This window comes from Typha latifolia, chromosome 11 (genome assembly GCF_019914945.1).
Source record: "Typha latifolia isolate L0001 chromosome 11, TyphaL0001v2, whole genome shotgun sequence".
Classification (NCBI taxonomy): domain Eukaryota; kingdom Viridiplantae; phylum Streptophyta; class Magnoliopsida; order Poales; family Typhaceae; genus Typha; species Typha latifolia.
The window spans coordinates 765,304-907,388 of NC_133096.1; the positions used below are offsets into that span (position 1 = coordinate 765,304).

At 34.7% G+C, this 142,085-nt stretch overlaps 15 protein-coding genes across 25 annotated transcripts; 3 read left to right on the forward strand and 12 right to left on the reverse strand.

Moving 5' to 3' along the window:
• Window positions 1-1,169: 1,169 nt before the first annotated feature.
• LOC140798197 (serine/threonine-protein kinase PBS1-like) lies at window positions 1,170-5,929 on the reverse strand. Its single transcript, XM_073151963.1, has 5 exons — window positions 5,480-5,929; window positions 4,792-4,997; window positions 4,423-4,612; window positions 2,966-3,357; window positions 1,170-2,016 (listed from the first exon to the last, which is right to left on the reverse strand). The coding sequence occupies exons 1-5, from the start codon at window positions 5,595-5,597 to the stop codon at window positions 1,522-1,524; spliced, it is 1,401 nt and encodes a 466-aa protein (XP_073008064.1). The 5' UTR covers window positions 5,598-5,929; the 3' UTR covers window positions 1,170-1,521.
• An 8,473-nt stretch (window positions 5,930-14,402) lies between these two features.
• LOC140797990 (glutaredoxin-C5-like) lies at window positions 14,403-15,329 on the reverse strand. Its single transcript, XM_073151707.1, has one exon. The coding sequence runs from the start codon at window positions 15,255-15,257 to the stop codon at window positions 14,862-14,864; it is 396 nt and encodes a 131-aa protein (XP_073007808.1). The 5' UTR covers window positions 15,258-15,329; the 3' UTR covers window positions 14,403-14,861.
• An 8,611-nt stretch (window positions 15,330-23,940) lies between these two features.
• LOC140797399 (membrane-anchored ubiquitin-fold protein 4-like) lies at window positions 23,941-50,846 on the forward strand. 2 transcript variants are annotated; one of them, XM_073150800.1, is made up of 4 exons: window positions 23,941-24,341; window positions 24,423-24,609; window positions 26,091-26,261; window positions 27,211-27,754. In XM_073150800.1, the coding sequence occupies exons 2-4, from the start codon at window positions 24,480-24,482 to the stop codon at window positions 27,261-27,263; spliced, it is 354 nt and encodes a 117-aa protein (XP_073006901.1). In that variant the 5' UTR covers window positions 23,941-24,341; window positions 24,423-24,479; the 3' UTR covers window positions 27,264-27,754. The 2 variants fall into 2 exon arrangements, with proteins under 2 accessions (XP_073006901.1, XP_073006900.1); XM_073150799.1 differs by lacking the exon at window positions 27,211-27,754 and adding an exon at window positions 50,620-50,846 and having other exon boundaries at window positions 24,161-24,341.
• LOC140797398 (protein MICRORCHIDIA 7-like) lies at window positions 29,000-59,632 on the reverse strand. 3 transcript variants are annotated; one of them, XR_012110639.1, is made up of 20 exons: window positions 59,171-59,632; window positions 56,430-56,507; window positions 56,240-56,274; window positions 56,078-56,156; window positions 55,613-55,705; window positions 55,409-55,493; window positions 51,778-51,853; window positions 50,197-50,319; window positions 46,928-47,026; window positions 46,667-46,768; window positions 39,809-40,153; window positions 39,024-39,075; window positions 38,840-38,951; window positions 38,673-38,755; window positions 37,964-38,481; window positions 36,228-36,440; window positions 35,396-35,493; window positions 35,178-35,253; window positions 29,620-29,742; window positions 29,000-29,428 (listed from the first exon to the last, which is right to left on the reverse strand). XR_012110639.1 is itself a non-coding variant. In XM_073150798.1 (20 exons), exons 1-20 carry the CDS (start codon window positions 59,514-59,516, stop codon window positions 29,348-29,350), a joined length of 2,514 nt encoding a protein of 837 aa, XP_073006899.1. In that variant the 5' UTR covers window positions 59,517-59,632; the 3' UTR covers window positions 29,000-29,347. The 3 variants fall into 3 exon arrangements, 2 of the variants coding, with proteins under 2 accessions (XP_073006899.1, XP_073006898.1); XM_073150798.1 differs by lacking the exon at window positions 36,228-36,440 and having other exon boundaries at window positions 39,809-39,904; window positions 39,995-40,153; XM_073150797.1 differs by lacking the exon at window positions 36,228-36,440.
• A 1,964-nt stretch (window positions 59,633-61,596) lies between these two features.
• LOC140797870 (actin-related protein 2) lies at window positions 61,597-72,608 on the reverse strand. 4 transcript variants are annotated; one of them, XR_012110737.1, is made up of 16 exons: window positions 72,443-72,608; window positions 71,892-72,002; window positions 71,389-71,523; window positions 71,118-71,189; window positions 70,908-70,986; window positions 70,652-70,701; window positions 69,857-69,960; window positions 69,706-69,774; window positions 69,545-69,608; window positions 67,095-67,163; window positions 66,530-66,613; window positions 65,842-65,900; window positions 63,148-63,214; window positions 62,630-62,713; window positions 61,989-62,263; window positions 61,597-61,846 (listed from the first exon to the last, which is right to left on the reverse strand). XR_012110737.1 is itself a non-coding variant. In XM_073151556.1 (15 exons), exons 1-15 carry the CDS (start codon window positions 72,482-72,484, stop codon window positions 62,183-62,185), a joined length of 1,170 nt encoding a protein of 389 aa, XP_073007657.1. In that variant the 5' UTR covers window positions 72,485-72,608; the 3' UTR covers window positions 61,860-62,182. The 4 variants fall into 4 exon arrangements, 2 of the variants coding, with proteins under 2 accessions (XP_073007657.1, XP_073007656.1); XR_012110736.1 differs by lacking the exon at window positions 72,443-72,608 and adding an exon at window positions 72,235-72,344; XM_073151556.1 differs by lacking the exon at window positions 61,597-61,846 and having other exon boundaries at window positions 61,860-62,263.
• A 2,357-nt stretch (window positions 72,609-74,965) lies between these two features.
• On the forward strand, window positions 74,966-78,734 carry LOC140797683 (uncharacterized). The gene is made up of 8 exons (XM_073151307.1): window positions 74,966-75,396; window positions 75,856-75,889; window positions 76,604-76,780; window positions 77,265-77,354; window positions 78,001-78,066; window positions 78,152-78,243; window positions 78,356-78,403; window positions 78,620-78,734. The coding sequence occupies exons 1-8, from the start codon at window positions 74,966-74,968 to the stop codon at window positions 78,732-78,734; spliced, it is 1,053 nt and encodes a 350-aa protein (XP_073007408.1).
• Window positions 78,735-79,669: 935 nt separating this feature from the next.
• Window positions 79,670-83,015, forward strand: LOC140797281 (uncharacterized). Of its 2 annotated transcripts, XM_073150608.1 has the most exons (9): window positions 79,670-79,685; window positions 79,828-80,173; window positions 80,394-80,427; window positions 80,544-80,714; window positions 81,012-81,101; window positions 81,545-81,610; window positions 81,907-81,998; window positions 82,107-82,154; window positions 82,761-83,015. In XM_073150608.1, exons 1-9 carry the CDS (start codon window positions 79,682-79,684, stop codon window positions 82,876-82,878), a joined length of 969 nt encoding a protein of 322 aa, XP_073006709.1. In that variant the 5' UTR covers window positions 79,670-79,681; the 3' UTR covers window positions 82,879-83,015. The 2 variants fall into 2 exon arrangements, with proteins under 2 accessions (XP_073006709.1, XP_073006710.1); XM_073150609.1 differs by lacking the exon at window positions 81,545-81,610.
• Window positions 83,016-83,885: 870 nt separating this feature from the next.
• Window positions 83,886-84,588, reverse strand: LOC140797282 (uncharacterized). The gene is made up of 2 exons (XM_073150610.1): window positions 84,482-84,588; window positions 83,886-84,386 (listed from the first exon to the last, which is right to left on the reverse strand). Exons 1-2 carry the CDS (start codon window positions 84,537-84,539, stop codon window positions 84,076-84,078), a joined length of 369 nt encoding a protein of 122 aa, XP_073006711.1. The 5' UTR covers window positions 84,540-84,588; the 3' UTR covers window positions 83,886-84,075.
• A 4,234-nt stretch (window positions 84,589-88,822) lies between these two features.
• On the reverse strand, window positions 88,823-89,732 carry LOC140797960 (protein TAPETUM DETERMINANT 1-like). The gene is made up of 2 exons (XM_073151673.1): window positions 89,325-89,732; window positions 88,823-89,239 (listed from the first exon to the last, which is right to left on the reverse strand). The coding sequence occupies exons 1-2, from the start codon at window positions 89,386-89,388 to the stop codon at window positions 88,926-88,928; spliced, it is 378 nt and encodes a 125-aa protein (XP_073007774.1). The 5' UTR covers window positions 89,389-89,732; the 3' UTR covers window positions 88,823-88,925.
• Window positions 89,733-98,487: 8,755 nt separating this feature from the next.
• On the reverse strand, window positions 98,488-101,253 carry LOC140798173 (ACT domain-containing protein ACR6-like). 2 transcript variants are annotated; one of them, XM_073151937.1, is made up of 6 exons: window positions 101,049-101,253; window positions 100,367-100,412; window positions 100,148-100,262; window positions 99,996-100,063; window positions 99,152-99,844; window positions 98,488-99,075 (listed from the first exon to the last, which is right to left on the reverse strand). In XM_073151937.1, exons 1-6 carry the CDS (start codon window positions 101,144-101,146, stop codon window positions 98,731-98,733), a joined length of 1,365 nt encoding a protein of 454 aa, XP_073008038.1. In that variant the 5' UTR covers window positions 101,147-101,253; the 3' UTR covers window positions 98,488-98,730. The 2 variants fall into 2 exon arrangements, with proteins under 2 accessions (XP_073008038.1, XP_073008039.1); XM_073151938.1 differs by having other exon boundaries at window positions 100,996-101,205.
• A 6,191-nt stretch (window positions 101,254-107,444) lies between these two features.
• LOC140797263 (11-beta-hydroxysteroid dehydrogenase A-like) lies at window positions 107,445-111,833 on the reverse strand. The gene is made up of 6 exons (XM_073150566.1): window positions 111,570-111,833; window positions 109,024-109,216; window positions 108,840-108,925; window positions 108,604-108,735; window positions 108,306-108,470; window positions 107,445-107,931 (listed from the first exon to the last, which is right to left on the reverse strand). Exons 1-6 carry the CDS (start codon window positions 111,753-111,755, stop codon window positions 107,626-107,628), a joined length of 1,068 nt encoding a protein of 355 aa, XP_073006667.1. The 5' UTR covers window positions 111,756-111,833; the 3' UTR covers window positions 107,445-107,625.
• Window positions 111,834-115,094: 3,261 nt separating this feature from the next.
• LOC140797256 (11-beta-hydroxysteroid dehydrogenase A-like) lies at window positions 115,095-118,219 on the reverse strand. 2 transcript variants are annotated; one of them, XM_073150557.1, is made up of 6 exons: window positions 117,966-118,219; window positions 116,554-116,746; window positions 116,373-116,458; window positions 116,116-116,247; window positions 115,658-115,822; window positions 115,095-115,437 (listed from the first exon to the last, which is right to left on the reverse strand). In XM_073150557.1, exons 1-6 carry the CDS (start codon window positions 118,149-118,151, stop codon window positions 115,237-115,239), a joined length of 963 nt encoding a protein of 320 aa, XP_073006658.1. In that variant the 5' UTR covers window positions 118,152-118,219; the 3' UTR covers window positions 115,095-115,236. The 2 variants fall into 2 exon arrangements, with proteins under 2 accessions (XP_073006658.1, XP_073006659.1); XM_073150558.1 differs by having other exon boundaries at window positions 115,308-115,449.
• A 4,595-nt stretch (window positions 118,220-122,814) lies between these two features.
• LOC140797257 (11-beta-hydroxysteroid dehydrogenase A-like) lies at window positions 122,815-127,079 on the reverse strand. The gene is made up of 6 exons (XM_073150559.1): window positions 126,237-127,079; window positions 124,889-125,081; window positions 124,693-124,778; window positions 124,351-124,482; window positions 123,761-123,925; window positions 122,815-123,208 (listed from the first exon to the last, which is right to left on the reverse strand). Exons 1-6 carry the CDS (start codon window positions 126,423-126,425, stop codon window positions 123,038-123,040), a joined length of 936 nt encoding a protein of 311 aa, XP_073006660.1. The 5' UTR covers window positions 126,426-127,079; the 3' UTR covers window positions 122,815-123,037.
• Window positions 127,012-132,687, reverse strand: LOC140797684 (11-beta-hydroxysteroid dehydrogenase A-like). Its single transcript, XM_073151308.1, is given in 10 exon segments — window positions 127,012-127,451; window positions 128,656-128,757; window positions 128,759-128,821; window positions 128,924-129,113; window positions 130,960-131,246; window positions 131,500-131,664; window positions 131,762-131,893; window positions 131,997-132,082; window positions 132,189-132,381; window positions 132,505-132,687. Coding segments are annotated over 10 exon segments (1,695 nt in total). The 3' UTR covers window positions 127,012-127,157.
• An 827-nt stretch (window positions 132,688-133,514) lies between these two features.
• On the reverse strand, window positions 133,515-141,925 carry LOC140797375 (probable metal-nicotianamine transporter YSL6). 2 transcript variants are annotated; one of them, XM_073150756.1, is made up of 7 exons: window positions 141,427-141,925; window positions 139,306-139,478; window positions 138,846-138,943; window positions 137,895-138,032; window positions 136,881-137,070; window positions 135,912-136,038; window positions 133,515-134,708 (listed from the first exon to the last, which is right to left on the reverse strand). In XM_073150756.1, the coding sequence occupies exons 1-7, from the start codon at window positions 141,767-141,769 to the stop codon at window positions 133,774-133,776; spliced, it is 2,004 nt and encodes a 667-aa protein (XP_073006857.1). In that variant the 5' UTR covers window positions 141,770-141,925; the 3' UTR covers window positions 133,515-133,773. The 2 variants fall into 2 exon arrangements, with proteins under 2 accessions (XP_073006857.1, XP_073006856.1); XM_073150755.1 differs by having other exon boundaries at window positions 133,515-134,720; window positions 141,427-141,917.
• Between the last annotated feature and the right edge of the window lie 160 nt (window positions 141,926-142,085).

Genomic DNA, 142,085 nt, shown 5'->3' on the forward strand with positions numbered 1-142,085 from the left:
AGGTACCAAGAGAAGTGAAAAGAAACATAGAAACCGTTCAATGCCGAAAACTTTGAATTGATTCCACTGCTTATATCCACTTTTTTTTTTTTCTAAAAGAAATTATTATTTTTCTAAACTTTATTTGACCTCTTGGGCTCAGATCAATGATGAAATCTTTAAACAAGAAACTATGATAAGGCCTCACCTTTTCCTTCTAGATGTCTCTCAGTAAGGGTATTTTTGGTATTTGACACTATTTTTGCATTCATACGCTTCTAAGATATTTTTTTAATGTTTATATCACTCTCCCTTAAAACACATAATTTTCGTATATCAAGTTAAATATAAAAAATAATAATTTTTTTTAATATTTATTTGCATATATTTTTTAATTAAAGGGATATATGTCCTTTTGCCCGTTAAATTACTAAAATTTTAGCTTACAACATTCAAGGAGTATTAAAGAGTATACATAAAAATAAGGAATTTTAGAGGGGTATAGATGCAAAAATCTCTAAAAAAAATGGTTAACCTACTTATGATAGTAATTAAATCACTTCTATTGTGGATTTCAATATAATGTTAGGGTTTCTTTTACATAATAGCCACTAAAAAGCTTTTTAAAATATCATAATTATTCTTAAACTTTTATTTATTTATTTTGTGTGACTATTTTAGAATTTTCATTATTAAACATCCCTAACAAGTGGGTGATAGAATTTTAGAGGGAATGCATAATATAATTTTTGAACCATTCTAAAGAATTTATGCACATGAAAAAGTATATCTATTTTTAATTCATTTATTTCCAAAGTCAACTTTGACCTGCATGATGACCAAATAAACTCGGTTTTGTCTACCTACTTAAAAACTACTTTTAGCCATTGGCTAATTAATGTCTCTAGATCAACACTTTGAATACAAATAAAATTATATTCTTTTGCAAAGTTAGTTGTGCTACTTACTTACAAATTACTGATAGGCATTGAACTAAACTCTCCCTAATCATGCAATGCTAAGACTAATATATGCTTAAATAAAGTCTTCACCGTTAGTTTCGAAAGAAAAAAATTATAAAGGAGTTAAAGCGATACAAATGATATTTTCCCTCGAAAAATAAGAGTTGAAAGTAGAGAGGGGAAAAAGAAAAAAAAAAGAAGATAAAATGGAAAGATATAAGAAACAAATTGCAAGACTGAAAAGTATACATTATGTACAAGTATACAAGCATATCCTGTGTTGCTTCTTGGTTTATGACAAGGAAGAAGCTCACTCACTAAGGAGGGGAATGTAGGAAACATGTTCAACTGGTTTATATCCTAAGAAGAGGCAATTCCAAGAGGGAGGATATTCTTACTCCATAAGAGTCCTCTTTCTCACAAAACTGTTCATAAATTTACATGTACAACAAGAGGAAATCGTAACCAGTAGAAAGCTCCCCAGATTCTCTGAAAATGTACACTGTTAACTTCCCACCTTCCACTGTGATTTAAATGAAGGAAACTGTAATAAGAAAATGAGAATATTTACTTAGTATCTCTAGCCATTTTCGCTTGGAGAATTGAAATTAGCCTGTGCCTCGGCAATAGCTCGTCTCTTCTCCCTCCAATTCTCGCCCCATAACTTTGCTTCTGCCACAGCCCGCTCCCTATCGGAATTCTTATTCAATAACCCAACTGTCTCCTTGGGAGAGTCCTCTCTTTCCCCGTTCGCTTCCCACTTAAGGCCTGATCCTCCTGCCGTATCATTCTTTGGTAGCAATCTTCCCCCTTTCTCCTCACCACCCCTATTTTGCCTTTCACCACCGGCTCTGCTGTTTGAGGTGCTGGTTGCATTAGGGTCATATGATTGGGATGCCAAGTAGGACAAAGCAGTCACTACATCAGCTATAAGAGGGCGGGATACAGCTTCTGGTTGGATGCACATGAATGCTACAGCAAGAGCTTGATATAGACCACGCGTAGGATACCGTCCTTCAAGCCTTGGGTCAGCCATCTTTTGGAGCTTCCTTCGGTCATTGAACAAAGGCCGCGCCTGTGTGGAGAATACATATTAGTATGAGGTTAACTTCTATGAAGGGTTGAACTGAACAATAACACAATCTGACTGGATCAAACTTATGAAGCATATAACATGAGACAAGAAAATCTACAACTCATTCATACATTCCAACTTCCTAGTTGATACGGAAAAAGTGAACTGGAGACTTGATATATCTTTCCAGCCTTTACGAATGATCACACCAATTGCAAGTCCAAACCCTAAAAGTTTCGGGCCAAAAGCATTCTCTGTGCATCATAATATACTACTATATTCAATACTAACCATCAAAGTTCTTGTACAATGTATTAAACGTATCAGCAGGATATTACTAGCATCATTTAAAGATAGCAGTTCATAATTTTCTAAAGGTAACTGCTTATCCTGGACTCCTTTCACTATGTTAAGCCGATCAAATCCAGAGAATTGTCCTCTATACCAGAAGATCATCATACTACCATGACTATGCAATAAGGAATAGGTATCTATTCATGGAAAATAGGGGCAGTTTTTTCTATTATTTAAACACTTTGCAAACATGATACTTACCAGCCAAAAGAATATTCAAGATTATTATAATAGTTCCATTACTCTCTTGAAGTTTCTATACCCACCTAGTGATTGTTTACAAGAACAAAAGTCATAAAAAAGGCCAAAGCTACTCCATTAGAAACTTGACACTTTCATGAACATTACCTAGACAAGAAAGAAAATAGTATTCAACGGCCTGAACTGTTTAACTTGTGGTCATTCTGGATAAAGATAGCCACGGTAATTTTGCAGAACACAGGAAATCTGGAAAGAACATGTAGTATGCAAATGGGAGCACAACCAGTGTTATTTCTAAGTACTGCTCTACACTGATCAGAGTGGAAAATTTTTGAACAATTTAGTTACAAAGTAAATATGTAATTCCTTGCATAAGTACTTGAGAAAAGCTTACCCATGAAACAAGATTCTGTTCTGCATGTGGTTTACTGTTGTCTATTGCCTTTCTGCCGGTAATCAACTCCAATAATACGATGCCGAAACTATAGACATCTGACTTGACAGTTAATTGTCCAGTCATAGCATATTCAGGAGCACAGTATCCATAAGTTCCCATTACCCTTGTTGAAACATGAGATTTGTCACCAACTGGACCTAGTTTTGCAAGGCCAAAATCAGATAGCTTTGGGTGAAATCCCTGATCCAACAGTATGTTGGATGACTTGAGGTCCCTGTAGATAACCGGGGGTTTGGCTATATCATGAAGGTACTCTAGTCCTTTTGCTGCACCTGCAGCAATTTTCATCCTGGTAATCCAATCGAGTGGCTCCTTGTCAAGTGGAAGATCTGCAAGAAGTCCGATGGTCTAACGTTATTGAAAGAAAAAGCATGCTTAAACATGAACAAGTAATGCATTGGTTTTCTAGATCTCCTAAAATTGAAAGTTGTATTTAAATCCATTTTGTGGTTAGCAACAGACAAACGAGGCCAGTCCACAGATTTCAGATATTGGTTAATGCCTTTAGGCATATTACCGAATCACAGGATGGAGAGCTCGAACTATCTACTGAAAGAATATAAATTTCATGTTTTAAATCAGGAATAACTTCCCACTTACAGTATGTAAGAGCAAGCAACTTAAAGATAAGGAAATAACACAAGACGACTACTAAAATGCATTGCAATAGAAGGCGGAAATGACTTTGAGACGTTGCGTACCATCAAGGAGAATTTAAGAAGGAATGAACCAGCACTGAAAAATGTAATCTATATAAGGAAGCACAAATAATATGCATTCTAAGAAAACAAGCACTTACTAGCTTAAAACTTGGAGGACTTCTGATTGGCAGCAATCTGCCGAACCTCTAACATTCTATTTATAGTATCCTAAAATGACAGAACCATCTAAATAACATAGTGCATCTGATCCCCAACTGCACCACAAGTTATAGACTATTGAGTATAAATTTAACCATAAATTAGATTTCTCTTCTCTTTTTTTTTTTTTTTCTTTTCTGATGACTCTTTAAAGCCTTTACTGATATGTGACACTGTCATACAGACACATATGAGCAGAATGACAAGATAATGACCTAATTGCATATTTTGATACCACAATTTTGTCTACCTTTAAATCGTTCTAGACCCATCGCCTTTGAGCGAGAAGGAAATGAAAATGTAAGAAAATAAATGAGCAATGTGCAAAATATTTTTCTTCTTTTAATTTGATTGTGAAACCACAACCACTACTAGATACGCTATACACACACACAGGAGAAGATGTGAAATGGTACATCATACATACATACACACCTATATATATATCAACACAAATAAAATTGTCAACCATTAGTTGTGTGGTCAAGAATCACATGGCCAAGCAATCTACTAACTTAAAGCAAAGAACCATACCATGTAAGTGATCTTCCAATGATCCCAACGACATATACTCATATACAAGAAGGCGCTGATCTCCTTCGGAACAGTAACCAATTAGATTAACAAGATTAGAGTGATGCAATAGACTGAGCATGAGAACCTCCACTAGAAATTCTCTATTCCCTTGGAGCCCATTCCTATCAAGCTGCTTTATAGCAACAACCTGCAGCATACATTATCCGATATATCAAACTCCAGTTCACTCTGGCAAAATTGTGTTCATAGAAATCTGTATTATGGTATACTTCTTCATGATTTATCACATCCTCTGCTGGATTTGACTTATAGACAGTACATAAGATTGCTTACAATGTATGATAACTTACAAGTTATAACAGTTACCTTGCCTGTGCTCTCAAGACATCCTTTATAAACTCGTCCAAATCCCCCTTCCCCTAGAAAGCATTCTGGCCTAAAGTTTTTCGTTGCAGCTGCAAGCTCCCGAAAGGTGAAAATGTGTGCAGAAATGACAACGTCAGAATTATCCTTCTGTGTCGATGGTTCCCTTTGCAACGCCGAGTTGCCTTTTGTTCTCATTTTATCAGCTACTGCATATCCATGTAGAAATGCATTACAACCAATGGGTACAAAATAAACTAACCAATGACAATATATTTTCAAATTTAGGCAAGATTTCTGCGCTTCACAATCAAAGAATCTCAACAACATAAAAGTCAATAAAACACATATTAGTCAAAAATTTCTCAAGTACTAATCAACCCTAGTGACTCTACTCTGTTAATAAATCATACAAGCGAAGTATCAAAATTATTCAGAAGCAGAATTAGAGCATGAAAGATCAAGATGCATCTAGAATCAGCTAAACTGATACCAAACTATGTAATGGACTCCAATCCAATATGATTAACCAAACTTAACACACTCAATCAAATTTAAATCAACACATCACTAAGATTAAATGACTAAGCGACGCCAATAACTTGTAAAATGTTCAAATCAGAACTAGCTAAGTCCCAATTTCTACGTTATAATTATCTCTACATCTAAGAGAAACCCATCTAATCCTCACCCGGAGGTAGCTTCTCGACTCGAGGGGGCACCATGGGCTGCTCATCCCTCCTGTTCTCCCTCCAGTTCTTGGGATTTAACTGCTCCTCCTCCGAACCGAAGCAAGGGCAACAAGCCATCTCCCAAATCGATCAGAAATCCCACCAAAACCCCGAGCAAAATCAAATATTTCCCTCACTTTCATCAAAATCTCTCCTCAACCTCTCGCATTTCAACCCTATTTCTTCCGAAAGACAGACGTGGGCGTTGAATTTTGAGCGAGATTTCAGTGGGTTTCAATTCAACCCGCGTTTTGAGGAGATGGGTTAGAGGAAGAATCGATTTCCACGACGAATTGAGGAGAAGAGAAGGCAGAAATGGGAGGAAAAGAGCGATTTTTTTCCCCGGCTCCGCGTGTGAAATCTCGATAGTGGACTCGAAGAGCCGTCCAATGCGTCGGCTATGAACACATGGATGCTACATTACATTCTATATATATATATATATATTATTTATTTATTTATAAAAAGAAAATTTTCTTTTAATTAATGGAATCTTCCGTTTCACACCTTACATTTTATGTTTATTATCTTTCCACTATTTCTAATTCAATCTATTTTTTTCTTCAGGGAAATTAAAGAATAATTCTACTTAGATCCTTTTAAACTAAGAAAAATATTCATATATAACCCCTTAAATAACTAATATTTAAAAAAAAAACGTATGCAGAAAATAGTAATAATTAAGAGAGTATAAATAAAATACTCCTTAAAAAAAGCACCCTCAATATAATATTTTCTATGATTTAATGAAAAGCAAAGGGCCAAATCAAAAAACTTACACTGTATGGTTTGGAATAAAAATATATAATTTAATTTGAATAATTTAGAATTTTTAGGAGCATGGTATAAAGACTAATAAATATATAGTATTTCGTACATATAAACGCTTTCTAATTTGATCTTTGGAGTGGAAAAAGTATAATATATTCAAATAAATGGTCTACTAAAATTAAAGTGGGAGGAATTAGTCTAATATATATATATATATATGAAAACCCTTGGTTTTTGCTAGTATTATATATAAATATATATATAGGCATACATAAATAAGAGAATTCAAAGGGTATACATAAAAAAAATCTACCTTAAAGAATTAAAAATATATCATTCTCCAGTTATAATTAGCTATAATTCAAAGTAGATTCCAGGAAAGAATTCCGGTGGGCATAGGAGGTCATAAAACTTATTTTTTTCTTAAAATTAAAAGAATATATAGACGGATATCTCCGAGTTCCAAATTTTATCGGAATATAATCAGGTCGCTAATTAGCTTGTTTTTTATAGTCGCTCAAATGATTTTAGGAACTCTTATGTTCATCTTGGCAAAAATAATCTCTCTTTTTGTTTATGTTTTCCTAATTCCTAATGTTTTATGCCATTAATTTCAGTATCTTTTAACAAAATAAAAACATCTTTTTATCCACCCTTGCTTTGAAAATTGAAATGGATGGCAAATTTGGGGGGAAAACACTACATTAAAGTAATCTTTTTTAACTTAGAGTCTCAAGTTGTTGGAAAAGAAACATCACACCTAACCATAAACTTGTGTAAATTTCCTTAGTCTTATGGTCAATTAGAATGCTTAATGATTTATATTAAAAAAAATTCTTTGTTTTTATTGAGTTAAAAATAATAATTAAACTAATATTTCTTGAATTATTATAAGTAAAATTAAATAGACAATCGATAAAATAGATATTGTGAAGGTTAGACATAGCCGAGAGGGTTAATATGTCACAAAAATAAATAAAATGGTCTATATAAAAATAGGTAATAGTTAGAGGTCGAGGTACAAATATCTCTTTTTTATTTGAATATAAAAAGTTTTATTGAAATATGTAAATTAGGGTTCATAAGTTATCACTTTGGATGATTCAATGGTCCTTTTTCCAAATTTTAGTTAGAAAATTAGGGTTTGGTCTTTCCCTAGATATACCTTGACAAAGAGTACAAGCCACAACATAGAAAATGTGATCTTGGTTGTTGGATTTTGCCCCTTGAAATGAGTTAAAAGGGCTATTAATAAGATTACATTAGGAAACCACTTGCAAAACTTAGAAGACCAAAAAAAAAAAGAGTCTTTGAATTGGGTGAGAACTGGCCACCTAATCACCTAATTGATTTAGTGGGGATACATTCATATATATATATATATATATATATATATGTGAGTTTTTTAAAATTAAAATAAAAAGATATAGAAGAGGAGTTCAAATGAAGAGGGAGTAAGCAAAGTTTAATGTTTAGATATGAGGCAGATGAAGGATTTTTATCAAATTGTTTGATGACCAAATTCTTGGATTGGAGTGAACATGAACCATAGAGTTGAAATTTGCCACTTAATTTTTTAAAAAAAAAAGTTTGTTAGCTCTTCTCTTAAACTAAGAAAAAAAATAATAAGAAATTTATAATAAAATATCTTATTTTTAAATTTTATATTAAATATAATTACAATTAGCCCTTGAACTATCACCCTTAAATCTTTTTATTATCAATATAGAATTTTTGAACTAAAAAAAAAGATAATTATACATACTCTATGAACTAAAAAAATTCTTTCATTGCTTATGAAGAAAACTTGAATTAAATTCAACCTAATTATTTAACAACTATTGAGGTTAATAGAGAATGTTCAATTTTAAAAATACCTAAAATAGCCTTTGGTATAGTTGTTAATATGAAGCACTTGAGCTAACTTAAGCAAGAATATTAAGATCACTTTGTATATATATATATATATAGTTGATTTAACTCATTTGTATGATAATTATTAGTCAAATGGACTAATGACAGAATGTTTTTGAAATAATAAAAGGAAAAAAATTGTTTGGATGGTAAATAATCAAATGAAAGAGTGTTAGTAATTTTAAAATCAAAAGACATCATGTTTTCTTTTTCATTTAATAAAATTAGTAATAATTTATTATTTAATCAAAAAATCATAAGTTAATATTATCTGAAAAAGAAGTTGCTTAAATATTAACCAACATGTGATTAAAAGGGGAGAACTAGATCACCTAATTTAGGTTCTTTTCCATTAAATATTTGTTTTTTTAATGATTTCGTAAGTGAGATATGCTCTTCAGTGGGTTTGAATTCCTCAATTTGATTAATTGAGAAAAATAAGATTAGTAAAAAAAAAAGTTATAGATGACTTTTTAATCCAATAGGTTCTTCCTTACATGATAGACAAAGTTTGAGTTATTCTTCATAGACTTAATTGTGAAATTTAGATCTGAGTCAACTTGATTCAATTAAAAAAATAATGATACATAGATTGGTCAAACTTGTGAAATTAACTTGCCTGGTCAACTAAAAACTAGATTTGAAGTCAAACATCTCTGAGTATTATTAAAAGTATATACATTAGTATTTATTTCAAAGATATAAAAATAATTCAGTTTAGCTTTAATTTCATCAGTATGTGTGCATGAATATACACAATTTATAGAAGCATAGTCTTGACTTTCTACGACCCTTAGCATTTAGGCAAATGCATTCGCCCGACAAAGAAAGCACAGTCTTCGAAATGAAAATAGGGACTCTCTCCCTACCGGCTGTGCTAGGATTTGGCGCAAGATCTCTCCATCTTTCTTAGAGGTCCTTTTCTTGCCGACAAGCTCTTCTCGCCCCCTCCCCTAGCTCGAGTAGCTAAGGAGAGGGAGATGTCTTTTGCCTCTCCTCCCCCCTTCCACTTCCGCTCCCTCTTGCTACTCTCTCCCTTATAGGCCTCTCTTCTTTTCCCTATCTAACCCTAATTCTCCTTCTTACCGGTGTTTCCCTCTCATTGATGTGCTTTTCGCCATTGTTTTTTGCCCATCTACAACAGTCCACTGCCAACTCCTTGCCACAACCTGATATTGGCTCCTCCTCACAGCTATTTCGCCCGCTCGCTGCTATCTCTCTCCTCCTCATCATTATCCTATCCCTCATTGCTGGCAACTGCCATCTCCCATCGTTGTCACTACCCCAATTGCTACTTTTCTTGCTACTGATCGTCGATGTTTATTTCATGTCATTCGTTGTGGCCATCTATTATGGTCGTGAGTTTATACCTATTTTATAGTTCGATCACTCTTTGTTTGTCTTTTTTTTCCCTTCATGTTTGTTAGATTTATCTCCGTAGAAGGTTGAGAGCTATGAACCTATAATTGTCGAATTGCGATAGAGCCACATGTTGATCTTAGGTCAATATGTGTCTGTGCATCTCCGAGTGCTTTTCTTCTTGATGTATATTATATGTGAGTCCTAAGTCTTGATATCTTGCTTTCTTTAATGAAGTGCTTACTATTATAATCAAGTGGGGAGCTTATATCAACGAGTCATCGCACTATTTTTCTCTTAATTTATGTATCAAATTATTTTATCGAATGAATGTAATCTATGGCTATGAGCTTTCCCTAAATTTTAAAAAAAAAAAAAACAGGGCATCAAAATCCAATAGAAATATCCACATAATGCCTATCAATTATTTTGTATATATAGATTGGTCTTATAGTATAATAAACCTATCTTATATTCAAATTTGAACTTGATTCCCAAGTATATCAAATTATTTTTGAATTGAAGATGACAACATTAGTGCTCGTATTGAAATATTTAGTTGCCTCTCGAAGTCAAATCACATTGTCGGCTATCATTATTATTCCTATCTTGATCTAGAACATTTAAAGTGTCTACTTTCTAAGACTTCAAATTTTTCTAAAAAACTAAAATAAAAATAAATCTAAGACTTCAAAACTTGTGATGTCTCTAGTTTTACTTTATAATTGTTGAACAAAAATAAAAATCTTCCCCTGATTTATGACTTGGATGTCTTATCTTAATGATGCATATTGTAGAGAAAAACAATTTGACTAGAATTTTCAAACTTATATAATAGATTATACAAAATGAGAATGGATTCACAGTTCTTTCTATCAACAAAAAATTGTTTTCCAAAAATGATCTTGGAAAATTCAAAACCAAGTTCATCTCCATCCTTAGCCAATCTATGATGCTATCAGAAAGATAAAATAAGCTTTAGGATCAGGTGGAACCTCTAAGGAGTCATTTGGAGCAGATTGGATTAATGGGTTTGTTGTAGAGAGAGGAGGTAATGTATTATCATGAACAGTGTGTCAATTTCTTCTTCAACTGAGTGTTGGTTGGAGGATATATCATCTTCTTCAACTGGGTGCTCAGTGAAGAATGTGTCAACTTCTTCAATTATGTGGTCAGTGGAGGATTTGTCTGCTTCTTGCATTTGATGCTCAGCACTGGATGATCTTTCTCCTTCAATTGAGTACTCATTGGATGATCTGAACATCTCAAGGAACTCCATATCTTTACAATCCCCTAAAATGAAGAACTAATAATCTCTCTCAAGTAGAAAAACACTTGTTCATGGAATGTTACATCCATTGAAACGAAGAACTAGAAGATGGATGATAACATCAATAGCCCTTTTGAGAGGAGCCATACCCAACAAAGACACACTCCAGTGCTCATGGTTCATAGTTTGTTAAGTTGGTGGATATGTAAATGAACATATATACATCACACATCCAAGGATAGTACAATGATTATATAACACATCTAAAAGCCTCCTGAAGTTTAGAACATGCATGACTACCCAGTAATAGAAAATGAGTAACCTCCAAGAGAATGAGTTTGATGAGGCACCAACTGAATGCATAAATTTACTCAATTCTCTATTGACATACAATGAGTATGGATGTTCTAAAAAATACAATAAGTAGGAGAAAAGCGTGGCAACACTATGAGGCTTGGTTAACTCACTAACTAAATTATGTTACAATTTAGAGATGAAACAAATAAAACATCATTAACAGATAAAGAAGAAGACAAAGGTACAGTGGCAACACTGACAATTAGAGAAGACACACCATTGGCATTAGTAATGGTTGTTTCTGTACAACTAGAGAATAAGTCATATGATCTATAGCACCTGGGTCAATTATCCAGGCACTATTTCTAGTAAAAGAAGGAAGAATAAGAGTAGAGTTAGATATATCAGACTTAGTGACAAGTCTAGAAGCAATGGCTGAGTTAGATCACCTGGGAGAAGTCATCTTACCCTTTGAATGCCAGTAAGGGTAACCATGGAGCTTGAAGTATGTGTCTATAACATCATCTTTGCAGTGAGTACACTTACGAACAATAGCATAAGCAGTCCCTTCATTTGATGTGATCCACCTCAAGACAAACAATAGCATAAGCAGTTTGTAGATTTGGAAAAGGTGTCATAGCAAGAACTCAACTACGAACCCACAATCCAATTGAGAATCAAGAGCAGCTAAGAAAACATATAGATGTTGAGAGTAGATCATTGTAGTGTATTTCTCAATCTCTCATGAACACTCCATAGTGCAATGCTCAATAGGGTCAAACTCATGCCATAAATAAGAAATAAGTTTGTTTGGCTGCCTCCCATATTTCCTTAGCAGTAGACAAAGGAAGACAAAGCATGTCTTTAGTCATAGAATCAAAAAGCCAAGGCTTAACCAAACAATTCTCACCCTCCTATGCTAGTGCAATCTTAGTAACCAGAAATAAAGCTCCAATGCTTTCTACCCCTGATCTTATTTTGAGCATTCAAAGACCACTCGATGTAATAGGTACCATCAATTCTAAAGTAATTAGGAAAGGCACTTCTAGCATATATAGTGGAGGTAATACCATATCAAAAATGTATGTTGAGAAAATAATTTATGGTAATCTTCTTGAGTAACAATATGGTATATATATTAAAAAAAAACTTAGCTATAGTAATAGCCGAGGAATTAGGGGACAAGAGAGATTAGAGGAGAAAATGACAGAGAGAATAGAGGAGAAAGATTTTCGCTATATCCATAAGATTGACCTGCACTGAATCTGATCGAGCACATAATTACATGAAATATAAATCCTAATATATAATAAGGACTATTCACAATGGCAAGGAGGTGTTGAGCTTGCGACATGAGTAATGGTATTAAATTATTAATGAAAATATGTAATCTCTTAATTTTATTTTGCTTAAATTTCATAAAATATTAATTGCTAATGTTTAGACTTTATACTATATTATAAATTTTTTTAAAAGATTTATGAAGATATGGAAAGAAATCGTCAGTTCATCAAGAATTTTATCAACTAAACATGAGACAGATGATTGCTTTCACCTGTTGAATCATCTAAATTCATCTTCTAGAATGTGTCACTTTTAGCCAAAGAATAATATTTTTATGGTCAAAAGTGTAAAAGTAAAAGTTTCTTTAGCCAAAGAATAATTATTTCAAATTATTCATCTACCTTTATATATATATATACCTAATTATCCAAATCCCAAGTCCATCCTCACCGATATATAAAAATTTAGAAAAAAATATCAAAAATATTGAATGTTTTTTGTCTTTATTGTTGTTCATGCCTTACCCATATGGATATTTATTATTTAACCTCTGAATTTTACTTTTAAGGCCCCCAAATAATCAACCACCGCTACCCTTTGTCGTCCTCCATTCTTTGACAATCGCCGTAGCATTAAATATCTAGCAATCTGTCCGGATTCGATCTTTCCTCACTGTCTTACTTTTAACTTTTCACATGGATCTCTAATTCATGTGACCAACAGCCATTAGATTCGTAACTCGTGAGGCTATCACTCATTAAAATCTCATAATTTTGTTAAGTTCAGATTTGGGTCATATTATAAGTCAATAAAAATAAAATATGGGCAATTAATAAATATCCATAGACTGTGGCTGTGAATAATAATAAATGCAAAACTGAGGGTGTATCTGATCAATTTCGAAAAAAAAAATTCTAATTAGCTGAGCTATGTGGAATTGACACGTGGATATTTATTATTATTATTTGATTGTGATATCATTTAACACGCGTGGAAGGGGGGAGAAGCTTCTAGATTTCCTATTAATTTGTATACTTATATATATATATATATATATAAGTAGGCCATAGACCATATCTACACCTTGTGTTTGAATGAGGAATTAAGGTTTAATGTGATCAAGCCCAAGCCCAATACGAACAATCTTAATTGTAAGAAGATAAGGTACATTTTATGTGCATAAGAAGTTGTTACATTTTTATTCAAAACAAGGGCTAAACCTTACTCAGTTCAATGTGTATATATATATATATATTCATATATTTATTATTAATTTTGTAGAGAGAGAGAGAGAGAGAGAGAGAGAGAGAGAGAGAGAATTTGGCAGGAGAAGCCGGGCTGTTGCCATGTGTCAATCAGGGGTTCAGCGAGGGAAGCCTCGTGATTTGCGCCTGGGATCGCGCGTGCGAGCTGGTGCAGGGGGGTGGTGGCAGGCCGCTCTGACTGGTTTGACCGGCAGCTGTCGGCCCCAGGCCCAATAAAATAACGAGCCGTTCCGTACGGACGACCGGCGCTTTCGATGATGTCATCTCAAAGCATCTGACGTGGCGTCATCACACCTTCATTCTTAACCTCTTCCAATGTGTGTGTGTATATATATATATATATATACAATATTATATCAGGCTATGGTATGGCTTAGAAAGCAAAACATCTACTTAATAATTACAAAGCATTGTGGTTGGCATTATACATCTAACTCTCAATGGCTACGTTGTTTTCCACTACTACTACTACTACTACTACCGAGAGACTAACTAATCTGCTAACTAAGCTCTTCTTTGTATCTTAGTGCCTGCCCAGGTATTTTTACACTTTTCCACCAAAAAGTAAAGGAGAAAAAAAAAAACTACTTCTGGACACCCGGTTTTATTCTTGGAGTGGAACTTTGTAGTACATTCCCAGCTAGATAAAGCTGGGCACCAGTGCACTCAACCAAACATACTTAAGTAGAAAACATAAAGAAGGTGATCTCAAGAGCAAAGATATAAAGAAAACAAACAAACATGAAGATTTAAGTAATAAAGACTTCTTCTTCTTCTTTTATACATCATGATGTCAATGATCATCAAACCAACTCCAACCCCCACAAAACAGCAACAACACTTACAACCCTCTCAAACATACAAAACCAACCAACCAAACAACAAAACTTAGTTTCCAAATTCAAAACGGAGAGGCAGCAGCAGCAGCAGTAGTTAAAGAAAAAAAAAACATAACACACCAACCTGGCCTCCTCCCTCTCTCTCTCTCTCTCTCTCTCTCTCTCTCTCTCTCTCTCTCTCTCTCTTTTCTCTCTTTCTCTCTTCTTTTTTATAACGTACATAGATGTACGTCTCTAGGTTGCATGCTAGTAATTACTATGTTTTTATATTAGGATGGGAAAAGAGATTAATAAACAGGTTAAAGATATTATTATTTAAGTATGGGGGGATTATAATGAGTAATTAGAGCCAGAGAGCGCCGGCTTCTTTGAGGAGGGGGACGAGGGTGCCGTTGATGTGGGAGGCCATGACCATGTCCATGGCCCCAACCAGCTTCCCACCAATGAAGACGACGGGGACGGAGGGCGGGCCCCCGCCGGCGCCGACGAGGAGGGAGAGTGCCCGCTCCACCTCTGCGCCACGTGGGTCCTCGTCGAGCTCGTAGACGGTGGGGTGGACCCCCATGCCGCAGAAGAGCCGCTTCACCGCGTGGCACATGCAGCACGTGCTCACGCTGAAGATCACCACCGCGTTCTCCGCCGCGAGCCGCTCCACGCGCTCCAGGGGGTCCGCACACCCCGAGCCGGACGACCCTCGCACGTGCCACGCCTCTGCCGCCGCCGCCGGAGAGTACTGCATGGTTTTGTTCTGCTTTCTCTTAAAACACCTGTTTGTCGGGGGAGCTTCGAGTGGACAGTAGTGATAACTAGTGGTGGGAAGAGGAGAGGGGAAACGGGGGGATTATTTATAGAGGACGGATAGTGGCATTCTTGGGATTAATACCAACATTAGGGGTATAATCACCAACTCAGATTGAAGCTTAGGTGTTAACTACCGTCAGCACATGCAAAAAGGTTAAGTTTTCTTCTTTTATTTTTATTTTAATTTATTTACTCACATATTACACCGCTTGTAGTTTATCAGTTAATATATAAATTTGGGAAGGTTAATTTCTGACAAAAATGCAATGAAAACAGGGATCAATTTGCAAAAATATATCGAGAAAAAGAAAAAAGGACAACTTTTTGCGACGATGAGCCCAAAAATAGAGGAACAGTATGTTGTTGCTCTTTGCAAAACTTTCACTTTTTCCACCTCCTTTTTGTCTCCCCTTTCCAGCAACGTTTTATCCGCTGGGCATCTCATAGCTCTCCAAATTGAGTCAGATTTTATTCAGCTATCCTACTCCTATCCAGGGAATTATTCCAGAGTAGCTATCCATGTACCTCTCCCAGGAATCTCTCACATCATCTCTGTATATGGTTCTGTAGCTAGCATCCATTCCAATCTAGTCATTTGTTTCCAGGGCAATCACTAGTTTTGTCTCTACAATTGTTCTTCTGTACCGAAATGGTTATATTTGTACATTCTTTGGTAATTAAAAATTCTAAATACAAAAATAGAATTTTTAATTATATTTTAAATATGTAAAAATTATTTGAGGTGTTTATAAAACGAACTAACTGTTAACCTAAATTACGTATTTAATGAACAGATTATATATAATTTTTATTTAATATTTTAATTAATTTAACAAACTAGTTGGGTTAGTAGTAGTGTTAGGAAGAATTAGAGAAGTAGTTTTGTTTAATAAATAAATAAATTTTAAAAAAAAAGTAATGTACCACGTGGGAATGCGGCACGTGGGAGGCAAGAAATGATGGGTGTCGGCGAAGTCTGCGGCACGTGGGAGGGACACTGTGGGACGCGCCGCGGGACATTTGCGTGCGCACGGTAACCACAGCGGCTATCGTACGCCTCCAAGATTTAGTCCTGTCGGCTTCCCGTTTCCAATCCAAAATCCAATCCCCATATATTAATATTTAAAATCATTTTTTAACTGGAAAATTAATTTGAAAATCTTTAAAATAATTTTTAAAAGAACAAAAATGGGTTTAACTTTGGGTCAGATGAGGGGTTGTGGGCTGCTGCTGATCACGAGGCCATAGTTGGCCATTGGATTAAGAGGGGAAGATCGAATCTTGATGGTTGTTATGAGAGAGAGAGAGAGAGAGAGAGAGAGAGAGAGAGAGAGAGAGAGAGAGAGGTAGGGCTGACTTGGGTCCAAGGAATATATATAGAAATAGCGATATGGGGATAAGAGACAGAGGGAGGAAATAAAAGGGAACAAAAGTTGGGCACGAGAATAAAGCAAGGGGAGGCACATTTGTACCTTTGCCTTAGGATGGTGGTGCCATTTCCCAATGCCTTCTTCTTTCCTCTCAATTCCTATATTATTATTTTTAATCCTTTCTCCAATGAATTTTTAACCCATTAAATGCTTATTTACTTGATACTTTTCTAGGTGCTCTCCTGCGTCGGCCCTAATTCTGCTAGGGTTTTGACACATAATTTCTCTCCACTCTCCGTTGAGGAGCTTCATGTCGTCGTCGGCGATTCTTTTTCTTTTCCTCTCCTAGCTAAAATTTCTTCTACCCTTGTCTTTTCTTCTCTCCCTTCTAAAGCACATCTATATCCTCATCTACCGCGGGCCATCGCCCTCCCCCTCTCAACGCTCGTTCCGCCTTTTTTCTCCTTTTCCTCCATCTTTGTCTTACTCGCCCCTCATCACTATACTCCTTTATGCTAGCCAAAGTTGTTGAAATTAGAGCCTTGCTATGCCCCTTTTCTGCCACTGCTCTTCCCCCATCGTTGGAGCCTTGTTGTGTTGTTGATCCCTCACTAGCTCCATGTCTTGCCGCTGCCTTAACCAGACCTAATTTCTTGTCGAATCTAAGTCATATCTTCCTCCTCTAAGCTCCCCCTCCTCAACGCCACTTTGATTCTCTTTTTATTAGATACCCTCCTTCCCTCCTCTAACCACTCCATTGCTACCGCAGTTGTATCGTCGTAAACTGACCTCCCCATCTCTATATCTCCTTTTCGACTATATGTTTGGTGCCACTCCTTAAATCAGTGAGGATTCACTAAGTGGGGTGTTGGTCTGGGACCCGTCCATAGTAGCATCCTATGCTTACCCGACTTCTAACCCGATTGTCTCAATGATAGTCAGATCTTGCAACGTGTTTTACATTGGTTCATGACTTTGTTGTCTTTATTTTGCGATGTTGTTAGGTTTAGGGTGTTGTAGAAATTTTTTTCTTTTCTATTATTTCTTGGTGGGTGATCATCGATCATCCTGCCTTCAAAGATTCTCATGACCATGTCTTAGACTACCGGATTGATGGAATCTATAAATTATCTCAAGCCATTTTGCCCTTTGCATTTGCTAAGGTTATTCTTTACTTTTTTTTTATTAGTTGTGATCTCGAGCATAATGTTTTAGTTTAATAGAGTGTTGTCTACTGTAGGCAAAGTGTGAGGCTTGTGTTAAAGAGTCGTCGCTTTATCCCTCATCGTTTCTGTGTACTAGGCTACATTGTTGTAACTTTTGGGTAAATAAAGTACTCTAGCCTATAGGCTTTCTCTAAAAAAAATAAATTCATGGACAATTTTAGTTTATTTTCCTCAATTTTAGATTTTTTTTCTAAGAACATTTTTATTACAAAAAGTGCAAGAAATATAAGAGCTCAAAAATTACCTAAGAGAAATTGAAAAGGTCCCTTCCTTAGTGCACCAAACATTTATCATGGCAAGCTAATTTGTAGCTCTATTGATTTATCATTATGCATATGAAATTACTATGAGATGGTTTGTATTATATCAATCACTTTTCATAGGATGGGTAGTGGGGCTACAATTATGTGTGAGTTAATTTGTGCAAGTTTATTTAGGCATGCTATCGATTGTGGCATATCGATCACGCATATCTTATAGCTGTAACATAGGAGTGTCTATTGGCAAGTTCGTGCTTGGACCTAGACTTGGCTCTCGCTAAAACTGAAGAAATTAAGGTTGAGCTCTAGAGTGGGAAACTTGGACGTGATTTTAAGCTGAGTTTATGAGTGAAAAATCAGAAAGAGAAGAAGAGCACCAAAGTGGAGGCGGAGCGGTGGAGGGAAGAAGGGCCAGATAAGTTGGTGGAATTGTAGAGGAAGACTAGAGATAAATGGAGAGAAGTGAAGCATGAAAAAGAAGAGATTGACAGTAAAGGCAATGAAAGAAGAGGAGAAGAAAATGATGAGGGTGGTGACAGGAAAGGATGCGACAACTAAATTAGGAGGAAGATTAGGGAATTATTGGAGTTTTTTTATTCTTTATGTAGGTCAAAGCTACTAGCTTTCGATATTAGGGCACACTAAGCCGGGAGAGAGGGTAAACTTAATTTTGATTGAATGGAATTTCAGTCAGGATCAGGCCGGGCCAAATTTGATTTTAGTCCGATCGAGCTTTAGGCTGGTGAGCTAGTTGAAAGACTCCTACTATAATCACGTTCGAAATCGGATACATGCGAGCTCATCGGATAAAATCAACCGTGGTTATTATCTTTGAAAATATAAAATTATAATTATAAAATATACACAATCAATATCAGACAGAAATACAGACAGATCTAGTCTGACCCAACAAAATAATATTGCCGAATCCCAATTCAAAGGTTGGGAGTAGCCAGACATATACTAAGTACATCACCAAAGTTAGAATTTTCTTTTCCTTTATTTATTTTTCATAAAAACAAGTCACAAGTGCAGTCAAAACATAGATAAGCAAATACCGAAAAGAATTATAATAAATGAGATAGAATGTGAGTGTGTCAGTACGTTTTGTCTGTTGGTCTCCTCATGGCTCGACAGGCAAAAGTTAAAATAAAACCCACACCTTTCCTAAACTTATAATCATTATTCATTATTTTTATTAACTAACTCTATTATAAAAATATATTCATCATATTTTTATTATTTAAAATTCGAAACTTATTATTCCAAAATATATTTAAAAATTCTAATTATATACAACAAATTTAATAAATTTTTTTTTATAAAATCTAATAAGGAACAAGGTATGAGAGTAGGTCGCCGCTTTCATTTGCCGTTGTCATGCCGTTAGGAAAGAATAGAGGAAGAGAGAGAGAGAGAGGGGAGAAGAATAAAGAAGCAAGTGGACGTGAGATGCTTCTTCCCGAGGCTGACGTTATGCTGGTTGACTGCTCGCCTCTCCCTATCTTTGTCTCTTTCTCTTGGACTCTCTTGCTATTCTTATTTTAGAGAATTTTATTTATTTTGTGATTCATATTTTTTTTTTCAAAATTTTGATTAAATTATTAAAATATCCTCTAACAATCCTAGAAGAAAATAAAAAAAATAAAAAAAAATAAATAAAATAAGAGTAATTAAATTATTTTTTTGTTGGTGCTATTCACGTTAATGCAGAGTGCTAAATAAAAATTACAATGTGTTAAATAATAAAATTTGAAATGCAGGGTGTGATATGTAAAATTTCATTATTTTTTAATAAAATTATTTTAAATAGTTAAGTAGAAGTCTAGTAAAATTATGCCAAATTCTTTATAAACTTTGTCAAACTTATTCATATCAATATAATAAATCACCATAAAGTCTCAAAGAGTAGATATTCCTTTGCCTATTACTAACTAGCCAGTTTAGTTTTCACGTTAGACTTTCCACACCCTTCTCGATTATTCCGTAAACAAAAAAAAAAATCCAATAAAAAAAGAAGAAATTCTTCCGTTTCCCATGCAGTTGTCGACCTCTCGTTTCCCGCATTGTTTGATCTCGTCCGTTTCCCGAGAGACGTTGGTCCTGCTCCTGTTAACGAGAAGGAAGGAGTAGGTGCTTTTAATCCCATCCAATCATGGGATCATCATGGGGTTGGGAAACCAAATCAAACGGTCGCCAACATGCAAGGTGGAAATGGGACCCATTTGTTGGGTATAATATCAGATATAGATTGATTCCAGTTATATAGGAAATTTCAATATATTTTACTTTTTAGGAAAATTTATATATAACAACCTATTTTTTTTTTAACAAAATTATAATTTATCAGAGTTTTTTTTGCACATATTCACTAAATTATATGGCTCGATTTATAAATAATAAGAATATAGGGTGTAAAGCATAATTTTATTAAAAAATAGGATTTATATGCAAAATTCCCTTACTTTTATTATCTCAAAAATTATTTCCAAAAATTACAAAGTTGTCTAGATTGACATTTAATAATTTTGGACAATAAAAAATGCATGAATTTTCTTTTTAATTCGTAATTTTCCTTTTAAGTTAGTTTTGGTGACATGCATGGGGGTTATGGCTCATTGGTGATGAGTGTTGGCCTTACATGGATGGATTCAAAGGGCGACACTTTTAGTTGCAATCCAAAGCCATAAGCTAGCATGATAAAAGAGGTAGGGGACAAAGATTTGGTAGCCCACAAGGGAGTAGGAGTAAGCTTCAAGCAAGGGATAAAAGAAGATTAAAATGAATGGTATTGAAAGAAGAGAGAAGGGGATGAGATAATGGTCTAGGTTTTGATGTGTTCCCTTGTTTAGAATCAACCACATTTTATCATGCGAAAGCTAGATAATTAGGGTTTGAGAGAGACTAGCGTGATTGATTCAGTGTGGGCCGAATCATCAGAATCTAATCAAGCACGTATTCAAATATGCTAGCATATCGATAATGTGCATCTAGAAATCACAATTGCACTCAAAATCAAAGCCGATGCAATCATGGTACTAAATGCAAACAACTGATATATTGATGCTTATTTAATAGTGCATTTGTGGGTCGCCATGTTGGGCTGGGCCGGTTTTGTGATAAAAATTTTATATCTACTTTGGGCCTAGATTAGCCTAATAGCCCTTCGGGTTAGGCCATGCAAAATTTGTATCAAGTTTAATTTTAGAGGTAGCATAACCATTGGACTAAGAGATTTTAGATCTATGAGGTCAGGTTCGAACTTAAAATCAGTCTGAGATTTGATGTACTTGTAATGCTTTAAAAAAAAAGAGGGCATCATGATTCATTAGAGTTGTTGAGCTATATTAAAAAACATGATTGAAAGACATCAATTAATTGAATTTGGAAAGTAAAAAACTATAAAGTGGAAAGTTAAAAAGAAAAAAGAAAAAAAAAGAAGCTTTTGTATCAAGCTACTAGTTTTGATTTACCGGTAGGACCTCAAGCTTCGAGTTTTTGGCCAAGAGAGACTAAGCCCGATCCCAATCAAAAATTAGCCTTATTTTTCATCGGATTGCAGCAGAAAGATTTTAGGTGAGCCTTGAGTAGGCTTCAGACTATTAGGTCAAATGAGCAGCCTAAATCCACCGAGATCAATATGTATAGGGTCAATGGCAACGAACCCCAATCCAATGTAACCTAGCTCTAATCAACTTGGCTTTAATCAAGGTCTGTTTAAGCCGAATCTATCAAGCTTGTGTTGATTTTAGTTGCGTATAATTCAAGCTCGAGTAATTAGCTTGAAACAAGTCAATTTTAGATTTGATGCCTTGAACAACATGTCGAGCACTATCCAACCTTGGCTCATTTAAGTTTGACCTAAGCTTGATTCAAGCCTAATTGAGCCAAGTTCTAGTCAATCCCGACTAACCCTAGTTATCGGTGGTGAAGGGTGCCAATGAAATAGGCTAGGCTTTAACCACATTTTTGGGCCCAAACCCATCAAAGGGCTGCCCTCACCCTCATAGGATTTGGGCTTGCAGTCGGAAATGGTCTTTGTTAGGCCAAAAACCCTAAAAAGGATCACAATTTATTTAATGACAAGGTATTCTCAATGGGCTTTTGAGAGGATAGTAAATATGGAGAGAGATTCGGTGCATGTTAGCGCATCTTACATTCGACGATCCTGATTGCACCTAAAATATAATACAAGAAGCCATTGCTCTCACCTTTTTAATGCCATGTTTAAAATTTATTTGATACTCCTACTGTACTATTGTATTGAATAATCTAAAGTTTCACTTTATTTATTATTTATTTTTTGTATGTATACTCTTCAAAAATCTCTTATTCTTGTATACACCCCTCAAAATTTAATATCTATATGTACATGCCTGAAAATATCTAATTTTTTATACGGAAGGTAAGTTTTTAGCTTATGCTAAAAAATGAAATTAAAAAACGCATACACAAATAAAGAACTTTGGAGGGGTATACCTGTAAAAAGAACACTTAAATTTAACTTGGGATGCTATTGAAAAATGGGGTATTACCTGTAATAAGCTTAAAATGCTGGGTGTTAAGTGCAATTTTGTTTGAACAACTGAAACTAAAATAATAGAATGCGCACCCCGAAGACCATTGCAGCCCACCGACCCCCCAAAAGCTTCCATCCCGGTGCACGTTATCCTCGCCCCCCACTCCTTTTACAAAGCTTGTCGGCGGACTGAGACTTTTTCTTTTTAAAAAGAACAAAGTTTAACCCCAAGCGCAAGTTAGCAGCAAGAGCCTACCAGGGATTTTTACATAATTACCACTAAAAACTTTCAAAATATCATAATTACGCCTAAATCTTTCTAGTCTTTCAAAAATATAATTCTGTTACTTAAATTTAATAATACAAGAAAAATATCTTTTTTCTTTATGCAGGGAAAAAATTTATTTAAATATATTTGTTAGAATTAAAAATTAATCATGATGGCAATTATAAAAGAGTTAAAAAAATAATGATATTCTAAAGCTGTCAGTTGTAATTATTTAAAAAACTCTATATTTAATCTATTAACTTTTAATTTCTTTAATCCAATAATAATACTACACTAAAAAAGAGAGGTTTTAAAGAAAGTATGTCATCATGGTTGACTTTTTTTTTGCCATAGCTTCATCTTGGGTTGATATCATAGTTTTTTGGTTTGAGAATTGATTCAAAAATAAAAAAAATTTAAATCAAATTATTTGGAAATTTTCAATTGACAAATATTTCTATTTGAAATAATTTTTTAATCTATTGGGGAAAATTCTGGTGCAAATAAAAACTTCTATTGGGTAGAAAAAATGTGGATTTTTTTTTCCAACTCAACTATTCAATATCAACATCAAAACGAATAATAATACAAACTAAAGCCGCCTATATATTACGTTTTTCTTATAGTAAACATCTTCAAATGATACCATAATTTAGTTAAAAGATTTTTATTTTTTCAGTAATTAATTTATCGTAGATAAAGTTTTTTAGTTTTCTGATAGCATAAATATTAGATATGGGCGGGACAAAGGGCCAACCTTTCCTAAATACAGAGGTATTGCGACGTGTTCCAAACCGTTACGTTGCCAAGATATTTCTCTAAACTAACCATACTGCCGAACTATCAATCGAATCGAGCCAAGCTACCAAACCACCAAATAATTTATTCATAATATTATTTAGGGTTGGAGTCGAAACTATGACCTCCTTGGTTATGAGGAATGTAACTATCAACTCTAGTTGAGTTGATTGGTTTATTGTAGATAAAGTTGAAAAGTATCGATTATGTTAGGTTATGAGTAGTCATAAGATGAGATGGTTGTTGATCAAATTTTTGTCATCGATTTAGAGAGGATTAATTTAAAAAGGTGTTTGGTTGCTACCTAATAATCTAATAACAATGACAATTCATACAATTTTTTTTTTAAATTTAGAGTTTGAAACATTTTATACAAACAGAATAAAACGAGTGTGCAGTTGAGCTCTCCAAATCAAAACGTAGAAATTTGTTTCTTTTGGGCTACGCGTCACATCCTTACGGCTGCTGCGTTCTGGTCAAAGCGGAGCAGGCGCCGAATTTACTACGACGCCGAAACCAAATCGCAATTCATTTCCTCTCTCTAGGGTTTCTCCGATTCCGCTTGACCTCCGATCGTAAAGGTGGGATCTTTCTTCTTCGATTGGTCTCTTGATGGCGAGGAATTGCGGAGTTAATTAGGCGTTTGTTTTGTCCTCTTTTAGGGGCCATTTTTGGGTGATTCTGTCTGAGAGACTAGAGTTTTGGTCGGGGGGGATCAAATGCCAGAGGAGGATCTACTGGAGCTCAAATTTCGATTGTACGATGGATCAGATATTGGTCCGATCTGGTATTCGTCGTCCTCCACCGTGGTCACGCTCAAGGAGAGGGTTATATCCGAGTGGCCTAAAGGTTGGTCATCTCACTAATCTTCTCGTCGTTCTTTGCCCGAGAACAATTCTCCTGCAGCAAAAGAAATTGAACATGATAAAAAAAAATCGTCCCTTTCTTTTTTCCTTTTACCATGTCTTATGAAAACTAGGTGCTTTTGTTGTTCTTGATTCACGATCTTTAAAGAAGGCAGTAGTAAATGTTCTGCTTATCTCTTCACTCATTTGAGGGGATTTGCTTTTGATTTTGGTGTTAGTAGATTGTGTTATTTGACACTTGCAGCCGAAGGTAAGATGACAATGCTTTAAATTCTCTGCAGTAGGCCATTTGTTGTGCTGTTTGAATTATTTGGTTAGTTCTACAATAATCTCTTGGTCGTCTCTTGTACTCACAACCTGTTATTAATTATTGTGTATCAGCATGTTACCATCATTTGTTTTTTTGCAATTAAATGCCCTTCATACTGGAAATTGTCTTGTCTTACAATCTGGTTCTTATATATATATATATATATATATATTTTTTTTTTTTTAATCCTTTCTCGCCTAGAGGTGACTGGCATGAGTCTCCTTTAATATAGTACTTCATTCTTACCGCTATCGTGGCATCTAATCAAATTCATTTTCTGGAAACCTTTCCCCTATTTCTTTGATTTCATTTTCCTTTTGTGTGGATAATTTTTGCAAGGCTATGTGCTCTGTATGCAGGACATGTGTCCATCAGTAAGGACCATCAATATGGGAAACAAATTACTTAGTAGCATTCTTTTGGTTAATGTATCAGAAAGTATTGGCATTCTTATGCTTAGCATCATCACAAACTTTAGCATTTCTATACTCAATAGCATTATTAGTCTGGCATTCCAATACTTAGCACCATTCTTTTGGTTAATATTTTAGCGTTTTGTCCTCAGGAATGTTTATTTGCAAATCTGAATATTCCAATAAACCAGAGTTGTATATCTGGTAATCGTTTTCAAACTCGTTTAGTATGGTGAAGGTCCTAGTGGCAAATGCAATTGATTTTGTAGTATCGGGTAGTCATTGGGTTTTCGAAAGGATAGGAAATTGAGGGTATTGTTAGTATAACGCTTACCATGAACTCCTTCAAAGCTCGAGGTAAAGAAAAGAAAAATTGAATATCTGATTCCATAATAAGTGTAAATAAGCTGGACTGTCAAGGTGTGTCATGGTCCTCATAGATGTTTCTGGGAAGTTCACAAGACAAGAAAGAGATATGGAAGAACTTTATGTTATAGGAACAAGGTTCTCATCACATAACGACGAATATTGTATATTATTTAGTATGTTAAACTGTTTCTCTCCATCTGATCATTAAATTTATTGCTTCTGATACTTCCCCATTTAGTGGTTGTACATCATTGCTTAAGTTAGATCTAGATGTACTAATCACTAGTGATCGTATTGTGTTGATTTCTTTTAACTTAATAAGTTGTTTTTGAGTCCTAATGACATTCAAATGTTACTGTGTGTTCCCTATAGATAAAAAGATCGTACCAAAGGTTGTTAATGATGTGAAACTGATAAGCGCGGGGAAAATTTTAGAAAACAACAAAACCATTTCACAGTGCAGACCAGCTTTTGGTGAGTTTCCTGCAGGCGGTATCACCATGCATGTTGTTGTTCAGCCATCATCAACTAAGACAAAAGCAGGTACCTCAATCTTGCTATTTCTATTGTAGATGAAGTCGCCATTTTCTCTTTGTTATTGTTATTTTTGTGATGCTTTCGTACAATATATCACTAGTCATACTGATACACATCATACTTAAGTGTAGTCTTGTTCTGAAATAAGGCGGTGTTAAGGTGTCGATAAGCCTTATCATTTCCAAATACCACTGATACTATCCAGTCAAACTTCCCTCCTTAGGGGTTAACAGAGACTAAGCAGTGCAAATAACCTTGTGATGTTTCTTACTCCTGCTTACTTATTTATCCTGCTTGCAATCTATTAGATTATTAGCTTCTGCAAGCATATAGGATGTAGCTAATAACATAATTGTATCATTTAGCTTCTTCATAAAATAAGATGGATAAGTAGAATAGTTGCGGCCAATCCTATATATCCACCAAAATTATGAAACCTATATATTCTCCGAAATTTGGGAATTTTTAAACCTTATAATATAACCTTTATGTTATTGGTCAATTGGCACGGGGAACCAATAATATCTCAATTCTTGCATATTGTGACGACAAGTTACCAACTTACCACATATCAATAATATGCTAAACATTATGGAGAAGTGCCCAAATCTTGAGTTTTTAAATATTAAGATTATTTGATATTATTATTTTTTCTGCATTAAGTAGAAAATTTTGGGACAACCCTCATAATAATATCTGCAAATGGGTTGAAGATATTAAAACCTTTGCAAGCTTTAAGCTTCTCAATATTGAACAGCAATAGAAAGGCACTTCAACCATAATAGTACTGCGTGATAGTAACGAGTACAAAGATAGACTCTTCTCTTTTGTGATTAAACCTATATATCATCCTAGAAAGGCACTTGGGTGTCGGTTTTCATGGTTTCCTATGGACTTGCAAGATAAAGAACATTTGTAGTCCTATATTTTAACAACTTTTCCGGCTTTCCAACAGAGAAGAAGATCGATGAATTGCCAAACAAAAGTTGTTCTTGTTCTATAATGTGAAGCTCTCAGCTTCTACAATCAGTGACAATAGTCTCTACCAGTGGGTGGAGGACAAAAAAAAGGAAAAAAAGAAAAGGAAATCACGACCACAAATGATAGAATTGTTGGTTCACGATGACAGCGACTGATGGCCATTGGTCTATTGTTGCATGAGTTACAGTCAGTGTATGCCCTGCTTTGTTGTTGTGTACCAGATCAATGTGATAGGAAGAGGAGTCCCAACTGTCTACAGGTTCTCCACACACACATATATAATATATTTATGTTAAAAGTTTGCCTCTCTACCTTAGTATTTATTTCTTCCCTCTAATACAAGCGCTAGAGTAGCTAATGGCTTCTCTTTTGCTACATTGTGTTATATGTATTTAGCTTCTCCATTTCTGCAGTGAAGAGATAAATGTGTATATACACCCCTATGTGGGCAACCAAATAGCCTTCAAGAGATGGTTTTCCATTTGATAATCCAATAACACTACAACCAATTGGTAGCAGTCCAAAGTTACTCTTTTAGTCCCAGGGAAAATTATATTTTATGCCCTCCTTTTTGAGTCTATTATCGTTAATGTTTTTCAACATGCTTCATTCGATTCTTATATTCACTTTGCCTCGAATATCTTGACGTTAGTTGAGATTGATTCTAGGATATTTTTAACTTAATCTTTGATATTAAAAGACATAAATATTCTTGTATTATTTAGTCTTTAGGCTAAAAATCAAACTTGGTATGTAATTTTATCTTGAATTCAAAACGAAAATGGTTCTTGTATTCTTACTTCTATGGCATTCCAGAGTAATACATGTAAACGATGGCTCAGTTTGATTATAAAATCTTTTGGGCCTAGCTTGAATCGAGCTAGAAAATTATAATTCAGGCTCGGCTCATCTTTAGCTCAACAAGGCTTGAGCTCGGCTCGATAGGCTTAATAAGGAGAAGGGTATGATAAAAAAAATTCTGAAAGCCAAATAATTAAATAAGATAAAGTTAGCTCATACAAACATACAATGATACAAATAAATAAAACATAAAAATTCTAATAATTCATGTGAATATATATATAATATAATATACTATATATACTAATAGTCTTCTGATTATACTTTTGAACTTAAAATTTTAACTCTCAGCTCATTTGAGCTCGACGAGCTTTTGACACGATCCTGCATCAAATGATGGCATGTCAAAAGATATAATACACAATTTCCTATAAAATTATATCTGACTTTGAAGGCTGATAATTTTCAGCTAACAATGAGCAAAAATCTGATACTTTTTTAAGAGACAAACATCGCAGAATTGTTGGAAGTACAAGCAATCTGGAGAACATCCGAAACCCCTTGAAAAAGACCACATTGTTACATGAGATCACACAATCGATTACACAAATACTCCACTCTAATTTCCAGCCATCCTTCATGCCAGTCAAGTGGGACTTACAGTATGCATACTTGAGGAATCATTAACATGTGATCTTCCATCATATTTTTGAGGACGTAGACGTTAGTTTTCCAAGATTAACTCTTTATACTCGTGATGTAAAAATGCATTCAGACCTCAGTTTTCAAACATAAAACAGAAATAGTAAAACATTCTCGAAACAATGCTTCCCCAAAAAATAATAGTTCAAGGGCAACATAGAATGAAATCTATAGCGTGACAATCACTGGGTACCCATGATGGCATTCCTGGCAGTGCGTGATTATAAAACGGAAACAAGCAATGAAGACAACACCAGAGATGCACAGACCAAAATTATGAGTTAAGAAGTGAGCAAATCTGAGCCCAAGCTACAAGACAGACGCATTCAGTTGCAGCTTGTCTCTTAACTTAGAGCTGTAAGCATATATTGAAACAAAAGATTCAACATAGAATTAAAAGAGTTTCCTTTTTACACTGTAGTTGTCCTCCGTGCCTCCAAATCAAGGAAGAGTACATGGTGGATTCTGGTTAGATGAAGTCAAGATATCCAGGCAATTCTAGAGTCGAAGAAACATCCTCAGACAAGTGAAATGTCTCAAGCCTTGGGCAGGTGACATTTGCCTATGATGTACGGTCAAAAGCGTTATAACAAGTGTCATCGTCCATATCACTTGCTGTCTAATGGCCTGTGGTTGTTCCTACTAGCACTCAACTTCTCCAGCAGCTCTTGTATAGCGGCAGATGCATCCTTCAAAAAAATCAAACAATAGATAAATATCTACGATAAAACAAAGAGCTTCTTATTGGATAGACACTTTAGAATCATAGAGCTTTCTTATGGGATAGACACTTTAGAACCATATAGGATAACTTGTATAAGAAGTACTACGGAAGAGTTGGAGGACGCAGAAGACAACTGAAAGATTTATTCTTTCTTACCTTCAACTTCTTCCTCAAATTCTCCTCCTCTCTGTCTCTACGACTTCTTTCTTCCGAAAAAATGTCAATCAGTGCTTCTTGTTCATTGTTTGCCTGTTCAACTTTTTTCTGGGCTTCTTCCAGCTGGTGAAAATCCAAATAGCAAAAGCATTGTCAGATACATTCCATGAGTATCAAGTTTAAACTAGTGGGAAGTTCTCTTCAGCCCTAAACACAGAACTACATATGCAATCTGGTGGAAAATGTGTCTATGAATTTAATACCTCGAAGAACACAGACTGCAATAACAAAGTGCCAAATCAGTTCTCACTGAAAATCATGTATAAATGGTTGCTACATGTACAAAGTGCCAAATCGGTTCTAGGTCGGATCCCACCCATTCCCACCAGTTTCGGGTGGGATCGACCGATATGACTGATCTCGTCCGAAACGGATCGGGTATCAGCCCAGGATCAGGATCGGCTAAAACTGGGAACCTTGCTATGGATTGTCAACTTCTGATTAATTGATCTAAAACTTTGTTGATTTCAAATGAAGTTATATATGGCCCCTAATTATTCATATTGGTGTGATGCCAAATCGTCATTAACTCGAAAGAGTAATAGTGCTATCTAAAGTAAACATAGTTATAGGTTTATTTATACAAACAGCCCTTGAATTGTAGGGAGGTATTACTTACTACTGCTAGACTATTATTTTATTGCAAATACCCTCATCAATTTTGGTCTTTAGCATTATCATGACTCATGACGCCATTGATGAAACTTGACCTACCCTTTTGCCCTTGTAAGTAATACCATTACAAGAGATTACTTATCCTATACATTAAGGAGGAAGATTTTTCATCAAAGGGAGAAATCGCCATTGCAAACTTGTTCCCCTATCTCTTCTTCAATCCTTGGTCAAGCTTTATTCCATCTTTGTTTCCTTTTCTTATTCGGTGATATCTTCTCATATTTCGTTTTACAAGGGGAAAGGAAAATCAAAATGAAAGATTTGCTAATAGAAAGGTTTGCATAAAACTAACCCAATAATTTCAATTCAATAAAACTAAAAGGTGATGAGGGAAGAGACAAATTGAGGCCCCAATAAGGATTGTGATATGAGAGCTTAGAAAAAAAAAACAAAAAAGAGTTGGAGGGAAGTATCATACTTGAGCTTCTTTAGCACGTTGCACTAGAGAAAGTGGAGAGAGAGGACATATAGAAAGTGGAAAGTGGAGAGGAAGGAGGCAAATTAGAGGGCAGAAAGGTGGGTTTTCCCTCAAAGAGTTCTAGCCAAATTCAAAAAGTGTACTTTGGCACAAAATATGGTTAAAAGGAGTCACATGTGGCTATTTCCAGAAGAGGGTTGACAAGCCAACAGAAGACGTACATTGAAATGGAGACGAAAGTTAAGGGGGTATTTGTTACAAAAAAGAGAGTTCAAAGGTAGTAAGCATATCGCTTTACATGGGGTATTATTGGAATTAAGCCATAATTATATCCAAAGAAGATCAAAGTTTGAGATAGGACAATAAATTAGTTATTTTTGGAATGAAACCTATGTGCCACGATTGCCATGCCAATGGCTGACAATAGTTAGCACAGAGAATGCTAAAGAAACTCCCCCGTGCTGAACAGCATGCTATTGCTCATATCAAGAGACACATACACAATATTGAGTGGCACTCATTATGTGCCATTTGAAACACATTAACTTATGACAACATCGTGTGTTGCAAACTTCTCCTTTCTTCATGAGAGCCTTCTCTATCTCCCTCCTGAGATATCTCACTCCCTCTTACCCTAAACTTCCCCAGCTCCACCTGCTCTCCATCTTTCCTCACTTGTTATTGGCTGTCTTCTACGCAGTCATAACCTGCTCCATGGCCTCTACTAAAGAAGACATGCTAAAAATATTTTCAGAGCTCCTCAAAGGCAACAACATTGAGGAAGTTATCCCTCTGGCCGAGGACAACATCTCCTCGAGAAAGCCTAACTTGTGTCTGATTGGCTCTCATAATCCAGCGAGGGTTAAGACTGCTTTCACTAAAGCCTAGAGGCTGGAAGGAAAATCAAATTTTTGGAGGCCGGTAAGAATTCATATCTAATAGCTTTTGAACTTGAGATCGATAGATGGAAGGCTTGGTATGGCTCACCCTGGACCTCCAACAGAGACCTCTTTGCACTTGCTTATTTCAAGCCAAATAGGCCGGCCAAGAATTGGACTTTCACTCATGCTAAGTTTTGGGTCCAATTTCACGGTCTTCCTCTCAAGTACCTGTCAATCAACACGGTGCACATCCTGACCGAGAGAGTTAGCTACCTAGTTTCATCGGATGCTCTGGAGGAAGCAAAATGGTCGCGATTCATCAGATCTCACATCAGCATTGACATTATAAGCCCTCTCATCTCATCTCTCTTGGTCACTTTGCTTAATGAAACTACCCATGAAATACTAATCAAGTATGAGCGCCTCCCAAGATTTTGCTCCTTTTGTGCAAGCATTGGGAATGAATTTCTTGAATATCTCTCATAGAGGCAAGCTAGAAATGAAGATCATTGCTGACTTTCCTCAGAATCTGCATCTGATGCTATTTGAGATGCTGAAACCCAAATTATTACATCTCAGTGAACACATTATCCCCAAGAGCTTTGCTATCTCAAGTAGGAAGGAAAGAGAGGAGTGCCATCCAGCAGCTGCACCCCTCCTCAGCTACCCTCAGCGGCGTCTTCCTCTTCCTTCATCCATAGAGTTGTCAAGGTGGGTATCATACCTAGATTCGCCTCGACCCCTGTGGTCTGTGCAAACATGTCGAGCCTTGACCCCATACCTGACAAGGTACCATCCCCCTCATCAATGCTCCATCCACTCGTCGCCCAGTGCCACTCCAAGAACAAGTACCTGTCCTTTCCTCTGCCAAAAAAAGCCTAAGCAATATCCCCACTTGTCACTCCGACATCTCCCATCAAGTCCCTATCATAGCCATGAGTAACCAAACCCAAAGCAAATTCTTCCCAGCCTCACCCACATTCCTAGCTTAACTCCAAACACTCTATCCCTAATGGTGACTCCATTAGCCAAAACTCCTCTGTGCACTCCTAGCCCGACAACTCGACGTAACCAATATACCTTTACTCAAGCTATCCGCTAAAAAATGTCTTATCAACCTAGCTTTGCCCATACCCACTCCCAGCATGCTCCTCTAAGCTTACATGAAATTTCTGTTCACGGACTCCCTTTAGCCAGTCCCTTGAAACCTGAGTCCACGCAATCCCTATCTCCTCTACTTGAAACTCACCAAGCTCCTCTATCTCCACTTCTTCCTGTTTGCCACAACCATTCCTCCTACACTCCCCTCAATCCCTCATCTACTCCAAGTCACTCATCTGTACTCTTTACTGATGCCGAGAAACACATCTATGCTTCCAACACACCAACCCCTCTGAATGCTCCCCCAACCTCAAACGCATCACCTGGCAAAAGAAAAGCTATCATAGAGCTCACCAGTCCATTTAAGAAAAGCTCAATCTCTGGTAGCAACTAACAAATTACTGACTTTCTCAACAACTCTATCAAGGCAAGGAGCACTGCTCCATTGCCGAATCATCAATGAATATTATGGCTTAGAATTGTCGAGGGTGTGGAGGTCCCACAACAATCCGCAATACCAGAAACCTCCTCCACAACACTTGCTCTACCATGGCGTTTCTCTCAGAAACGAAGTATAGTGAGGAAAAGTCATACTTTATAATCTCTTCTCTCCCCCTTCGCAGAAGCTGTGTTGTTAGTGCCTAGGGGCATGCCGGAGGCCTCTGGCTGTTATGGGATGATCAACTGAAGGCGCTACAACTCTTAGAAACATCTTCAAGCTTCACTTTCGCTGCTGTAAGTGACTCGGATGGCAAGAAGGATTGGATCTTTGGTGGTATTTATAGCGATCCTCACCACGGCCTTGATGATCATCTCTAGAACCGAATAAGTTACTATGCCTTAGGCTCCTCTCACCTCTGCTACATGTACGACTTTAACGCCATCTCTGCTACGAAAGAGGAAGGAAGGAGGAAAACCTTCCCTCCCCTCTCTTTGTGCTGCTTTTGGAAACCGTGTAGATAATGCAAGTCTCATTGATCTTGGCTTCTCTAGTCCAGCATTTACTTAGTTGAATAGACGTATGGGCGGTGGCTATTTCCACAAGAGATTGATTTCTACAACTTGGGTCGTCTATCCTCAAAGTTAAAGATATCCTCCTTAAGCATGCTCACTGGACGGTAGGGAATGAAGCTTTAATGGCTATTCTTACTGGCTCCGGCTATCACCCGCCATCTTAGAAAAACATTCAGCTTCCCAGCTCTATCAAGCTAGTAAGTGATTTAATATCTGATGGTACTTGGAACCACTCGTTCATTCGCAGCATCTTCCCACCTTCAGCTGCAGCCTTCATCCTAAGCTCTTACATCAGTCCTCAGTCAGTAGAGCATCCAGACAAGCTTTTTTGATCATTTGTCAAGAATGGAGTCTTCTCGGCTAAAGCAGCTTATAATGCATTATCAAATTGTGATTGACTTAGCTCTACCTCTGGTGGCAACTCCAGGAAAATTTGGTCTCTTATCTAGCATGCAAAATATCTACCACCTAGAATGAAAACTTTTCTTTGGAGGTGCTTAGCTTGTGTAATCCCAGTTAGAGCAATCCTTCACAGTCGTCTACCAAAAGTGGATGAGGTATACCCTATGTGCTCGTCTAGCAATGAAACCATTGATCATATCATGATCAGCTATCCGTTTGCGAGAGTTGCATGGCTTACTTGCAAGCTGGGTATCAAAACTCTCACCCATGTCTCGTTGGAAGATTGGATTCTAGCTCTCCACTCTAACCTATCTTTTGAAGAGGATTGCTGTAATCTCCATTGGTGCATATGGAAAGCAAGATGTGACAAAGTTTTATGCATGGTTCCAAGTATCGAGATCGGCCGTCCAAAAAAAATGATACGTATCGGCAATATTGGTCGTCTGTCGGTTTGTATTTTAAATTATTTTTAAAATATAGAAAAAAATTAAAATTTTAAAAAATAATAAAAAAATATATATATAGCTAAAAATTAAAAAATAAATATTATTTCTTAATTTTTATTTCTCTTTCTACAACTCACTCTCTCCCACTAACTCTCTCTCTTATTAACTCTCTCACTACCACTTCTTCTCCCTCTCATAAACTCTCTCTCCCTTCTCTCAATCTTTCCCTCTCCGATTCTCTCTCCCACTAACTCTCCCTCTCCTTCACCAACTCCGTTCTCTCTCGGTCTCTCCCTCTTCAATTCTTCTCTGGCAATGCTTCTCCGACGAGCACCGATAAAGTATTATCTTTTTCTCACTCACTCCCACCAACGAGCTCTCTTTCTCTCTTTTTTTTTCTTACTCTCCTCTCTTTCTTTCTCCCGCCCCCGCCCCCGCCCCCCTTCCCCCTTCCCCCTTCCCCCTTCCCCCTTCCCCGCCCCCCCAAGGAAACAGGAAACAAGAAACAAGAAACAAGAAGGAATTATACCCAGAAATGAAATATGGCAGAACTGCACTTACCTGCTCTGCTAGTGCTTTGTTACTATCCCTTTCATGCTGCAGCTCCTCTGATATTGACTCCTCCATTTTTGATATCCTATGGTAGAAAGAATAGAGAACAATTATATCAGAGATATAGACAATGAATCCATTTTTGATATCCTATGGTAGAAAGAATAGAGAACAACTATATCAGAGATATAGACAATGAATAAGTGACTTTTCTAGTAGTCTCCTACTTTTCCTTCAATGCAGCATTTTCATCCTCCAATTTCTTGATTCTTGACTCTGACTCTTCAAAAGCTAGGCCGTTTCCATTGCTTGTTGCTTTAGCTTCCTACCAAAGAAAAAAAAGACAAGTTCTCATTTAAAGGAAAAAACATCAACTACTCCACACTAAAGTGTGCTTAATGACTCAAAAGGTACAAAAAAAAGCTCCAAAAGTAGTACAACTTTGCCAAGAGTTTTTTTATGTGTGGGAACTTGGAATTGATATCAAAATTGAGGTTCTCAAATTATAGTTTTGTTAAGACTTGTTTGCACATTGAATTCACTAAAGCTTGGAAGCAATAATGAAACTAAGTTCTTTCCATAGAGGTGCCTGTGTTCATCTGCTAACATGAGAGCATGGGGGCATATGCAATAGAAGCTGGTAGGACACAAAGTCGGAAGTAAGAAAAAATGTGAGAGCAAGGATTGCCATGGTGGCACAATACCGGCACTCAACACTTATCGTGCCAGCACAATATCAACATGTGTCATGAGAGGTGCCATATGATACCTCTCCTCTCGCCTCCTTACAATGATCCGTTGATGCTAAGCAGCTCCTAGAGGCAATTAATGGTGGAAAACATTCGCAACGCCATCACCCTCGTCCTCGTCATTGCCAAGACAATGGAAACATGTCGAAATGGAAATGGGTCCAAATTAAAAGGATCCACAATTAAGTAGCGGAATATCCGCCTTCCAGATGCTTTTAATTTCAACCCATTTTCATGAGGCAGAAGATGATGGAGACATGTTGAAACGGAAACAGAACAAAACTACAAGGACCCACAAAGCATATCTAACCTAAGTAGCAGATGATCCGCTTTCCGGATCCATCGTCTTCTTCCTCTTCTTCCTCCACACCACGAGGTTACGCAAGTGATGGAGATCGAGCGCAATGGTAATGGCGAGGGCAGCACGGTATACATTTTCTCTCCCCCTCTTTAGAGCCTCTACTCTTGCTTGCAGCACGGTCAGCAAGTGCCGTGGCATAAGTCGTGCCACAAGCACAACAATCTTTGTGTGAAAACAACTTAAAAGATCAATTAGGGAGGTGGGACAGAAGTAGTCAACTTGTGTCTATTGACAGCAATGTGTGATAGATTCAAGACAATGAAAATAAATAGATAACGAGTAAATATTAGAATCACGTTTAGGGGAAAAAGAAAAGAAATTTTCCAAATTGGTTCAACAACATAACATTAGGGCAAAAGCGTGAAATAGTGAAATTGACCGATAAGTCTTCTCAAATGCAAGATGCAAGTATATGGAATACGTAATGTATTCTCAGAAATCATCCTCGAGTTGCATACACCAAGGATGTGCCAGTGGCACACCCCCGTGCCGAGCCGTGCCGACTGTCATGGGGGCGTGCTGATCCGTACCGGTCCGGCACAGCCTCGTGCCAGTCATGTGCCAATGTAGAGACATTTTTTTTAATTTTTTTCTATTTCCATCAATCTTTATCAAATCAACTTTACTTATTTTCTTAACAAACATAATATGACATGTAAAACCCATTTTTTTAATTTTTTCTTATTTTCATCAATTAACTTTTGTCATTTGTCATTTTTGAAATGACAATTTATTTGTCATTTTTTAAAATTGAAATAACAATTCATTTGCTAGATCTAAACAACCACAAAACCGAATTTATTAGAGAAAGAAGAAAGGAAAGGGACTATCTCAAGCTTAATATAATTATAGTCAAATGAGGGAAGGACTTGAGTCTATAGGTAGCAAGACATCAGAAAAGGTGCGCCCACAGGATAATATGAGTTCATAATCATTACCATCATATCAATCTTATGGTGTGCTTGTGCCTGTGCCGGTCGTTCCCGTGTATATTCAATATCCATATCATATCATCGAAGAATTATAAAACTCTTATTTCTATGAAGACTATGTGAGATGTTATAACGAACAATATAAAATATAGACACTATTTAACGCAACATTCTCGTATTATTCTTGTGCCAGCAAATGAAGTCTTTGATCCTCCTCGTCATTCTACGTTCAACTAGATATTAGTTTTAATTATTGAACTATCATCAATTATGTATTGAATGTTATTATGTGTTCAATTATATTATGGAGTGTTTAATCATTAATATTAATTTTAATGAATGTATTCAATCATATTATTCAACTGTTGTTTTATCTTTGATAAAATAGGTTATTTACAAAAATAATCCAAAGATAAAACATTGTAATGTAGATTTTAAATTTTAATACATATATTTAGACAAAATATTAAAAACATTATAAATGTGTGCCACTGACACTTTGGGGGAGGCATCACTGGCATACACTATGTCAATCAATAATATTTTATCTTTTACATGTTTCTAAATTTGGTCTTCTCGTGAAAAAAAGGTAAATCTTACAAAAGCATGTCCAGTTGTAAGTGACGAGTATTTTCTATGAGTTGTCAAATCTGCTCTTTCATAGGTGCTCAAATAAGATTTATTTCTTCCAACCAATAAAACATCTTAAAGGTGATCAAATATTTTGAAACTACTGAAAGTAGAATTACTTACCTTTGAGGAGGATCTGGTGGCAATTCGTTCAATTCTTATACCTCCATTTGCAGCACGATTTCCTTCAACTCCTCTCTCAAGAGATCGCACTTCTGAGGATAGTGGTGAACAGTTACTCCCTTTCTCGATAGATCTTTGAGGTGGGGAGATCATTAGGCTGCGAGAACTCAACCTCTCGGAAGGGGTGCATACAAACTCAGGGTCACTCTCGTCACTTGCATATGAAGATTCACTTAGCCTTAACCGTTTAGATCTCAAAACTTTGTCAAAATTTTCATCCCTCTGTATGTTTGTTACTGTAGAAGAGGATAATTTTCCACTCTTCTTAGACCCTGATTTACTTGATTCAATGTGTGACATGCTGGTCTTACTGTTCTTCTGATTCGAGCCAGAGGACTTGTCCATGTGATGAACCTTTCCTGAACCCTTTGACTTGCCAACAAAAGATATACTGGTTGGAGAAACATCTTTCCCAGATCGATAAGATAATGGCTGTGGAGTAGCTTCATCAGAACTCTCTGTCAGAGAACAACATTAACTTCTATGACCAACTAGGGAAGAATGTATTGAAGAACTGACTCATCCTAAAGGTAACTTAATATACAATTAGGATAAAAGAGTGTCTTAAAGCAAATTATGAAATTAATATAGAAAATGGCACAATCTAATTTGTTTACTTTCTAGAACAAGTCAAAAACTTTATCTATACCTCTGACCTCTGATTCAATGTCTTTCTTATTACGACTTGGAACATAGCCAGGAGCATAGCCAACTCGATGAGAGTTTGTTGACCTGAACAAGATGAAAGGAAACTTTCTGATGAAAAAAGAGAATTTTTTTTAATGCTAGATTGCGATTTATATGATTACAACAAACCAATATGTTTTCTGCATTTGGACTAGGCGCGCTTCGAGTCTTGAAAGAATTGTTGTCCGTTCAAAGTCCTGTTTATCATGAGCTGGTTCAACAAAATTGGCCTCCAGAACACCTGCAGTGCAGAAATTTTCAAGAGCCCTCGTAGTCGCAGAAAGATATAGAAAAGCTTAGAGAAGAGAAGTACCTATAACACCACGCCCACCACTACCTGCAGCAGTCCAAACCCTCCAGAAAGGCTAAAAGACAAAAGAGAAGTAAGAGAAGATTGTCTCACAAAATAACCAGTGCCGCCATCTGGCACTCAAAACTAACGAAGTACAAACTGTTGCCAAAGTTATCTATTATTCATCTTTTCCTTATCTTGCAACCAAGCAGACAAAACCTTTCAAGAGAAAACCATATTCCATATAGTGTTTTTCAAATGATTGCCTAAAAGATCTAGTGCAGCAACAAAATCATTCACGACTGCTCTCCATCTTATTACCAAATAGAAGATCCAAAAGCTTATTCTCATTTGCTGACCAAAACATCCATCTCATTTTCTTAGTTTTTTTTTGTCTATGTACCTCCTTAATATTCTAGAACACTCCTCAATTTACTAACTTTAGCCAATTGATCTTCTGGCAGGCCAGAAGATTTAAACTCACTACAACTTTTCAGCTCTTACTACGAGAATAGAAGTAAGAATGTCAGTTTCAGCAACAACTGAGAGTTTAGACTGCTACCATTGTTTCATTTGAGGAGCTGTTTCCATTTCCTTTTTATTGGGAATGGTTTCGATAGTAGAGAAGCCCCACTGTTATAGGGGGCTTCCTGTTTTTTTTCCTTAAAAGTTAACACTAAACAGAAAAACAGATATAGTTGGGATAATAACACTTAGTGACTAAATCTCATGAGAGCTTAAGAATATAACAAGTTAACAACTATCTCAAGGATAAGGCAAAATATGGAAGAAAGGTAGAGAGATACCTTTATTAGTCGATTCTTGTGATAGACATTAAATCCTTGAATATCGATATGATGTTTTGCATCCTTAACAAAACCAATTGTTACAACAGCAACCATCTGGCGTAAAAGAAAATAAAAAAAGAAAGTGTTACAATATAAATCTTTTGACTGCAGCAGCGAAAAAAGCAGGAAGAGAAACATCATTACATCTGGATCCTTCGGAATCCCATCAGATGACTGTGGCTTATATGTGACCTCTTGCTTAAACATCATATCATTCACAATGTTATGGTGTTCAATCTCTTTACCACGCAGAATCATTCTGAAGACGGGCGGTATTCTGAGGTAGAGAATCGATGCATAACTCTGCATGCAGGGGGAGAATAATTATAATCACACACAATAGATATCCAAGTTTGCTGATTATAACAACTACGCTTTCTTACTCATAACTAACTAAACAGAGTTGGTGCTTTCAATTCTTGATATAGTCTCTTTAAATTCAAAGATGTGAAACACAAGATTTAAAATGCATTTGCATGCTTGTTATATTCTTAGTAAGTAGACAGCTACAGTAAATGATGTACCTAACATGAAGCCATATAATTTTCATACGCTTGGTTGGCATACCAACCATACATAACTAAGAATCAATGAAACAATCAACTCATCTCCTCGTGAAAGTTTTTTAGCCAATAGAATATGTTGTAAAAACTAGGATGTAGGTTAAGATAGTATGACCATTGATGTTTCGATGCTTGAGAAAAATGGATTTATTCATTTGACTACTCAATATAACAAAATAAAAGAAAAGATAGAAGGAAACTAGATAAGAAGAGAACATTAAATCCGTACATATAGAAATAAAGGAAGTATATAGAGTTGTTAATTTATCTTATAGTCAAATTTATGAGTCATAGTATTGAACTTCCAGAAAGTAATACAAATGGTTGGTATGTCAACCAAATGTTCGAAAATCATTTGACATCATGTTAGGCAGATCATTTAACTGTAGCTGTCTACTTACTAAGAAGATAAATATAAAACTGTAGAATAAGAAAAAGCCTTCTGTAAGAACATTTTTAATGATTAACCAAGGAAAGACGTTAAATTTTAGAGAAAATTGAGTGCCTAGGAAACATACTGATGTAATCCAAGAAAGGAATGTCTATACAGACAGGCACAGAAGGGAATGTCAGAGGGAAACGTTAAGGGGTATTGTCATAAGCATGGCAGGGTTTCTGTCATGAATTTGCAAAAGAGAGGAAGAGTTAGGGTAACCTTAAGTTTTCTCCTTCTCAGAGCATTCTTCCAAGTTAATAAGACAAAGCTAGATGATGATGACACGAAGAAGCCGAAATTAAGCACCATGTTAGATACAACTATGACAGTGGAAGGTGTGTCATTTCATGGATCCCAAAATTGGCCAATCCTGAGTCGGATCGGCTGATCCGGATAGGGATCAGCCATAACCAATCCCGATTAGACCGGTTTCGACCAGTATAGGTCGATTTCGACCGTATCGACTGATCTGTCTCGGCCGTATCGGCTGAAAACAACAATATCAGCTAAAATTAACTTTTTTTTTTAAGATTTAGGTCGAATCTAAAATATATCTAACCAAGGAGATATTAATAATTAATGTTATCAATTGTTTTTTTTTTCAGTTTTTACTCTCTTGTCTCTCGTGCACGCTCTCCTTTTATTCTCACACTTCACCAAGTTTATTTGACGGTTGTTCCAATAAGCTCCTCTAGCTAGTCCACACTTTGGTGTACTTAGATGACTTTTTTTTCTCTTTTCTCACCCACTTTTTAACTCATCTTTTCTTACTGCTATAGAACAACAGTGAAGAAATATATCTCTTTATGTTGTTCTGCAATAATAATCTACGAGTATAAAAATTTGCCCAATTTAAGTCGAAATTTATTATAGTTTTGAGTGAATTTTTTTTTAGTTTTTAACAATGTATTGAAAAGTGGCCGCGGATTGCAAACGATCACTCCACTACCTAGCGCCTAGGTGAAAGGTGGGTGTCAAGACGGTCTAGCAATTTAATATATAAAAAATAAAAAATAGTTGTATATCAGATAATATATATGTATATATATTAATATAGTATTTATAAAATTTTAGTAGTGCAATTCACAACATAAAAATAATAGATTATAAATTTATAATTCACAAATATGCATACATTATTTTATTAACATCTTAATAATAAATTATCATGATCTGAAATTAAATGCATTAGTTGGTGGTTTGAAATGGATTAATAGTTTGTATCTTTGGTGATTCCCAATGTTAACATGAGCTAGACTTTCTTTTCCATATGACCTCTCTCTTTTCCACCACTCTCTTCCCCCACATGGCTGAGCCAGACTTTCTTTTCCACATGACCTCTCTCTTTTCCACCACTCTCTCTTCCCCCACATGGCTTTCCATTTCCCAACTCTTTCTCACCACTCTCTTTCCCACGTGGCCTCTGTCAAAACTAGAAAAAAAAAATTGGGGTTGAGAGAGGAGGGTGCACGTGCTCTGCACGTGCAGCCCCTCCCCTTTCCCTCTCCGGCACGCGACTAGGCGCGGAGAGAAATCGCGCCTAATCCAGATTGGATTAGGTCTGGATTTCCATTCTAATCTATAAATTAAACCCTAATCATCTCTCTCCTCAAAAACCCCCCTCCAGCCTCCTTCCCCTCCTTCGTTTTCTTATTTGCTCGCACCGTCGGAGTGGAAGGAAAATTGGAATGATCATCTTCCACTCATGGAGTTCTCATACAATAATAGCTATCATTCGAGTTTAGGGCTAGCACCTTACGAGGCGTTGTATGGTAGAAAATGCAGATCTCTACTTTGTTGGTTTGAGGTTGGTGAAAGACAATTATTGGGACCTGATATAGTACAAGTTGTCATGCAGAAAATTGTTAAAATCAAGGAAAAGCTTCTTGCAGCTCAAAACCGTCAAAAGAGCTATGCTGATAACCGAAGAAGAAACCTTGAGTTTCAAGTGGGTGACATGGTTTTCCTAAAGATGTCACCTTGGAAAGGATTAATCAGGTTTGGTAAGAAAGGCAAGTTGAGTCCTCGCTTTATTGGACTTTTTGAGGTATTAGAGCGCATTGGAGAGGTGGCATATCAGATAGCACTGCCACCTAAGTTATCTAAAGTGCATAATGTCTTCCATGTATCTATGTTGAGAAAGTATGTGCCTAGTGCAGACCATGTGATCGACTTCGAGCCTTTGGAAATTCGAGAAAATTTATCTTATGAAGAGCAATCGATGGAAATTCTAGAGACTCAGTAAAAAACTCTTCGAAATAGGGTAATCTCCTTCGTGAAGATTTTATGGCAAAACCATAAGCCAGAAGAAGCAACTTGGGAGCGTGAAGATGAAATGAGGGAAAAGCATCAAGAGCTATTTTCTCAATCTTCATAGCGTCTATTACAGTATTACTTTATCCTTTTATTACACTAATCTTAATTTCGAGGACGAAGTTTCTTTTTGTTGGGAATAGTTGTCAGAACTAGGAAAAAAAAATTTGGGGTTGAGAGAGGAGGGTGCACGTGCTCTGCACGTGCAGCCCCTCCCCTCTCCCTCTCCGGCACGCGACTAGGCGCGGAGAGAAATCGCGCCTAATCCGGATTGGATTAGGTCTGGATTTCCATTCTAATCTATAAATTAAACTATAATCCTCTCTCTCTCTCCTCAACCCCCCCCCCCCCCCCCCAGCCTCCTTCTTCCCCTCCTTCATTTTCTTATTTGCTCTCACCGTCGGAGTTGTTGCTGTGGAATCGGATCGCTGGAGCATCACCGAAGGAAATTAGGACCACCACACTCCTCCCCGGTGAGCCCTCTCTCATCCCTCTAGTTTAATTTAAATTTAAAGAGATAGATTAGAAATACCTAATTCGAGGAATTCGGCCTCGTCGACAAATCAGGCCGGTCGGCGGCTTCGAGTCGCAATCGCATCGTCACCGGAGGCTTCGTGCTCCAAGCCAGTGTCGGTGATGTTTTCTTGGGAGCCCTCGTGGCTCCAATCGACGCCGACCTCGGCGTCAGCCGTCGATAGAGAGTTTTCCTCCACCTCATGAGGACGATGAAGAGAGAGAGAGAGAGGGGGAAAGGAGAGGTTGAAAGTGGTCGAGAATGGGTCGCCGGTGAGGGGTTGTCGGCGGTCACCCTCTCCCTCGGTCCTCTTCTCGCGTCGATCATGAGAGGGAAGAAAGGGGGGGCCGGGCTCGGGTTAAACCCGAGCCAACCCCTTTTTCCTTTTAAGTCAGGTTCGGTTCGGGTTTGGATTTCGGATCCACAAACCCAACCCGAACCGAACCACTTATTTGGTGGGCTGCGGGTTAACTCGAGCCCAATTCAATTAATTTGGCTGGGCCTCGGCCCAACCCGATTTAATTGGTTTCTTTTTGGATTGGGCCGGGCCAACAGCAGCCCAGCCCAATCCAATGGATGGGTTAAACTCATTTTAGTTTTCTTTTAGTTTTTTTTAAATCTTAGAAATATTGTTATTATTCAAATTAAAATTTTGATTATTATTTATTATTTAAGGTGGTGATTTTTAGTACGTGAGCTATAGATTTGAGATTTCGGTTGTCTTACCTAGACTCAGGTGAGTGGGCTCACTCACATGTTTATTTTATTGTATTTTGTATCTTAGTCAGACCATGTAAATTTTCTGTATGCAATTTATTTATTTCACCCTTACGTGTGAAAATTTAATTGTTATATTTTCCGTGTGCATTTAATTATTATATTCAGTGCATCACTATACTTCGTGCAAATATTAAAATTTGTGAAAAGAAAAATGAGACTAGTATTTGTACGACTTAGAGAACAGTTCCGGTATAAATCGCTTGCGATTTTCCGTGGTGACTCAAGTCTATCTGGAAGTCTAGGGGAAAGTCCTAAATTAGATCACTGCGATAACTTTCTTAGGTGACTCTGGCGGGTTAGGGAAACAGTCGTAGGACGAATGAGAAAATTTTCTAGGTGACTCTAACTTCTCTCAACGGTTAGAGAAAAAAATAGAGTGTGTTGATCACAAGGTGATACCCTCTGATGACCCTAACCGGATCAGCTATGAAGAAAAGTCCCGAGCGTCATTTCGAGATGACTTCTAGTTGATGTTGATCCACAGGGTTTAGACCCATTGAGACATATGACAACATAAATATTGAAAGGATATTAATATATTAAAACCGTGCAAGGTTACAAGTTGTGACATCTCTCCATTGTTATTATTTAGAGAATATGCCTATTGCGTATCGTCATGGATATTGTTGCTTTTAGTTTAATTTATTCAGCATTAATATGATTTAAAATTATTTGGTTAGTGAGTGGATTTCACTCACTGAGCTATAGTTGTTGGCTCATGGGTTCTTTTGTTTTTGTATTTGTTTATCTATTTCTAAGTAATAGTCAGCGGGGCGAGTGAGCGAGATGTACCCGTACTCCACCTCCACTTAGGATTCACCTATTTACATTTTCGCTCTTTTAGATTTTATGCTTTAGATTAGAAGTTTTATTTATTTAGTTTAGAGACTCAAAAACTTCAACATTGCTTTATCTTTATTGTAATTAGTTATACAATTTAATAAAGCACATTCTCATTTTGTATATTTATTTTGCCATCGTACACGTAGAGAGTATTAATAAGGCTTCGTGCATCTCAAGCATATTGAGATGCATGGCCGGTCATGATTCATATTTTGGGCCGTGACAACCTCTCTATCTTTCCCAACACTCTCTCTTCCATTGTTAAAGCACAGAGAAAAAAAGACAAAAAAAAAAAGGGTGGTTTCGATGCCAAAGAGAAAGAAAAGAAAAGGAGCAAGAGGAGAAGGAGGAGGAGATGAGGCAATCAGTAATCCTCAACCCGCTACGCGACTTGGCGGCCCGCCAAGTTCATCTAGGCGGTCTGCGCCAGTCACTATTCAATAGTGGTTTTTAAAATTCATTTGTGACTATTTTTTATTTCTTTTATTTTTGTTATTTTTTATAATTTTTTTAAAAAATTTCTGCATTTTAAATAATATTTAGAATTTTACAAAATTAAAAACAGTCCGATCCGATACAGGTGGCCAATACGACCGATATAGCTGATACGACCGATATAGGCAATACAACCGATATAGCCGATACAACCGATATAGCCGATACGACCGATATAGCCAATACAGTCGATACGTATCATTTTTTCTAACAGCCGATTTCAATTCTGATACTGAGTTTTGGAACCTTGGGCATCACTATTCATGATGGAGCTTTTATTCTTCAAATAGAATAAGTCAGATACAAAATTGAGAAGTTCAGGAGAGCTTTTTCTATTTCATTTATCATCTCAAGTCAAAACTTGCTCGTCAACAAGTGCATACACCATAGTAGACAATGTAATTTGATGCACTACACTATCTTTTGAGCAATGTATCATATACTGCTGACTTAGCTAAGCAAGAAATTGTACATATTGACTGGCTTGATCGACACACCCTCATGCTAACTGCTAAATGATATGTGCCTCTCTGACACTGGACTGCACATAATCAGTATCCAATACTGGGCATGCACACGTTCAGCACCCGTCGAGACAAAGTAGAATGATAGTCCAACATATTGGTGACAATACTTGCATTTTATGCATTGATCAGCATGGATGGCACGTTTAGCACCAAACCATGAGGTAAATTACAAGAACTAGACAACTAGTATGATCAACCATGGCAAAACAATGTCTATCAATGAACAAAATCAACCTTGCTTTCTATCAAAATATAGTATAGCAACAGTTTTTCTGAAAGCAGCTAGCAGAAAGGAAGGAATGAAAAAGTAGCTGAGTCAGAATAACAACATGAGCAGAAAATTACCCTTAAAGAATGTCGATAAGTCAAGAAATGCCTTGAGTTTGGAAATTGCTTAGACATTTGAATCTTTCTTTCATCCCGGTAAACTCCTCTAATTTGAATGTCCTGGCATCTCAAAGATCACTAAAAATCATAGTCAGGAGGAAAATTTGATCATTTACAAAAGATAAATTGATTAAGTATACATTAGTACAAATCACTAAAATCAGACAGGATAAATACTTAGAAAATCACAATAAGACAATGTTACTAAGTGACACATACATGTTTGTCAGCATCAAAATCAAGTTCCAGCTGTCCTTGGTCATCCTCCCATAAGTTGTATATAACTATTCGAGTCCCCTGATCCTTTATTAAACTACACTGGAGTAACCAATATAATTAGATAACCAAACCAAAGGAACTAGACTTATGATTCTTGCTATATTAGAGTTCATTTCAAAAATAGATGTACTCATGCTACTATAGCAAGGCAAAATCCATAAGAGGAATATATGATAAAGTCGTCTCAGAAGCCATCACTTAACATGTATCCAAACACAAGAATTATAAATTCCAAAAATTTAAACGAACCAATATGACAACCAACTTGGCACTGGAAACATGTGGACAAATGGCAAATTAGGTATTTTGTGAATGTGTTCTCTAATGGTCCATCACGACCACAAGTAACTTAGACAACAAAGAAATGCATCAAGCACTAGGGGTGTCAAATAAGCTCGCTAGCTTGCAAGCCACTTGAGCTAAAAATGTGAGCTCAATCGTTAACGAGCCAAGTTTGACCTGGCCTTGGCTAGCTCAAGCTTATATATATATATATAAGTTCAATAATTTGTTGTACCACCACTAGTGCAGGTGGTTAGAGACTTGGAGCTCTTCTTCCTATAGAGGAACCCAATGATTGGATCTCTGAATTAGCATCATTAAGTTGTGTATTTTATATTTCTGCTTTGCATTAGTTCTACCAGTTCTTTAGTCCCACATCAAAAGGTAAGTAGTTAGAAAAGGTCACTATAATACTTCTCTGCCAAACCTCTAAATGATCAACTAATATAAAGTGGAAATTTGAAATTTCTGCAACTGAGCAATAATAGAGTTGAGCTAGCTGGTTCGGTGCTTGGACAAGTTGAGCTTGAGCTTGACTCCTATTTCTGTAACTGAACCATAACTGAGGCAAGTTAAGCTGAGGTAAGCTCAGCTTGCTTGAGCTCAGCTCATATACACCCATATCAAGCACCAAACAGCTGCAAACTACTTGAATTGCCTAGCAATAGCAACAAAAAGAGCATACTGAAACATGTCAAAAATATGTAGGAGATTTACCATATATGCAACATTTAGAAACAATCGATTAATATTAAAGCTACCAAACATCATTTTATTTAATTCTGTATTCTCTTCACAATTTTGCATTTTCTTAGCCTTCATAAAATCTGAGACATTAAATCTTCATCACTAACTTTGAAGCTCAAATAACCAACATTATGCTATCAAGCAAGAAGCACTAAGCATTTTAAGTACTTCAAATAACCAAAAAGATCTTTTACTTCTTAAAACATTTTAAGTACTTTAAATTGTTGACTAACCAAAATGCTGTAACATGACAGTAACTAATGAGCATATCATTAATGTAGAACAACAGTATCAAAGAAGAACAAAGGAACAAAACCTGCAAAATCAACCAACAGAGTGTTGCAATCCCCCAACAAAAAAGAAAATAGGCAATCTCAAAATATTCATTAATATCAAATAAGATCATAAGCCTATATATAGGCGAAACCCTAAAAGAGAGTAAAGACTATAATTATCTAACATAGAAAGACTAAATAACCTTCAACATCAAAGTCTCTCTCTCATAACCTGCCACCCAGTTAGAGTGTCACCAAGTGGATTCTCTACTGCGCCTGTGCAAGTACACATGTCTAAAGGTGGTGTCCACACCAAACATCCTATAAATTATTGGGTTACTGTCTCATTGTAAAACTCTACATAATCATTTAAAGTTTAAACTTATTTATGTGCATATCATGATTGAGCAGGACTAAAGTACCAATATGTAGTATGAACAGATGAACACTCATAAGTAGCAAGAATTGTTACTAAATTTGGTGCATAAAATTTAAACCAATACTTGATTAATATTGTTAAAAGCAAAGTTTCCAATTTCGGCCGATCCCGAGTGGGATCGGACGAAACGGATCGGGATCAGCTATAAATCCGGGCCGTACAGCAAACAGCTGCAGCTGTTAGCTGATGCTGACAGCAGCAGCTAGAGAGAGAGAGGGAGAGAGAAAGAGAGGGAAAGAGTGAGAGAGTGAGGGAGAGAGAAAGGGAGAGAGAGAGAGAGAGAGAGGGAAAAAGGAAGAGAGTGAGGGAGAGAGGGACAGCTGCTGTTGACAGCAGCAGCTAGAGAGAGAGGGAGAGAGAGAGGGAAAGAGAGAGAGAGAGTGAGGGAGAGAGAAAGGGAGAGAGAGAGAGGGAAAAAGAAAGAGAGTGATGGAGAGAGAGAAAGATAAAAAAAAAAAGGTGAGAAAAAAAGAGAAAGATAGAAAGAAAGAGAAAGTGTAGGAAAGAATAAATGCTTCAGACTAATAGTTAGATGAATAGAAAAAAAGAAAGGAAGAGAGATTTTTAGTTTTTTAGTTTTTAGGTTTTATATGTGAGTAATTATTATTTCTTATTTTCTTATAATTTTTTTTCTAAATTTTTAAAAATTTCTCAACATTTTTAAATAATATTTAGAATTTTATTTAATTAAAATAATTTGATCCAATACGGGCGGCTGATACGGACGGCCGATACAGCCGATACGTATCGTTTTTCCGGACAGCCGATCTCGATCCCGATACCGATTTTTAGAACCTTGGTTAAAAGCATGACATATGTTATTCATCTATTACTTAACAAGTTAAGTTTTTAGGTCAACTATTTATCTCATGTGGTACAAGAGCTAGTTTTTCTGGATATCATACTTTCAAACCTACTTAGCCACTTCTATTTCCTAATTTATAGTATTACGGTTTGATGGGCATATCCCGTTATCTATGATCTATTCACGTGTAGTATTAGAAACCGCACATGCGAGGGTGTGTTTTAGACATAATATATATTGTTGCTCTGTTACCTAACATCTTAAACTTTTGAATCAATTGATTATCTAACAAATGCTAATCAAGCAGAATACTCAATTTAATAAGGTAACAAGCTAACTAAAAAGAGGCATCAAAGAAGTATAGACAAACTTAGCATCATTTGGTGTTAAGCAGAAAAGCATATTCCATCACAGGGTTTTATTTGGACTTTAGTACTTAGGAGTCACTATCTAACTGTGGAGTGTTTAGCAGCATGACATATAATTAATCAATAAATAAAGAAATGAAGACATTTGAGCTTTCAGTAGTCATATCTATAACCGAAATATCTCTGGATGACAGTAAGCATTAAAAACCATACACAATTAGAATATGATAGTAATCACACTATAATAATGGTTTTGAAATACATACCCACCAGCTCCAATAAAAATGCCTTACCTCATGAAGGAGATCTGCCTCACTTGAATAAGGAGACCACTTCACAATGGTCTCTAAATTTGTATTCCAATCAGCTATCTTTTGAGTCATTCTATTCCAAACTTGTCCTTTTTCATAATCAAGCTGCAAAAATCAGTAATTGTGAAATGATTATCAACCCAAAATAGGCTCTAATACCATTAGAAGGGGATAAACAAGAAATGAATATGAAAGCAGGACTGTGGACAAACCATTTGCATAGATATCGATGTTCTATACATCATCTCTATATTATTAGTATATTATATACATGTTCTGTATGGAACTTATTTACTAATATCCTCCATATGTTATGGTGGCTTACAGGTGATGAGAACTTATACATTAGAAGTTTAAAAGTACCATTCCACTTTCAATAATAGAATGTCTTCCTTATCTATGTAGGTCAAGAGGCATGGAGAAGCCCATTTAACTCTAGAAGAGATAGACTTACCATGACAGCAACTGAAGAAAGAGACCCAAAATTATTCGAAGGAAAAAAAATATGTAACTGGACAGTGAATATTTGATTAAAAAGTTCTATTCTCTCCTTTCAAACCACCACTCTTTATTTCAGAAAAGAGCATTTCTCCTTTTTAGGGGAAAAGGAATGTACTTCTCTTTCAAATCCATCATTCTTCTATTAATTTAGAAGTACATTTCTGATCCATAAATCGTCACCATCCTGCCCATTTCCCAAACAATATCCTTTTGGCTGAAGTTCAACTAAAAGTGAAAATAGGCTTCAAACTAATTGACAAAATTTTATGACAGTCAATTTGATATCAACTCTACAAAACTTTGCCAAGTTCCCAGCTAAAGAAAAAGCAAACAATATTAGATATTTGTCACTATACTACAAGCTCAATGGGCCAGTAAAGTAATCTACCTTATTTGTTTTGCAATTTAGGCCGCATACATCCCAGAAGCAACCCCTTTCTATCCATCAAATATGCCACTTGTCTACATGAGTGAGAAAGGCCACAGTACTCGACTTACGTATCTACCATCACCTCTAAGGTATAGATAAGCCAAGGAACCAAATGAAAATCAAGTCCACAATGTCGGATCCATATTGAAGCATTTATTAGTTTCAGTGTCTCTGATTCAAACCGAAATAGGAAGAAAGAGTTTAGCACAAGAGTTCCTCAGAGAAACTGCATATTAATCATTCCTTATTACTTACTAATCGAGTAATCCACAAAGCCATTTAATTGAATACTCTGTGTAATTCCCAGAGACAGGTCCATCTAAGCAATTTCAAATTAATTGACCACTGTGTCAGCCCATGCTAATTAAAACTTCTTCCTTACATTAAAAGTCCACTAGTGTCCAAAAATTGCTTATGGCAACAGGGAAGGCGATGTCATGGTTGATCTCTTGAGGCCAAAACAAGACTCTAAAATGCTTTATCCGTATACGTTATAACTTCGTCAATTCTAACAAAATATGCAAGATCAAAAGAGGTGCAACTTGCAACCAAACAGAGGAAAAATAGCTCTACAACTAGGAGAATGGAGATATAAAATGGCTATCAAGGTAAAACAATTAAAAAAAACTTACCATTGGAACTACAATATCTTCTTTTCCTGTGCTCCTTAAAAAGGTGTATGATAGCATACCAATACTTTGTGTGGGCCTATAACCAAAGCCAAACAAAAAAGAATGAATTAGTCTTTCTGTACAAAACAAAGGAAGAAATCATGTGATACAAGGACAGGCCAAGATGCACTACTACAAAAATTAATTCCTATAAGATCTACTTCCTATAAGTATCAACAATAGATTATTCACACTATACCAAGAAGTAGCTAAGCCTCTCTAATAGCATAACAACTTAATTAAATGATAGAAAGAAGAAAATGCTAATTCAGTTGATAATATTGTCAGTCAAATTTATTTAATCTCAATGATGGACAAAGTTTAGTTTAACACACCCTACTGTCACATCAGTTAATCCTGTTAACCAAGGACAAACCTATATTCATCTCATAAATCAAGTGAAGAAAAAGAATCGAAAGAACTAAGCAATTAGAATATAATATAATATAATATAATAATAGCAGGATGAAAAATCTAAGGTAGCACAGGTGACTTTCCTATTAGTAGAACCATAAACCTTAACCTAATAAAAGTTTCATCTATGCAAAGGAATATTGCATATATTCAACTGAAAGTAATAGCTATCAAGCCAGTAGATGTCACGATCACATGCACACCAATAACAAGTGACAACTTGTAATAACTAGAAAAAAAAGTCGTGCATTGTACGAGACCTACCACCCTCTCCCCTCGCCCGTTCACGATAAGGAGAGGGTGATCGCATCACATCCAGCCGAGACATTACATTCCCAAATCCAATTCATCAAATCCTTACCTATAAAACAAAACCCTAGATTCCCCTCCCTTCACACATCCCAGCCCCCTCCTTCCTCTTCTTCTTTTTCTTCTTCTTCTTCTTCTTCTTCTTCCTTCTTTATCGTCAGAGCTTGTGTCGTGGGATCGAACCGCCGAAGCAATCGAAGACCATCATGCGACTCACCGGTCAATCCCCTCCCACACTTTGTATTTAATTTGGATTTAATAGATTAGTTAGTGCATACCTATGTTTTTGGGTATTTTGGCTTCATTGGTGAAATATGCCGGCCGGCAGCTTCAGATTGCTCCCATTCCAGTATCAGAAGCTTCACACCATTGGCTTCATGCTATAGGTGCTTTTCTTTTGATCTCTTGTAGCTTGGATCATTGTAGAAGCTAGCTCCATCACCCCTAACCAGAAAGTAGGGTCATCAGTTGTCGTTGGCTTCTTCTCCACCACTTTGTGGGGCCGACGTGGTCACAAGGGTGGCGTGGAGTCTTTAGTGCAGCTGATAGACTACCGACGACATTGATTACCGATAGCCTCCTCTTTTTTTCCCCTTCTAAATTTCCATTGAGGAAAGGTAAGCTCGGGCTCAACTGAGCTCACTCCCCTTTTAAATTGGATTCAGGTTAGGATAGATTTCAGATCCAGGATTCGGAACCAAATCAATGAGTTTAGTAGGACTAGCCCAATTCATTTAATAGTTTTGTGAGCTGCGGGCTAGTCGCAACCCAATCTGTGAGTTAAAGGGTTTTGGGCCATGGGCCTATCCCATTTAATTGGTCTGAGTGGGCTATAGGGCACCTAACTCTTTGGGCTTGATTTAGCTTATTTTAGCAATTTCATTAGTTTCAAATTTAAAAAATTATGATCTTAACTAATTAAAATATGTAATTTAAGGTGGTGATATACCTTAGCTCATGGATTAGACATTTCAGTCGTTGTACCTAGATTTGGGCGAGCGGGTTCACTCACATTTTATCCGTCTTATACTTCATGCTCTTTATATAATCACATATCTTTTTTGTGTGTAAATTAAATATCATAATTCTGTGTACAAATTAAATATCATAATTCTGTGTGCAAATTAAATATCATGTTCAAATGTGCAAAATATATGACTTAGTGTGTTATTTAAATTCGTGCAGACAACAATTTTATTGACCAGGAATATTAGAGAAAAATATAATTGATGATTGGTATGACTTAGAAAATAGTCCCGATATAAGTTATTTGTGGCTTTCCGTGATGACTATAGTCTACCTGAAAGTCCAAAGAACAATCATATTCTAAATCACTCTAGTGATTTCTTAGGTAACTCTAGCAGGTTTAAGAAACAGTCAGAATTAGATCAAAAGACAACATGTGTTGATTCTAATCTCTCTTAATGATTAGTGAAGAAGACAGAATAAGTTTACCACATAGTAACAACTCTTGTTTAATCTTTACGAGAAAAGATAAGTACATTTATCAAATAGTAACACCTCCTGATGATCCTAACATGATCAACCATGAGGAGAAGCCCTAAGATTATCAAGCATATTGGATTGTTATATGCTTGAATTGAATATTGGATTGTCTACACTTAATATTAATTAAATCAAGCATATAACAAATTTTAAATTTATTTATTATTTATATTATATATATAGTAGTAAATATTATTATATGTAAATCGAGCCAAGCCTGATCGAGTTAGCCTGTGCTCAAGCTCGGATTGAAATTAATTTCGAGCTTGATTTTTTTTATCAAGCTTGACTCATTTCAAATACAAGGCAAGCTTGACCGACTTGATTATTTTGACAACCCTACTGAAAAGTTCAACTGAATTTCTATTGTAACATGTTTGTCCATTGAGCAGTTACATGTATATTGATACATAATAATATTCTACAATGTTGGGAATTAACCAGGTGGTTTCTATTACCCAATGGGTAAGCTCAGCATGCAAGAAAATGAGGAATATGTGTTATGTAGTTACACCCATAGGATTCGTTTCTTTGACCAACTCATATAACAATGCCATATATATTGGAGAAAAGGAAAATTACTTCTGGAGGAAATAATTTGCTGCTTCTTAATGTATAAGGTCAGCATGGATGAAATGAGGAATATGTCACATGCATATAGTAGTCAACTATTCATTTCTTCAACCGACTTATATGATATAATACTATCATCTTTATAATAAAAACCGATCACTTTTTAAGGAGAAAATGAATTATTGATTCTTTAAAAGACATCCTAGTGCACAAGGCTCTTGCCTATGCAATGTCTCTTGGGCAAAATGTATGCAACATTAACCCTCATTGCTAAGGAGATTGTTTTCAAAACTTAAACCAATGACATCTTGAGTGCAAGGAGAAAGCCTCACCATTACACCAAGCGATGCCCTCTAGTTGCCTGATTCTAAGTACTTTCAACTGTAGATATTTAATAAACTTTTAGGAAATTTTGACGAATTCGGTTGTGAAATTCTTTTTTCTTTTTTATTACAAACTAATAGGATAGGACAGTACAAATGAACAAATCTAGCAAAACAAAAGATTACAAATTCTTTAGACTAATTAACTTTCAATACAGTTAAAGGGAAGTGACACTACTCAAAACTATCAGTAGGTAACTCTACTGGAAGACTACTCTATTTGGCTTGTGTTCGGACCAACATTTAGAGAGGTGATATCAAGTCATAGCCAGTTGTAAAATTTCATCATTAATTTCGTAGGCATTTCACCAATTAAACTGTTGTTCCCTTGTTGTCACAAGGACTGGATGGTGGTGATGATGATTCATGCACATGTATAAATTTGCAGCATCAGTATAAGAACAAACCTTCTTCCCTCTTTTCTGTGACTACGAGAGAACACGATAACATCAGCCCCAAGTCTCATTGTGCTTGTCTTGAAGCCATTTCCATCTAATTAAACACACAACAAGGTAGAGAACATTATAACCTGACTTGAAATATTCACCAGAAACTTCAGAAAGGATGCATTCTGCATTGCAAAGTTAATCTGAATATGGTAGAAAGGTCACATTGTCCAATAGTGGTTGCCATTTTGGACTTCACTGAATAGCCAAATGACAGGCATTGCCGCATTTTATCTGGGTCCATTCCACCGCCATTATCTGCAAGAAGTCACTGTAAGAAACCAATTGGATATGAATTTAAATGTATACCATCTTGTAGTTTGCCTCATTTATACAATAGAGATACTAAGAGTCTAATATTGCGACTCTATGATCATATCTACATTACATGAAACAATTATCAAAATTGTTTTTCAATTTGAAGCTTAGATTCTGAAATTTACATATTAGTCTATAACAAAGGTCAATCAAGTCAGCAGTTGTTCAGATTCCCTCAACTAATTTAAGTTAAGATAGGCACTCAATAATTTCCATAAGAACCTGATAAGGACAACAAGATAAAATTTCATGGAACTTACGTAAAAGAGTTCCCATTATTCTATCAATAATAAAAAGAATCAATATGCATACCTTCAACCAACAACATTCTGGTTCCATCTTTCTTATTCTCTAACATATCGATGTTCACATATGTAGCTCCATAGCAAACCTTTTTAAAACCAAATAACTGAATGTAACATAAAAAAGGAAGAAAGCTCAAAATGTGTTGCATGGTCTGAATTAAGTGAGCACCTCATCGAGAGAATTATCCAGAAGCTCAGCCAAAGCTGTTAAACAAAGAAATAGAAGCATATTAAGCCAAATAAGGCAATAATTATATTCACATATCAAAGTTGGTATTAAATACAAAGGTATGTGCTGTAGTTAATAGAATTGACAGCAAGAAACAATAGATAATGTAATAACAAGAAGCAATGTCTACCTCCAAGAGCCCACTTGTGACTGGTAGCATTTGAATGTAGAAATTTTGGGTGAACTCTGACATGATCCATTGGTAATCCTGAAATGTCTTCAACTTTAGGCCGTAAATATTGGAAAAAAGAAGCAAAAACAGAAAGAATCGCTACATAAAAAGTCAATCCAACTGCAAAGAATCAACAAACTGTAAAAGAAAAAATTGTTAATCCAACTGTAAAATAAATCAATTACAGGACTTACTACTTGTGCATGTGAGTAATGATGCCCATTTAAGATTTAGATTGCTGGACATCCTGTTTACCTTGTGTTCGTGTACATAATCTTTTTCTTACTCTGTGTTTGTGCAACTCTCTATGAACTGGAGAACTCCTTCCAACACCTATGATCTCCATATTTTGACATCTTTTTCTGGGTGTACATGTGTGTGTTTGTATAAATCTTAGCACAAACTGTAAGATCTTTCACTAAAAATACATCAATTAGCAGTGATCTAATTTAATGAAAAGCCACACTGTATGTACGACCTCTACCTTCGAAAGTCTAATAAAATGATAATATTAGCAAAATCATAAATGGCATTACTCAGCCTAAGAGAAAATGTGTCTTGATGCTACTTCACAGAGAATTCCTTACTCTCTCGCCAACAAAAGAACAAAACGTAAGCATCAGACAGAAAACACATCTGTGACCTACTTACGTAAACATTGAACCATATTGTGTTACACAAATAATTGATAATCTAGAAGTAGCAAATACACCTTATCATTAGCCTGGTGATTCTCTAAGCCATGATAGATGTAAGCTTACAAAAGTGAAGAAGATTAAAAGCAAAGCAAAAGGAGGAAAAAAGAATCTGATTTATTGAATACTCAAAGACGTAAGTGGATAGTGAATAGGCAACCAACTTCCATGGACAAATGGAACAAAATAGATTCACAGGTGACTAGCTGAAATGATTGGGTACTGAATATAATGAAAGAATATATTTTCAGATAAAAGCCTGACTATCCACGCCCTACTGAAACTGATATGATGAGTGGAATTGCACCACTGCAGGGATAACCTACTAAGAAGATCTAATGCAATGCTGAAAGCATCGAAATTCCTTCAAGGTCAGAGAGTAATTGCACTTGTTAAGATCTTATTTGCTAAATTGTTCTTAAGAATACATGACAAAATGACTGCAGATCTAGTACCACCCAGTGCACAAAAAGGAAAGTCTAATGTGAACTGCAGTTCCGTTGTCACTGTACCAGCTAAGCCCCTAGGGAAGTCTAAGAGAAGAATATTCTTTTTTCAGCTTTTAAAAGCAAGCATTGGACTCTCCTAAGCAAAATTCCAAGATAACAAAGAGCTAAAGAAGCAGGGCAATATCAGATCTTAAAGGCAACCGGCACTTCACCGATGATACCAGAACTTCAAAATAAAGATCTCAAATATCATTACATGGACAACAAAAATCTACACAGTACATACTCATAAATTGTCCCAGGTAAACCTTAGATGTCACTCTGAAAAGAATATGAAACCTAGGTGAGTAGAATGCAGAGTATCCCAAATAATCATTGAGCAGGAATCCTTCTGGTACCTTAAAGCAAGACTACAATTGCAATAAATAAATTATCTGACAATAACTTAACAGAATCAAGGCAAACAAGTAGAACAACTGATTAAGGTTTTGTCGCTTCTTTATTCAGCTTTTCCTCTACAGCAAGAAGGAAGCAAATTTAATTGAGTACATTATATATCATGGTTTAAAAGTTTCGTCCGAAACCAAGACATTTCAGTCCTATCCGATACAAAAATGCCCACGAAACTAACATCCAACCAAAATAACCCTAATAACATTTTGTATGTTTTAAATTCTAAGCTGCATTTGACTTGAATTTAACTTGTACCTAACTCAACATCAATCTCATTGCTTAAATGCTATTAGATTTTGTGTGTGCATTGAAAAATAAAGATTAAGAAAAATATTTCTCAAAAGAAGACCAAAACCAATACAACCAAAACTTTGAACTATGTTATATACACCAAGTTTTCTTATGATATGACATTATATCCTAGAACCTGCAACAACTAGAACTTCTCCATCTCTATCAGATGCACAATGCGCAGAGACCAAGTTCAAGGTGGGCCAAAAAACTTTAAATCGTTAAGATCTTGAGACTGTATTTTTCTGCCAGAAAACAACTATAACTTCTCAAGGAAGTGAGGCCCATGTAGTGAAGAAAGTGACGTCCATGTAGTGAAGAATTGGGTGAAAGCTCTTTCCTTGTCCAATTTATAAGTGATACAGTGTAAATCCTTACGTGGTCAGCCAAGCTAAAACTTACTAAGAAAGACCAATTAAAACAATTCCATTACTTCTATGTCATTTACTCCACCTGTGTTGGCAAGGGATAAAATATTAGCCCATTATGAGGGGTTCAAGGAATTTAAAAATTGACAAAAAAAAGAAAGGATATTGAATGAAAGACCAAAAGAATCAACACTCACAGGAATCGAGCTTCTAATACTATACTCATAGGATACGACCTGGCGAAGAAATAAAACTGCTGCATGACCAGTGATATTACTGAAGAGTCAAACAACCTAAATGCAACTCTCCAGGAGATCCCAATCACCCTCAAAAAGATATTAGTAACAGCAAACACATGATCCTATTAAGAAACATTCTAAACTACATTCTTGTCAAAAAAAAAAAAAAAGAAACCTAATTAAGAAGTCAGAACTCAAGAATACCGGATAATGGCGTGGAATCAACACCGCGACCCTCATCGTAATCCCCGGCCTTCCAGAACTGCTTGAAACCCTTAGTAGGCGCAACCGACGGCGGCGCGAGAATCAGCAGCGGAGGCTCCGCCGCCGGCAAGGGGTCGAGGAACCCAAGAGGAAGAGCCTCCGCCCTCCGCTTCTTGGACGAACCTCCTCCCACCTCGGTTTCCGCCCTCCGCTTCTTGGACGAACCTCCTCCCTCCTCCGCCTCGGAGTCGCTGTCGCTGCTGCTGAGCTCGATCACGGCGGCGTCCGACGGCGGAGGCGGCAGCGCTCGGGCCTCCGTAATCTCCTGCTTAACGATGGAATCCATGGAAGAGCGAGAATACGAGGATTACGGGGGACCTTCTTGCAAAATAAAAACAGTATTTTTTTTGTTGAAAGAAAAGACTAATAAAAGAGGGAGATAATAAATATAGGGAGAGAAGCGGTTTGTCTAGTTATTCCTTGGAGGAATTATGGTAATTTTATGGTGCAACTGTAGAAGGGATTATTTTCATTTAAGCCCCTAGAAAATTTTAATTAGGTGAGGCGGAGAAGACCACTTCGTGCACGAGTACTATTTAGGGGGACCTTTCTGACAACCTTCTTTGCGCGGATTCCAACACGTGTGAAGGCACGGCACAGAGGAAGGGTAAAGGGGATCGTCTGATGGAAAGATTGTACCAACTTCTGGATAAACCAATGAAATGCTGCAACGCGTTCACGCAGTAAGAGATAATTATCTTATAAGTAACATATATTTATCTTATCTTTAAAAGATACTTATCTCTGGGATGTATTTATCTTATCTCTAGAATATATTATCTTATTTATAGGAGCTATTTATCTTATCTTTAGGAGATACTTATCTTATCTCTAGAAGGTACATAAAGAGTTTAATCTAACTCTAGAGATCAATATTTTGATATCATATTTTGAAAGTCATTAGATATTTTGAAAGTCATAAAGGTACATAAAGAGTTTGGATCCATAGTTTCGCATATTCTTATTAATAGCGTATAATAGATTTTATTTTCTAAGTCGTTTCTTATGTTTTTTTAAATGGTATCAGCGCATACCTAAAGATTCACGTAAGTAGGTTTTTTAATAAAATATAATATAAGTTCAAGTCAACTAAGTATTTGAACCCAACGATATCTCAACAACCAATAAATCTCGATTCTCGCGAAGAGCAATATAATGTAGACCTAAGTTAATTAGATTTTAATAATGTGAGCCCGATGATTCACATTTGGTTAGAGGTTCATTCGCTTGCAATTCACCAAAAAGTTTAAAATAAAGGCCAAGAAAACCAAGATGATTACATGACTTTCTAAGGTTGGAAGAAGAATTTCCTGCATGTATGAAATAATAAATTGGAGAAGCCATTGGCTCTTGGGTAGTTGACATTTATAAGTCATTACTTCATTATGGGGGCATATATTATTATTAGGTTTTCATATATCCCCATCAATGACCAAAGGGCTTACCTTGTGCTGCTATTTTCCTCCTTTTTAGAATCAACTAGTCTTAAGATCTTCTTTAATTTTCTCCTTTTGAATCCTTCCTCCAATTTTTGCTAGCTTTGAAATGGCTTGGCCTCTCCAATCCACCAAAAGCTATGTAAAACCTCATTGTGGCAAGAGCCATGCTCATGTCCTAGATACCAATCCATCAACATAAAGTTCATATTTATTCACTATGTTATCATCAAAATATTTCAACTAGCTAGTACTTCTTATACTAAATTCATGGAGAAGAACAAGAAAGGATTAGTTCTCACGATAATAGAGAGATGTTGCTCACTTGGTCATCGAATAAGCCCGAGCATGCCATCTCCGCCAAAAAACAAGTTATGGAGGCGCTCAAAGTCCACCGGTAGGCACCAGGTTGCACTGGACGGATGCTTTACGATATGTGTTGGGTCCGATAAGGTGCGATTTTTGATAAAGACAGAGTGCGTGAATCACATACTGTTCAAGATACTCTTTGACGAGGCTGAGATGGAGTATGGGTTTGCAAGCAATGGCCCGTTAGAGCTGCCCTGCGACGTCGAGTTATTCCAGAGAGTGATGTGGGAGATGGAGCAGGAGATGTGGTCTTCACCAAATGGTGTAGATATCAGCTTATGAGCCCTGGTAGGCTCATTGTAGCCGGCAACTTCTGAGCTTGTTTTGCCGACTTGTTAAGATATTTGATCTCATGTCTACTTTACACTACAAATTTCTTCTCAAGTAGATATGAACATGTATATGCTAACACATTTAATTCTTGTCTTCATTAATCTTGGTTAATTTAACCCAACTATTTGAAGAATAAAAAGTTCACAATTCAAGGCAAATGACAATTATAATTAAAAGAACACTCCATTAGTGCGGTTTCCAGTATGGGTAGAAACATAAAGAGGATGCTTAGAGAAATCAAATCCTTGAAATTAGATTGCATAATATCAAGTTTTACGATCGTGTTAAGTGACACTTTTTTTATTATAAAAACGCAAACTATATTACTTAAGAAAAGGACTCAAAAGTTATCTGAAGTATCCCAGTACATACAGGTCAAGTAAAATGGAAACTTTTTTAGCATAGTTTTGTAATGCAATTTTAATCACAATCCATAGCAGTGCAAACTTTCCCTGCTTTTACCAACACTTGCACATTACTGCATAAAGAAATTACAAGGAGTTAATATCGCAAATCACATTCGCATGGACTCAGAATAAATTCACAGATCACAACAAAGAACAACAAACTCATAGCTATGGATGGGTACACTCAAACATATGCCAAAGCTATTCATTTACCTGAACCATTTGTATAGAAAGTAATCCCTAGAGTACATATGTAATGATCTGGTATTCCAATATGAATGATCAACTGTAGATATCATCGTTTGATTAGAAACAGTGATTTGCACCATCTTGATACTCATAATACCACGTGTATAGGATTCTTTTGCACTTATGTTGCAATGTAAGTGTATGATTTTCTGTATCAATTATGCTTGGCCGCATTTTCTCAAACAACCAACTCCCTCTTCCTGGTACTCTTGTCTTGTAATCCAGAACTCTGGTGCATCCTGCTCACATAAAGAAACTGATTAACAGCTAACTTAAGCAATATACATCATCATTCAAAGACTTAACAGATGATACAATTTGCAAGGATTAGCAGCAATGCTGAAGAGCAGCAATGCTGAAGAGCAGCAATCTGGATTTTGTGTAAAATTTTTGTTCCATCAGTATTGCCTACTGTAGGATTACTATGTTTGGGTGTGCAATCTTGACACAGTAATTCATTTTGAGAAACCACAAGAAAACCATTTATTTCTTAGAGTTATGTGAAACTGTGATAATTTGACTTTTGGCAACCTTCGGACTTTCCATGATCTTGCTTGTTCACAATGAAGGTTAAATGGAAGCAAGAGGTTGTACTGGGGTAGTACCTTCATGATTCCAGCAAGGACTGCCCCTCCCAAGTAAACCATATGCTTTCGCCGTGGAGGATCCTCAATTCGCAGCCTTAGTTTCTGTTGATACAAGATTGTATGAGTACATGAAAAATGTAAGTTATATCTATTCTGTCTTTCTGTAATCACTTAAACTTCCAAGTCATTTTCTCATATAGTGGTATTTTAATGTTACGTAAATCATAAGGTATTCCAGACAGAATGGACTGGAAGTCCAGCCAATGAGTAGATTTATCTCAATCTGAGTGCAGTATGATGGAACATAGAGTACAATATAAGGCATACTTGGAATGAGAGCCCTTGTTTGTACACAAAGCAAAATATATTTTAAGAGGAAATTAAAAACATATCTAACTAAACCAGAAGTATCTCAAGAAATTGCCAGAGCATAAACTGAAAGAATTTAACCATACTTCAATTACATAGAAATGAAATAGCACACGGTGAGGTGCATTTCATGATCTAAGTAATTGATAGAAGAGTAAGAATAGTACCTTTAATCCATCCTTATTTCCTTTCAGCACTACATCAAGATAACGATCAAGAAGCTCCTTCTCCAAGCTGTTGAAAAGAAGTGCATTACAGCTATGATCTAGTAAGGTTTATCCATAAATTTAAGATCAATTGCCTCTTACAGAACATATCAGAACACAGGACAGCTGACAAGCATCGATCCTCATGCTCTTAATTGGGGTCTTAATTTAAGTTTCTTAAAGGTACTATCAGGACAGATTTGTTAGTTAGGAATTGTATAGGTTAAGCGATCTGATAAGAATGCATCTTACTGCAATTACAAATTAAGGTTTGAATACTAATATCCTAGTTAAGCATACGTCTGTGATGTCTATCATCATGCTCGATTGTATGTTGACTTAAGTTACATCTAGTCCAAGTTGAACCAGTCTGATGTGCCCCTTACTCATACGATCTGATAAGAATGCATCTTACTGCAATTACAAATTAAGGTTTGAATACTAATATCCTAGTTAAGCATACGTCTGTGATGTCTATCATCATGCTCGATTGTATGTTGACTTAAGTTACATCTAGTCCAAGTTGAACCAGTCTGATGTGCCCCTTACTCATACCAGTTTACTAATTTTAGACAATAAATAATTGCAATACTTGTATTCAATCAGACAATCAGACGTGTTGGTTGACTGATACATTTAGTTAGGATCTTTTTTTACTGCATTAGTTGTTTATTTTCATTAAAATAAAATTCATGTAGGTCGCGTCCGAACGCCTTGCTAACGCCTACATCAGGTTCGCAAATACAGAGAACGCGTACCTAAAACGCGTTCTCTGTATTTGCGAACCTGATGCAGGCGTTAGCAAGACGTTCGAACGCCTGCATCGTGTTCGCATATACAGAGAACATTTTTTGTGCGTTCAAACGCGATCGAGCGCGTTCAAACACGATCGGCGGGAATCCTCTAGAATTAGGATTACTTATTGTTTTATGATTTGTTGGCTAGCTTTTATATATATGTGGATGGCAACCAAATTTATTATGCTATTAGAATATTGATTTCTTACCTCTCTATCATCTATCTACCATAATCCCCCTCATCCCTCTTCACCATCATTCCACCTCTACCGTTGGCAAGGTTTCTCCTAACTTCTAATCTCCCTCGGCTGTCAAGTCACCCCTCTTCTTTGGGATCTCGACCACTTCATTCCCTTCGTCTATATCCCTTAATCACATTCACCATCTACCTCTATCTCCATACCCATCCATAACCCTAACATTCACTCCACTTGTCACCACCACCATCACCCACGTTATTCCGTGTTTTCGTCCCAGTTGCAGTTCAAATCTGTGAAGGGCGTAAATACGAAAGTTGTAGATCAGGAAGTTACTAATCTAATTCACTTGGTTTCATAATTTGTTGACTACAGGAGAATCTTTGACGAATATTTTCCCATAGTTGCGCGGACTGCTTTCTGCAATAAATACAGAACTTAAAGGAATTGTTCCGTAGATGACCTTTTGGTTCAAGAACCCATCAAAGTATGACATTAATAGTTCAATTTGTTGAACCCACAAATTCCTCCACTTGCTAATCACAACTTTCCTTTGTTAGTCAAGGACCATTAAATCCAGAGTTGCTTCAATTGCACTAGGTTACAGGTCTAAATAATTCTCCATCAGATTATCTATTTATATCCTAACATCTTAAGTTATCTAATGAAAAGTGATCAGTACTACAATTAACCAAACAATTCCTAAACATCAAAGATGAGCTAAGTCAGTGGTTACAGATTGATGCCATAAAAGACATGAAGGACAGGATCCCTGTTAGAGAATGAGGCAATTCAATCATGCACTACTTGTAAGTTTCATTCCTATGTAGCATTAAATGGCAGCTGGTCTCCTGAAAATGAATTATTTACTAATAGAAGGCATCAAGATTTCACATTGTAGAAACTTCGACAGCTGACCTGTCTGTGGCATTTTGATACTGAATTATTGAAATGCAATGTCAGCTTCAGAAGAAAACTATCAAGGCAGCATGAGATACATCGCTTTTCTCAGAGATATATTTAGGCCATATGAGATAAAAATCACCAATCTGTCTAGCTTATAAATTAGAAAGTACATCCATGAAAGTTGAAAGGGCTGAGATATCTCGGATTGCACATCATGTTCCTGGGCTCAGAAACTTAGAATATAGTTCATTTGTTAGAAAGGCCTTTGTCACTTCCTTGATGGACATCTCAGTGAAGAACTTTCAACGACTGCTCATGCTTGGGTAGGCCGACAGTGCTCATATACTCATCATTCATCTTTTACTCAACTGAATAAAAATGTTTAATTGAATACAAGGTTTTAGCTACTCTATACTGCAAGTGACAATAAAGCTGCTCTATTGCTAAACCTGTAAGTTTTTTTTTTCATTTCTTTCAATAATATTAACATGTATCTAAAACATTACATGTCACTTCTCTAAGCTCATATTTCCAATTTCGTGTGATTGAAGTTCAGATTTCCAATTTAATATTCAAAATCTACAGCTTAAATGAACTCTATATTCGTATTTTAATTTAAGAATTTCCACTTTCTGCCCTACAAATTCCACCTCTAGCTGCCAATGACAGAAAGCAAAAGGAAATATTTTATCTACAGTTGTGTATAGAAATGCACAAGGTAAAAAAAGCAAACTTTAAAAGATGTTCAATCATACCGACTGGGCAATCCAGGATACATGGTACTCCCACCACTGAGAACAATATGTTGGTACAGCTGGCAAAAGTAAATTAAACTGATATAAGAAGGAACTAATCAACTACCATGTTTTAGAGAAACAACATCTACCTACTACTTAACAATTAAATCACCATTACACAATGAGCAAGTAATTTTGACCTTACAAACATGCTGCATGCATATACAACATAAAGTGTATGCATTACCTATGCATACAAGAAAATTAAGACTATAAGCTCATTCACCTTTGTACATTCGATCACCTCACATGGGAAATGAAATCAACCTTATTCTAGCTTAACTGAACTCATCCTTAGTGCCTTGCAGATAAATATCTAGCTTCTTCGTAAATGATCTGTTCTGTCAAGCTGATGATTTCTAGTTCCTAAAGTATATTCTGATGGCCAAACTAAATGGAACATTTCAAAAGTTCATTGAGAAGGCCTATTCAAGAAAAAGATCTGGATTGTAAAAGCAGCATTGCTTTTGACATTAAAACAATTTAAGTACCATAAGCTATTTATCTAAAATAAGTAACAAGCTCAGGATGTTTAAGACCATGAAGGATTTGATGTGTGATTCCATGAAGTATGACAAGCTAACACTAATATCTGAAAGCTTCAAACTTTTCCCACACATGGAAGATAAAAAAGCAGGTCAAATACCATCATCCGGTTGTCGATATCCATCTCTTGAATGCATCGGAATGCCATGTCTGCCATTCCGTCTCCTTCAACATCTATGAGTTCCTGTACCAATTTACACTATATTAGTATATTCTATTTTACATTAACAGAAAAAAAAATATATATATAAGAATGATAGCAAGAATTCTAGTAGAACTAGTAAAGGAAAATAGCAGGACATAATAGGATGTAGGATAACTGCTCTTCAACAAATAATATGAAAATTACATGACTAAGATAACTGCTTGTACTGGTGCTGCAAGAGGCATTGATGTTGTTTTACTATCCCAAGGTTTTCTATTCCAAAAAGCGACCCTGTGCCAGTCCTGTACTTTAATTTTATCTGCTTCTTTCTTTCTTTCTGTTACCAGGAGCTAGTGAAATTGGGAGTGAGGAAAGTCTATCAAATCCTCTCCGCTTTGATATTGATGGCAAGAATGAGGATGAGAAAAATTGGCCCACCGCCTCTTTTCTTATTTAGATAGCATTACTGATAAAAAAAACATACATTGATGTAACACCAATATGAAAAGAACATACTTACTGGTGTAAAAAGAGCCTCAGGGGCCTGGAACCTTTCAGTGCCGACTTTAATAACTCTTCCATCTGGCAGCTGATCAGATAAAGTCAGAATGGTAGGAGAAAAAAGGGAATACAAGATACATTGTTATTTAAATATGGATACATTGTTATTCAAATATATCATGAATGTATGGAAAAAAAATTCAGAAATAGCTAAAGTAATCATGAATAAAAACTTATATGTCATATGAAATGGCCTCAAAATTTGAAATAAAAAACATACCCCAGGGAAAAGAAGGGAAATATTTCTCAAGAAAAAGAAGAAAAAAGGAAAATAGTTTTAATGAAAAATGACCTCCCTCTCCTGCAGAAAATCACAAGGAAAAGGAATAACACTAATTTGAGGATCATGTTGCATGTTTATCAATTGCTTTCTGATATTAAGCACTAGATTGACTTTTAATTTGACTAAGGATTACAGGACATGCTACAAGTAAAAGTTTCTTTTTATGGTCTACGTATGGATTGAAGTATCAATCAATCACAATCCGTATTGCCGAAATGGATCGGTTGATATGGCCGATCCTTGATCTGAATCATCTAAAATGGAAGATTGATATAGCTGATACGGCCGATACGCATTATTTTTTTAAGCACCCATTCTTAATCCCAAAATTGATATTTAGATACATGGTTCTGGATCAAGCCAAAAATCAATCTCTACTTAGAAGTTAGAACCTTGCTTAATGAGGATTTTAGTTGCCTATTTCTTCCAATATATGACCAAGGTCAATCCAGCATATACATATATTGTCATTGATTGGATTCAACCCCTAATTATGGTCTTCTACAATTCCTTTCTACTATTAGCCCTTATGACGGCATTTCAGGTGCTATATTGATAGTAAAAAGGCAAAAGCCAACAAAGGAAAAGTTCAAACAAAGACAATAGCAAATAGACTGTTATTTAATAAAAAAGTAGCATGCCTATCGACATGTCAACAGCTCCCTTATTTCCCATTATAAATACTTATTATTATTAGTTCATTAAGGCTCATAACCTAGGAAGAAACAACATCAGGATTTATTTTTCAACGCTTGAAGACAATGGCACCCTTTCTATAACCTGTCTGATTTCTTCTACAGGAATGAAGCATGAAAAGTAACACCAAGAAAACTATAGCATTTAAAAGCATACCAAGTTGCAAATAGCAACTGGAGGCTGCTGAAGCTATTAAATTTAAGATTCAGGCCCTGAAGGAAAAACCAAAAAAGTTATTCAGAGGGAGCAAGAGACAAGCACGTCGATGGAAATAATCTATTATTATTAGATATCTATCAAGTTAGGTTTAGAGAAAATGGTGAATCCACTCAATAAAGAATGAGATCCTGAGTTCACATCCTATCAAGCCTATCAGTATAAGTATAAATTGTCCACCTATTTAAGTCCATGATGCAAACTGGATTAGGTCGGATTACATCATGAGGATATTGAACTCAATGGATCGAGTCTATTTATCTTTTAGTTGATTCATGATTATCTCTTATATAAGCCCTTAAGATAAGTCTAATTATGTTAAATAAACCTTTAATGCAAGTCTAGTTAAGTCAAGTAAACCTCTAAGATAAGTCTAATTAAATTATGTAAGTTTATAAGGCAAGTCCAATTAAATTATGTAAGCCTTTAAGGCAAATCTTAATTTGAGTAATGTAAGTTTTAAGGCTAGTCATAGTAGGACTCATTATACCTGACCTCTATACATAAAATAGTTGGGCTCCTTTACTTAATCATCATCCTAGCATTGAGAAATTATTATGTTTAGCTAACTTATTATCGCATTTATTATTTTATCGCAGCTGTTAGATCATCTTTATTTTCATATGAGCATATCGTAACCCTAAATCTACTCAAAGCATCTAAACCTTAGCCACCATCTTCCTCCACGAGCCACCCTACCTTATAGTCGTCCACCACCACCCTTGGTCGTCCGCCACCCTCCAATGATCGCCACAACGTCGGATAATTATCAATCTATCCAGTTCGGACATTTCTCCACTGTTTTATTTTTAATTTTTTACCTGAACTCAGATTCACGTGAAACTAAAGTCATAAGAGCCCTAATTGACGAAACTACCACCCATAAAAATATCATAATCTTCTTATGTCCAAATCGGTCTAGATTTAGTTCGTAACAATCCAATTCTTAGCTTATTAGAATGTCTTAAGCTCAAATGCTAAGGGTAGATTAAGAAAATTATATTTGTTATTCCTTATCAGCTTAATCGCTTAAGATCTTATAGAAAAAGCGAAGTTTACATCAACCAATATATAGTGTGTCGCTCATAGCAGTACAATAAAAATATCTTTGACAACGAGATGAGTACATAAAAGGAAGTCTCTCCAACAGATGTGGTACATATGAATTACAGAAATTCATAAATCGGAAAAGAAATGAAAAGAAAACCACTTACAGTATAACTTTTGACTAGAATTGTGGTTTCTAATCCCAATTGGTACTCACGTTTGTAATCATAACTGCAAATATTGTCGTGCAAATGGCAAGGAAATTGTAAAGCCACTGATGATAGGTGATTACAGAACTTGATTTAATTTCAATAGGAGAGCAACTTACCTTATATAGCATAGCTTCTCTTTTATTTCTCTGACAGTTTCAAAATCCGCAGACCTGTTCATGGCATACCTGCAATAGAGAAAATTTAATCATGTGAATAAGGAAAATATGTCAAACTATTGCAGAATTTTTTTACATCAATAAATCTCACCCTCTACGAGAGAGAAGATCAACAAGATAGGATGTTATGTGCCTGCCAGCTACATTCATTCTCTTGGTAAGATGTGGGTATGAGTATCCATCAACCACCGGAACCTAAGTGCAAATCATTTTGAGGTAAAGCATAAAAGATCTACAAAGAGAAATGAATCAGTGATACACAACTAACAAGAATTCTGATTCATACTCTTCATAGATCATTGAAATTAAATGAAGGAATACATAGACAGGAGAAGAAGAAGTATATTGCCATACTAAAGAAATTAAAAGGCAAATTCTCCTTTTGTGCTAGAAAAAAGAAAAACCAGGCAAAGAACTAAACTAAATCTCAAGTACCCACAAGCAGTATTGATGCAGCTTGTTCAAAGAAATGAGAGACATTTTCTGTTTACTTAGCGAATTGCAGATATTTGATCAATTAAAAATAATAATAACTAACTGAAAATTCGATTTTAAGCAAAACAGCCAACTTGGAAACACAATAAGATATCCTATTTCTTCACTTTGATGGCTTTGCATAAACAGGGTTGATGAACTTACAAGAAAAGTACTCAAACAGTAGATTTGAAGATAGTAATAGAAGTCTATGTAGTTACTAGTCACCATGAGATGAAAAGGAAGCACATCATACTGGTAAGAATGTATTTAAGAAACATGCAATTTTCATTGTCTTCGAAAACATGTTTTTCGAAAAAGCCATAAAGAAATGTAAACTTCCTTGAAGTTGTGCTTGAACTTCTTAAGTTCCCATAATAAGGAATGAGGAATTAAATAGAAAACATCATACCACATGAGTGACACCATCTCCGGAGTCAATAACAAGACCAGTTAGCAAGCCTGTCAAACATTGTTGTGTCAAGAAAGAAGTATATGCAAGATTAGTTGAAGACAAAAGCCAATATATCAAAATAGCATTGGCATTTAAATTCAGTTTATTAAATAGAAAATATTTGGTAATTTCTTCATATTAAGAAACAGAAATATTATATCCAGTGCATCAAAATTATCTTGAAATAATTTACCTCAAAAAGTTTAAAAATCACCTTGGGCATATAATGTAAGAACAGCTTGAATTTGAATAAAAACACCAGCAAAGTTATACTTTTCAAACATAGTCTCGACCTGTTAAACAAGAGCTATATTAATAAGACTAAGTAGATTTTGCATAATGTAATCACTTAATTAACTGAATAATTCTGTAAAAGAATGAAAGGAAGCACAGAAAATTTGAGCCACTAACAGAAAGAACCTACCATTTTTTCGCGGTTTTTCAGAGGATTGAGGGGTGGATCTGTGAGTAATATTTTACACTCTTTTGGGTCCACCTGAACAAAGAATAAGAATGAGAGGATATAATATCATTCGTTCACCAGGATCAAACATTTGATGGGATAGAGTCTTCTGATTCGAAACTCAATTTCAGTCATCAATCTCATTTTAAATGCCTTCGCTTTGAAAATGTAAAAACAGCATAATGCCACACTAAAATGGTAGGACTCATTAGTCAAGGTACTGGATCCACACCTTTAGTTCACTATAAAATGCATGATCCCATACATGGCACATATCATCCCAATTCTGCACAATCCCATTGTTGACAGGATAAGATATATCTAGTTGGTGCCGCATTTCCGCACAAGCTGCTCCAACAACAATATCCTAAATAGGAAGAAAAAGGCACAGCCAAGAAAAAGCACTGAGATTTTGTAAGGACCAACGAATACTAAAGTGCATACAACAATAGAAAGAGTACATGTAAGTAGCTGCTAACGGATTGTTTCCCATACAACTCTTTTAACTTGTAAATGAAAAGAAAAACATAAACCAGGTGGCTAAAGGTGCTTTCTCTTTCAGACTATGTTAGTTTCTACTTTTTCCTTTTCTGTGCCAAATTGACAGAAAAAAAATAAAGACGAATAATACCAAACAGGCCCTTAAGCATCAAATTTTAAGTTTTAACAACAGATGCTAGATACATATAATCTAACTTCTTTTCTTGATTTGATTTTAAGAACAAGGAAAACTACCGTTATTTCCTGCTCCTGGAGTGACTCTTCGTAACGAAGCAATGGCCTTCCAACCACGCAAGGGAACACCGAAGTAGGAAAGTTCTCTCCAGCAAACCCACATTTCACATACTGCAATAAGAAATACATAATTTAGAATTGCCCGAGTATTTTGGATTTCTCCAGCAAACCCACATTTCCCTGATGGATTTCTTAAAAAAAAAAAAAGAGAGAGTAAATTTGAGATCTAGAGTAGAATAGAAGAAGCCACAGCAAGAACGTTAATCAACATCTTATGCCCTAAAAATGACAAAGCAAAATTAGGGTCCCAAAAACATCTCCTAAAATTAAACAATGAGCTTACTTGGTACAAGTTTCCAATCAGACTAATTCGTGACAACTCCAACCCTAAATGCATAAACCAGATTCCAGGGAAACAAATCCATTTTCGATTACTGATTCAATTGTTTGAATTAGAATAGACAACAACACAAGAAAATCGAATCTGGCCTACAGATCCGATCGAGATCCGCCGAGAGATTATAAATTGAAGAATAATTTACAAGCTTTACCCCTGTCCCGTTGTCGCACACCACAACGTTTCTGCTATCCATCTTTGATCTCTCTCTCTCTCTCTCTCTCTCTCTCTCTCTCTACTACTACTACTCTCTTCTCTCTTTCGCTCTCGCTCTCGCTCGCTCGCTTGAAGTCGGAATTGGAGGTGAGTGCAAACGTAAAGGGAAGCCGGCAACGATTCCGCCTACTTTGACGAGTAGCGGGTTGTATTCCAATAAAATGGCATATTTTCATATATACCCTCTGAACTAATTTTTATTTCGTATTATAAATTTTACAGTTAATTTACTTATTTTCTAATTTATACTGAGCAAAACATTATTAGTTCAATTACAGCATATTATATAATTAAATTACATATTTTGTATATTAAGTACATAATATATTCCAATTAGATACACGAACATTAGTTCAACTATAATATATTACATAATTAAATTTAGTATTTATGCGTAATAATATTCGAATTTTTATTATATTTATTTTACTTAGTACAAAGTAGGACGAATTTCACAAGTATATAAATATTCAATAACTAGGTAATATAATTAGTCTTTAACGTTCCCATCTGTTATAAAATTAAAGTATGTAGTAATTATAAATTATCTAAATAAAACTCGGAAAGCTAAGTAACTTTTTTATTCAAAATTACTGAACACCTAACTATTACCAACCAGATCTAGACTGATATAAGAAAATTATAAAAATTTAGGTAGAGGTAGCTTCGTGAGTTAGAGTTCTAATGGATCTGGTTTCACCTAAATTGGAGGGTAAAGTTAAAAATAAAACGTGGAGATAGGTTAGAGAGAGCAGAACGGTAAATATTCGACGTTACGACGGTCGTCGGAGGGTGGCGGACGACCAAGGGTGGTGGTGGATGGCCGTATTGTAGGCTGGCTGGTGGAGGTAGGAGGTAGCAAGGGTTTGAAAGGTTGGGATATTTTTACAACTATAATCTCCTCCTAGAAAGATAAATCGATCTAACGGCTAGATAAAAGATAATGATGAAAATAATAACGGGCTAAACTCAGATTTATTCTGATGATAATTATCAACACATATCTACTCCTATTTATAAGAGTAAAATTCTTACCGAATCGGATCCACACGTGAATTATTCGATTTATTTAAAATTCAAAACAATAAGATAAATGTAAGTAACTGACTTGACTCAATTCGACTTGACTTGACTTAACCGATGTGCCCGGATCGTAACACTAACTTTAAAAAAAATATATATATATATATACTCTTTTTTTTGTGCAAAAGTCATCTAAATTTCTATATTTTTAATTAATTAAGCTTCAAATTAAGTGATTTGACCCAATACCGATATTTTTCATGTTAGAAGAACGAAAAAAAAGTAAATAAAAAATTTAGAAAATGTATTAAGAAGTCTTCCTTTTATTAATTTTGTAAAATATATTTTTCACTATAAATCCCTGAACCTAAGAAACGACAAAGTTTTTAAATGAAATTGTAATTTATTTAGGGGGTAAATTAGAAGAGGATATTGGAAAAATTACAAATAAAGCCCTCTCTTTTTTTCTTACTTACAGATAGAGCCCTACCTTCAGACAGATAGACAGATATAATCTAAGGTTATCATAAATTATATAACTAAATCAAACTCTAGAACATAGATTATTTTTCAACAGAATACGATTAAATCAAAGCTTTAAAATACTAAAATTGCAACCAAATATTGAATCAAATAAATTAATTAAAGAATCCAAAACTATTGTCGTTTAATATCACAATAAAAAAAAGGTTAATTTTTTAGAAAAAAAATAGAAATATTATTATATAAAACATCAGACCTTGTACTATAACAAAATCTAACAGCTCTATTAGTTGTAATTATTTCATCAACAAATCTAACAGCAGTATCAGTTGACCATTTCATCATCTCATTGGCAATAATAATAATTTGTCAACGTAGTACTAAGCTTACTTTCTTTCATTTTCTATTACCATGATTGAATTCATCGTTAATAATATGTAGATCGCACTTAAATTTGAGCTAAAAATTTATATAAAATTTCTATTCAAATTATAAAGATCTTCAAGAAATTAAACGTTGACTTTCATTAAATTTTAGCTCTCCCCTTCAATGAATGAGCTGGTTGTTTTGGGATCCTGTTTAAATAATTTGTTGCATTTCGTATCGTTGTTATTGATCCTAATCACTGCTTAATTGTTTCGGGCTACGTACTCTGAGAAATGGGTAGAGTTTTCTTTCTTCTTCCTCTCCTCTTTATTATGTTTCTTTTAACTTTTGATTCTATTAATTTCTTCTGCATGCTTTTTGTTGAAAACTAATTTGATTATTTGAGAAAAATAAAATAAAAATTAAAGCAAATCTATCTAATCTTCAAAATAGGAATTCATTTTGTTATATTCTTCTTCTTTTTTTTGAAAGAAAAATCTACTTATCGGGATATTAGTAAGCTTAAGTCGATAGAAAATTGATAATCTTTTAGTCTTCTGTATAAATAACATCTTCGATTTCGAGCACAATGATGCTTGTATACTTGGATGAATCAACCCTCACGGAGTATCTGGCCCCGGGGTTTCGAGATAATTCATTTTGTTGCATTTCTCTAACAGAAGAATCTTGGCATCCAACTAGTGACACCACCAATGTGGATTACTGGTTGAATTGGAGAGCAGTGGTATCTGCCATTTGGGTGCTGTCAAGCATTGTGATAGCATCCATTTTGATATGGAAATATGAAGGTTCTCATCATCACCAAGAGGAAGAAGAGATTGGATCACAAGGAAGAAGGGTGGGAACTTTGTATGATGATGAATCTTGGAGGCCATGTCTCAATGGTATCCATCCTGCTTGGTTGCTGGCTTTTAGGGTTGCATCCTTCTCCATCCTCCTGGCATTGCTCATAGTTGACATCAGGATGGAAGGAACAGCAAATCTTTACTATTATACAGAGTAAGTCTGCTTCTTAATTTAGAAAAATTTGCATATAATACGCCGCCTTTTAAAACCTATTTGCGGTTTAATATTTACTAATGGAGCCCTATGTTTTTATCAACTATGTGCATAAAATAATATGCTGCTAGATCTGTTAACTAAACTATACTAATAAGATTATAAAAATACCCTAATCTTATTCAAGAAATAATCTCGTGCCTTAAAATTAAAAAAAGAAGAAGAATAATAACAATAAAAATATAAAATTTCCAAAGATTTTCCCCAGTCAGGATATAAACTGAAATAAACATATAATTTACTTGTTCTCAAAGTTTGATATATTTTTATTTTTATTTTTTTGGGATACATATGTTAATATGTTCCATTGACCTACAAATTAAAATTCTTTAATGCATATTTTTTTTTATACTAATAATTCTTAGTTGGTTCCTAAAAATAATGTTGTTGGTTGGGCAGTTGGACACTTATGCTGGTAACCATATACTTTGCGGTATGTAATTTTTCATCAATCTTTGGCTAATATTATAAACTTGGTGCATTTTATTTTTATTATCATTAAGACCCTATTATGTACGTACTTAATATTCAATCAAAAACACTCTGAGTTATATTTAACCTAATAGCGAATATTATTACTTATTTAGAAAATTAAAATTTTAAAAAATCTAAAAATTATCTATTCTCATGCTATCTAAGGGTTGAGTAGTTCATATTAACTTTTGTAAAGGTATTATAATCATTATATATATATAATCAATTTAACTTATATATATATATATAGACTAGTTTGTTTTTGAGGTAATAAAAGCAAAATTTATGGGTGGAATGATAAATACTAGTTTAGTAGAGTGATAATGAAATTAAAAATAGGAATAAATATATTTTATTTATTGTATTTTGGATCAAAATCATTTGCCTCATTAAACTTTGCTTGAAAATAATCTATATTAAAGAAATATATACTGAAAGAGAAAATTCAGGATAGCTCAGTGATACGAAATAAAAGTTAAATCGATAATAAATTTTAAATAAAATAGCACATATATCATGAAATTTTAGCAATCAAAGGTATATTTTGATCCAAAGTATACGAGGATAAAATGATAACCCATATTCTGTAAAAAAAATAAAATAAAATAAATGATAACTCCTAAAAATAAAATATTGGGTGTGTTTTATAAATTTAATTCCTGTCTTTCTTTAGCTTGGATCATTGTTGTCCATTTATGGGTGCCGTCAAATATCTTCCAAGAAAGTCAGCTCAGATGAGATTGAATTCAGAAGTACAGATGTTCATCCTTCCAATGACTCAGAATCCCATCAAAATATTGCTCAAAAAATTGCTGGATTTTGGGGTTATTTATTCCAGATTATTTATCAGGTAAAATCTCCTCTGAATTTTATTTATATTGTCTCCAAAATACTCAGTTAATTTTATCCACACAACTACTTAGAAAACATCCTATTTAGAATGTTATTTTTTTTAAAAAAAAATCCAATAACAAGTATTAAAATGATTTTACTATTTTATTAAAAAATATGTTAGAAATTTAATTTCTATCCTGTTATTTTAAAATAATTTTTAACTTCCCTAAGTAGTTTATATTATTATTTTGAGATATACCAAAATTTATAGTGATTGGTGTTACTATAAACTCTCGTTTAGATTAAAAGTTACACATTGATTTATGACGGTTTTATTATTTTTAATCGTAACTAGTAGACGACAAATTTATTCAAGAGATAGATTCATTTTTACTATATTCTACTCAGATTCCAACAAAATAAAAACCACATACATACATACATACATACATACATTTAATTGTTATGTCATGAACTAAGTCATTATTCACTGTTGGCAGATAAATGCTGGTGCTGTGGTGCTCACAGATTGTGTATTTTGGTTCATTATTTTGCCTTTCCTTGCCATCAAAGATTATGATCTCAGTTTTGTGAGTATCAAAGTTCATTATTTTTCCTACACTATATAAGTTTTTGCAGCAAATGGTGAAAAAAAAATATAAGAGCTCATATTTCTTTGTCAGCAAATATAGAGAAATTGTGTTTTGACATCTAATTTAAACTTAGTGGATATCAGGATGTTGCATAACTTAGGTATCTAAAATAGTTACATTATGATATCTATGAAGCAAACATTAATATTCATTTATAAACCTAAGATGCATAGATGCAATTTCTTGAAATGCATAAAATCAAACACCCTTGTAATGTTTCCATAAATTAAAATGCTGTAAAAATAAAGTGGCCGGCAAGTAATATATTTTAATCTATGCCGCTTACGAGCTTGGCTCAAACCCTAAATGAGCCGAGCTAGATTTAGCTCATTCTACTCAAAATTAGTTCAATATGTTTTTAATATAATATAATAGATTTTTTTTATATATAATACTATGTTATAGCATAGTTGGTTTGCACTAATATATTCTACATATAAAATGATTAATTTTTTTAGTCTAATATTGAAAAATCCACCTCTCAAAGTGTGAGTGCCGATATTATCATAAAATGGAATTATGTTGCAAATTATTCATGTGTTAATCTACTAAGCAACAAGTATAGTTTTCCATTGTTTTTTAGGTACTCTTTGCAGTTCATTCAGCTAATGCAATTCTCTTCCTTGGTGACACTGCATTGAATAGCTTGGTAGGTTCTTCTATCCTTAAAACTAAAGTGATGATTTCTTCACTAAACTCTTCTTCTTATATACGCATGGCTATTCTTTAATCAGAGGTTCCCTTGGTTTCGAATTGCATACTTCCTAATTTGGACAGCCATTTATGTCATCTTTCAGTGGCTCATCCATGCTATCGTTGCACTCCGGTAATCTTCATGATAAATTACTTTAATTCTCATCTTTTTAAATTTTAAATTTAAATTTAGTTCTTTCCTTGTTCTTAATTTTTCTTCTTTTTATTTTTTTTTCTCCTTACAGGTGGCCTTACCCATTTCTTGATTTGTCATCTCCTCGAGCTCCTTTCTGGTACTTTTCAATAAGAAAAAAAAAATTGTTATTATTCTCTCTGGTATATAGATTGGATAATTAAATGAGTTAAATCTACACCAGATATCCACACGACCAAATTCCACTATAAATCAACATCTATGCTCTTACTCGAATTTGTCTCCTCTATCACGAGCTATTTTCTAATTCCCTTTTTCTTTTTCTTTTTTCTCTCTGGTGTTCACAACTTCTCAGGTATCTTGGGGTGACATTATTACACTTTCCCTGCTATGCAATGTTCCCTTTGATTATGAGATTGAAAGGCTTCCTCTTTACAAGGTGGTTTCAGTCCTACCATTCCATGGAGTAGTACAAGATTAAACACTTCTTTGTAGTGTTCTCTCGGAGCTTTTACAGTTTAATTATAGTTTTTTTTTATTAACAAGATTGGGCTCTTGAAAACTGAGCGCATATATCTTCTACGGTTGATGCAACTTTTGTTACGATGGAAGACATATAATTGAAATTATGATGCGCGCTACAACATATTATTATTAAATAAAAAAAAATGTAATTAAGTTACACAAGTCCCTTTGCAAGATTGTTCAATTTTATTTTACTTTGTTACTATTTATACATTATCGAATTACTATTTACAAGGGTTTGGATAATTCTACAAAGTGAAAAAAAAACGGTGATGATGCAAATTAAAAGTCATTTTAGCCTAACAAGCATAGACTTTGGCAAAATTTCGTATATATGTAAGAAAAGGGGCTCAAAATGCAAGAAAAAACATACCATGTGAACAATAAAATCATAAAAATATAGGACCTCGGTTTTAATATTTTTATTAACTCACTAACCAATCTAAAAGCTAACATGTTATAGAATGATAATTTTATAGTTTATATACTAACAACTTGGTGCCTAATTTACTGTAATATTATTGTCATTAAATTAAGCATTGATTTCTATTAGATAACTAGCTGCCCCACCCTTAATTATCACCGCATAAGAATATATACTAAAAATTAGAGATTAAATTTCGAATGCGGTCGTTCAAAACGGAGTACTTAACCTTAGACTAAGATGAGGATTAGTATCATATTAGATAACTAGTTAATCCAAAAACTTATATATATATATATCATATCTCTACAATTCCATTCACAGTTTTTGGCATCTTTCCACTCTCCTTTTCGTTGAATGGCTGCTACTCACTTTGGGTTCAGCAGGATTGGTAGTTGGATCCCATTTAACTGTTGCATTTAGTGGCCTTATTGATTCTAATCACCATTTTCTAGCTACTCTTGGGAAATGGGTATTTATTTCTTCTTCTCATCTTCTCTTTTTCTCTTTCTCTTTGTGTTGATATTAACAAGCTTAATTAAACAGATAGAGATAGAGAAGGATATCTGCCAGTTTTAATCTTCTATATTATTTACTTGTGTATTTCTCAACAGGAGCATCTTGGCACCCAGTGACAACTACTGATACCACCAGTTTAGATTACTGGTTGAATTGGAGAGTAGTGGTATCTGCCATTTGGGTGCTGTCAAGCATTGTGATAGCATCCATTTTGATATGGAAATATGAAGGTTCTCATCATCACCAAGAGGAAGAAGAGATTAGATCACAAGGAAGAAGGGTGGGAACTTTGTATGATGATGAATCTTGGAGGCCATGTCTCAAAGGAATCCATCCTGCTTGGTTGCTGTCTTTTAGGGTTGCATCATTCTCCATTCTCTTGGCATTGCTCATAGTTGATATCATTGTGGAAGGGAGAAGAAACCTTTACTACTATACCCAGTAAGTCTATTTTTTTTCTCCTCTTTTCTACACCATGAATTGAAATAAACACATATTAATGTAGGATGTGAAATGAAAAATCTTTAATATTTACTATGATATAAGGCTTCTTGTTCCATTGACTTAATTATAAGAAGTATTAATTCAAACATTTTTTGTATACCAATAAAATAAGTTAGTTGATTCCTGATTTGTCTATATAATGTTGTTGGTTGGGCAGTTGGACACTTGTTCTTGTAACCATATACTTTGGGGTATGTTCATCTTTATTTACTAATATTACTTATTCACTTTTATCCCCATATTCTTATTCTTATTCTTCTTATTCCTTCTACTTATTCAAAGAGATATAATCTCTCTCATTGTTTAGCTTGGATCATTGCTATCCTTCTATGGATGCCTTCAAATATTTCTCAATAAAGTTAGTCCGGATGGAGTTGAGATTAAGAGTAATTCAGATATGGAGGATGGATCACATATTGGCTCAATTGCTCCAAAAACTGCTGGATTTTGGAGTTATTTGTTTCAGATTATTTATCAGGTAAATTAATCAAGTGAAATGCCATTTTAACCAGTTAAATAGTAGGGAATCCAGAGTTAATTTTTTAGCTAAGCAATTCAACTTATTTATACTAAGTTAATTTCAGCTTGTTTAATTATATTTCAAGCTCAAATGATTATTTATACTCAGTTTATTGTTTAAATAAGTGGGTCAATCTTGAACAAAAGTTTAAACCAAACACAAACTGTTTGTGAATAACTCCAGGAAAATAAAAATAGACATCTTTTCAGATTTGCACATTCAGTCTGCTTTAACTTTGGTTATTACTGTTGTCAGATAAATGCTGGTGCTGTGATGCTCACAGACTGTGTATTTTGGTTCATTATTTTCCCTTTTCTTGCCACCAAAAATTATCATCTGAATCTGGTGAGTATCAAGGTTTTAATTTCTCATGATACTTTATTCTCCTTTTTGCAGCAACTGTTAAGAGAAGATCAAGTCTTGATATTAATTAATAATTATGTGTTGCTTGCAAGCAAAGTCTATTTTATTATTTTCATATAACTGTATAAGCAAAAAATACTCCCCAATTATAATAACAGATGCAATTTAATTATATTTTATTTTTTTTTAATTTAGCATAATAAAATGCACATAATTTATATATGAAATTAACCCTAAAATCTATTATTGTAAATAAAAAAAATTAAATATAATTAAATTACAAAAGCTCCTAAATGAGTTCACACACAAAATGTGCATTCTGTAAAGCTAAAGTAGCTCATGTTTGCAAATAACATGTGTTTTAGTCCTATCTTGCAAATCATTTGCATCTATAATTGCCTTTGTTTATTATTTTTTTTTTGTAGACACTTATTGGGGTTCATTCAGCTAATGCAGTTTTCTTGCTTGGTGATACTGCATTAAATAGTTTGGTGGGTTTTCTTTTACTCTAGCTCAATTGATCAATAAATTTTATAAGTAATTATATTTAACTCTTTTAAACTATCATAGTTTTTCGTATACACTTCTTGAACTTTTTTACTTTATTATCTATATAAAACTCCTGAACTAGGAAAAAATAACTATAAACTCTTTAAAATAAGAAATTTCTTAGGTCAGAATATTTATATGAAGAACGATAATAGTTAAGGAGGGACTAAATATAATTAATCTTAAATTTTATCCATTTTATTGATGATTCTTCTTGTTCTCATGCATGGTTCCTTAGTGGTTTCCATGGTTTCGAATTGCATACTTCCTACTATGGACAACCATTTATGTGATCTTCCAATGGATCATCCATGCTATCATTCCACTCTGGTAACTTGTGATGATAGATTACTTTCTTAGATTTATATATTTAGTTCTATTCTTATTGACTTCCTTATTCTTCTTCTTCTCCTCCTCCTCCTCCTCCTCTCACTACAGGTGGCCTTATACGTTTCTTGATTTGTCATCTCCTCGAGCTCCTATGTGGTGAGTTCCTTTTCCATTTAAAAATTACTCAATTTTTCTTTGTTTTAAACAATCTTCAACCCATAATTTTACATCAAAAGTGATTAGTCCATGATATACATTACTGATCTATAATCTAATTAATAGCTTAAGTTTTTGTATCGATTAGTTATTATAATATTTAGTTCACTTGTGGAATAACTTCTACTACTTATTTAACTATTCTCATTTTTTAAACTTGTACGAGAATACTTATACCCATTTAGGTTACTATGATATTTAGTTGTAAATTGGTATAATGATATAATTAATACACTTTATGTGGTTAAAATATAGAGTTAATTTTTGCAAATAATCAAAGTACCCTTTTATAATAATTGAGGAAGAGAGGAAAGGAGAGGAGAGAGAAAAGATATAGAGAGAATGATTGAAAAGGATAAAATAATAATTGATAAATATAAAAAAAAAATTAGATAAAATAAGAGAAGAGAGAGAAGTATGTATTAGTAAACTAATATCAAAATAAGTTATATTATTTAGTCATATAATATAAGAGAAAATTTATATTCTCAGGTGAGGAAACAAACTATAATTATCTTTTTCTCTCTGGTGTTCATGGCTTCTCAGGTACCTTGGTGTTGCCTTGCTGCAGATACCCTGCTATGCAGTGTTCTCCTTAACCATGAGATTGAAATGTTTCCTATTAGTGAGGTGGTTTCCTCAGTCCTACCATTATGTGAAATAATACTAAGCAAAAGTATTTGAGATGTGAGAAAGAAAGCTTTGCTATATATCTTATTGGTTTTAGATGTAGGTCCAATATGTAACTTAAAACAAAGTTGTCTTATCTTGCATCTTTGGCCTCCCCTTTGCTGACAAAAATAGTTGAGTTGCTGTTGTTTAGATAATTTTCACATAAGAGTAAAATATGCTTAAGCAGTAAGATATCAAATTAAAAAATAAGAGAAGTGTGTGTGTCTCTCTCTCATAGGAGGATACTTAGTCTCTAAGATATCAAATTAAAGTAGTTCAAAATTTTGTTCCACTTGGAAGTACAAAGCAAGCATGAGAGAGAAAAGCTGAGTAAGATGGAATGTGTTACTTGGAGTGATTTCATGATAGTTTGATGATAAACAATTAGAAAAGAACAAAAAGAGTAGCTTTCACTTCTTTTATGGTATGCATATATATATATATATATATATATAGATTCAAACTTTTTCTCAAGTTGCTATCCAATATGGGAGCCAACTAACTCTATACCTTAGAGCTGTTTATAAAATAGGGAAAAGTGAGTTTTAGTTTGGTTGAAGTTTAAAGTATCCTTAATTTTCATTTGTGAGCTATTTAATGCTTTTATAATTTTAACCCGTGTGAAACTGTTAATTTTTCTGTTCAATTTCGGAGAAATTTTTTTACTAGGATTGTTTAACTTTTGATAGTTTTGCTATTTTTCTTCTCTCTATTGGAGTGTTTGTAATCCCTAAGCTTTAGAATTAAGATACCTCAAATTATAGCTTAATCATAGAGTGTAAAATATAATTTCCCCCCTAAATTAACACCAAAAGCCTAATCTCTCCACTTCTCTGCTGGCCACCACAACCAGAGGAGCTAGGTCCTTATTTTATGCAACTTTGTCTCAAGGTTTTAAGCCCAAAAGCAATTGTTCTTTTGTTCTTAATTAGGTAGAACAAGCAAGTTGCTATTCTCCTTAATATGAGCATGAAGCTCTTTACTTAAGAATCTTAGAAATCATGTGAATATTGGAACTTTCATTTATTTTGCTCAAACAAGAAGTACATCAAGGAAAGTTCAAAGAAGACTCCAAGGAGATACAACAAAGATGAATCTCAAAATGACCTAAGAATTTGCTAAGAACTTACTCCATGGAAATAAAACAAATTGTTAAGCCTTGACCTACTGGACTTAGCCTATGAGTCCATCAGCAGTGAACCTGCATGCTTGCAGCAGACATCTTGAAGGCTCTATCCCATGCATACCTAAACTTGACTGAGGCCATACTAGAGATTCTCTGGCCATTGTTCACAAGGTAGGAGATCCCCTCGAGGCGAAACGCCCTGCGGTCGACCGGCATGGAGCTGGAGAAGCCCTCCGACCGCAGGAATACCTTCGACAGCGCGCAGCGGCACGAGTTCTTCACCTCTACTTCAAACACTGGATCATAGCCAACCTTCAGTCCTGTGTTTGTCTGCTGCACCTTCACACTTGACAGACCACAAGGCTGGCTCTTGCCTGCAGTTTGTAACAAATAAGTGCAACAAGTAAGTAATTAAGCTACAGAAACAATACAATATTTTTGAGTGCTGAAGCTTGTGAACTTACAGTACCTTTTGCAAAGATGCAGAAGAGGAGGAATGAAACTAGTAGCTTGAGAGCAGGTGCCATTGTGTGTTTACTTTTCCTCTAAGGCCTCTGTCTTTTGTGACTATTTATAGAGAGTGGTGGTATTCTATGGGCTGTGTCCTATTCATTTAAGAACCAAACTGGTTGGATTTGTCCACTGATTAGAGATAAGATATGTTAAATTTACCAGTGGAGATTTCCTTTCCATGGATTGAAATCTTTCCTCCTATGTAAGGACACAAGGAAGTTGATTTGATGTTGTCATCACCCTTCAACAAAGGACACATGATAGGGAGTGCTTTACATGTTGTTCTCTAGATGTAGATAGATTTTTTCTATCTAACCTAACTTCGCCGCTCTATGATAATTTAAGTTTTTAGATCAACTGGTTATCGGACATATTATTATAGTCTAACATTTTAGTGTCCTAGAATTTAAACCTCATTTAATCCATTTCAATTCTGGATTGCACATAATTTTTTTTTTTTAAAAGTACAACATATATTATTAGTCAGTTAAGTGTAAAAGGTGACTTTTAATGCTCAAGAAGCTAACATGAGGAGATAAGCCATTGGAACTTAAATGGTAGGGTATAAAGTTGGAATGAGACATCCCAGATTAATTGGCAGACCCAGTATATCCAACTCCAAGTAGTCAATGGATAAGTCAATAACAATTCATTCCTTCTTCAATCAGGCCTTCAGTGCTAAGAAACTTGAAAGTCTTCAAAGTCTATGTAATTTTTAAGAAGGCCAACTTCTATAATTCTTACAAAATTTCTATGATCTATAGGAAAATTAACAAAAAGATAATGACCTTGACCTAAGTCTTAGCCTATAAACTCCGCGCCCTAATGACGCAGGTTTGGATTGCATTTGAAGAGCTTCTCTATTTATGAGAATAATGCTGTATACATCTTTGCTATCGTAAAAACCTGATATACGAGAAGATATACTAAATTATATTATATTTGGAATGATATATTTTAAAAGAACAAGCAATTAAGGCTGTTGAAGAGCTTAAAAGGAAGGCAAACACTATAAACTTTACAAGCAGTTACTGAAAAATAAATCACTCACTATGGAATTTTTATGAGTTCATAACAAAACCAGCAACACTAAATTATATATTGCTTCTGTTTCAGTAGACATTGCAGCTAATCTATTAGCAGGATGCCAAATTTCACAACTCTGCAAATAATCTTTCCAAATGATGGATATAAACTTGTGAAAATTATGTGCCAAAACATCAATTCTATAAAAAAAATTGAACCTAACACATCAAGGTTTATATTTTGGGGAGATTATTTTAGTCCTTTTGTGATTTGTTAAGATTAATTAACAAATATTAATTCTGCTACAACTTCATAATTGATCCACACAAAGCTCTAAACTTCACAAATTTTCTTATTGACAATTAATTATGTGGCAAAACACCAAATTATACAACAATCAGAACCTAACAAAACTAGCAAAATTCCAATCATATGAACAGACATAGGTAGAAGTGAAATTTTATACTAATAACATTAAAAAACTTATTAAATAATTTAAAATATAATATATGAAGTCCAAGGGGTTCATGCCTAGACGTGATCATCGGGTGGGCCGGGCCGGGTTCGGGCCAGGCTAACCGGGCTTAAACATTTGTCCACGGCCCAACCCACCAATCACTCGGGCCGGGTCGGGTTCGGGCCGGGCTAGAATAGTCTAGCCCGTTACCGCTCGTCGGCTTGTGAGATATCGGGTTGGCCGGGCCGGGCTCTGCCAATTAAGATTTTTAGTGAACCCAACCTGTGAGATATTGGACAAGATCACAAGAGCCAGGATGCTGGCTTTGGCGGCGGCGCCGCGGCGGAAGGGGCGAGATCTCGCGGCTGAAAGGCGGGGTCAACGGTAGAGCTCTAAATCTCCTACCTCCGGAGCCGTAATGTCCTGATGAAGCTGCGGACGCCGATGATCTCGGGCGGATCTCACGCTGCTCGAGTAATGCCTCCTGTGAGGTGCCGCCGAAATAGCCTCCATTATGGTATATCAACCAGAAGAGACGACGCCGACGAGTGCTCTAAGGTACAAATAGGCCGATCTGAAATCGACGCCGGGATGGCGCCGCCTGAGGCCGAGATCGAGGAGTTCTTCGCTGCGGCTGAGCGCGCCGAGCGGCGACGGTTCGCTGACGACAAGAATGGATCCAAGTGTGACAAACACAAGGGTCCAAGGTATTGAGGTAGGTAAGGTACCGCTTTCGGCCGCGAGATCTAGCTGGACTCGCCCCCTCCGTAGCTTGGACGGTTGGACCTTGGGCAAATGGGCAAAATGGCAAATGAAGATTGTCAAATTGGAGAGACAGAGAAAGTGAGAGAGTTTGGTTTTGTGGAGTCTTGTCATTATGTCATAGTTGATAGTTGTGCCATTGTGGGTGGTGGCCAGCTGTTGCCAGTTGGCCACTACCCATTTGGCCAATTTTCTTTTTTACTCGGGCTATCACTTGGCGGCATTTTTAGAGTTTTATATAAAATACTCCATATTATTATTCACACCGCGTTCGAACACGAAAAATAGGCGTTCGCACATACAAAGAACGCATTGTAAATAAAGTAAATAAAAAATTAGAATTAAAATAAATAAAAATAAATGAGCAGATATAAAAAATAAATAGTTAAACAAATGAGTAAATAGAAATATTTTTATAATTAAATAAATAGTTACACCAAAATTAGGAGGATTTTTTTTGCACCACTATAGAATGAGCACATCCCAACTAGGTTGGCACCTACCCACCTATCTATCATTTGCATAATGAGAAATTCTTTTAAAAACATCTCTTCTAATTGTATGACGAGCCCATAGCAAAATGTTTATTTCTACGAATAATATATTCAACTATTTCTTTACGAGCATTTTCATAATTCAATTGAAAATTAGAAATATTTTCAGAAGCACCTTGATTAAGCAACATTTGACTAATATCAAGTTGACCTTTTTTATTCTTATCTTTAATATGCCTCATTGGGTGAGTAGTGTAATTCTTAGTTAATGCAGAAAAATTATGATTACATTGAAGTCATTTAGCTCTACAATCTATAATATTACCTTAGCCATATTTAGTTTCAATCATTTTGAAATACTTCCAAACTTCGAACTTTAATCTCTTAGAACTGCCCGATGATGAAGCCGAAGCCAGAATTTCCAGATCATGTTGAGGTTGAGATGCGGGTGTATGATTAATTGAATCTCCGCTCTCCAATTGAGATTCTATATGATCCCATATTGAAGAGAATTTGCTAATTTGAATGCTAAAAATTTTGAAATCTTTAATTTGGAAAGAACTTGAGAGATTAGAGGATTTGAGAATGTGTGATGAATTTCGAAAATTTATTATCTCTTTATAAGCACGAGAAAATTTAAAATTACCAAAATATCCCTATAAACTAGTTGTTTATTTCTGTTAAAAGGGTAAAATGGTAAAAAAAAAGTAGAGGTCCTATTTTTCTAATTTTCTGAAATATTTAGCTATTTTTAGAATATTTTTTACCGTTACATATTTTTTTTAAATATATTTTTGTTCTTCTCTGTTTAAAAAAAAAGTATATTAAAAAAATTAAATAGTACACAGGCTGATATGTGATGGGAGATGGGCTAAAAAATTTAAACAATACTTGTACTTGGGCTGAATTGTGATGGGAGATATGGGCTAAAAAAATTATAAAACGGTACAGTGTACAAAATTTCCCGTTATTTTTTACTGTAGTAGAGGGCCGAACAATGATCACTAAGCCTAACGGGTGGGCGGGCCTAACGGGCAGGCCAAACGGGCGGGCTTTCGGGCCGAGCCGGGCAGGCAAAGGGTTGGCCCGTGCCACCCATTGGTAGACCGGGCTAAGCCCGGCCCGGCACGGGCGGGCTGGGCCCAATGATGAGGTCTACTCATGCCTCTATATTTGGAGCCTCCAAGGTGCAATCTGAAAATTAGATTAAGTTCAGGTCATATATGCAAATTTCCCATGAAGTCAACAAAGTCAACCCATCAATGATCACTAATCATGGAATGAATGATCGACTCCCTGCGCTAATCTCGCCGCATTTCACGCCGTGTCGGACTTTTTTTCACCTTAAACCTTGTTAAAAAAATATTATTAATATTTAAAAGTAACAACGTAGCATCTAATAAAAAGTCTTAAATCTTGTTATTATTTTACATTATAAGTTTTATCTATTCTTTCAAGAAAACCCCTATCTTTTTGTAATTTAACATACTAAGTTAATTTTTTCATTATCCATATAAAACTCTCGAACAATAAAGTTTTAATTGAAAATTACATGATATATATAATATGAAAGAAGCTATTATTATTCTGCTGAGTTGAATACATAAAGAAAGTGAAACGAGTTGACTCGTTTTACGTTTCTTTCCTCATCCATATAATAATCAGCAATGTGTGAGAGAGCTAACGAGAGGGAAATCCTGCGGCGTCGTCCACGCGTACTTGAACCTCACCGGCATGCCCTTCGATATCGGCCGGCCGTTCCCGAGGACGCAGCGCTCCTCGTCCACCGGCCGGATCGCCCGGGGGTCGACCGCCTCCACGCTGCTGAGGCCGTAGCACCGCAGGACGACCTTCGACTGCGCGCACCGGCATTTGTTCCTCACCGACACCACGTACTCCGGCTTCCCTTCCACCACCCGCCCCGTCCGCGACTGCGTCACGGTGATGTCCGACGCCATGCATGCGCCTCCTTCGCCTGCATAACATATATACATATATAGCACGTAAAATATTACCATCAACAAGAAGAAGAAGAGCTAATTCTGTGTGATAATATTTACCTTCAGGTATACAGCAGGCGAGAATAGCAGCAAAGAATAAGGTGAGAAAGGCTCTTCTTGCCATTCTTTTTTATCTTCGATCTCCAGAGTATAAGACAGAGAGAGACAGAGAGAGACAGAGAGAGGTGTAGTGTAGTATATATACATATATATATATATAGTCATGGAGCAAATGAATGAATATTTTTTTAAGTAGATTACTATAAGACGGCGGAATTCCGGGGTAGAGAAGAGATTGGCAAACATTTTTGGTGTTTGGCAACTTGGCCACATGGAGAGTTCTCAGAGGCATTTTGTCAAACAGGCAGGTAGGTGTGAAGCGAAAGGGACGAGTTGAGGGGGGGCGGAGGATTGTGTGGCGCTCCTCGTGGAGTCACATGGCATGTGGCGTTTGGAGTCCATGGTCTCATGAGTCATGATGCATGTGAGGATGTATGGGTAATAACTACTGATGCCTATCTTTAAGGGGTGGGGTGGGGGTGGGCCCAGCCGATTCTTTTAGGATTTTTTTAAATAATTTGCACTTTATCTTTATTATTAATGAATTTTTACTAATTACACTCTATATTTTACTTATTTTATAATTCAGGCTCCGTAACCTAACCTCTTCTTTTTCCATATAATTCTCATTTAGATTAACGTACTAGAAAAGTAATATTCTATTATAATATATAATATAATTTATAAATATATAAATTATCTCTATCTTCTTCATTCTATTTTTCTCTTCTTAAAAAAGAAGAAGAAAAAGAAAACGAGGATGAGGAGATAGACGGAAAAGACGGTGGAGAAATATAGAAAATGAGAAGGAATAGTGAGAGTATTTTAGTAGTTTGGTCGACATTAGTTAATTAAAATAACGTTGGATGTTAAACAAGAATTATAAGAAAAAAAATGAGGGGTCAAATTATAAAATTCTCAAAGACGGAGTACGAATTACAAAATAGGTGAAATATAGGGTGTGATTTATAAAAATCTCTATTATTAAATGATAATTATACCTTGTACTTATTTGTAAGTTATATAGAACACATTGACCCTTTGATTATATAATAATCTCTTAAATGTCTCTTGTGTCGGTTAAACTGTAGATTAACATCATATGATTATTTAAAGAAAAAATAAGGAAAAAAATTTGACGTCAAAGCATTAGAAAAAGTAAAAAGGTGGATCTATATGAATGTGAGCTATAATTCAAGCATCTAGATATAATTAATTCTATTATTAATTCTATAACATAGATATTTATTATTCGTATCCTATAGTTGCACCAAATAATTTTTTTTTTGAAAGAAAATTTATAGACTAATAGTTTATTAATGACAAGCCCGACACTTGACTAAACACAAATCAAAGTATACTTAAGAAAATTGTCAAGTAAGAAAGAGTTAATCGCTCATGCAAAGAATCAAGCGAAGGAGATAGAGCGGTGAGCCTGAAAGCAAGCCTCCTTCTTGGCTAACGTTAGCACCACCATATGACACAAATGGACTCATATCCTACGGCTCTAATATGACTATAGTAAACTTAAATTTAAAATCTACACAAAAAAAGGAAACAAAATGAGAAAATCCTTGAAAATTGACGTAGAGCTAAGATATGGAGTAGGGTGGTGGCAGCGGTAACGAAATTGATAGCAGCAGTAGTGAGGCAAGACGATGACAAAGGTTTGGAGGGTAGCGGCAATAGCACAAACAATAGCGGAGGTAATCAGAGGGTAGCACCGACGAAGTCGTATAAGATAGAAATAAGGGTAATAAGAGTGCTACGCTTGGTGGCACAAGACGATGAATAATAGGGGTGCTCAAAAAGCCCATGAGCCTAGCTAATAAAATTAGGTCAAAGTCTAACCTATCCTCGCTTTGGGCCTGACTTGACCTAACCCGTAAGTCTACTATACTTGATTGAGTCAAGCCATGTACAAGTTTGATCCCACCCGAGTATTTGGGTAGGAGATAAGAAAAAGTAACTTTGATTCAAAACCTATTAGTTGAGATTGGAAGTGGCAATTAAGCCGGCTAGAGCTCCATTCATATCGAAAATGAGAGCTAGACGTATTGCCTTGTGCTTGGATCTAATGGTTCGTACTTGTTATTTAATTAGGTTCGCTTTGAAATAGTCTTAAAATCTAATCCAGGACTAACAAAATCTCAAGATAAAAATAAAAGGAAATAAATCTTCCAAGCGTTGATCTTGGCAACAAATTCAGCACTATTTATTTATGTTTCTCCATTCACTACATATTGATCGAAACATGGCAGCGATCGTTAGAACCCTAAACTTTTACTCTTTTCAAATCAGCATTTGATCTGCGAGTTGACCGGAGCAAATCCAAACTTTGTATCGGATGCGTATCGGAATATGATCAAGGAGCCACGAATAATTGGTCGTCGATTATTAACGATGCACCGATCTCGGCTAATCAATTTGAGGTTCATTGGATTCACTGGCTCAGCAGTGTTGAAGCCAGTGCAGTCCAATTGCACATTTGATTGAGTACAAGTGCAGTCATTGCTAACCACTACCTCATACTCAGTCTTTCCAGACACTTTCAAGCCTGTCTCCCTTTGATCCACTGTGATGTCTGCAAGGCTGCAATCTGCACTACCTGCAAATCATATTGGTAGTTGTTTGAGAATAGATTAGCATTTTGATGAAAGATAGTGATATTGGTAGAATAATATATTTAAAAATATATATAATGTATCATACTCTATATTTTGTGATTATTATCATTAAAACCTTCTCTCTTCTACTTTTATTCCCTAAAAAAAGTTCTACAAATATAAGTATGTTTAGTAATAACAACACATATTAGTTATATCTAAAAACATAATTATTCTAACTTTCTTAATAATGCACATATGAAAACCGTCAACCGACTATCTTATCCTTAATTCTCTAACTTTTTCTTTTAAAATAAGGGTGAAACCGTCTCTAAATGCCTAAATTTATTACCCGACGGTCGTAAAAATTCAAACAAACAACTAATGGAAGAGGCATTTAAAAAGTTTTATAATTAACCTTAAAAAACATGAAGCAATAGTTTAGACGGTTTAGATATAATTATCCCTAAAACAGAAGACAAATGATAATATTTTGTTTATAAATTTCTCTGAAATAAATGACAACTTCTTTAAGTTATATTCATATATTCACTTACTTGATATTCATTACAATATCTTACCGAAAAATACAATCACATACATATAAAAATATAGACATAATATATATATAGAGAGAGAGAGAGAGAAGAGGGGTATAACCTGCTTTAAAGATGCAAAACAGAGTAAGATAAACTAAGAGGAGCTTGAGAAAGGATGCCATGCTTCACTATTCTTCTTCTTTAATCGTATTGTTACAAAGAAGATATATGTATATATAGCAGTGGGATTTATCTCCTTGAAGGAAAGTAATTAAAAATAGATGGAGAAAAACAATGGAAATATTTCCAGCTAATTAAATTGGGGAATTTGAACAAATCTCCATCTTTAAAGATCTTTGCTTGCATTCATATGGAAATCTAATGATATTTCGAATTATTTCTTTTTTCTTTTGCTGGATTAAATTTATTAACTTTGACGATGGTACATAACATCCATTCAGATTTGGGAACATTTTTAAGTATGGTCATTAAAATAAACCATAATTATAGTGGAGTTTGGAAAGAGTGGAATGACTTCATTAGTGACCATAATCATAATTGCCACTAAATCTTTTAAATTACTATAGCAATCTTTTGACCTTTTTAGAATTGTCAATATAGTTAGATTTAATAAAATATATATAGAATAAGGCTAATATAGATAATAGCTAAAGGTAATAAATATATTTAATGACAATTATAATATTTTAGCGAAATTGTGGTCTACGCCCTATATTTTACTATTTGTAAATTGAGTTTTATAATTTAATAAATATGTACAAAAAAATGCTGTTAGATTTGTTAGTTAAACTTAACCAATCCTCTAGTTTAAGTTAACTATACTAACATAATTACATAAGTATCCTTAACCAAGTCATACTAAGGGTATTTTAGCCATTTTATATATGAGTATTTTTGTCGTTTTAGAAATAATTTTTTTCTACTTGATGGAATATTCTCGCGATGTAAATTCAAATTTAATCTAGAATGGTTTATGTACATATTCGCTAAATTATAGGGCTCGATTTATAAATAGTAAAAATATAGTGTAAACCGTAATTAAAAAAAAAACAATGAGTTCTATGCAAATTTAAAAAAATATATATATGGCAGGTTTTTTCTCCCTCGAAAACCTATTCCAACAAAGCCAATTTTATTATAATTAAAGGGAAGGATTTTTTTATAAGAGCATATGTACAATTATGCTATATAAAACTTATACATATATTTTGGTGCGTGTATATATATATATATATAATATAATCTCACATCTTGTATATTGAGTCTATTTGAGCCAAGCTCGAGTGGCCTGACTCTACCTTGGCTCGATTAAACTTTCGATTTCATAAACTAACTCGGCTCATTTAGAGCTCGACCTGAACTCTTAATGACCAGTGGCCATGAGTCTCACAAGTTGACGAGCTTTTTTGAGAGCCCTAGGCAATTATGCCCAAGTCCAAGCCAATCATATGTTATTGTGGTATTTTATTTATCTATAAAATGTTATGAGTTTGATGGCAACTTATTATTTTTGCTGCAGATCTCACTAGGACTAGTGCAAACCACCAACCTAATTGGTTTTGGAGTGGAGCCTACTCGTCACAAGAGAAATTAGCCAATTAAAAGCAACTGGACCATACTCTTGCTAATAAATAATGATAATTGTTGATGAATTGATGATAAACTTACATAATAAAGAACCTTATATATGGTATGATAGAATTTATTAGATAATTGCGTATAGTTGACATAGCATGACATTTGTCATATAATATGTTACTAGCACACTTGCACTATCATAAGAAATGTGACATCTATATCTCAACAGTACTAAGCATTTCCTAAACTAAAGTAATAAAAAAATTAGGCAAACTATACATCAGGCTTGGACATTAGGCAAGCTATACAACCGACAGATGAGAGTCAAACACTGTGAGGATATTAAAGTTAAGGTGTGAAGGTAGAATGATATACTTAACAGTACCAAATAGATGCAGGGTGATGGCATCTTTTTTGTTGAGCCCAATAGCTCCATGGTGCAGATGCTCATGTTGACATGTGATATGTGTGATAGCTATGATGATTGGCATATGACTGAGATTCTTAGTCTCTAATGCTAAGCAATTACTCAGTTGTTTATTGGTTGATGAGCAATTGATTTTACTTCTAAGATCTACCCTCCTTCTTAGGGGTATTTATTTGGGATGAATACTGATGATAGTCGAAAGGTCTAATGTCAAGTGTGATAGGTAGATATGTAAATATGGAAAGAGTTAACATTGGCGATAGTCGAACAATGTTATCTTATGTAGTTAGGTGCATGTCTTATATCGTATATAGTGATATAATATTTATGTATTCATATAAATATCATGTTAGGTACAAATACATAAATCTTATTATACTATGTAATTTTTTAAAATATTATTATGCTAAAGAAAGATAGTGTCACTCATTTAGAACTAGGCTTATCAATATTTAACATATAATGCGTAGTTGTGGTAAAAAATTTTAAAGCAATTTACCTAGTGGGGCATTGTGCTTTTTTTAACTATTTATTTTGTAGTAGCGTCGTAAAGGGGCATATTTTTATTTTCGATATGTAATTTTGTATTCGAAAACTCTATCTATTTTTGTACTATTGATTAATTTATTGTAGCTTGCAGGTTTTATTATTTTCGCTATTTTAATTTTATTTAGCGATAATGTGTATGTTACTAATTTTTTCGGCCTCCACTTAGATTTTATATGAAATGTCCTTAATAATAATTATGATAGGAAGCCCAACAAAAGAAAAAATTTGATGCCCCACTTGATTAGTATTATATAAAACTTTATTTATTCCTAAACATTTCAATTTAATTTTGTTATCTTATTCTAACTATGGGTAAAAGTATTTTTGGATTGGCTTAGGCTCGAAATTAATTTTAAGCTAAATTTGAATAGCTCTATTCTATTACAATACTCTTATCTTTATTTTATTTTTAATAAAGAGATATAACCCCCAACAACTTATACTAGTAGATGATATTTAAAATTACACATGCTTGAATGGGATAGAGTTTACACCAAAATGGCCTAAAATTCTATTTATTGTTACTGATTAGAGAAAATAGATTAAGTAAACTAGACACCATCAAGTAAGTAGTTCAAAAATACCTTGGAAGGAGGAATCCATTCCAGGACTAATAAAATCTCAGGAGAGAAAATAAAAAGGAAAATAAATTTACTTCAACACAATTTATTTATATTCCATTCACTACATATTGATCGAAAACATTCGGCGATAATATATAAATCATAAACCCTAAATTATTTCTATTTTTTCATATTAGCATTCGATCCGTGAGCTGACCGGAGAAAAACTAAACTTCATATCTGATGCATATCGGAACTTCACCCAGGAGCCACGGGTCATCGGTCGTCGGTTATTGACGGCGCAGCGATCTCGACTGATCAATTTGAGGTTCATTGGATTTACTGGCTCAGCAGTGTTGAAGCCGGTGCAGTCCAATTGCACATTTGATTGAGTACAATTGCAGCCATTACGAACCACAACCTCATACTCAGTCTTTCCAGACACTATCAATCCTGTTTCCCTTTGAACCACTATGATGTCTGAGAGACTACAATCTGCATTACCTGCAAATCAAATGGGGGTAGTTTTTGAGAATAGATTCATAATGAAGACAATTCTGATGAAAGATAGTGATATTAGTGGAATAATGTATAAAACAAGGGTGAAACGGTATCTAAATGCCTAAAATTTGATAGACATTTGAGAGATTTTATAATTATCCCTAAAATCTCTTTATAAATTCTCTGAATTATGGTTGTATTCAATGCTTCTAAGTTACATTCATATATGAGAATTTATTTGACATTCATTAACATATTTTACCAAAAAATTAATATCATTTTCGCTATAAAACAGTAAATAAATATATATATATATATATAGAGAGAGAGAGAGAGAGAGAGAGAGAGAGAAAGAGAGATAGAGATAGAGGTAGAATAGAACCTGCTTTAAAGATGCAAAACAGAGTAAGATAACCTAAGAGGAGCTTAAGAAAGGATGCCATGCTTCACTATTCCTCTTCTTTATTCTTATTCTTATGGGGAAGATAGCAAACTAGGGTTTATATATTGGAAACTTTTAGCGGTGGGATTTATCTCTTGAAGGAAAGTAATTAAAATTGGATTGAGAAAATAAATGTGGAAATGTTTCCAGCTAATTGCATTGGGAATTTGAAAAAAAAAAATTCAAAGTTCAAAGATCTTTGCCTGTGCTCTTATTGGAAACTTATAATGAAATTTCGAATTAATTTTTTTTTTCCTTTTGCTGGATTATAAGTAAAAAAAATTACAAAGTTTATTTATCCCTAAAATGTTTCTGTTTAAAAGTTTATTTTTAAGGAATGAGTGCTAGTGAGTTGAAAATTTCTCAAGGCTTTACTGAGGATCGAACCAATACTGGTCTAATATCTTCTATAGAATTCAACATGATACCCATCGGGGCCAGGAGACTTACCCAGAGGCATACTCCACGAAGTATTTTTAATTTCATCATTCGAAAATGGAGCAATTGGTAAAAATACTTTGCCTCACTCTTTTGCCTTTTAGATAAGATAATACTAGTTCATATGGTTTAATGCTGGAATCCATTAGTTCATATGATCTAATGCTGGAGTCCATCTATGGATCAATTGAAAAAGGAATAAAATACTATACTTTTTGTTGCAGAACATTTGACTTGTTGACCAGTTGACCATTGATATGCTTTTACTGATGCCAACTTTATGCTCTTATTTTTAGGTCAATGTGCTCTTGGTATTGAACTTACTGTGGGTTGAATCAAAATAAATCTATGGGAAGTTTGAAGGATTTGAATCAGTTTGGCTCTTCATGTAGTAGTAGATAAGTAGATACAATAAGGCCTCTTTTTTGGGGGAAAGACAGAGATTCATATGCATTATTATTATTATTTTTTTGTCATAGAATATCGAGTTTATATAGTTCGAAGTTTTAATTTCAGTTATAGCGTAAAAAATACTTGAGTGTATTTATAGACATTTTTGTACATCTAATTCAGTTTTCATTCCTAGATAAAATGAAAATTTTGGGTTGGAACAAATTTATTTCAATATATAGTGGTTTGAAATCAAGGTAAATATATATATATATTTCCATTGTCTCAAATAAGATGCTAGTTTATAAAGTTCTATTGGCTGGAATCCATCATGGAGTTAGTTCAGAAGTATCATCTAGACTCCTTTGACCTGTTGACTTGAATTCGTCATCAGTCAACTTTATTCACCTTTTGTTGAATCAATGGTGGGCTGTTTTGGTAAGCATTGGCGACTCCATTAGTCTAAACTGATGGACAGAGTCAAAGATTCTGGGGACTTTGGTTTATGGATTTCTTTGGAACTTTAGTTTGTAGGTTTCTTTAGTTTAAATGTACTACGTTGGCTAACAAGTAATTGAATCCAAACTATGTTTGCAGTATGTGAATCTGAAATCAAGAACCTTGCTCCAGATTCTTCCATTCAGAAGAAAAAGGAACCTGAGCTGACTATTCTTAAGGTGTTAAAGCCTTAAAGGGCCAAGAATTTGAATGAAAAAACTAGTGGACATGAATGCTTGCTAATTTCATCTTGCAAGGAAGTCAACAACGACAAGCGAATACAGTTCTCATTTTGAATAAAGACCAGGAAACTACTAAAGTTTCAGATGGCCCCAAGTTCCAGAAGAAAATATCTTACCTTTGACTTCTTAATAGAAAGGAAAGAAGGGAAATAGAGAAATATTTTGATAATTCTAGACTAAACTATGTATGCAAACTTATATCATGATCTACTAAAAGAGCTTTAGGTTTCAGATTACTGCAAAAGGAATTTCATATCAGAACCTGAAAGCTGCATATAAACTTTTCAGCCGAAAGAAAATACTTCGAGACGATCAGCGTCATCAAGAGATTAGAAACTTATCAGAGGAATAAAAGTGCAGCAGTGAATATACAAGTCATGAAATTCTATATCTATCACTAAATATGTAGATGACTGTACAAATAAATAGTATGTAATTACATGTTCTTTGTTCTTTTTTGTACAGTATATATGTACAACAGTGTAGTTACATTGGCCATGGACATCCTTTAATCACCTTCAGTATATATGTACAATAGTGTAGTTCACAGAGATGGAGTTGTGTGTCTATGTTTGCTTTCATTTACATGTTCCTTTTTCAAACCTTAGATCATCATGAGTAGGATCCAATCGATCGCAGTCTCTCAAATGGATAACCCTTGAAGAAATTTCCGAAAAGGAAAGCAATAGTGCTGAGTGCTTCAGGAGGTTTATTGGGCAAGAAAGGGTTATGCTTAACCTTCAGAACTGTCTGCCCAATCTGTGCTCGGATCGACTCGATCGTCTCGTCTTTGACAGGGTTCCCTGATGTCTCAGTTAGGTAGAAATAATCCACAACTTTCCCACCCTCAGTTGAAATTTCAGCTCTTCTGATGTTCAAGCCATTTTCGCGAAATATCCTTGTAATGTCTGAAAGAAGCCCGAATCGATCTTCAGTCCTCAACTCCAATTCCAATCCCTACAGCCATAAAGCATAATACTTAGTAACTAAAATTTAAGCATTACATAATTGATGCTTTTGGAGTAAATTGTACCTCTGCAGTTCTTCTCTCTATAGCTGCCTCAAGGCATTGAATAACTCTCTGCCTTTCAGCCTCCGAGCTTATAGGGTGTCCATCAACATGTCTTATGTAGTATTCCTGATACGCTTTGCCCCTTCCTGTGTCGACCGTTCCATGATACACGACATATTGCATGTCTGTTAGAGTGCAGAGAGTATCAAAAAGGAGTTTCACTCGATCTTTGGACTGCAAAAACACTACTGTGTAATCCTTCTCAGGACAGTCCAGTACTGCTACTTGAGGCCTAGAGCTTTCGCTTTCCATGCAAATCCTCTCATAGTCTCTGTCATCAAACATCATCTGATGCAGCCTCCGCTCTTTATGGGTTTGAGACATCGAGACTGAGGTCTTTGCAGACCTTGAACCATCGCTTCCCTTCAGAACGTCAGATAACAGCTTCTTGATATTTGATAGAGTATTTCGATCTTGTAAAGCTCCTCCCTTTGACTCATCAGTGACATGAACTACTGCTGCAGCTCTCGTGTTGTGTGTCCAGATTTCGGCATTCACCACATTACATTTAAGATCAGTGAGAACTGCACATATTTCAGAGAGCAGGCCAGGTCTATCGGTACCCGTTAGCTCAATGGATGTGTAGTCATTTGCAGGCGTTATGCCTGCCAACTTCTTCAAATCAGGGAAATAGCAAGCATCTGATTCAAGGGTCTGCAAGGTTGATGCAAAAATAATTAGGTTACTTCGAGAATCTTAAGAAATGATATATATTCTACTATGATAAGATATCAATGTCAAGATGCTATAAATAGAGTATCCTAGCACATGAGGCTCCTATAGCAACAATGCTATGAGAAGTTACCTTTTGTATGTAGGAGATGGTCTCTTTGTCGTAAACTTTATTCCCCTTGAGATCGGTTACGTTGAACACTGAAATCATAAAAACAGAAGGTCAGATCCGATAGAATTCTCGATGAACTTGAATTTATCTTTTTGCAACTTTGGAGGTCTTACCATCCATAAACCAACTACCATCTGAAGACATGTATGCCTTGGTGATGATAAGATTCAGATCAGCAATCACTTGGACAACCTCAAGGAGAGTCCCATGCTTGTTGACACTATCAACCTAATAGAAGAAAACAATAACTAAGAAAGCTAGATATATTCTTACAACAAGGAAAGTATCAATCATAGAAGCATCAGATACTCCACGAGGGAGCTTCAAGTTACCCGAATAATTGTCGCACTGTCGCAAGTATCATTGTCTATCACAACCCTGCAGCCAAAAGTACTCTAATTATTATTCAGGAACATACAATGAAACAAGTTAGAGCTAGAAGCTTTCATTAGTACCATAAATAAGAATCTAGAATAGAAGAACATTGGAAAATTATTGAAGATAAAAGAAAAAGGAAAGAAGGGAATTAAGGATCCAGAGATGGATTGCTTCTCCTCACATGAAAACCAGGATAAAAAGAAGGAGAGATTGTAACTACATACTAAAATAGAACCTAATTTCTGACATGGAGAAGGATAAATCTAAAGAAAACATACTAAAGTTAATTAAAAATTACGGCAAAAAATAAGGACTCTTCAGGAAAGCACGACAAACATTTCAGACACCAAGAAAAAGAAGATGAAAAAACCCAGAAGTCTTAAAAAAATCTGAAACCAAAATTGAAAAGGGAAAAAATATATAGATAACCAAGCAAGGGAATTATACTTGAACCAATCTACACACTACCTCCACACAACCACCTCCAACCAACTCCAAAACTAAAACCAAAACCAAAAGAAATCAAAGAAAAAACACCAAATAAAACTCAAAACCAACAAGGAGAAGACTGAATTAAACATACCCAAGTCCAGAAACAACCTCAAGATCTGAATCAAAAGAGGAGAAGTAAAACACCTTGGTGGGTTCATCCTCCTTATGAGCTTAGCATACTCATCGTCATCCATCTCTGGCTCAGCAAAACTACCCATCAGCCCAAAATGGCACCGTCGCATGCACGCCGCGAGAGAAAGAGAAGAAGAGAGAAGAAGAGAGAAGAAGAGAGAAGAGATTTGAAAGGTAACAGAGAGCTTCTCCGAAACTTATATGTCCTTTCTAGAGTAAAATTGTGGCCTTTTTCCTAGCCGTTAAAAAGCCGAAGCCCGACCTGTTCTTAGAGACGTGTCCTTTTCCGATTGGTGGTAGGTGGACTTATTGGTACCCAAACTGATATTTGTACTCCTTATTTTCCTGATGACCAGTCTGTAGAAGAGGATAAGGTGCGTGTTCGTTTGGGGATTAGTTAGTGACAGGGTAGGTGTGAGAATATCTATGGAATTCGCTTTTACCGATATTTTAAGAATTTTAAATAAAAGAAGACTTAGAAATGAGAAATTTTTTAGGGAGGTGTTTCCCACGTGAGGATACGGGTGGGGGAAGTGTTAGATGGTCGGACACGTGCCTGTTTTCTTGGGGACACACATACACACACCGTCCTAAAGCAACCGGTTCTTCCGGTCATGTGAGATTAGTGAACCCTAAACTATGATCCCCTAAACTATGATCCATAGCCATTTATACTCTCTATATGAAAAATCATAATTAGCACTAAAAACTTTGTTCTCTAAAAAAAATATTATTCAGTTAGTTAAATTTAACTATCACGATTAAAACTAAATTTAGATTAAAAAATTATTATTTAAAATAGTTTAAACGCTATCTAATACTTTACCCAACATCATCGTATAAGAAAAAAATATCTACTTTACGCTATAAACTTCAAGAAAATAAGGGTATTTTAGTTATTTTATGAGATTGTTTACTTTTAACAATAATCTATTAAGAATATTTCGTAACAAACTAAACATAATTAAAAGAGCCAAAAAAAAAAAAAAGTTGTAATAATGATACTTTAAATAGTTGCAATTATATGTAAGAATTCTTTTTTTTTTCTTAGAGGGTATAAGTAATACTAAATACTAATCATCGTTCAAGGGGTTTAGATGTAATTTAGCTATCTTATAAAAATGATCTAATGGAGTTTTGCAAGTTGTAACACTATAATTAGGAGCGAAAAGTGGATACTTCATTAACCCAATAAGTTAATAATTTGGATCCAATTCGATCATGTCCCAGATTCAAGTCAGATGTCGGTATTAGGCTGCACTAGATAGAATTAGATTCAAGTAAATGCCGGTATCGCTTTTTAACATTTTGTCTTAAATTTACAAATCATAAGATTAACTACATTCCTTCTAATTAGTCTGATTTGAATTATGCTACTAGGATCTAATTCTTTTAGAATTTTAATATTTTTTTATTGTTGGAATCCTTAATCGTCGAAAGTAGCCGAGGAGCTTTGCTAAGGTTTGGGAAAATATATTTCCTCTGGCATTCTCTCCACCGGAGCCATTACCGGTGGTACTCCCCCTTGGAAAAGATTTCTCTATTTTTCTTCATCTTTTTTTTTCTTTTTCCTATTCTTCTCTTCTTTCTCACTTTCTATCTTCTCTTCCTCCCTTTCTCTACATTCTTATTCTCCATCGCCTCCCATAGCTGAGATTATCTCTGCTCCCTTTGTCATCAAGGCCCATGCCCATGCTGCTCCTCTCCTTCCCCCGTCATAGTTGCTAAGGTTTATGTCTTCGTCATCATCACTCCCCTCCTCCCCTGTCGAGGTCTCCAAGGCCTACACCATCATTGCCTCACCTCCCTCCCTCATCGGGGTTGCCTAGGCCCTCATAATTGCTACTCCCCTTTCCCCCATCGAGTCCCTCACAATCGTCACTTCAGCCACTATTTTTGCTTCAATGAGAATTATTATCGGATGTGGATTCTAATGATTGTCAATCACCTAGTTTGGTCATGTTATGTTCTTTTTTTTTTATTTTGGTAGTTACACTACTTTAAAATCTTTGTCGATCATGATGAAACTATAGTTAGCCACCTATTTATATGTGCTATGAATGTTGCCTTATTTTGATCTTAGTCGCCTATTGAGCTTTATGCTTGTTTCTTACCCTTCTTTATGTATCAAGCTTATAACACCTACTCGGAGTTAATGGAATTACATGCCTATAGTTTCATCGAATTCATAAGCTTTTATTATTTTTTTCTATAAACTTACATCGTTAAAATTTGAATTTGGAAATACTTATACAATAATTTTTTTTTAATTTTAACAATCTAAGCATGATCCTATTTGCAACAAAGTAATTGTGTTAGAAGATGCATAAAGAATACAACCCAAGAACTAAGATTCATTTCTTTTTCTTTTTGGATAAAAAACTAAGATCATCTTCTCCTTATCTATATAATATGATACTCCAAAATATCAGGAGAAAGACAAATATGTCAAGTATTAGCTAGTTTTAAATTAAATTGCTGGTCAAAGCATAATTAATAATAAAAGAAAGAAATTCCTTCTTGATTGACTGCTTGATTGAATGAATGATTGAATGAATGATATAGGCATGCAAGATACTATGATCAGTTCATATAGATCGAAATTAAAAGGTTGGATAAATTGGCTATATATCCAATAAATATCCATCAATGGGGCCCAAAAAGAATCTATCTTCTTTACCCATATATGTTAGCCCACTAGAATGTTCACATCCAATAAAATCTATGGTGGGTCCCACAAATCTATGAATAATTCCACTTTATTATTTTCTACTTTATTTAATTTAGATGGTAGAATATTCTCACATTTCTATTCTCATGGAATGATAAAAGAGGCATTAATTTGAACTATTTAATGTTTTTTTTTAATTTTTACATATATACCTTTTAAAATATCTTATTTATATGTATATTTAAAAAATAATAATTAATATTTCTATATAAGATCAATTTTACTTGGACATTTGTCATTACTCTTGATTGTATATAGTACTCTAAATTGATCACATAAAAGAAAAAAAATGCATCTATATTTTTGCATATATTACTCTAAATTGACAACATCTTTATCTTTTCATTTATTAAACAGTTCAAATGTTAATATACAATTATAAAAAGTAATTGAAAGAAAAATAATTGGTTTTGAAAGGTATACATGCAAGTATGGAATTTAGAAAGGTATATATAAAAGAAAAGGAAACCTTAGAAAGGTTTTGGATTGGGAATGGCCAAGAATTGGATAAGGATTAGGTTAGCACAAGTTGGGGTTTACTACTATTTTGTTGGTTGGTCAAGGATGGAACCAAACAAAAAGAGATTAGATTAAGACAAAAGAAGAAGAAGAAGAAGAAGAATTGAAAGCTAGCAAGATAAGATAAAGCTAAAACTTGGGTGGGTAGGGTTAGCTCAGATTCTCGCTGTTGTGTAAAACTTTGTGCCACTCTTTGTGATGAAATATAAATGATATTGCGAAAATTTTACATACCACGCTCTGCCTTTTAAATGAAATTGTAATTTACGTTTTATGTCTTTACTATTTATAAATCAAGTCCTATGATTTATCGTATATGTGTAGAAAATATTATAGGTTAGACTTAAACTAACACCGTTTGGACAAATAAGAATATTCTATTAAAATTATTTGTTTAAATGACTAAAATACTCTTAGTTTTTTCCTTCGTTTTTTTTCTCTCTTCCTCCCCCCTTTAAGGAACAATATGATTACTTCTTCCTCTCCAGACAAATTAAATCCAATAAAAAAAAAATGGAAGTTATTCTCCACTAGTAACTCTATTTTTCTTAGTACATTAGGTATAGCTTGGATTTAGTATTTTAAATTAGGTATACTTAGATTTTTGTTTATGCATAGCTTGATTTTTTTAGTTTTTACAAAGAGAACATGTTTTCTCCTCCATATAAAAATTAAGATGAGCAAATCCCAAGTCCTTTTTGTATTTTGAGTTTGGATGGATTTGGTAAGGTTGGATTAATGTTGGATTGGGTTGGATTTGGTTGGGTCAGATTAGGTTAGATTGAGTTTGGTTAAGTTTAGTATAAGTTGAGTTAGTATAACTTACCTAAGGGTATTCTCCTAATCTTTCTAATATACAGAACTTAATTTAGGAGTTTCATTAAGTTTAGTTAGCATATCTAACAATAGGGTATTTTCTATATATATTTATTAAATTATAGAGCTCGATTTGTAAATAGTAAAAATCTAAAATGTAAATTAAAATACAGGGTGTCAATGCATATATATATATATATATATATATATATATATATATATATATATATATATATGAAAAGATAGGATTGAAATCTAATATATTGATTCAAATGTTTAATTTAAATATGTTCTTTCTCAGTATTCGAAATAATATCAAATAATAACAATGTTTTTTAGTCCCTCTCTCTACCGACTTTAGGAGATAATTAATACATACATAATATCATTTATACGCTAAGGTTCATCAATGGCTAGATTTGTATTTCATAATGCGCACCCACATAGAAAAGAAAAGAGGATAAGAGATTAAGAGCTTAATATATTATTCTAGTTAAGAGGAATGGCTAGAATAGCTTAATTGGAACAAATTGAAATACAATATATGGCTTTAATATTAACAAAGCATAACATGATGGAGATAGAGCAATAATAGCTTAATTTAAATAAAATGACAATAATTGATTATTAATTATCTACGCATGTTAAGTACTACTATGCTAATAATATCTCTTTTTTTATACTATGATTAATTCTTTTTTGAGTTCATACCGATGATGTTGATAATAAACGGTAATCTCTTTCTCGTAGTCAATCTAGGGTTTAGGAGGTCGAAACCCCCACCGGCTAATCCACTCCATTATTTAAGGTTGGTAATATAATTCTTTAATAAGCTATTAAGGTTAGGAAGAAGGTAGGATTAATTATGTGCACTAAAAAAGTGTTAAGAAATCCAATGTTCATATCAAACTAGATCACAAGTTGCAGGCATATATAAATAATTAATTATAGGATTATGTGAGACATTACTAGTCTATAATTTTTCTCCCCCTTGTTAACCAAGTTGGACTAATTCTTTTCTTTTAATGAACTGATTTGGTGGCTATGTAATGTCATTTGAGTAGGTCTCAAATCTTTGAAATTCCCAAAATTTTCTATTTTAAGTGGATTAATTAGTCAGAGGCACTTTAATGATACTTTAGTTAATAAATTAGGATATCTTCTAGGAGATATATCCACACTTCATCAAAGCAACTGAAGCTTTTAATACTGCCATTTTAATTTTAAGAATTTGGTAGGGTCTGCTGAGTGGAATGGATTACACCATTGGCTTATTACCTAATAACTTAATTGATTATTAACCTGGTATTAGAGTTTTCTTCTTCTTCTTTTTAAGGTTATGATTCAAATCTCATCAATTTGTTTTTAATTTCTAATGTTAATTATCTATACTATGCATTATTAGATAATCGATTATAGCTTAATTAGGATTTTAGTTGAGTTGGTTTTAAAGATTTGCGGCAAACCCTATTTCGTGCTCTCCTATCTCCCACTAGATGTTATGGTGTCTCATGTGCGGCCTTGATACTCCGCAAGCGAGCAAGTAAAAGAAGAATAGAATGTGCGGATCTCGATATCATATAAAAATCAATAATATAAAATATTTGCTAAACGAGATTTGAACTCAGTATCTCTAGAAAATTAAAACTTAATATCATGTGAGATTAAAAAAAAATATTAGATAATAGATTAGTAACACATATCATACCAATAAATTAATTTTCAGTATTGAAAAGTTATGCACGAATCAAACACCATCTAATTTATTTTATACTTTGTTACACTCAGACGGTATGTTTAGTTGCAGAAAAGTTAGGAAAGTGAAGTTGATAGTTTTGAGTGCTACCATATATCTTAATTATCAGATCGAAGGAAGAAAGTGAGTTGGAAAGTTACTTGTTAGACTTTCTATAAACCTCTACAGCAATAGTAAGATGAAGTGGGGACTTAAGAAGATAGTGAGATTTCTAGAGAGTGACATACTCTTCTTCCATTTAGGACCCACCATGCATGCTTGTTGTTTGAGCTAATGTGTTATCTCGTCAAGCACGCAAAAACTAGTGATCAAGCAATCGTACTACATCATGCATGCATGCATGGTTAATGCATGCATACCATACGGTCATAGAACAATAGCTAGTCCCTCTCTTGCCTAACTTTGAAAGAAAAATTGACATTAGTTGCCACAAAAATCTTCTAACAGCTGCAGCATTTCAATTAATGAAAATTTTATCATAAAATCTGTGGTAATTAATAAATGGAGAGGATATCATGAACAGCAATAGAAGATATATATGTATATAAGCAAGCAAAACTTTGGCATTTTGCAATGCCAACAACTCTTTATAAGAATAGTTTTTATTATTATAAAAATAATACTCTTTCACAATGATCTTTATATGCTCTACAAATACCACAAACTAAGTAGCAAATATAATAATATTCAAGCACGCAAGAAAATCCATAATAATAATACATACATATATATATATATATGTATATGAGTTGATGATAGTCTTAGGTTTATAGCATTCCTCCATTCTTCTCCATTTTAATATTATTGGAGCGAAGGGAGGGTGGATATAAGAAATCCTTGGCTCCAGTTGCTACCAAGACCTTCTTGCTAAGGCTGCTGGAAGGATCCCCCTCCTTAGCAACATAGAAGGAATGAGAGAACCAGTTGATGATCTCTGGTGCTACACACATGATCATGTGGAATGGCTTGTACCATGATGGCCATGTCACATATTTGTCGCCCCGGCATGCGCCATCCACCGCCACGGTAGCTAGGGTTTGTGTTCTTCCAATCGGAAACGGCCCGATTTGGACCTGCCATTTATGAACATTGTTAGAGAGTGAAGAAGAATAAAAATCATGCGTTTTGTATCAATTTAAGCTCTTAGAGTAATTGATGAGTTAAATTGTTTGTCTTCTTTTTCTTTTAACTGATACGAGGAAGAGTGTAAGAATATAAAACAATAAAATTACCGTTCTCTATCAGCTTAGTCTTATTACACGTTAAGATAATTATCTCTTGATTGTTTAGAAATTTATGGAGTACTAGTTGTATTTCACTATTCTCCAATAGTGTGGCCAATTCTTAAGCATATTAAAATTCTTGTGCCTAAATGGAAAGGGGAGTGTAATATATTAAAAGAGCAAAACCACCGTTCTCTATCAGCTTAATGAGTTAGGAGTAGTACATCTCTGGCGTTCTCATTGATCTCTATTGTGCCACCCTTTTGAAGAGCTTTGCCTTTGGTTAGCTCAGACTCGACGTACCCAGGTAGTAGTATGGTGATATGGATCGCTGACCCAAACTCCGATCTCAACGTCTCATAAAACCTAATTGTGGCTGCTTTGCTTGCCTTATCAATAGAAAAGAAAAGACAACATAAGTTATATAGATCAAATTTTAGAACATAAAAAAAATAATTATCATCGTCTATCAGCTTAAGCTTTCACAGTAGTAGTCGATAACTTAACAACTCCTTATCTTACATTGTAGAAGCTCATATTTGCAGTAGGGACACGTCCCGCCACCGATGTATTTGCGATGATTTTTCCACGACTAGCTTTGAGGTGCGGAAGAGCATAATATGTCGGATAAACGGCACCCCAGAAGTTAACATCCTGAAAGAAAATTATGTAAACTAACATCCTAAAAGAAATAAAAAAAAATAAAAATAAAAACTCACTTTGCCTTGAATCATTTCTAAGATTTACTAATTTAATACCATAATCTCTGTGAATGCAGTGATATTGGTGATCTCCTCAAAGAAGCAGCAGCACCAAATCCCTGCGTTCGCCACCAGGTGATTCACTGCAAGACCAACGCATCAAATACTTCCATGAATTTACTGTTCATGATCAAATAATAATAATAACTGAAGACGTAGGATATTTTTCTCCACAGCTTACGTTTTCCAAACCGAGCGACCGTTTCGTCGACGACTCTCTTCGCGTCCTCAGGCTTCGAGATGTCGGCCGGAAGGACGAGAACGTCCGACGCGCCGCGCTTCCGAGCTTCGTCGGCGACATTATTGAGAGCATGCTGCCTCCTCGCCACAAGAGCTATGGATGCTCCTCTTTTAGCATATTCATACGCCAGTTGCTAATTAAGGGCATTCAACTTTATATCAGATGAAATAATATATATATACATACACAATTTTTTTATATACTTTATATTTATAGGAGTGACGGCTCTCGAGCCAAGATTTTAGTAGCATTTTCAAGGGAGGGCTCTATATTTGAAACCTAAAAAGTTCGAAGCAGTCTAATGCACTCGACTTTATATTTATTATTTAAATATTATTATTTTTAATAAAAAAATATATGTTTATAAAACTCTTATCGACCTCTTATAATAAGACTAATATTTAACAATTTTAGAAATAATTTTAAATTACTGTTTTTTTAATTAAACAAATTGAAATTATATAATACCAAATAAAATAAAATAAATTAAAATAACTTAAAATAATTTAATATTATCTCGATGAGACCGTACTATTTTTGTTAAAAACTAATTAATTATATATTCAGTTTAACTAACTAGATTATTTAATAAAGGATAAAGATGAAATTTATCTTATTTGATTAAGCTTTTGTAGTTGCAAAATTAGAATTTTAAAAAGTTAATAGTATTAGAGTTGGGCTCTTAATTCTTTTGGAGCCCCAGCGTAGCTGGCTCTAAATTTAGAGTTAGAAAGTATAATAAATCCTAGCTAAATTAGCCGCTCATTTTTTTAATAAAATAAAACATTAATTTTAAATTACCTCTCCTAGTTATGTCTAGAACTAAACTATCTCCTTGAATTTTCATTTCTATTACTCCGTCCCTAGTGGTATAGTCTAATGTGAAACTATTAATTTTTCTATCCAAACTAGCGGATAAAAAGTATAATTCCTTGATAGTAATAATAATCTCAAAGTTTGAGTAAATAAATCTTTTATTCCATTATCTACATTTAAAAGAGGTATATCATGATAATTAGATAATAATTAAGAATTAAGAGTGGTAAGTTTAGATGGGAATGGATAGAAGCCATTGAGAGTGCTTTTTGTTTAAAATTTAAAGAGAAAGATAAGGCGAGTAAATTTAATATAAATGAAACGATAATTATGATATTTTAATATTTATTATGTTTAAAATATTATATTTAATATTTTTTAACGTTTTTTTATTAATAATTTCACATTAGTTTAAACTAGGAGGGGGGGGGGGCAGAGTGATATAAATTAAAGTTTAGAAATAATTTCATTTTACTCATAACTAGGGTGGTAATTTATAATTTACCCATAAGAAAGGGGTCCCATTGCAATAACTGAGTTTGTCTGCCAGGCGATCAGTTGCACTGACATGTCGTACTAAAGTTTTAGTACGAAAACTTTTCCTTTTTCTTTGGAAATTTTCAAATTACACCCTATCTCTGAGTAATTTGTAACTATCCATGATTGCCACTGAAACGTTTGTTGGAAATTTTATATAATTATAATTAAAAACTTTCAAAATATTACAATAACCACTGTCTTCTTCAAATTATCATAAAAAATTATTTTGCATTTGTATAAATTAATTAAAAATGGTTATAAATCTAAATTATTTTATTTTTTTTGTAAGAAAAAAAAATTGATAAATATTTGGTCATTTTAGAAACTTTTTGTTAGAAATATTTTTATGATAAGATTTTAATATTATGGTAGGTTAGGTCCCCCTCGAGACCCTTTTCTAATCTAATCCCATACTAACCAAATTTATTAAAATACTCACAAAAAAATTCTTCTAGAAGAAATATGGATTAATTAGTTTAAATCAATCCAGACTGTCGAATAAATATAGCTAAAAAGAAGGTGTTAATTAGAAATTATAAATATTTTTTTACATGTTGACTCCTTTGCCCTTGAATATTATTGTTATTATTATTATTATTTGAATGGATAAATTAATAATCTACAGTACTAATAGAATGTCTGCCGCATATTAATGGGCAAGACGTTAAAAATTGGTACCCCACCATGCTAGATATTTAAAAAGAAATTAATATATATATATTTTTAAATTTTTTACTGCCAGAGAGAAATTTGCATTTCGCACCCTAACTTACTCGAATTTATAGTTTACACCCAATGTTTTTAATATTCATAATTATACTTGAGGGGGGTTAGGTTAACGTTAACACCGTCTACAGTCCAAATATTCTTCTTCTTCTTCTTCTTCTTCTATGACCCAATCATACCAACTTTTTCTTCTTTTGGCCATAAATCTTATAGCCAGAATGATCACCTCTTAATAATCCTCTCTTCTTCTTCTCCATTATTTTGGAGAAAGAAACGCGAAAATAGTGATTAAATCCCAGAGTAGAGATTTACTCTAGACTGAGTTGCAACTCAGTAGTAGTTATGTTACTGGAAAGATAAAAAAAGAAGAAGAAGAGTAGTAATAGATCTAGCTAGTTACTGACCTCGCCGATGCCTGAGGAGGCGCCGGTGATGAGGACCGCCTTCCCTTTCAAGTCCTCCTTGGTGAAGGGCCTCACGAACAGCCATGCAGCCAGCCTCCATACGAGGGAAAGCGGGAGGTAGACGACGAGGAAGGCGGTGAAGGCGATGTGAAGGACTAGGCTCAGGAAGGAGTTCAAGAACTCCATTATTATTATTATTATTTTCCCGAAGGGGATGAGAAAGAGGAGGAGAGAATGAATGAGAGAGAGAGAGAGAGAGAGAGAGAGAGATGGTGGCGTTTTGATTCATTTATATGCCGACCATTAGCGGTGGTTGCGTTGGTGGAGTTTGCTTACCTGCAATTAAGTCTGCAAGCAAGCCACTCTACGGCGCCGAATACGTAGGAGAGTGTACGAATTTCGCGAATCATCCCCCCCGCGTGGCGGCGTCTTATTGGCCGAGGAAATAATTTGAAGAGAAAGAAAGAGAGAAACTTTTTACCTTAATTCACGGGGTCTATTTGGTAAAGAAATAGTAGTCTTATTTAAAGAAAAGTTTACAAATCACACCTTATATTATTTTTATTTTGTAATTCACACTCTGTTTTTTAAATTTTTATAACTAGACTCCTATTTTTTTCTTATAATTATTTTTTTCAAACTCTCGTGTAAATGGTTTCTAGACATCTTAAAATTTAGATTAGAGTGATAGTTTTTAACAATAAATAAATAAATAAGGGGTATCTTTTGAAAGATTCAAGGTCAACGTATCATAGAAAATAAAATAAGGCGTCTGAGAGAATATAGGCAATAGTTTAAGAGTCTAATTGTAATATTTTTTAAATTATGGGTCAATATGGTAAAAAAAAAAGTTAAGGAACTTTCCAAAATAAAAGGTAAATAGTCACGGGAGGACCTCAAATTAATCTCATAGCAGTCGCTTAATATTTTTTAAGACAGATAATTAACTGATAGGAGGGTATTTTTTGAAAGTTTCACATAGTCAAGGAGGTCAACATGATATCGAAATTAGTGAGGGTATACGAGAAAATATGTAATAGTTCATAGTTGTAAGTGTAATTATCCCTTTAATTTTTTTAAAAAAATTTATAACAACTACTACTTTTTTGCTAATATAATTATTCAACAACCCCCCCCATCTTATTTTTAATTCCTTCAAAACATTCGAGAATTTATATTTTATTTTTCCAAAGTCAATGAAATAGACAAAAACATAGGTTAGCTAACACGATAGGTTAATCCTACTTATCTCCTCTAAAAGCTTAATTAATTAAGTTTGATAGATGACTTCTGATTAAAATTCTACTTCGGATATACCACTATTTCAAACTTAATGGTATTAGGTGGACATTAAAATCTAAGAAATTTCCAAATAACACCCAGACAGGGGATTCGAAAAAAAGAAGGATTGGATTACAAATAACTCAAAAGACATGGTGTTAATCATAAAATTACCAAAATATAAGGCGTATGAAAGCTGAAAACTTATCAAAAAGTCCCTGGTTTTGACTTTATTATTCTTTACACCCTTGAGTAACTTTTTATGGTCAAGATGAAAAGAAGAAAGGGAACCCAATTCAATAGAGTTATATAGTAGGGATCGAATAATAATAAATACCGGTGTTTCTTAGTAAATTTACCAAAATATTTTGTAGTTAGTTTGGTAGTTAATGGTAGGACACCGAGTACAATGACTACAGTGAGTTCCTGCAATTTGAGCATTGCAATAAATCTGCCACCATAATTCAAACCACTTCACCTACAAATCTAATAAAATAAAAGCTTTACTTTACTTTGAACGCTTTTTCCAGGGGTGGCAATTGAGTCGGGTTTGCCGAGTTCATATTGATCAGTTCAAAATAGTATAAACATAAATACGACTCATTTATTAAACGGGTTAGAATTTTTAGATACTAACACAATTCATTTATTAAATAGGTTGTCAAATAGTTTTAGGTTATAAATAGCTTTTCTGGTTATAAATAGCTTTTTTCGAGTTATAAATAGGTTAGATGGGTAATAAACGGATTAGTCAGGTCATAAATGGTTTATCATATTATAAACATGTCGGCAGTCGGGTCATTACCAAATTAAACGAGTTGAGGTAATAAACACGAATATAATATGTTTGATTTATCGGGTTGACCTGACCTAAACAAGTTAGAATTGGACTCAGTTTTAATCAGATGCTTTTTATTCTTATCCGCATATTTTTTAATCATAAGTACAAGATATACTTACCGCCTGTCTCATCGCTCGACATCCGCTGCTAATGGTTGAAGTTCTTTTTGTTTACTAGACCCCACGATAAGTTACATCTGTTAATTTCACATCTTAGTATTCACTAGAGATGCTAATATACAGATAGAAACATAGATCTTAAACAATTAAGGACTCTTTTCTTCTCTCCTTAGTAGCTCTTAGGATTTAAAACTATCTATGTTTCAAAAGCCTTATTCATCTATTCTACAATCATTCAAATTCACTGTTTATTAATACTATTCATTGGTACCATTCATCCAACCCTATTTATTGGGCACTATTCCCTTAGAAAATTCTATCAACTTTTATTCTCTTAAATAATCCATGATCATAAAAGAAAGAGACTTCAAAGTTCTATCTGCACCAATTGACTTCCAAATGGAATCTAATGAGCTCCATTAATCAGCACTCTCTCCAAACCTCTGGTAGTAAATATCACCCAACTATTTGGACCTGTGATCTCCAACTACCTTATTAATTAATATAGAGTTTGAACCATGTATATATCTCCCCTCTCTTTCTATTCCCACTGGCTGAAAAGGACTTAGATTATATATTATTCTTCTTGTGCCTCTTCTTTTGAGAAGATGAGTTGGACTATAAACACATAATCTTTCCCCCATAATGTTAGGAAGAGGAGTCCATCACAATGAAGGAGATTTTGACATACTTTAATGGGAGTTGTATACAAGCTTAAATACTTTGGAGTTAATGATCATGGTTAGGCTTTACTAGCCTATATGTGGCCACAATTCTCAATTAGTACTTTGGAATATAATGATCCACAACTCTCCAAACCTTTGATGTTGCTATCATAGTCATATTTAAGGAGGTGTTTGGTTAGTGATATACCTGTTTGGCCAAAAAAAGGAAGAATATTTGAATAAAGATAGGGGTTGATTATAGTTAAACATACATATTTAACTATCATTAATCTTCGACAAACTAAAAGGGTAAGATTTGAACTAACGACATCAGAATATTCTATTAAGTAGAGATATTTTATTTTAAAAATAACTAAAATGCTCTTAGTATGACTTAGTTGAGGATATTTTTATCATTTTTATAGTTTACTTAACTTAACAACATGGTTTGCTAAATTATAGGATATATTATACGACAATTTTATTAAAAGACAGGATATATATACAAATTTTCCTTGAAATATATTCTAAATAGCTCAAATTTGCAAATACTTATATATGATTTAAACTTTTAATACATAAAAATGAATCAAATATACATCACCAAATATTCCAATCATGCTAGAATTATTCAATTCATTCGATAAAAACCAAATACAAATGATTTAGAATAGCCTTAATATATAGCTTTACGTACATAAAACTTTCTTCTTCCCCCCCATTCATCTCACTCTTAAATCAATCCAAGATCTTGTGATCAACTAAGCTTTGGTTGCCTTCAAGATCTTCTTGTAACGTAAGTGAGAGAGGTAGTTGACGACCTCAGGAGCAAGAGACATGAGGATGTGGAGTGGCCCATACCACGATGGCCATGTCACATACACATCCCCCCGGCATGCGCTCTCCACCGCCGCCTCCGCTAGCTTCTCCGGCCGGGCTACTGGTATCGCCGGTGCATGTACCTACCACCCATACTATTATCTTCTCAAACTTACGACGAAGATATGATAAAAATATATATAATTCTACAATTAATGTGGACTATTATGCATAATAATAAATCTTAACGTGCAATTCTAAAATACACAACAAAATTTAAGATCTCAATTTAAAAAATATGTGAAGCAGATATGGCAAAAAGGACTAGATTAATAATAAATAATAGTTTTTGGACTAACTTACATCTCTGGCCTTCTTATCGATTCTCACATTGCCATCGTTCTGGAGTCCTTTGCCTTTCGTTATCTCGGACTCAATATATCCAGGAATTAATATCGTTATTTTTATTTCCGAACCCACTTCGGATCTCAATGTCTCGAAGAATCTTATCACTGCTGCCTTGCTTGCCTAATTAATTTCAAAAAAATAATTATTATTAATATTATTAGATCAATAAGATCGCCTAAAAGTGCCTTAGTAGTAATCTTAGCCCTAATCACATCTTAATCAATTTTAAGAATATTATAATCAATAATTGTTACCGATTTCTTTTTATTAATAAGGGTATTTTAGTCATTTAATATATTTATTAATTTAAATAGTAATTATATTGAAATATTCTATTAAAAATAAATTGTAATGGTAATTTTAAATTGTGAAATATATTTTTTTTTTCTTAAAAATTTGATCTAATTGCTTACGTTGTAGAAGGTCATATTAGCGGTAGGGAATCGGCCGGCCAGTGAAGTGTTCACGATGATATTTCCACGACTAGCTTTCAGGTGCGGAAGGGCATAATACGTCGGATAGACCGCGCCCCAGAAATTCACATCCTGAAAGAAATTTGCAAATTAAACCTCATTTATTTTTTATTTTTTATTTTTATCATCTTTTGTTTAGAGAAGATTGAAATTTTATTTAGATCCAATAAATTGCACATAAAGCACATTATAAATACCATCATTTGGTTGAACGCAGTGAGGTTGGTGATCTTCTCAAAGGAGCAGCAGGACCAAATTCCTGCATTGGCCACCAGGTGATTCACTGCAGCAGCGATTGTACGAAATCGTCAGTCCAACCACTATATATATATATATAATAGAAAGAGTAAATTTATTAGATGCTATTTAGAGATTGACGTTGGCCAAAGTGAGCGACGGTTTTGTCGACGACCCTTCTCGACTCCTCGATATCGGCGATGTCCGCCGGGAGGACGAGGACGTCCGGCGCGCCGTGGCTCCGAGCATTGCCGGCGACGACCTTGAGGGCTTTCTCCCTCCTTGCAACGAGAGCCAGGGATGCTCCTCTCCTAGCATACTCATACGCTATTTTCTGAGATAGAAGTAGAAAACAAAGAAATGAATCAAAGCTAAGTAAATATTATTATTCTTATTGAAATATATATAGTTATAATTATCAAAGTTTTATCCCTTTTTATTTATTATTCTCGTATGTTCTTCTACTTTTAAAAGTTTAAGCTGATAGATAACGATAATAATGGAGCAATTAATTGGACTAAAAGAGACATCAATGAATCCGACAACCTATGTACTATTACTATGGGAAATATTCTGGCCCTCCTTTAGCATTAAATTTTTCTATCTACTCTTTTTCCATGCAATGAATCAACTTATACTATTTGTCTCCAAATGCCATGTGTGACCTTAGTATTAGTGCAAGAATAAAGTGGCACTGTGTTTCTATAAGAAACCTATGTGTTACCTATTTATCTCTCAACTATCTAAAATATTTAAATAATTAAAGAGGGTGAATTGTCAAAATAATCGAGCCGGCTTTAACTCAGGCTCAACTTTAGCTTACTTAATTCTGACCAACCCATGATATTCCCAGCTTGAATTTTAACACTTATGTGATTCAATTTATGAAGCCCACTGGCTATTTATCAAATGGCTCAATTTAGATTTGAGTTGATTATAATCGGCTTGTTTAGGCTCAAGCTTGACTCTTAAAATTAAATTTTAGTTCAACTTGATGAGGCTCAACTACACACCTGGTCACGAAAAATAAATGAAGAAATCTAAGTGTAATTACCCTAAACTTTAATGTTAAAATCACCTACTCTCATTTGGTTTTATTATCAGAATAAAATTTTCCAAATCTCGAGGTACTCAAAGATTATAAAAGTTTTTAAATAATTTCAAAATAAAATGTAAATAATAAAAAGCTTAGTGGCAAAAGTTTCTTGAACTATTTTTATTATATTCTTCTTCTAAATAAGTGAAAATTTATGATATGGCTGAGATTTAAACCCCACATTCATTGTTCTATGAACAACTTATCACTTTTAATATGATAATAAAGATATCATTTCGAACTTCTTTTAATTCATTCATTATTTTCATATCAAACTTAGATATAAGTTTGCCAATGTGAGTTGCAAATATAGTTGAGATTGGTTGGAGGAGACCTAACTTTCTTATATCCATCATTTATCACTTTTGCAAACCCATTAATTCACCCAACTACTAAGAGATTATATATTTGTCATGAATAAGAATAAGATTAAAAAAAAAAAAAGAGTTTCGCTAACCTCGCCGATGCCGGACGACGCGCCGGTGATGAGAACAACCTTCCCTCTCAAGTCCTCCTTCTTGAATGGCCTCAGAAACACCCATGCAAATAACCTAAACAACAGTGAAACTGGTAGGTATGCAACCAGGAACACTGCAATGGCAACATGAGTCACAACACTAAGAAAAAAGTTGAAGAAAGCCATTTGAAGGACAAAGATGGAGAGAAAGAGAGAGAGGAATGTTGGGTTATAGCGTTATAGAGGTTAGGCATGAATGAGAGAGAGAGAGGTGTGCGTATATATAACCTTCATTTATAACACTAGATGGTTGGTGGAATCGCTTAATTGCAATAAAGGAGCCATTAATTACCAAATTCATGAACTCATCAGGCTTGGATTTGATTTACTATTTTAACATCAATTCAAAATAAAGCAAAACTTCTTCTTTTTTTCTTTTGTATTTTTGGGTGATTTATATTAAAACTCATTATTTTGGGTTTCTTCTGCTGTCAGTTTTGCTATCATTAAAATATATAATAATAATAGAAAATAATTGCATTTTTTTGTGTGTAATTCGCAGATATTGAGTCTAGTAATTTTTCAAGTTCTATGGTTTTTTGTGTGCATTTCTTGAATACTTATATTTTATATTTTATAATTTTATTATGTAATTTATAGATATTAAACACATATTTTTACAAATTTTACAATTTTATTATATAATTTATATTTATTGAATACTTATATTTTTATGAATTTTATAATTAGTTTGTACTGGTGCAAGTTGTACTTTATATACGGAGCTCATAGTTTGACTTGTATTAGTTAGTAAGTATTTATTACTATAATTTATAGTTATTTTACGTACCTCATATTTATTATACATAAATATATATGAGAGAATAAATATTTATTACTATCCGCATATTTAGTTGACAAAAACTGACATAATAGTATAAAATAGTCACACTATATTACTAGATAATAAAGTATATATATATATATATATATAACATGAAATGTGAAAAGAAAACATAAAGTGGGTAATTTTTCATTTTATGATTAAAAAATAAAGCAACCTTTTTATGTACAGTAAATTATCTTAAAGTACTGCTCAAGGTTTGAAGCAAGCTTTAATTCTTGTACGGTGTGTGTTGGGGCACGTGGCAGCATTTGATTAGCTTTCGGAGGGTTGTTTGGTGAACTAATCAGTAATCACCCTCTCTTATTTATGAATAATAATTTACATACAACATCACATTTATGTGTAGATCTAAGATTACATCTCTTTAAATATATAGTTATTGATTGAAATATTTTAATCACAGAGTAAAGTTTGGATGAAAATTTTGAAAAATTATAAATTTATAAATAATAAAAATATATAAATTATCTATATAAATTATATGAACTTAAAAAAATATTCACATAGAATCTTCAATTAGGAAAAAAAATGCATTGATATTAAAAAAAGCTTAGAAAATGTAGGCATAAAATTATGATAATTCTGAAGGACAGTTTAATCATATTAACTATTCAATAGGAGATTGGTACACCCAACTAACTCTTTTCATCAATTGCTTCCATTGAATCTGATCAACCTCTCAAAAATAATATATATATCACCGTCACCGAGCTTGAATTTATATAGAGAGATGACAAAAAGTCATATATTCATGGCTTTACCCTTCCTCTTAAAATTGCTTCATCTAATCTTTGACATTTTAGACTATTTATTTTCTTATACAGAATTTAAAAAGTTAAAGATTTTAATTTTAAAAAAATTAATTTAATTTCTTAACAAATAGAGTCATCATTGCAGGGTAATTTTTTTTTTTTACTTTCAAAGCAAGCAATTGGAGAGAAGACTCGAAGGTTTGTAAGTTTCATACCAATTATTCTAATTCCATAGAATTTAAAATATTTCAGGCAAGGACTTAAAATTTCTTTTCAGGAGTTCTTTCTCCTAAGTTTTAGAACTCAAAAAATAATATTGGATGATTTTACAAAATATAGAACAAAAATTATATATATATATATATAATTATTTTTTTAATTTTTATATTGAAAAAGAAAAGAAAAGGATAGTTATGCAACCTCAAGGCATTAAATGTTTTAATTGCTTGATTCATCCAACTCCCATGAACTAGTAGTAGTAGTAGTAGATTTGACAGCCAATCTATATAAGCTGACAAAGTAGTGCGGAGTTCCCACCTTTCAATTAATGTAAAAGGAGAATATATATCTAAAAGGCATGGTGGCAACTTTGGCTGAAAACAACACCACCAGTTGTGGATTATCACCTCTCTTTTTCCAGAGAAGGTTTTATTTTTCTCCAAATAATATATATTTTAGTCATTTTATTTGTGATTAGCATTGCTTGTTTTCCCTTATTTGTACTCTCACTCTTTATTTTTATCTATTATTTTTATTTTATATTTTAAATTATCTCCTAGTTCCATAACTTTTTCTTTCTTAGTTCTGAGATATAAGAATAAATATGTCGTAACTATTTACATGGATTTTATTAGGTGGGGTGTAAATGAGTCGAGCTTGAGCGAGCCGGGCCTAACAAAGCAATCCGTCGCTCCACTACATTTTTACTAAGTCGGAGCTCAAGTAGATGAGCAATGACTACGACGAGTGCCGAATAAGCTAATGCTCAGCTGAATAATACATTAGAGCTCAAAGAATCAACTCCGCTTGTTTAGAGCTCGAGCCAAGCGAACAAGCCTACGTGCTTTTTTTATAGAATAAGTAACACAAACCTATAATATGTGGTGTTTGAGCTATTTTTAATAGCTCAGGGAGGTACGGGAAAAAAGATTATAATTCAAAGGGTGGAGTATAATTATCCCTTTGACCTAAAAATGACCTAAAAACTAACCAATCTCTTTTCTTTTCTTTTAACATTTAAAATATCTTTGCCTAAACTATCATTATAAACTCCAAAATATATCTTTGCTTTAAAGTGTGGGTCACAAAATCACTAATTTTAAGGTGTTATTTGAAAAATTATCATATAATATATAACTACATTAAGTTGGGACCATGGCTATTTATTTTTATTCTTTTTAAACTTTTATAAAGTTCTTGGGACCAAATAAAAATACCCTTTTTTTTTTGCATGATGGCCTTGTTGTTATCATTTATAAGCAACCGATAGTTGTCACGAGTGGATTACAAATTTATGATCTAAGAAATTTTTTTAAATAACACCCTATGATTTAAGTAGTTTTGTGATTTACACCCCTTCTTTCTGCTTTTTTTTTTCATTCCGATCCTTTCTTTTTATCTATAATTTTAAAATATCTAAAATAGTGGTTCGTGTGGATGATAAAAAGAAGGGATCAAATTATAAATAGTTTGAAGACAGGGTGCTAATCATATAATCACAACTAAAATATATGGTGTTATTTAAAAATTTTCATACAAATATAACTTGGGACCATCTCTATATATTTTTATTTATTTTAAACATTTATAAGGTTTTTGGGACCAAATTACCTGCCAAATTTATTTGGGACCAAATAAAAGTGTCATCTTTTTGTGCCCGATTTATTTTCCCCTTGCAACGTATGAGTGGTGGTATTAAATTTGGCCAAATAAATACAAGTGGGAGGAAATAAAAAAGAAAAATATAAGAAAGTGTGTATATCCTACAAATCTACTTTATAAAAGTTGATAGGTACTTCCGCAAGTGGTAGCATAGTCGGCTCCAACCCTAAATAATTATTATAGAATAAATTATCTGGTAGTTCAGTGTAGTGGCTTAGCTCAACTCGGTTTAACAGCTTAATAAAGTCTAGATTAGTCGGCTTAATATGTTAGCTAAATTTTAACGATGTCTTTGTATAACAAAAATACATGTCCTCTTTCTTAAGTTTTTCTTTCTAAAACTATAAAAATCAAGACAACAACTACACCTACTGAGCTTTTGTTGTTCTAATTTTGCTTCATAGAACTCATTATTGTGGATAACTTAAAACCTAAGCTAATAAATAAATAGTTATTATAGAATAAATTGTCTAGTAGTTTGGCGTGGTGGCTTGGCTCAAGCTTGACTCAACTCGGTTTGACAGCTTAATAAAGTCTAGATTAGTCGACTTAATATGTTGGCTAAATTTTAACGAAACTTAAGCACCTTTGTATCAAAGAAGAATTCGCCTTCGATAACAAAAAGACATCTCAAGTTAAAACTATAAAAATCAAGACAACTACAGCTACTGAGATTTTGTTGTTCTAGTTTTGCTTCATAGAACTCATTTTTGTGGATAAATTAAAACTTAAGCTAATAGATAAAAAGAATAATTATGTATATTATCATAAGTATAATAGATAAGATAATTAATAAGAGGATTATACCAACATTTGTTGTGATCCATGATTTCAAATACTAAGAATTGGGTGCTTAAAATCATTTTACTCGACTCCGCAAGTAAATGTTAAAATTTTTATTTTAGTTATAAAGTAAATTATAAAAAAATAATAATAATTTTAGACAGGGAGGCAAAATACATATGACCCAAAACAAAGTTAAATATGCCTAAATATTTTTTTGGTTAAAAATATTGCATCACCAATTTTAAACTCTCTAAATACTATTTTATCTTATAAACAAAATAAAGAGAGAAGTTTTAGAGTAAAATAATTATTTGACATTTTCCATTTATATTATCCAAAGATAAGAGATATTAAGATAGTCTATGAAATAGATGTACTAAAAGAGTATACAAAATTAGGCAATAGTTCAACAGTTTTAAGTGTAATTATCTCTTAAGAAAGTTTAAAAAAAGCTACAACTGCTGCTACAAGAGCATTGATATTTTCTACACCTATTTCAGATGTCATGTGAACAAGCACAAGATTGTTTAATCTAAAACTTCAATAACCAAACAGTAATTAATTTGCATGTTACCATGCTAATACTTGTCCAAAGAACAAGAAAGTAAACACCAAATAAAATACAAAGAAATATACATAAAATATATCAACTATAAGCTTAAACACAACAACTACTACTTTGTCTCCAAGATCCATCTGAGCTTAGTATCTTTCTTTGAAAGTATATATATTAACCCTCCAAGTTATTATCCAAGGAGATAATGGAAGAAGTCGACCACCTCTGGGGCAAGAGACATGACTATGTGGAATGGCCCATACCATGATGGCCATGTCACATACTCGTCGCCGCGGCATGCCCTATCCACCACCACCTTGGCCAGCCTCTCCGCCCGCCCTACCGGAACTCCCATTTCGACCTACCATATATATATTGATGTCATCAATAAGTTTTCTACTACTTGGTCATTTATATGAGCATTAATTCTAGATATATCTACTTGTGTATGAACATAATAATAGTTAGATAGTTAGAGAAGTAGGTTTATATATATTGAAAGAAGTAGAAATTTAATAGTGTCTCTATGATCTCCGCTTAGGAGTGCTGCAAAATATTTTGAGGCCCTAGACGAACATATTAATTAAGCCTTTTTAAAATTTCACATAAAAATATAATAGATATTATTTCTTATTTTGTTTTAAATAATTAGATAACTAACAAAAATATTTTTAAAAACTATGTTCCTTGAATAAGATAATATGAAGATATACGTCAAACGACTTAATTATCCTCACATAATTTGAACTGGAAAAAATAACTATTGCACCTAGTTTTTTTTTCTTTTCTATTCTATTATATTCTTTTCTTTTCTTAAATATGTACCTCAAAAGTAGGATTTTGTGTGTGTATTGGCAAGAAGCTAGATTAGAAAGTATATATATATATATATACCAAAAGTATGACAACTTACATATCTTCCCGGCTTATCAAGGACGACTTGGCCGTCGTTATGAAGACCTTTCCCTTTGAGCATCTCAGACTCCACATAACCAGGAAAGAGGATGGTGATTTGGATATCGGATCCAAACTCAGATCTCACCGTCTCGTAGAACCTCATCAATGCTGCCTTGCTTGCCTAATTAATATACATCAACAACAAGCAAAGGTTACATTTTATGTCTCGTTCACTTGTAGAATAAATTTTTATTTATTCTAGTATAAGCCTCCTTATACTAGTATAGTATAGCGAGTAACAATCATTTACTATTTCACCCATAAAAATACATCATTTCAATCACTCTCTCTTTCCTCTTTTTTTTCTCTTCATCGGTTCATTATAAAGAGTGAGTATTTTATTTATTTTATGTCATATCAAATATAATAATTATATACTATATTAGTTTATGAAGAAACATCATAATAAATTATATCGGTATAATCTCTTCTATACAAGTATAACAGACGAGGATAATTATACCTATATAGAACTTATTCCACAAGTAAATGCCGCTTACTTAGACTACCGTAAATTGCTATAAAATTATAAGGTATTTTGCTTACATTGTAGAAGCTCGTGTTTGGAACTGGGATTCGTGCAGCCATTGACGTATTCACTATGATTTTCCCACGGCTTGCTTTGAGGTGGGGAAGGGCATAGTATGCTGGATAGATGGATCCCCAGAAATTCACATCCTGAGAGAATAATAATAATAAAAATAACATTTGCAATGCTGAATCGTTCAATCTTTCATCACAATATAATTCAAAAAAATTTAGTTCTTATGAATTCTATTGATGATTATACCAACTACTAAGAGTAAAAGTGCACTACTTAATTATAAGAACCGGAAGCATTGACTAGCTCTATTGGAAATTTATTAGTGTTTATAGCTAATTTATTACCATGATTTTGGTGAATGCAGTGATGTCAGTGATCTGTTCAAAAGGGCTTCCGGAGCAAATTCCTGCATTAGCCACCAAGTGATCCACTGCAAGAGGGAAAAAAGAGGAGTTTATTTAAGGATTATATCACTCAAAACTCTTAGAAATCTAATGACAGTTTAATTATTTAGTATAAGTTCAAATATTTGTTACTCACGTCGGCCAAAGTGAGCAGTAGTTTCCATGACGACCCTTTTTGACTCGTCGGCATCCGAAATGTCGGCCGGAAGGACAAGGACGTCCGGTGCACCGCCACCGCGGGCGGCCTCTGCGACAGTGTTTAGAAGTTTTCCCCTCCTTGCCACAAGAGCCATGGATGCTCCTCTTTTAGCATACTCATAAGCTAGTTTCTGTGGAAGATTTTGGACAAGGAACATGGGGATATACAAGGCAAATGATGCTCAGCTGATACCAGATTACTCCCATCAAATGTTAAATAATAAAGTAAATCGAATGCTTCAGTTGTTATATACTGGACCAACTGTTATTCTATTTTGCTAAGAGGTTAAAGATGCAGCCATGTATGTCTTTTAACATATCTCCTCGTTAATCAACCCTTGTTCAACTTATTCCTCAAGAAACACTATCTTAGATACCATATTAGATAATTAATTGTTCCAAATATTTAACGTTTGGTTGTAATGGTCCAATATATATTGATAACTTTATACAAAAGCAGAACCTTGTTATGATATAAGAGTTGTTCTAGCTTGAAGAATAGTGTTGCGAGATTTCTGTTCGAATTATCGTGCTTTAGAACGAGATTTAATCTGTGTAAATGAAGAACAAAAGATTCATCTACTTAGTCCAAGTAGTCTCTAAATTAAGACTTTTTAGAGCCTATTTTTTTACTTTATAAAAAGGAAGTCCTGAGAAAAATATGGCACTACTAGAGACCAAAAATGACCAAAAAATCTATTTAGAGATTGTTCAAAGGAGAAGTTAGGGGAGACCAAATTTATGAGGTCTTCATGGCTCAATATAGTAGATGTCTACCTCATTAAAGATTGGATTTGCTGCTGTTTTGAAGGTCACAAAGGCAATCTTCAACCTTAAATAACACATTGAGATAGACAGTATGTATACAAGTGTTTTGAAGTGTCTGTATGCAAGTGTTTTATAACTACTAATTGATCTCAGATAGAAGTTTCATGATGCTTTTCTAACGTTAAATATTGTAATTTGCGTGCATCTTCGCATATCATATTGTGATTATTACTTCTTGTTTAAAGTGAAACAGATCTTCGAGACATTAACTAAATATTATTCATATAGAACTTCATCAGACTATCCTGGACCTACTATATTTTCCCTCCATGGACCCTGCATCAATGGCAGTCTATTAGCAACATATGACTGCAGATAGATTTTAATCCAATATTGAAGATGCAAGAACTTTACGTGCCTTAGAAATACAAACCTTACATTAGAACAAGTCAACATTTATACTCAACAAGGTAGAGAGAAGTACAGGATTTCTACTCAGAAAGAAGAGTATCACTAACCTCGCCGATGCCGGAAGACGCGCCGGTGATAAGAACCACCTTCCCTTTCAAGTCCTCCTCCTTCCTGAAGGCCCTCACAAACACCCATGCAACCATCTTCCACAAGAGGGAAAGGGGAAGATAGATCAAGAGGAAGACAGGGGTGCCAATGTGAAGCACAACACTCAGAAACCAGTTCAAGAAATCCATTTGAAGGCAATTGAGTGTGCTCTGTGTGGTGGTGGCACGAGATCTATGGCCCTTTATTTATAGCTAGCTGCAATGATTTGATCTCCTAACTTGACAATGGCAATACCATCTAAGTACTATTTCTTGATTAATTTTTCCACTTTGCTACTATTAACCTCCTTGTTTGGACCAGTACATCAATACATTGATAGCTGATGCATCTCACACATCACACTCAATTATATGCAGAAGCAGCTACACTTGCTAACAAGAGTTAACAGAGATGTCACAACTCACAATATTCAACTCAATAGCCAACTACTAATAAAAGGACAGGAGGGGCTAGTCCTGCCAAGCCTTCTCACAGATGAGTAGAAACACTTGCAACCAAAAGCATTCAATCTCACCTCTAGCAAGTAAAAGTTCCAATGCCTTAGCTGTCTCAAATGTGACATCCCAGGACGCAGTTTGCTAGATGCGAACTCTCCAACCGACCCTACTTATTCAGTGGATAAATCAATCAGTTCTATTCTTTTATACTCTAGAAGTAGTCAGAAGAGAGCATCCACCTTGAGATATATGAACTCTAACAATGTAAACAGTAATATGGTTTGCACTGGTTATGTCTCATCCATACTTATTTTGATTCATCTGGAGTGCTGACAAAGGTAACAGCAAACTTCTGAGAATAGGAACATCAAGAAAACTTATGTACAAACTTTACTTCAACATATGTATGCTTCTGTGAGGATTTTACCCAGCCTTGATCTCCGGCGATACAATCGACGAAGGATAGAGCAAATCCTTCGAAGCAGAGAGATCCAACAACTTCTTGGTAAGAGCACTTGTGGCTGTGGGCGCCCCAGGCAAGGTCATGTACAACAGTCGCATGCTCCATCCAACAATCTCAGGCAGAAAGACTCTGAAGAAGTATAGTGAGATGAACCATGGCGGCTCAATAACATACCCGGCCCCCCTGCATGCACCCTTGACGATGGCCTTTGCACAGTCTTCGGTACGCTCTACCGGCACAGTGCTGAGCACAACCTGAAAGTAAATGATAGATTAGATAAAGCTATTTCATTGACAATATTGATGAGAAGTGATACAATTAAACTATTAAACTATATGACCAAACCTTTACTGGATTTCAAAACAAAATTTCCCAAGATTATATGGCTAAAAAAATTGTTTTAATCTTACAATTGCCCTAAAATGATTTAAAATACAATTAAAAACTCCAGCTTCCTACAAATACATGCATTACATACAGAATAGTATTGACAACAACAAAGAAACACCTTCTTCAGAACAGGTTTTTCAATAGAAAAAATCAAAGGAAAAGATACTATTTCTAGAGTACTGCAGCAAATTCTTCTGGTATAGTATGGGATGATAATAAAATACGGTAAGTGTGGGATATTAAAATACATTTCACTTTTATATTCAAGGTACATGCGATTTAGTGCGGGATGAAACAAATTCCTGTGGTTTGCAACTCATTAGAATGACAATTTGTGACTGCAAGTGTAAGATTAAAAAGATATACCACCCACGTAATTCTAGAGTATTGTGACAAGAATCACCTTCATAAATAAAGCACATTACAAAAGGAGAACAACAAAAATCGATTTTGCAAAGGTGTAAGAAGGGCACTAATACAATCAAAGCAAAGACCGAGCAATAAGCTTGTCAATGAGTTGGTAATATGACTTAACAACATATCCTCTTTTATATAATCCTTCCTTTCTCCTTGCTCTACTAGTTGACCAATCTATGGTCCATAGAATATGGGTCCTATAATACCTCATAATTGAAAAATGGGGACTTCACTACACTCAGTTACCTGGCAACTCCTAATCTGACTGGCAATTTAGTTTTAAAAGGCTGCTTAAATTTCAACTGTAGCATGTGATAATCTATTTATCGGCTGCCAAAATACACTGAAGTAAAAAATCTAGAGGATCTTCCATTGCTTCATCTCATATTAAAGCAAGAATATATAAAGGAAAAGTACCAGATGGTCCCGGAACCAATGACAACTTGATCTTTGATACCCAAAGTCAAAAACAACATTTGCTCTATCAACATTTATTTGTTGCAACTATAATATAACTACGCAAACTTGGAATCAATTATCATAGCATAAAGAATTAATTCGTGCAACTGTGTTATAACTTATAACTGCACAGACTATCAACAAGTTATGAAGAAAATGAATTTGAAATAATAGAGTAGTTCAGGAGCATACATCTCTCAAATCTTGGTCCACTTTCATCCTCCCTTCCCTTGAAAACACTTTCCCCTTGCTCATCTCAGACTCGATCACTCCAGGAACCACGATGGTGACGCCCCACCTCACGTCCCAGTTCCACCCGTATCGTCTCATAGAAGTTAAGCAATGCTCCTTTACTTGCCTGCAATTGGACATACCACAGCATTCATATTAACGTATAAAATTAGAATTTGACGTCATTGGAGCATAAACACAAACATTTTGACTGCAGAGTAATACTTACACTGTAGAAGCTCATTCTTGGGATAAAGTTGTATCCTGCGATTGAAGTGATCCCAACAATTCGACCGCCAGTCTTCTTATGGTGAGGGATCGCAAAGTGAGTTGGATAGACCGATCCCCAGAAGTTAACATCCTGTTCCACGATGATAGATTTATTTACAGACATGACATGAGATGGGCTTTTGTCAAATTATCCACTGTTCCTGGGGACTTAGTGCAAGAATTACACTAGAAAATATTACTTTTCTAATATAATAATTGCTTGCCACTGACTCTACTGTTGTATTATAAAAATGTATAAATAATCTTCTAGACTTTTAAAAATATACAATTAAACTCATATATTAGCCTACCATAAACTAGAAGTCACATTCTAAGCACTTGAATGTTAAATTGTTTTCAAATAGATTTAATTAGCATCATAAAGATGGAAAAAAAATAAAAATTAGATAATTTTGCGCTCATCTCCTTCCTCAAGCTAAAGCAAGAAGAAAAGTAATTTCTCGAGATGACTACTAGTGGTGGCGGTGGAGTATTTAGTTGTTGCTGTGGTGGTGATCATAGGATTCGAAGGAGGTGGTGCTGGCAATGGTGGTGGCGGCAGCGGCGGTGGTGGTCATGAAGGAGTATTTAGGGTTGGAGGAGGTGGCAAGGAGGTGTTGGTGGTCGAGCTATTTTATAATTATCACAATCTTTTGACTATTTTAAAATGGGCAATAGTTCTATCTATAAGACTGTAATTAACTCAAGAAAAAGAAGGAATGAGTTACCATTATAGCTCTAAAGTTTGCAATGTCATTGACTTGTTCGAACAAGCAAAGAGACTCGATATCAGCAATGTTCACTAAATGATCCACTGCCAAATCAGATGAATGCATCCAATTTTAGCAAGTAAATCCAACTCAATTCAACTCAATTCAACTCAATTCAACTCAATTAATTATATATATATATATATATGAATGTCTAACATATTCTATTTCTAAACTACAATGCCCTCCAAATAGTTGAATTTAAACATAGTCTGATTATAATTATAGACCAAATATGAATAATTAAATTACCTTTCTATTTAAAATCCTATCGGAGTTTGAATCCAACAAAATTGAAGTCTGGCTTATAATACGAGATTAGATCTATAATCAAGCCTGGCTTGGGCTTGATAAACCCAACCCGACATAACTAACATAATATCTTATAAATCTATATTCACTCAACAAAAATTTATTCTCTCTTCTTCCCTCCAAAACATTCATATAAGTACTCACATTGATAACGAAATAAGGGTTTATGGGCCAAAAAACTTTAGAAAATATATATGAAAAATTATGATAATTTAGGATATTGGTGGAGCTTAGGCCTGACTTTAGCTACTAGTATATAAGATGTTAACAGTAGCGGGTCGGGCTTAGCTTGGAGTAAACCCGACCCGAAGAACGCTCAGGTCTAGTTTTACACCAAAAATATATATTATATATATATATATATATATTTTTTTTTTTTTTTTTAATTTAGTTTTAAATATTTTAATATTAATATTCTTAACAAACAGCTATCATTAAATTTCCAATTTCTTCTGATTACTTCCCGGTAGTATTCTGATTTAAATCCAAAATTATAAATAAATTAAATTAACTATAAATACAAAATAATTTTACTAACCTCAAGGAAACATTTCAATATTAAAATAAAAAAAATTATACTCTCTTTTAAAAAGTAACAATATATTAACCTTTTCTTTTTGAAGGAAAACGTTCTAAACAGAAGTACTGATTTAATATTCAAGCGTCAAATAATAAATAATTATATGATAAAAAATAAGTAAAACACAAAAATCAAAACATATGATGATGAGTTTCCCTAATTTATTATCCAGATAATTAACAAACACTAATCATACAAACACAAGTAAAGCGTGACGATCACTCCAACCATTAATTCCTTCTATTTTTCATAACATATGTACTACACTGCACTTCAAACTCAAAACTCGACTTGAAGCTAGTAGAGGACCCCAAAATAGACATCTTCTTTCACTCGTTCTTGATCTCAGGAGACTTGATGGAGGATGGATACAAGAACTCCTTAGCTCCGGTCATGTCCACCAGCTTCTTGCTCGGCGACTCGCCGTGGTGAGCTCCGGGCCTCGTCACGTACAACATACGGTAGCACCAGTCGAACACCTCAGGTGCAAACACCCTCCACAGGTACAGCACTCGGAACCACGCCGGCACCGTCACCGTCCGGTCGCCGCGGCAGGCCGCATCCATCATTGCCTTGGCGCACTCCTCGGTGTGCACCACCGGGAACAGACTGATTTGAGCCTGCCAAGAAAAAAAACAGCCAGGGTTTCAGTTTTGCTCGTAAACAAAGTATTAATTGCCCATTTTCTCGTAGACCCACAAATAAAATGGAGGTGTTTTCGAAAAAAATTCCAAAATTTTGAATGAAAAGGACTACTATACATGGTCTATAGTTGAGTGATCTCATTGTAATTAACTATTAATAAACTAAACAGCAGGAAAAAAAGAAAAGAAAAGAAAAGAAAAGGAAGAACATTGATGCATGCATGCTTACATCCCTCAATTCTTGGTCCACTTCCATCCTTCCATGCTTGGATAGATGCTTCCCTTTCGTCATCTCCGACTCGATCCATCCCGGAGTCGCAATCGTAACTCCGACCTCCCTGCCGAGCTCGATCCGCAGGGTCTCGTAGAAGTTTATCAATGCTGCATTGCTAGCCTGCATCAAGCAATGAAACAAATCAAGAATATAATCACAAATGGCAACGCTTGCATTACTATTCAAGCTGCTACTAAAACCGATGGCAGTTCTTCACATTGTAGAAGCTCATCCTCGGCATCGGCGACCACCCGGCGGCCGACGCGTTCACGAGGATCTTCCCTCCTGTCCTCTTGAGATGAGGGAGAGCATAGTACGTCGGATAAACTGATCCCCAGAAGTTTATATCCTGAAAAAAATTAATCCATACATGAGCAGCTAGCTTATAAGTCCTATATAATTATTCTTTTAATATCTTATATCAACTAAATGGTTAACTGTAGCAGTCGTACCATGACTTGGGTGAAATTGGTAATGTCAGAAGCTTCCTCAAAGTAGCAGATGTTGGATATTCCAGCATTGTTCACAAGATGATCCACTATCCAAGAAGAAAACTAACATCAAACTCAAAATTCTTTATTCCTATATATGTATATATATAGATGAAGAGAAAATTTTAAGAATTACTGATGATTTTCCCTTACAGCGACCAAAGTGGGAAACTGTCTCTTCCACAAACCGCCGGCAATCGTCCGGTTTGCCGACGTCCGCCCGTATAACAAGAACGTTCGGCGAGCCGAGGTCCTGCGCCCTATCGGCGACTTCTCGGAGGCTCGCCTCTCTCCTCGCCACAAGAGCCAAGGCGGCTCCTTTCTTTGCATACTGATAAGCCAATTGCTATACAAACAATTAAACGCATCAAAAATATTTATTAGTAGTACATGCAGATCTTTACGAGTAGTATATAATTAGCTCAGTAGCCAGTGTAGAAGTAAGAGGTACGAAGTAGGATTGACCAACTTCGCCGATGCCGGAGGAGGCGCCGGTGATGAGGACAACTTTGTGGGTGATGTCTTCGGGGAAGAGGGAGGCAAGGAAGGAAAGGAAGAGCTTGAAGAAGTAAAAGGGAGGGACGAAGAGGAAGAGGGTTATGAGAGCAGTGGGTGGTGCAACCAAGTTCATGAAGTTGGTGATCAAATCCATGTCGTCTTCTTTTAAAGTTACTTGAGATCAAGAAGTTGGAAGAGGAGAGGAGAGGAGAGGAGAATAACTCTCAAGGAATTGAATATTAATCTAAAGAACAAAGCGGTGCAGGGCTGTAGAGGTGTTTGCATGGGTGTGAGTTGGAGACACGTAGATGGTGACAAAGGACACGTGGCAAAGATTGGAAATAATTTAATTACTAAAGAGAGGTTATCAGATAGAAAGCCTTAAAAAAATCCTAGTCTGATTGATTCCTACTTCATGAGATTTTAACAAAAATGGGCTGCATAAAATATATATTTTTTTTTATCAGAATGGATAATAAAGAAATTTATTACTAAAGAGAGGCTTATTTTGTCTATCTTATCATAAATTAATAGTGAACCCACTCAACTAGTGAGCATTTTATTTATAAAATATTAAACAGTTTAATGGCTCATATATAGAGTAGTTAATGCTTAATAAATAGAGTACTCAGCATACTATGTGATAAAGACAGAGTATTCTTTTCCTCTAATAGAATGCTAAATTATTCATTATTTTATAAATAGTGAATCAATAAACTATTCAGCAATTTTTTTTATATATAAACAGATAAATAATTTAATTATTTTACTATTAACTTATGATGTCACAGTTTAATTATACAAAGCCTCCTTTATTGGTAGACATAAATATTAAAAAAAAATTCTGAGGCGTAAAAAGGCCTCCTACTTTATTCCATATTCATATAACTTGACAATCCAAATGGGATAGCTAGTGGAACTGTGTAAAGTATTAAGTGCAACAATGGTGCAATCCAAGATAAAATAAAGGACTCTCAAAGAGAAAGAAATTAAAGGAAATTATATCATACCATAGTGTAAAAAGAGTATATAAAGTTTGGATTTCTTAGTATTGTAAGATGGATTGGAAGATCTCTTCCAAAGGTTACAACAGCAAATTACTCCACAACTCCAAAGACAGGAAAGTTGACACCAGAGTTGCAAGAAACAAAGGAACACTGTTAATTTACATATATTAACATGATAGCTTGGAAACAAAGGTGACAAGTAGACCCCTAAACCAGCCCTCTGTCTCTAACTTTCAGCTGGTAACTGATGGTGCAAAAAACATGCAAATTGGTGGGTCAATCCTAAAGATTGAGAGTATGGCAGAAGGGACGGTCCAAATTCCATCACCACAGATCAGACCAGATGCAACTGCTCCAGCATACTCATCAGCCTCCTTACGATTCAGCCGTTCCCAGACAAATAAAATGACTGTTCCGACGAACATGTCTATTGCAAAGTATGCTCCGATGTAAAATGGTATTGCCATTGCCATCGGTATTGGAATATATTGTGATACATTCTTCGGTGTCACATCCCTCAAGAGATTGATCAATACTGCAGCCAAGAAGAATGCACAGCAGATCTCTAGACAGTGCTTTGGTAATGCTGAGAAGCCTTCAACACCTAGAATAGCCATTTCTCGGTAAATAACAGCATATGGAGCTTTATATACACCATCTGGAGATCCTATATCAAAGGCAGTCCAATAAAGCCAGAATGTGAGAGGAGCAATAACACATCCAAGTGCGGTCCCAATCAACTGAGACACAAACATGGACCGTGGTGAGGAGAGGGTGAGATAGCCTGTCTTAAAATCCTGCATGAGATCTGCGGCGGTGGACACTATGGACATCATCACGCCACATGCTGCTAACCCAGCAATCACACCACCATTTTTGCCAACTAGTGCGGCAAATATGAAGAGTCCAATCTTTCCATACGTGGAAGCAAGGCTCCAATCAGTGAGACCTGTGCCGTAGGAGTTGCAGAAGGCAAGTGCAGGAGCAACGATATAGCATACAAGAACTAGATACCACTTGACCTGCGGGAAGATCATCGGTATTGTCGCAGTGGATATGGCTGCAAGGCCAACATATCCAGAAGCTGCGAACCAGGAAGGTATTCCATCTCTTATGAATGTCTCATTCCGAAGCTGTTCTTCCATTAGGTGTTCAGATTTCTCATCAGCTGTAGATGAAACTAATCAACAGATGAGGAAAATTTACTTACAGAAATTATATTAAACAGTCTTTTCGAGTGCTTGACTATTAGCTTGATACAATAATAATGGAAGAAAAGGGCTTAAGCCTCTAAGGTTACCACAGAAGAAATGAGAAAGGTAATAGTGGTAGTGTATCTGACGATTCTAACTCAAAAGATGAAAGAAAAAGGTATAAAGTAAAGGTAGATGTGCTAAAATAATAGACATACATGTGAGTAGGTAAATTCCCTATAGGCATGTGGCCGACAAATTTCTCTCTTCCAATGTGAATTCTACCCTAATTTTTGTTTAACACAAAATTCATTCAAATTTTGGAACTTGGGCTCAGCATTTTACTTACATAAGTTCAATTAATCTTCTTTTCAGATAGGTCATAGTAGTGATTAATCAAAGTGATGAAGGAGAGATAGTTTATGCATCTAAGCAGCAACCTACTGCATCAACTATTTGAAGAAAATCTCAGCAGTTGAGTGTCATGCTTCTGGAAACAATTCAAGCAAATCATCAAACAGGTCATTCAAGCATTTCTAAGATGAGAATTAATTTCAATTTCAATTCCCAGTTTCTTTGCTGAACGATTAGGTTTCCTTTGGAAGAAAAGTGGAAATCTTTTCCCGGAGAATTTTGTTCCAACCAGAATCTTGGAACCATTGTCCCTCTATTTGTTCCTCAAGTAGTGGTGAATTTTAATGACTGCACTAAACAAGACTAGAACTGGTGCATGCTAAGAATCTTTTATAGCAACCTGGTGGAATAACATGAGTTAAACAAATCTAAATACCTGTTATAGGTTTTTTTTCTCCCTTTGTTACCAATTCTAGAAAAAAAATATCCTTCCTTTAAATTACGTATTTGACAAACCCATGAGATTTCTCCACAAATAAGGTCCAAAAGTTCTTTACTCGTTGAACCTTGAATCATGAGATGTTCTTATTGATGACTGATTCAGGAAAAAGTATATAAAGAACTTACTTTAGAATATCAATTACTTAAAATCCAAAAGAGTGTCAAATAGAAGATGTAAAGCGGGGATAAGATGATACAAACTAATACTTGATGTATTCTAGTTTAGAGTGCAGTGCTTATGAGTTAGTAACATATCTCTAGGTCGTTAACTCACTGATGCATAAGATAGCTTACTGGAAGGATAAAAGTAAAGATATGTTTACCTCGAGATATAACAGGAAGATCAGCCCTTTTTGATCGTGCATTGCAGATTTCTCTTACAGTAATGAGAATTATTTTAATCAAGTTGTAAAGACCATCGCCAAGTATAAGAGATATGGCTACGAAAACCTGCATAGAGACATACGGTCAGAAGAAGAAACTTCATCAAAAGAAACATAATAGTAGAAATTCAATACAGAAACCATGCAGAAGCCCAGTTATATTGGTATAACAAAAGTATACCAGTGTTTAGTACGTGACATGTCCATACTTTATCAAAAAGAACCTGACTGGAGTACTTTGTTTTAATAATTGATATTTCTTGATCTTTTCTAGTCACTTTCAGAGACTACAAGGAGGAGTTTTGATACCAGAAAAGACGGTAGACATAGAAGGGGAGCAAGATTGTGGACCTCATGCTACTGATCCAACTTGCTAGGACTGTCACATGAAGTCACAGTTTATGGTAGATTTATGTCTTATAAGTACTTAAAATGTTTGGATCAAATAAAACTAAACACTTCAAATTTCAATTTGGGGGATTTCTGGAATATTGTCTACATAGCTACTGACACCCAACATGAAGGAATTCTTATAAGAAAAGTGATAAGAAGATCTTCAGAAAAGAAAGCAAATAGCAGTGATATATATACACAAACTTGCAAGCCTATTGCTCTTCATGGATTGATACAAAAATAGCAAATTTAGCATGCTAGGACAATTGCTAAATCAACCTCTTCTATTAACCAGAATACCCTTTCTGTTCCTTTTTTAAGTGACAGTGATGTTCTAACTTTCTATTGAAAAGAAAAGTTGCCAAACTTTATGCCAAATTCACATGCAAATATCTTTTCATCTTATTCTATGACTCAGAGAGAAAATCATGAGATATATCTAGAAAATTCTGTTATTTCATAAACTTTCCAATTCCTTAGATTATTATCTTAAATTAAAATGATTCTAGAAATTACCTTGTATCCATAGAGGCCTTTAAAGTCATTGCTTTCAAGGTTATCTGGATACCAATCACCAGCACGTTTACTGATGAATGGCCATAGGAATCCCCAGGATATAATGGCTCCAAGAAGAACAGAACAGTTAACAATATGTGGGCAAATAAGGCCACATCCAATGTAAGTGGGACTGAAGTCAAAATAAAACCTGCAAAAAGGGAAAATAAAAATTATTAGATAAAGTCTTCCTACTTGGAAAAATGTCGTTGATCATAAGTTAAACAAGATTATCTCTGAATAAGATGTGTATTCTTATTCAATTGCCTGCTAATTAGAAGAGGTACTGATGCAACTCTGTTATTGACTTATTTAGACAACTATGATGAAGCAGCCTATTCTACAGACATCTAGAGCAAATTTATGACTACAAAAGAAAATAGTTCAATGAGAAAAGAAAAAGATCCAGAAAGAAAACCCAAAATTAACCAATTTGGGTTCTATGGAGGTATGCAACCTTACCTTCAACTTTGAAGAGACTGTTTCAACAACCCAGACAAATGGCCCCTTGAGTCCAATGGGAAGCTTACCATTCCACTAAGTGACATCCTAAAAGACTAACGTTAACTAGGAAACCAAATTTACCACTACCCTGAAATTAGGAAATTGATAGAACTGAAAGTTCAGGAATTGCTGCCAATGAGAATTGGCTCAGTCAACGGCTAACTAAGATAGAACTGACTATACGGCCATCCTGGGTATCACAATCATTTGCATCTAAGAGCAAGGAGATTTACAGCAAGATAGAAATATACAACTACTTAAATAACATACTTGGTCATGAGAAAAATCTAACTGTATGTATATATAGAGTCAAGGATTTCCTTGCCGCCGGTATGTGCCATGCCGACATAAAACTTGCCAAAGAAAAAGGGCGGGATGAGATATTGGGAGAGATCGAGTAAAAAGAAACTAGTCATCGATTTTCCTCTCTAAACAAACGAGCGACTGAAAAAGATGATAGAAGATTTTTACGTGTTCTTAAATGCTTCAAGACCCAGTGTAGGAAAGTTATCAAATCCACAAGAATCCCCGACACCACTAAAGAACCACTTGAAGCAACTCCAGCAGAAACTGATGCTAAGGTACTTTCCAAGGCAGTGAACTTGCTTTCTGCAATATATCTCATGAGGTATTAGCAAAAAACCAAAAGCAATTACAGTATAAACAATAAACACAAAAAGTTTGGAAAATGATTTATTTATTTATTTTATTAAAAAGGTTTTCGGCATTACTAATCATGTGTGGGATATCTTTGTGCAGCAGGACACCAAAAGAGTTAATTTACTTGAAAAAGAAAACTGTCTAGCTTTTGAGCATGGATTTAAGTGAATGAACTTGGAAATAAGTGCAAAAAGAAGAGAAAAAACATTACACATTGTAAAGACACAAAAACATCTTTGCACATCCATCTTAGACCAGTATTTACATTGATATTGCTAATGCTAAATGCATCCTAGATTCTTTACCAAGCAAGTTTATAGATCCCAGCAATATCATACTAATTAATAGTCCAATACTCCAATTAGAAAACTACTCATTTCATTCTTCCTCTAGAGCTTCTAACTTTCTTCAGGCAAATTATTTACTATAATCCAACTAACTAATTAGCGTTAAAGAATAAGTAGATGCACTTGTTCCTAGACTCTCCAATAAAACTAACACTATCCATTACACATTTTGGTTTTGTATGAACTTATTAATATTTTAAAGGTGCAACTTTAGAAAATTATAAGGATTCCACACTCAAACCAAAATTTTAGAGAAAAAAATAAGACAATAAATTAAGCTTATTGTATTTGACACTACAACAGAATAGCCAGAATTTTGTAGAATAAATCAAGGGAAAAATAATGATAAATTTGTAAAAGGTAACATCTTGCACTAATATACATACAGAGTGCAAATTTACTCATGTATTCTTACCCGGCAAGCTCAGCTCCGGTATTAGTGTGAAAACTATTTATTAGAAGAGCTGTGGCTGTTCCACTGGGGTATGTGAGCTTGTAATCAATTACCATCACCTATGGCAAGATAAGTTTACAAGTAATCAAGAAGAATCTCTCAAATCAAAAGAAATGGTGGTTAAAGAAGAAGGCACATAACAAGTATAACATTGCAAATATTCATCTGAAAGAGGCTTATCTGTGTTTTCCCATTAAGGGATATGTGACATAAGTAAACTTAGAAGAAGAATCTCAGAAGCCAAAGGTGTTAAAAGAAGTAAAACAAAGTCTCTACAAGACTAAAGAGAGTGCAACAAGACTGAAGACATAATAAGTTAATAACTCATACAAGAGCAGGATAACTCTTCAAAGAACACATAAATTCCAAGTTTTAACAACCATAAAGTAAAAATAATCCACAAAGGCATAGTTGTTCATACCTTACGTAGTGCAACAAGACTGAAAAGCCCAAGAAAACTAACTACAAACATGAAGCCGATCATCCAACCCAAGGAAGGATTTTTAACATCTTCCGCCCTGTTACCAGGATAATCTACTCCAATAAGTTCATATGTTCTCTGATCCATTGAGAGCATATATGAACCAAAGCCGCCTGTTATATAGGAAAGGTAAATTAGCTCAGAATTAAAGAAAGCAAAAAAAGCCCATGATCAATAAGAGTTCTAATTTTGGTGATCAACTCAAAATTTCCTTGCCAAGCTACATGAAACAGATTTCCAGACGTCCACAGAAAAATTATTGCTAACTGCCCAAAGTGAGAAGCAAAAATGTTCTGATAAAGACGTTCCTCAGTAATATCATCATGACTCTCAAAGTCATGTGCGGTAGCAATACCAAACCAAATACGACGAGTAGTGGGGTCCTGAGCTAAAGCCTTGGCTAAACCTCAGAAATCTTAATGCCATAATGCCTTTCAAATCCTCCTAGCCGTTATCCTACTGCAATAATTCTTGCTAAGGGGAGAATTTTCCTGTCACCAGTTCATAATACCTAATTTAAAGGTCATTGCAGCAAGATAAAATGAATAGAACATCAAGTCCTTTCAAGACACAACCAAAAGTAGCATAAGCATAGCTAAATTGAACTTAACAGAGAGAACACAGATGACCAAGAAATAGATTTCTAGATAAAAGCATATGCAATAAGCTATAGTTTCTTAAAATAAGTGTGTTAATATAAATTTAGGATTAGAAGTTAATGCATGTCCAAATTATGTGTGAAAAGAGACACTTAAATAAGAAAAATGTTTCTTCTCGGGACTTCTACCTTTAAAAAAAGTTAAGCATCAACTAGGATGTTCTTGCTAGAAAGTAAAATTAATAAATTTCATCTACAACTAAAATGCTACTATATAAAAGCTAAACTATCACATTCATTCAATTTGCTATTCCATTTACCAACAAAGCAATAGACTTGGTAAATCACTGATATAACATTCCACTAAAAAGTGACATGGGAGCTAGTAATCCAGAGTGAGTGACACAAACTTGTTAATTATGCAAGCATAAAACAAACAACAATTTTGACCAGTATACTGGATTGTGAAGGTAATGAAGTACAAAACCCCAGAAATCCCCAGAAAGCCCCCATACAGTAATTCAATAAAAAGAAGACAAGACCAAATGTTGTTCTAGACTTCTATTGAAAATTTGTAACATCATAATTGAATAAGAATTGAAATCCAAAGAAATGCTGAAAATCTAATGGCAACCCATCTTCCTAGGACAGGGGACCAAAAATATTAATGTCAAACCTTAGGTTTGGCATACAGTGGTTTCCAACATCTCAGTCAAGGTAAGGTTGAAGGAATTGAACGAAGTGTAGCTACAGTTAAAAAACTATCTTTTTCACCTACCCACTTAATTTACTGATTCTACATCCTAAAGTCAAAAACCCACGCACAAATACAAAAGAAGCTAGTTAAATCGCATAAGAAAATATTCTAACATGTGAGACTCACTAGCTAAAATGAGATGCCCAACAACCAGAAACATTCATCCACATGGAACCACATGTGCCAAACATGCTACCATCGGCTGTATTCAGGATAACGTGAATACCAAATTCAAACAAGAAACAGCGCAAGATGCACCCCCAAGATTTATAGATAGCAAAACGGAAAGGAGAGATTCCAAGCCCCAACAAGAATTCCCACAATGAAAGAACTCATTATAAAAGGAAAAGAATCAAATGCACCCCCAAGATCAGACTTTGTCAAAAAAAAAAAAAAGAAGAAAAGGAAAAAACTTTTCCTGTATAATTCACACCCACCAGCTGAATTTTACAAGAAAGAACAAGCTTTTCTGATATAATTCAAATACAACACCATGGATTATGCCCTTGGTAAAATCAATCTGTGATTTTGGTCACAGAATAAATCCACATGTTTTTGATGAGTTTCTCCATAAAGAAAATTTTAAACCCACACGATTGGATTCAACAAGGGCAGCATAAAATCTACAAACCAAAAAAAAAAAAAAAATCAAGAACAGAGAAACAGAAGCCCAATCATTAAACTAAAGAAAAAGTTCTCTCATTACCGCTAAAAGCCAACCCGTAGCAAGCAACGACACAAGTCTGAATCACCGTGTTCTCCTGCTTGGTAAACGGTTTCGTCCAGATCCCCAACTTCTCAAGAAACCCCGTCCAGCTCCGCACCAAGAAGAACCCGAGAAGCCCCGCGGCCACGTTGAGCGACGGAATGACCCCGACGGTGAGATTAAGCTTGTGGGTGATGATGCAAAACAGCGTACCGAGCATCGCGCTCACCACCAAGCCCCTAACGGTGATCTGATCCTTCCACGGCGGGATCTCCTCGGCCACCGCCTCCGACGTCAGAAGCGGCTCGGAGATCTCAACCGCCGACGACGCCTCGGTCCCCATTGGCCCCAATTAAGGTTACGATAGGCTGGGGAAGGAGGGATCTGTAGAATCTTAGGGTTAGGATTTCGAGAGGGAGGAGAGAGAGAAAGAGAGAGTGGGGAGAGATGGAAGAGGGGATTGGGGGAGAAAGGCGGTGGTTTTAACTGCCGTAGCGTCGGAGGAAGGTAAGATGGCGCGGATTCTTTAACGAATATTGCGTGCGGATATCATTCTACCCACGCTTTTGATTGGTTTATTTTTGTGGGGCCCAATTGAATAGGAGGTACTTTTTATTCTAGCGATAAGTAGGGTCCTTTCCGAAAAAAAGTGAAGCCTG

Coding starts and splice junctions, on each gene's coding strand:
- LOC140797375 (XM_073150755.1), bottom strand. CDS start 141,769: ATGGGGACCGAGGCGTCGTCGGCGGTTGAGATCTCCGAGCCGCTTCTG. Junction 139,479..141,426: donor CTACGGGTTGGCTTTTAGCG/GTAATGAGAGAA, acceptor CCTATATAACAG/GCGGCTTTGGTTCATATATG. Junction 136,039..136,880: donor AAGGCCTCTATGGATACAAG/GTAATTTCTAGA, acceptor GTCTCTATGCAG/GTTTTCGTAGCCATATCTCT.
- LOC140797683 (XM_073151307.1), top strand. CDS start 74,966: ATGATGCTTGTATACTTGGATGAATCAACCCTCACGGAGTATCTGGCC. Junction 78,067..78,151: donor ACACTGCATTGAATAGCTTG/GTAGGTTCTTCT, acceptor TTCTTTAATCAG/AGGTTCCCTTGGTTTCGAAT. Junction 78,244..78,355: donor CATGCTATCGTTGCACTCCG/GTAATCTTCATG, acceptor TTCTCCTTACAG/GTGGCCTTACCCATTTCTTG.
- LOC140797256 (XM_073150557.1), bottom strand. CDS start 118,151: ATGGCTTTCTTCAACTTTTTTCTTAGTGTTGTGACTCATGTTGCCATT. Junction 116,248..116,372: donor CTGCGTTCAACCAAATGATG/GTATTTATAATG, acceptor AATTTCTTTCAG/GATGTGAATTTCTGGGGCGC. Junction 115,823..116,115: donor CTAATATGACCTTCTACAAC/GTAAGCAATTAG, acceptor GAAATTAATTAG/GCAAGCAAGGCAGCAGTGAT.
- LOC140798197 (XM_073151963.1), bottom strand. CDS start 5,597: ATGGCTTGTTGCCCTTGCTTCGGTTCGGAGGAGGAGCAGTTAAATCCC. Junction 3,358..4,422: donor ATTGGAAGATCACTTACATG/GTATGGTTCTTT, acceptor GACTTCTTGCAG/ATCTTCCACTTGACAAGGAG. Junction 2,017..2,965: donor AACAGAATCTTGTTTCATGG/GTAAGCTTTTCT, acceptor TTCTCCACACAG/GCGCGGCCTTTGTTCAATGA.
- LOC140797990 (XM_073151707.1), bottom strand. CDS start 15,257: ATGCAGTACTCTCCGGCGGCGGCGGCAGAGGCGTGGCACGTGCGAGGG.
- LOC140797282 (XM_073150610.1), bottom strand. CDS start 84,539: ATGGCACCTGCTCTCAAGCTACTAGTTTCATTCCTCCTCTTCTGCATC. Junction 84,387..84,481: donor CTTCTGCATCTTTGCAAAAG/GTACTGTAAGTT, acceptor TACAAACTGCAG/GCAAGAGCCAGCCTTGTGGT.
- LOC140797398 (XM_073150797.1), bottom strand. CDS start 59,516: ATGGATTCCATCGTTAAGCAGGAGATTACGGAGGCCCGAGCGCTGCCG. Junction 56,157..56,239: donor TGGATAATTCTCTCGATGAG/GTGCTCACTTAA, acceptor GGTTTTAAAAAG/GTTTGCTATGGAGCTACATA. Junction 29,429..29,619: donor ATTTGAGGAAGAAGTTGAAG/GTAAGAAAGAAT, acceptor ATTTTTTTGAAG/GATGCATCTGCCGCTATACA.
- LOC140798173 (XM_073151937.1), bottom strand. CDS start 101,146: ATGCGACGGTGCCATTTTGGGCTGATGGGTAGTTTTGCTGAGCCAGAG. Junction 100,413..101,048: donor AGGAGGATGAACCCACCAAG/GTGTTTTACTTC, acceptor TTTTGGCTGCAG/GGTTGTGATAGACAATGATA. Junction 99,845..99,995: donor CCATCTCCTACATACAAAAG/GTAACTTCTCAT, acceptor TCAACCTTGCAG/ACCCTTGAATCAGATGCTTG.
- LOC140797960 (XM_073151673.1), bottom strand. CDS start 89,388: ATGGCAAGAAGAGCCTTTCTCACCTTATTCTTTGCTGCTATTCTCGCC. Junction 89,240..89,324: donor CGCCTGCTGTATACCTGAAG/GTAAATATTATC, acceptor TATGTTATGCAG/GCGAAGGAGGCGCATGCATG.
- LOC140797399 (XM_073150799.1), top strand. CDS start 24,480: ATGCCAGAGGAGGATCTACTGGAGCTCAAATTTCGATTGTACGATGGA. Junction 24,610..26,090: donor TATATCCGAGTGGCCTAAAG/GTTGGTCATCTC, acceptor TGTTCCCTATAG/ATAAAAAGATCGTACCAAAG. Junction 26,262..50,619: donor ATCAACTAAGACAAAAGCAG/GTACCTCAATCT, acceptor TTATCTATGTAG/GTCAAGAGGCATGGAGAAGC.
- LOC140797281 (XM_073150608.1), top strand. Junction 80,428..80,543: donor TTGTAACCATATACTTTGGG/GTATGTTCATCT, acceptor CTCATTGTTTAG/CTTGGATCATTGCTATCCTT. Junction 81,611..81,906: donor ATACTGCATTAAATAGTTTG/GTGGGTTTTCTT, acceptor ATGGTTCCTTAG/TGGTTTCCATGGTTTCGAAT.
- LOC140797257 (XM_073150559.1), bottom strand. CDS start 126,425: ATGGATTTCTTGAACTGGTTTCTGAGTGTTGTGCTTCACATTGGCACC. Junction 125,082..126,236: donor CGTCTTCCGGCATCGGCGAG/GTTAGTGATACT, acceptor AATCTTCCACAG/AAACTAGCTTATGAGTATGC. Junction 123,926..124,350: donor CAAACACGAGCTTCTACAAT/GTAAGCAAAATA, acceptor TATATTAATTAG/GCAAGCAAGGCAGCATTGAT.
- LOC140797263 (XM_073150566.1), bottom strand. CDS start 111,755: ATGGAGTTCTTGAACTCCTTCCTGAGCCTAGTCCTTCACATCGCCTTC. Junction 108,926..109,023: donor GGTCGCTCGGTTTGGAAAAC/GTAAGCTGTGGA, acceptor TTGGTCTTGCAG/TGAATCACCTGGTGGCGAAC. Junction 108,471..108,603: donor CAAATATGAGCTTCTACAAT/GTAAGATAAGGA, acceptor TCTATTGATAAG/GCAAGCAAAGCAGCCACAAT.
- LOC140797870 (XM_073151555.1), bottom strand. CDS start 72,288: ATGCATTTAGGGTTGGAGTTGTCACGAATTAGTCTGATTGGAAACTTG. Junction 70,702..70,907: donor TCTTACATTATATGCCCAAG/GTGATTTTTAAA, acceptor AATGTTTGACAG/GCTTGCTAACTGGTCTTGTT. Junction 62,714..63,147: donor GAAATAAGGATGGATTAAAG/GTACTATTCTTA, acceptor TTGTATCAACAG/AAACTAAGGCTGCGAATTGA.